This window comes from Gobio gobio (genome assembly GCF_949357685.1).
Source record: "Gobio gobio genome assembly, chromosome: 25".
Lineage (NCBI taxonomy): Eukaryota > Metazoa > Chordata > Actinopteri > Cypriniformes > Gobionidae > Gobio > Gobio gobio.
In genome coordinates, this window is record NC_137121.1 from 14,675,461 (window position 1) to 14,819,548 (window position 144,088).

Here is a 144,088-nt window from a genome sequence, read left to right on the forward strand (position 1 = left end):
TTGTGGTAACAATTTTGACGTTTTACAAAATAACTCTTGGTGTAAGAACTTTTAGATTAAAATATTTTCTCATAGTATTGCACACCTTTCAGTGCTTCAGATCTTATCAGTGAGGGAAAGTGACATAATTTCCTGCATCTTACATAGTAATGGGAGCTCATTCTACCAATTTAAAGGCAAAGTATGGTGCGGTAACAGAATTGACGCAAGATTTATGGACATTTTTATAAGAAAATTTTGTTGTAGAATTAGGGAAATTACTATTTAGGGCTTTTATAAATAAAATGAATGAAATATTACCAAAAGTAAAATAAAATATTTTGATTACACAATGATACATGATGGAAAAAATACACTGACTAATTTTAACATCAAGAAATCATGATTATTAGTTATATAAGACACTTTTTTTTACAGAAAATATTATATTGTTGTGGCCTGTAACATCTTGTGATCCATGACAGTAAGACATTTGAAAAAAGCAGATAAAAATTACTTTGGACACAAAATGTACCTGCAATTATAGAATCAACCATTTGTTTACGTTGCTAAGAGTGGTTGCTAAGGATGTTATGTAGTTTATGCACAGAACCATTGGGTGAAGCGGTCATAGTGGTGTTTTATCATATAACTAGATGATAAAAGTTTGTAAACAAACTTTGAAGTTGGCTTGATAAAGCTAGACCAGAAAGTTTGAAAAAGTTAATTTAAAGCTTAAAGTTTGAAGGTTTTAAGTTGAAAGAAGTTTAAAAATTTAAGTTTGACAGTCAATACAGATGATTTACCATAGTTTACCATGCTCTAGTATGATTTACCATGATTCTAGCATGATTTACCATAGTTTACCATGATTCTAGCATGATTTACCATATTTTACCATGTTCTAGCATGATTTACCATAGTTTACCATGATTCTAGCATGATTTACCATAGTTTACCATGATTCTAGCATGATTTACCATAGTTTACCATGTTCTAGCATGATTTACCAGTTTACCATGATTCTAGCATTATTTACCATAGTTTACCATGATTCTAGCATGATTTACCATGATTCTAGTATGATTTACCATAGTTTACCATGATTCTAGCATGATTTACCATGATTCTAGTATGATTTACCATAGTTTACCATGATTTACCATGTTCTAGTGTGATTTACCATAGTTTACCATGATCCTAGCATGATTTACCATAGTTTACCATTATTTACCATGATCTAGTATGATTTACCATGATCTAGTATGATTTACCATAGTTAACCATGATTTACAATGTTAGATAGATTAGAAATATAATAAAACACAACTATTGACCAATCAGAATCAAGGACAGGAACTAACCGTTTTATAATGAGCATCAAATCATATTAGAATGATTTCTGAAGGATCATGTGACACTGGACTGGAGTAACGAAGCTGAAAATTCAGCTTTTCATCAGAGGAATAAATTACATTTTAAAATATATTCAAATAGAAAAGTTATTTTAAGTTGTGATAATATTACATAACCCTTATCGGTCCAAATAATCGGCTTACACCGGAATTCTCAAAAACATTTTTAATTCATTTTAAAAAGTGTCAAATTGATACATTATACAAAAATTCCACAATCAATCTTCAATTAACATTCACCTCTGGATACAAAATGGCTGCGTCAGCATTGTCGAAAGCTTTCCTGCGATAATAATACTACACATAATACATACAGCACGTAGTAATTCATTATCAGGCAACATGCATATCCAGCAACTGCAAGATCTATAATTAAAAACAGAAATGTTCTGTAAAAGGCAGCTAGACTGAAAAACACAGATCATAAATATCACCATTTGCTTTGAAACAGCAACAATGGAATGGCATCTATTGGCTAAATGGGTCTTATTGTGTAGGTCTGACCCGTTTCAACACTTTGGAAAAATGATATGCCCGTGTAATTGAGAAACAATGTGGGAAAAAAACCCACTGCTTTGACCTTTTTAGTGTGACAAACGGTTTCCTCTAGTGTTCAGTTCTCAGTTCAGAAGTTGAAATTCATAAATATGGGAAGCAATTTCTTCTTTTTCATTAGAGTTTTAATAATGCTAGTAAATTAAAAAGTTCGACTTCAGCGGTCTCGAGTGCTTTGACTGTATAAACGTCTTTTATTTGAGTGTCACGCTGACATGGCACCTTTATGGTGAAGAGAACATGGAACAAGTAATAAAAAATATCATTCAAAAGTAGCAAAAACTGGGACATTAACAAATATACCATGATTACAACAAACAGGAACATAACACATGATGATTAAGAAGATTTCCGGTAGTCAGAAAAGCTAAAAAGTTACCTTATGAGATGGAAAACGACGTTTCCACTTCCTCAATTGTCCATTTTTTTTCTGTCCTTTATGAATTTCCAGAAGAAGAAAAAAAAAGACAGACAGTATTTCATTCCCAAAGGTTGACTTGTCACACCAAGAGCAAAAAGACTTGGCCATCATTGCACGTTATTTGGCGAGCAAAATCTGTTGGTTTAACTCTTTGTTTTGCCTCCAAGAATGACATAAATGTTGACTGATACACTGTTGGCTGCTCCACAGTGACTTGCTCGAGCAAATCTCAAGTGAAACGAACAGTGTGAAGAGCACCGAAGAACACAAAAACCGTTCTTCTTTGAACATCCCTTTATAAAGATCCACTGCGAAGTGATTCTTTGGCACAAGGCTTTCATCGGAAGCCATAACTGATCAATCTTGATCTTCCAGTAAAGAGATACTATAGTGTCTTTGCTCAGCGGGGGTCTCACATCAAGTGTCTTTACACACTGAGGAAGGTGCGGGTCCAAAAAAGTCCATACTCATCATTTAGTCCCCTGAGTCCTGGCTGTCTGACTGTGGAGAATATTTCAGACGAAACATCCCTGCAAAAACAAAACACATGTGTTGTTGTTTTTTTCTTCAAAAGATAACTATTTGGCTTTATCAGGGCTGTACAGTGCGATTAATAAATTTGCTGCAGTAGCCAACTGTTCGCGTGTGAGGTTAGTCGATGCCGCTCAATATCCTTCAAAAACAAGAGTATTTGTTCAGCACAAGTTAACTGGCTGGGACCTACACACCGGCAAATCCGCTCTTCGTGGAACCAAAGCTTAGGTACGATGTAAATGAGATTCACTGTGTAGTTTAAAGTTTTGGGTGAGCTTATGCGCGTTATAAACAGGCGCTCTTTTCTCGTTTTTTATATATAATCAATTCATAATTTAAAGGAACACGCCGACTTTTTGAGACTTTAGCTTATTCATCGTATCCCCCAGAGTTAGATAAGTCCATACACACCATTTTCATCTCCGTGCGTGCCATAACTCTGTCTGACGCACCCACCGCTAGCTTAGCTTAGCACAAAGACTGGAGGTAAACGGCTCCAGCTAGCCGACTGCTCAATAAGTGACAAAATAACGCCAACATTATCCTATTTACATGTTGTGATGTGTATAGTTACATCGTGTACTAAGACCGACGGAAAATAAAAAGTTCCAGACCGATATGACTAGGAACTATACAGTCATTCCTGCGTAATAATCAAGGAACTTTGTGCAGCAGGCGCAATGATATTATGCAGCACCTGAAAACAGGCTAACTTCCGTCAACATAACCGACGTGACAACCTGCTTGCACAGAGAGCATGCTGGGGACTATTTTCGCTGCGTAATATCATACACATCACAACATGTAAATAGGAAAATGTTGGCGTTATTTTGTCACTTATTGAGCAGTAGGCTAGCAGGAGCTGTTTACCTCCAGTCTTTGTGCTAAGCTAAGCTAGCGGTGGGTGCGTAAGACAGAGTTATGGCACGCACAGTGATGAGAATGGTGTGTATGGACTTATCTAACTCTGGGGGATACGGTGAATAAGCTAAAGTCCCAAAAAGTCGGTGTGTTCCTTTAAATAAAGTTTTTTTTTGTCATGCAGACGACCAGCTACTGACACACACATTTAATTACAGGAGTGAATCTGCTAAATTCTTCAAAGAGTGCCTCCTGAAACTGCTATAATTGACAGCGATAACCATTTCAACGTACTGGACAAAACATAGCTCAGTGAACAAGAACGAGTCTGTATTGGCTGAATACGTTCAGCTGCTTTTACTGTTAAATATACTTTTTTTTTTTACAATAAGCTATCAATGCGTTGTTCAAATAATGTATTACATTATTGGTATTAATAATTAAACTGTTTATTAATTTAGTTTTTTCAAGTAATCACAGTAGTTAAATAATTAGTCCTTCTAGAAAAAATTATAATTCCCTTCATCTAAATGGCCTGAGACTTTGTGACTTTTCCTGTACTTTGCCATCATACTTCAGAACAATAAAAGTACTAAAGTTTTCTTTAATAGTCATTTAATAATCTGTGAAAATAATTATGTCAAACGAGCTAATGAGTGGTCCTCTGCAGCCATCTACTGGTTATAAAGTTAATTTCATGCCATTTTCATTTTAAAAGTGCTTGTTTACCAACAGGTGGCAGAAATCTTCCACTATGCATGGCACATTTTCCATGTTATTTCCATGAATGAAAATGAGAAATGTAGATCTCCTTCAAATTGTATTTGACTTAAGTTTAATGTTGTTATGAGGTTGAATTGTAATTGGATGTTGCTTGGACTGTAGTCAGAGATAATAGGCTATATAAAGTTGACAATGTTAAGCAATAAGTGTTACGTTCCTGCAGTTTGCTATTTTAGGCAAAGAAAGAAAATGTTGGTCTGAAAAGTGTTCTTGTTAAGGTTTGGATCTTGCGTGCGCTGTATGAGGCATTATCAGTCCTTTTGCCAGTCACCTGCCTGTTTAATCGACAAACTGTGCTACTTGTGGTTGTTTTATGAGATGTAACGTACATTTTATACTTGTGCTACAATTGTGCTGACCTGTGCTACAAAACATTCAACCTCTGTAGCAAAAAAAGTTAAAGTAGAGCCCCAGTTAGTTTCTATGTTTTTATTTTATTTTAATTATTTTGGAAAAATAAATAAATTGCTTTATTTATCTTTATTTATTTGTTCTAGGTCATACACAAGGTCTTACTACATGCTTGCTTTGGTTTTTTGAGTAGTTTTTGGTACATTGCTCTATGGTTTCTAGGGTGTTCTAAGAGGTTGCTATGTGATTCCTAAGGTTTGTGGAGTGGTTTATGGCACATTTCTTAAATGTTGCTAGGGTGTTACTACTTACTAGGGTGCAAAGGTGTTCTGGATGGTTGTTACTATGTGGTTGCTAAGATGTTCTGAATGGTTTCTCTGTTGCTAAGATGTTCTAAAGTTTCTCTGCATTTGTTAAAATGTAGTGAGTTTTTTTCAGGTTGTTTCTATGTGGTTGTTAAGGATTTATGAGTGTTGTTTTGTTAATGTTGCTCTATGGTTGTTAGAATGTTCAGAGTGGTTGAATAGGGTTATTCTAGACAGTTGCAAGGTGTTCTGGGTGGTTGCTTGGGCGTTGCTAAGTTGTTGCAAGGGTATTCTGGATGGTTGCTAGGGTGTTCTGGAGCATTGCAAAGGCTTACTATGTGCTTGCTTGGGTTTTTTGAGTGGTTTTTGGTACACTGCTCCATGGTTGATAGAGTGTTCTATATGGTCGTTAGGGTGGTTCCTGAGATGGTTTTATAGCACATTCCTCAATTTTTGTTGTTAGGGTGGTTCCTGAGTAACCTGAGCAATAGGTGTTCTGGTTTTTAGCAAGTTGCACTACATTGGTTGGGATGTTCTTGGCAGCATTTCTTTGTTGGTTCCAGGGAGTTGCTCTATGGTTTCTAGAGTGTTTTGGGTGGTTGCTTGGGCATAGCTAATTTGATATTAGGGAGTTCTAGGTTGCCAGAGCATTGCTTCGCGGTTGCTAAGGTGTTCGTAGTCAATTAGCGAGTACTACTAATAAACAATGCAGTTACCTTGTTGTGCAGAGTCCATTGCTGGTTGCTTGCAGTCTTGTGCACGGTGCCCACTCAGCCCACAGTTATAGCAGGACACATTCGCTGTTTTCTTATGCCCAGAGCTTCCATTTCCCATGATTCCATGGGGCTGGTACACACCGACCCCTCCTCCAAGAAAACCCTGCACTGGCGGAAGCACAAGATTCTGTTGTGAGTCATGTGATAGGCTGCTGTTGTAGATAGGTGGGGCCACCAGGGGGTAGGAAAAAGGGGAGGCTGTACCACTTCCTGTGAGGAGAGGGCTGAAATGAAGCAAAGGACCTAATGTGAACACTGACGTTCCTGAGAACGGATGTGGAAAGTAGCCGGCGTAGCTAGCCGGAAGCGCTCCGTAGGAGCCACAGTTGCGGCTACACCCGCAAGAGCTACAAACACACAATGAGGAACTGGAGTTAATGCTGTTTGCTTGCACAGAGGTGTAGCCGCTATTCTCTGTGGATGCTGGGCTAGAACTGGGTGTGACCACGGGTGTACTGTTTATGCAGTAGGTATTGCCAGGTACTGCCGCCATAGGAACGCTGCTGGACGAGGAGAAAGAGGGTCTGGTGGAGGAACATGATGACGGGCAGGAGGAGGGGGTAGAGAAAGGGTACAATCCTGTACGTGGAACAGAAGAAGACACTTGTAAGTGTAAAGGTGGGTGGGAGACGTGGTGGAGGGTGTTAGATGTGGCGGTGAGAGCAGTGCTGGTCTCGACCATGAGACCTGGAGGGGAACGAAGCACCGCGAGGGGCCCACGGGGGGTCGACATGTCCTGGTGTCCCAGGGAACCGTCAAGACTCAGCCCAGGGAAAATGTTCTCAAGTCGGACACCGACAGCAATCCCGGACCCCACTGGTTTAGGACGTTCTTCTGAACAGAGAGGGGGTGGACGAGGTTTGCGGGGGGAGTTGAGAACCCGGCCTGGGGAAAGGAGGGGCAGGGAGGGAGGGGGCAAACTCATTTGGGAGGGATCATTCTGGACTGGGAGGACTTGGGCAGTGGGACGGCTAGGACCGGTGGATACCGCAGGATTGAGGAGAAAGCATGACCGCTCTTTCTCGCCAGGATCCAAACCAGACTCCAAACCTGACAGAAGACCAAAAGTGAAATATGCAATCATTTAATTAACAATTTATATTTATTTTTAAAAATATATGATGACAATAATAATACAACTATAAAAATATTTAATGGTTTAATTTGAATATATTTATTAATAAATAATACTATTTATTTATTTCAATAATAATATTTTTTTTAAATTTCACTGCATACTAATAATACTCAAATTACCAAATACATTTGCCAAATGTGCAGTACACAGAAGTAATCTGGGTACTACATCCCATAATGCAATACACTTGACCTTCCATTTGGATTAATGAATGAACCGGAAGCATTATCAACCACTATTAGATATTTTAAATATCTCTTTCTTGATTTATTATATATTTAAGCAAACGTAATTAAAATGTAATACAACGTAATACAATAAAATGTAATACATATTGTAATACAATATGTAATACATAAAAAAATTAAACACGCAGTTTGGAATGGGTTTTGTATCTCTGTGTGCTATATGTAACCTTATTGTAGACAATTTAATAAAAATATGTTATAAAAATATGTATGGTAAAGAAAAAAAAATTATCTTACGTCTGTGAGGGTCTTTGACCCGGTCGAAGGAAGTGTCACGCGATAAAGGGGTCATTGGACTGGAAGGAGCACTGGAATAGCCCGAGGAGGAACTGCTGTCCCGTGGAATGGGCAACGAGCTGTTCTCGACATCTACCCGTAGCTCTTAACATACACACACACACACACACACACACATACAAAAAAACAGAGTTTAATCTCTTTCAGTGTGTTGCACTTCAAAAAATTAGGTGACAATACTTAAAACCTGGATATTTTAATTTAAATGTTAAAAAAAGCATATTTAATTAGTATGATTTTTCAGGAGTGTGTACCAGTGCCACTTCCAGGGTGTATGTGTGTCAGGGGTCCGATGTGACAGGAAGGGGTCACTCTGGCAACCCCACCACAGGAAACAGGAAACTGAGACACCACGTATCTCTTCTCCAGCTTCTCTCTGAAAGAAAAAACAAAAATTAAGTTTATTACATATATATTTTTTAAATATACTATTTATGACTATCCTAAATGTCAAAGATTTTTTAGAGAACATCATTTCCCAGCAATGACACCTAGATGGCGCTGTGCACAAAGACATCCCGGCACTCACAGCATGTGCATAATTCTGCCAGAGCATCAGCTTAAATCTGATCATCTATGTAGATACTGACAACTTTGGTTCAAGAGGGATTTTAGGAACAAAGTTGTCTGATTTGCAAGACTATATATTTTAAAAAATATAGTATGATATGGCTAGGTCTGTATAATTAGGCTGGTTCAGGACTGGACACATTTCTTACAGGGCATTCCAGTTCAGACACATTACCATGTAGAGTAAAAATAAACACTCTTTAGTTTAGTTAAGTGTCAGTGGGAACCGTTTAATTTAGAATGAAACCCGTGAACCAGTATAACCTTGCATTTGTTGTTGTTTCCAGGCATGGAAAACCTAAGGATTATTTCCTGTTATCTGTATGATATCTTCGCTCCCACAGCTCTACCTGAGCAATGGAAACTTGCTGATGTGAGAAATGGAAAAAGAATTAGAATGGTGTGTTTTCACCAAGGAATAGTGGTTTACTCCACTTCCGTGCTGACAGTGAACTCTCAACGCCGAACTGTTATCTGAAGGAAGCGATCTGCTCAGCAATAGTGTGAGTTGGCCATTTACCACCAGGCTCTGTTAATTGGTTGAAAATTCACAGATTGTTAAAATGCTACAAAAACGTGTCAACAAACATGTCATAATTTACTCCCCATCGTGTCGTTCCAATCCCACAGCTGTTATTTTTCTTCACTAGGAAAAAAGTAACTATTTCTTTAATGGTACATTAATGTATTAAATAAAATATATACATTATCATTCAAACGTTTGGGGTTGGTAAGATTTTATTTTATGTTTTTGAAAAGGCTGTATTTATTTGATCAAAAAAACAGTAAAAACTAATATTGTGGAATAGTATTACAATTTCAAATAGCAGTTTTCTATTGTAATATATTTTAAAATGTCATTTAATCATGTGATGGCAAAGCTGAATTTTCGGCATCATTACTTTTCAGCATCATATAATTCTTCGGTGTCAAATGATCTATACTGACGAGCCAAAACATTATGACCAGTCACAATTGAAGTGAGTATCTTTAACCCTCTGGTGCTCTTCGTTTAGGGGTTGCATTGATTGTCTTCCCGGTCATAAGTGACTGGACACCTAAAAATTAAACTTCCTCCACCTTTTTTCTTTTTAATTTTGTATTTGGAGATGATTTGATGGTATTTTTTTAATATTTATGCAATAATTATGGTCTAATTTTGCCATTGAAAATTATACAACAATTTTCTTTTGTAATAATTTTTTTTTTAATTATTATTATTGCAGTATTTCAGGTTAAAATAGAGACTAGGCCTTCAAAATAACTTTTTTTGAAGGCAGATTAGCGCCCTCTTTTGGAATTACTTAAGAAATCATGCAACCATGTGTGTAATCACTAGAGGTCTCTATGGAGAGGCTTGAGAATTCCCTAGTTCTCTTTTGAACACATTTAATGATTTTTTTTTTTGATGGATTTGAATATATATTAAAAAAATCTCAAAGACTATTTATTATAAAGTTTTAGATTTTTTTTTTTTTTTTAGAAATATAGATTTTTTTCTGTGCATTTTTGTGTTTTAGCAGATTTCCCATTCATTTCCTATGGTAGTCATTTTTGACGGAAGAGCACAAGTGGGAGTATTTTTTTTACGACCACTTAGCATGCTTAAATCATGCCCTAAATTTTTTTGTGCGTTTCCATACCTAATGCTAGAAAAGTCACCAAGTTTCATATCATTCTGATGAAGCTGTGATTCTGTGGTTCAGTTTTTCATAGGTGTGTGTGTGTATAAGTGTGCGTGCGTGCGTGTGTGTGTGAGTGGATGTGTCAATATCACACTCTTGATGTTTTAGAGTGTCACCCCTTTACTGCTGTGTACTTTATTCAGCATTGTGGCCGATTTGTAGATTGTTTTTGCAGATTTCCCATTAATTTCCTATGGGGGTCATTTTTGACTGAAGAGCACAAGTGGGAGTATTTTTTTATGACTTACCATGCTCAAATCATGCCCTCAATTTTTTGGTGTGTTTACATACCTAATGCTAGAAAAGTCACAAAGTTTCATATTTTGCCGATGAAGCTGTGATTTTTAAAAATGTAAAATGTGGTTCATAGGCTGTTTTTCATAGGTGTGTGTGTGTGTATAAGTCTGCGTGTGTGCGTGTGTGTGTTGATGTTCTGCGTGTGTGCGTGTGTGTGTTGATGTGTCAATATCAGACTCTTGATGTTTAAGAGTGTCACCCCTTTACTTCTGTGTACTTTTTTTTCAGCATCGTGGTCGATTTGTAGATTGTACACACAAATATTTTTGTGTTTTTGCCGATTTCCCATTCATTTCCTATGGTCGGTCATTTATGACCGAAGACAATGAATGCTACTTTTTTTTTACCACCAATTAGCATGCTCAAATCATGACCCCAATTTTTTTGTGTGTTTACATACCTAATGCAAGTTTCATATAATTTCGATGAAGCAGTGATTTTTAACATTTCAAAACAGAAAATTTTCCGGTCAGAAATGACCGAAGAGCACCAGAGGGTTAATCATCTCCTAACAAGGCCACATATTAAAGTCTGGGTAGATTAGATGGTAAGCAAACAATCAGTTCTCGTAATCAATGTTTTGGATGCTGGAGAAATGGGCAGGAATAAATATCTGAGTGACTTTGACAAGGGCCACATTTTTATGGCAAGGCGACTTGGTCAGAGTATCTCAAACCACAAACCAGCGATAGGGTGTCGGGCGCCCAAGGCTCATTGATGCACGAGGGCAACTATCCTGTCTGAGCCAACAGAAGGTCTACTGTGGCACAAGTCGCACAAAATTTTGTTGCGTATGGGGCTGCATAGCCACAGACCAATCAGACTGCCTATGATGACCCCTGTCCACCGTCGAATGCGCCTACAATGGGATAGCAAGCGTCAAAACTGGACCTTGGAACAGTGGAAGAAGGTCACCTGGTCCGATAAGTCCCGTTTTCTTTTATGTCACGTGGACGACCGGCATGTGTGCACTGTTTACCTGGCAAATTGATGGGACCAGGATGCACTGCGGGATGACGACAAGCCGGTAGAGGGAGTGTGATGCTCTGGGCAATGCTCTGATTCATGTGGATGTAAATTTGACACATGCCACATACCTAAACATTTTTGCAGACCAGTGGACACTGCACACATTGTTCAGGCATGGTTTCAGTTCAAAGTGTTGACCTGGCCTCCAAATGGGATGTGCTGGACCAACAAGTTCGATCCATGGAAGATCCTCCTCGCAAACCTACTGGGCTTGAAGGATCTGCTGGTAACATCTTGGTGCCAGATACCACAGGACACCTTGAGGGGTCTTGTAGAGTCCACGCCTCGGCGGGTCGGTGCTGTTTTGGCAGCCAGCGGAGGGCCAACAGCATATTAGGCAGGTGGTCATTATATTTTGGGTCATCGGTGTAGTATATATACTTACAATGAACAATATAGTTTGAAAAGGTTCTAAATGTGCTGGTTGCGGTTGTTACACCCATGGAAAGCAAATGTAAGAGGTGTTTGTGTACATTTTCGATTTATCATTGCAGCAATAATTGCGTTAAAAAAAACCCTGAACGTTTCTAAGGTGGTTTTTGGAATCATACACACAGATTTAAATGCATCAGTGTCATATTATGAGCACAAATCAAACTCACTTCTGAAGCTCCAGCTGAGTCTTTAGTTTCTTCTTGGCCCCCTGAGTGAGGTCGTACTTGTTGAGATCCTCTTCTGTGAGAGCGAGGAACTGAGGAAGTGAATAAAGAGATCATCATTTAGATAAGTTGTGGTGGGAGAGATTTGTTAGGAAGGAAAGATGTATTTCTTGGCTGCAATATCCGAAATCTGTTCCCTAAACATCTTTTCCAATAAATGTAATCTCTTATCTGAGAGATGATTCTCATACCAAGGGAAAGAGCCACTTTAAGTCACGTACCTCCTCCATGGTTAGCTGTTTGAAGACGGGGTAATATTTATGCAACCGCAGTTTACGAAGCCAGTCCAGGATGCCGTTCTGCTCGGGGCTGGGCTGCTGGGGTAGGGGTCCGGGGTTTGTGAGGTGCGTCTGTGGTGGACTGCCTTCCCCCATGGGTACAGCAGTGCCGGGGAGGATGGCCACCGCTGTCTGAGGTGGGAGAGGGGGCAGGTGGGAAGGGGTGCTCTGCGGGAGGGGGGCATGGACGCTTAGGACAGGCTGGATGCTGGCGACACCACAAATGGGCCTGGGACAGAGTGAGAGAGGATTATGGATCGAGAGAAGAAAGATGTGAAAGCGTTTGGGCTGAGGGGTTGTTAAACTCACCTGCTCGCTCCCCTATACTGAAGCAAACAGCCCAGATCTGAAAAACATGGAAGTGACAAAGTGTGATTAAGAAATAGAGAATAATTTGACATGAAAAGATTCAATTCAAAATATGCAATTCATTTGAATAATTTTATATATATATATATATATATATATATATATATATATATATATATATATATATATATATATATATATATATATATATATATATATATATATATATATATATATATATATATATATATATATATATAATTTTTATAAACAAAATTACATCTGTTTAGTACCATTAAGATTTATTTAAAGAGGAATGTATTTTTAAAATTACATAAAAAACGTATTAAAAGCATAATTTTATTTATTTAAAAAATATATATAATTTGTAACAAAATAATACCTATTCAGGACCATTACAATTAAAAAAATGTAAAGCATTAATTAAGCACATTTTACCCCCAAATACCATAATGCACCCATTTGTTTTGATTATGATTTTTAAAATATGATTTTTATTAGATATTAAATTAAATTCATTTAAATTACTGTAATGCAATGATTTAAAAACAAACAAACAAAAATTGTACCATTATATATATTACTGTTTTAAAAAAAAAAAATGAATTTTTTTTGCATTAAAGTAGTGAGAAATGGGGGTTTTATTTCTCCCTATGATTTTGGGGTAAAATATGAACACGGATATTTTTTTTGTCAGGTTTCGTGAATTAAATATCGAAATGAAATTATATTTCTCCTCTTACCATGACTTATCCTTACTTACACTTTATTTTGATTTTTTCCCCCTGTGAGCCCAATTCAATGGTAAGGCTATAAAACTGACGTTTTAAAGCTATAAAAGTGGTACAGGCCAAGCTACTGCACCAAATGGACCATTTGCACCATATTGCATTGCATATTCCAACCATGGGCTATTGAGTTGTAAACAATTGTAAAATCAATAATACTAGTGTCCATAATGATTTGTTTGTTTATCGCAGAATGCTCTCTCATTGTATTTGATAGCTCACATAGGTGAAAAATACATCTACAATGACTATTCTACAATACACATAATCAAGAAATAAGAATGTTGCACTTATTTCTATCCAAGGGGGTTTCTGTCCCTTCCCCCACCACTAAAAATAACATCACAGACACATCTAGGTTCTTGTGGCCTTTCGTCCTATTAATAGTTTCCAAAGATGAGGTCACTTCTGAAGCCTCTCAGCACAAGCAGGTCAAATCAAATTCCATCTGAGCTGAAACAAACTCCTACCCCGTTTCCTCAAGTGATGGTGTGGTCCTGAAACAAACCTCTATGGTGATGTGGGAGGGATGAACCATTGCGAGGGGGGAATAAGGGGCTTACTTGTGCTTGTAGGGAGCTGCGGTGCGGACGAAGTGCTGAAGAAGAAACTGACTTTGTCGTGTTTGAGAACATGAGGCGGAAAAGAGGTCAAGCATCTGTGGGATTAAGGAAAAATGCACAAATGTAATACAATTTTGTATTAGGTTTTGATATAGCTGGATGACCTGTAAAACAAAATATGGAATACAAAATAAATATATATATATATATATATATATATATATATATATATATATATATATATATATATATATATATATATATATATACATCAGGCATAACATTATGTCCTCTTTTGCTGCCAAAACAGCCCTGACCCGTTGAGGCATGGACTCCACTAGACCCCTGAAGGTGAGCTGTGGTATCTGGCACCAAGATGTTAGCAGCAGATCCTTTAAGTCCTGTAAGTTGCGAGGTGAGGGCCCCATGGATCGGACTTGTTTGTTCAGCACATCCCACAGATGTTCGATTGGATTGAGATCTGGGGAATTTGGAGGCCAAGTCAACACCTCAAACTTGTGCTCCTCAAACAATTCCTGAACTATTTTTGCTTTGTGGCAGGGCGCATTATCCTGCTGAAAGAGGACACAGCCACCAGGGAATACCGTTTCCATGAAAGGTTGTACATGGTCTGCAACAATGTTTAGGTAGGTGGTACGTGTCAAAGTAACATCCACATGGATGGCAGGACCCAAGGTTTCCCAGCAGGACATTGCCCAAAGCGTCACACTGCCTCCGCCGGCTTGCCTTCTTCCCATAGTGCATCCTGGTGCCATGTGTTCCCCAGGTAAGTGACGCACACGCACCCGGCCATCCACGTGACGTAAAAGAAAATGTGATTCATTAGACCAGACCACCTCCTTCCATTGCTCCGTGGTCCAGTTCTGATACTCATGTGCCCACTGTTGGTGCTTTCAGCATTGGACAGGGGTCAGCATGGGCACCCTGACTGGTCAGCGACTATGCAGCCCCATACGCAACAAACTGTGATGCACTGTGTATTCTGACACCTTTCTATGTTCACTTGCTGCCTAATATATCCCACCCACAAACAGGTGCTCTGATGAAGAGATAATCAGTTATTCACTTCACCTGTCAGTGGTCATAATGTTATGCCTGATCAGCGTGTATATATATTTACATTTATGTGTGTGTGTGTGTGCTCATGAAACATTTTATTATTATTAAACAGTAATAATTTAAAAACAGTGCTACTTAATATTTTTGTAGAATTTTTTTTTGCTGAATTTAATGAATTTTTGCTGTAACTTAATTTATTTAAAATAAATTACTGACCCTAAACCTTCTTAACGATAGTATAAAGAGAGTGAGAATGATATCTCAGTATTTATATATTTGCTATAAAAATTAATAATAAAGTTAAGTCATTTTATTTAATGAGTATTTTCATTTATATGCACCAATAAAACAATATAGATGAATAAACAACATTTCCCCACATATATTTTTACTACATATTTGAATTCATTAAAAAAATGCCACAGTATTTTTGCAACTGAATTTTAAAACGATCTGTCTGCAAATATATTGTGAATATGGAGGAAAAAAAACGTATAAATAAATGAGAATTAGTGTATCTGTTTGCGCATTTCGTGTTAGGATTCAGAAGCAGAAATACCGAGGATCTAGTTCATGAGTGGAATCAAGTCCAGGCATCTGAGGCAGAAGTTTCTCCAGACATTCATCAGGAAAGAGCTGAGAGAGCTGAAGAGAGAGAACAGAGACACAATCACACTGTTCATTGTTGAGCGCTGACAGGTTGTAAAGATTCACTGGTTCAAAGTCAAAGCACTTTACGACTACGCAACTTTCCGGCGGTTCCAGTGATGGGTAAGAAATTAGGATGAAAAGGAATGCTAATGTTTTATTTCTAAGACTTTTCGACTTTACACACTAGCTCAACATTTCTCACACGCATGTAACGACACACATGACACACACTCACCTGGGAGATGAACTCCAGCACTTCCTGAGGGGTTTTGCTGACAGTCGACAAAGTGGAGTCGGACCACAAGGTCTTCAAATCAAGAGAAAAGTATGACAAACATATTAAATGCCAACTACATTTTACATTTTGGCTACAATTATTCTGTAAAAAAAATATGACAACTACAGAAAGGACCTGGAGATACAATATAGATAATATGCAGGAGATTTTGATCAACGGTTACTGTAAACTTACTGTAAATTGACACAAAACTCACCTCCAGGATGTATTCTGTTGGTTTGTCTGATTTGGGTGTAATCCAATTAATTCTTTCAACATAAACTGAAAAAAGCACACAAAAAAAAGACGAGAAGCATGGGTATAAATGTTCAAATCTGTTTGGTTACAGAAGACGTTTACATTGCTGCATTAAATGCTGTTCTTTTTTAACTTTCTAGTCATCAAAGAATCCTTTAAAATGCATTACGGTTTCCACAAAAAAATATCAAGCAGGCATTTTCAACACTAGCTCCGAGATCCATCTTTTCACACAGGACAATTGAGGGAATCAAACAAAACTATTAAAAAAAGGTCCAAACCTTTAAAAAAAAGAAAAGAAAAAAAAGATGCATTAAGACTCAGATCCTTCGAATATATTCAATGAATGTAATGTTTGGCAGAATCATAATCATACACTGTTTGTTCGTTGGCCAGAGGAGAACTGGCACCCCGACTGAGCCCAAGGTTTTTTTTTCTCTCCATTATGTCACCTGATGGAGTTTTGGTTCCTCTGGCTTTTGGCTTGCTCAGTTGGGGAGATTAAATATTCAACTATATTACTGATCAGCTCATTTCAATTATCATAAAGTCATAATTAAGAGATAAAATGTTGAAAATATGATTTTAAAAGTCCTCATTATTAGATAAAAAGTCAAATATATGATTTTAAACGTCATAATAGTGAGAATACGACATGCTAAGTCGAAAATACGACATGCTAAGTCACTCATAATTGTAAGATAAAATGTTGAAAATATAATTTTAAAAGTCCTCATTATTAGATAAAAAGTCAAAAATATGACATGCTAAGTCATTGTGAGATGAACAGTTGAAATTAGTAAAAAATTCTAAATTTTGGATTTAAAGTCAAAATTAGGATTAAAGTCCTAATTATGAGATAAAAAGCTGAAACTAGATTACAAAAATTCTAAATTATGACCAAAACACACACTAAGACATTTAAGAGATGAAATCATGCTTGTTATTTTTTAAATGCGCTTTTGAACAGGATGAAGATGTCCAAATTTTGTTAATATATATATATATATATTTCTTTTTTTTTTATTTTTTTATTTTTTATTTAGTAGTGCCCTTCGGAATCAACAAAAGATACGTGCATGTTTCCCAGAAGACAAATTGTCCTCAATGTGAAAAGATGGATCTCAAAACCACTGCTGTAAAGCGTTCAAATATGCAAAAGATGCTGGAAAACTGAAGAATTTTCGGGACCTGGAGGATTTTTCTGAAGAACACTGGGCAGTTAAACTGCTCAGGACAAACAAGAGACTCAAGATCAACCATCACAAAAAAAAACAGCCGTGGATTATCCAGGTAACGACACAGTATTAAGAATCAAGTGTTCATAAACTTTTGATATTTTTTATAAATTCAGCTATTGTTTTGTCTTGTGGACTGTAAACATCTTTTATGTAAAATATCTTATTCAGGACAGTACTAAATAAAAAAATAACATGCATTTTGTATGATCCCTCTTATTTTGTTAAAATTATTCTCATTTTCACAGATTACGCAAGGGGTGTGTAAACTTTTGAGCAAGACTTCATGACAAAGCTTCATGAGCTCGTCGTCTCCTAATTAAGACCCGAAATAGATAAATATAAAGTCTGCTTTCTAAAACAAAGAAAATGAGCAATGGTAGGCGGATGGTTAGTCTGCCCCGACAACGGAAAACATGCTGGAAGTTTTTCCCGACGACAGCATGAAATAAAGCCACACATACCAGCCTCCTACGGTTCTGCCGCTGGCCCATAAGTCGCAGTAGTCCAGCACAGTGGCTACACATTGCCATGTAAGACAACATCTGTATTGTAAACCCCTCCATGTTATAGTTGTTGTTGTTTTTGGCGTACACCTACCAACACAATGTCACTGCCATAGAAACCAAAGCAGATATTCCAGAAAACGAAAGAGCGGCATGGACACACAAATCGGATCTAAACAGTTGAGATACACAATGTGGACAGTCAATCATTTTAGATCAGATTCTAAACGGATACACAAATAATCAGATTCGGACTGACAGTGTGAACGCAGCCTACGTCAAGCTTCAAATCGGATTTGATCTTTTTGACGTACACTGGATGAATATACTAAGTTTCCTATAACAAGTCATAACAAGAGCAGTTAGACTGAAACAGATTTCCAGAAATGCGATTTGAATAGGATTTCAAACCACATATGGATGTCGCTTTCATGTGATTTTCTTGCCATTCACACTTGCTAAATCTGATTGGATTTCAATCAAATATGCACAAAAATTTGGACTGACGTATATGGAACGTAGCCATATAAATCGCACATCAACCCAATCACTTATTTACCGTTCGGACTCATCGATCGGAATGATTTCATGTCCATGTAAACTTAGCTGTTTCTATAATAATAAGAAATGTTTCTTTAAAACCAAATCAGCACTTCATGCTAAATATATATAATGATATTTTCCACAAAGTTGAGATTTGTCTTGAAAGGATGGATTGTCGCACTCAACAATGGATTGCATTCCACGCAACAAAATAGTTATATTTACCCCAAATAACTGAATGAGTTACATTCACTCCCCAAGCCTTGAATAAGAATTAGACACATACTCTCCAAAATGAATTATGGCTGTATTATCACAGACTGTTTGGATTCTATTAGAGGAGAAGAGTATGTGAAAAAAATCCTCCAGAACTTAATAACCTCTCAGATGGTTTCTGGCAGGTTAGAACTCATTCGGGCATATTTAGCTAAGAAGGAAGAACCTGAGAGGCGAGAATTCAAGCCCCCAGGCAGTTTATTTCACAACATCTTTTGATGGTAAACCAGTGAAGTTCAAAACAGAAAGTAAGGTTAAAACGTGAGCTTGAGCATCAGAAGACAATGTATATTGTTTCATAACTTTGCTATCTTTAAATGATTTGATTTTTACTATACACCACTGTTGGGATCGATACAATTTCTTTGAAATAAAATTAAATGAATCAAAAGTGACAGTAAAGACATAAAATGTTACAGAAGATTTCTATTTTAAACAAATGATGTTCTTTTGAACTTTATATTCACCAAAGAATCCTGAAATAAAATCACTGTTTCCACAAAAATATTAAGAAACACAACTGTTTTCAACATTGATAATAAGAAATGTTTTTTGAGCACCAAATCATCACATTAGAATGATTTCTGAAGGATCATGTGACACTGAAGTGATGTTGAAAATTCAGCTTTGCATCACAGGAATAAATTACATTTTAAAATATATTCAAATACAAGAGACATTTTAAATTGAAACAATATTTCACAATATTACTTTAATATTACACAATTTTACTGTTTTTGATTTTTTTTTTTAAAGCAGCCTAATAAGAGACTTCTTTCAAAAACGTAAAAAAAATCTAAACAACTCCAAACTTTGGAATGGTAGTGTATTTGATATTCATATATTATAAGTGTGACTCAAGTGTCCAGCTTAAGTTTGTGCATACGCACACACTCGCGTTCACACACAAGCGAGCAGGAACACATCCGGAGTCTGCTCACCGTAAACATGGGCGAGCGTGTTAAATATACCCTGCAGAGTCAGCACTTCCTGTAGTGTGTGTGTGTGTGTGGACAGAGAGCTGAATGTAATTCAGCTTACACCGCCTTCAATTCTCTCATTCATTGAGATATATATTTTAGCCATTTCCAAATATAAGATCGAGCAAAAAAGAAAGTAAGTCAAAGAGATTTGGAATGACATGAGGGTTAGTAAACGTTTGCAGAACTTTCTTTGTTGTTGCACCGACACACTGACTTAAGAGCTTTTTCATGGTCTCATCTCTTTCCGCATCTCCGGCAGGCGAGTGTGAGCTCATCTGGAATGTTCCGGAGAGTAGGAGGCTTTTCCCTTCGGCAAAGAGAGATGCCTGTCTGCTCCTCCCAAACCAACCACCAAACCCCTCATTACACTGTGTATAAAGCATGTGTGTGTGTGTGCGCCGTGGAGTGAAAGTGAACCACAAACCCAGAGAGAGGTCACCGCCAGAGGAGGAAGAGATTTGTGAAGTGGTTTGAGACGACAGTCACACAGTGTAGACGGACAAAAGCGATTGTGTGAAGTACAAACGCCATGAGATGCAAAGCATTTTTCATCTGGAAGAAAAAAATATATGCTCAACTGCAATATATTTGAAACATTCCATGTCGGATGTTACAGCTACAGTCAGATGTTTTCATGATGTTTACGACTAAGATTGCATGGGAATCAAACTTTTATACGCAAATATGACGCTTCAAATAGAATGTGATGCTTTCCGTGATGTGTTTTCATTTTGGAGATGTAATTGCTCTAAAACACTCTTCTATCACACTAAAATATTTAACCATTGAACTAATATTTAATCAATTCTCCTGTAGGCTATGCATTTTTACACTATTCTTGCAACATAGCAGACTATAAACATTTTTAATAATTCATGAATCACAAAGAGCCCAAAAAAGCAGCAAATAAAACATGAAAATCCTGTAGGAAACAAAGGTAAAATGGTTTGAATATTACACATTATTGTTGTATTTGATGTAAATTAAAAAAATATAATAATAAAAATAATGTTATTTTATAGTATATTATTGCTATATAAAAGCATATATTACAAAAGTACATGTTATAATACAATTATTATATTTATATAAAATATATTTAATTAAAGGATTAGTTCACTTTTAAATAAACTTTTGCTGATAATTTACTCACCCCCATGTCATCCAAGATGTCAATGTCTTTCTTTCTAAAGTCGAAAAGAAATTAAGTTTTTTGATGAAAACATTCCAGGATTATTCTCCATATAATGGACTTTAATGGGCTCCAAACGGACAGCTTTCAGAACAGCTTCAAAGGGCTTTAAGCGATACCAAACGGGTAAAAAATAAGGGTCTTATCTAGCGAAACGATCAGTTTCTGCAAGAAACCGAGCAGTATTTATGCTATTACTTTACCTCTTATCAGGCGAATGTGATCATCTCTGAGCTCCGCCATAAGTTCCACTAAGTGAGGCCAAAATACGAGCCTGGTCATAGATGTATACGTAGATGCCTCATTAGCATTTGCACGGATCAGTAGAATGAGGCATCTACGATCGATGTATCTATGACCAGGCTCGTATTTGACCTCACTTAGTGGAAGTAATGGCGGAGCTCAGAGATGATCATGTTCGTCTGATAAGAGGTAAAATAATAGCATAAATACTGCTCGGTTTCTCACAGAAACGGATCGTTTCGCTAGATAAGACCCTTATTCATCGTCTGATATCGTTTAAAGCCCTTTGAACCTGTACTGAAACTGTTATTTGGACCTTGAACCGTTTGGAGCCCATTGAAGTCCATTATATGGAGAAAAATCCTGGAAAGTTTTCATCAAAAAACTTAATTTCTTTTCGACTGCAGAAAGACAGACATGGACATCTTGGATGACATGGGGGTGAGTAAATCATCAGCAAAAGTTTATCTAAAAGTGAACTAATCCTTTAAAGCTGCAGTCCGTAACTTTTTTTGGTAAAAAATGATCCAAAACCTATTTTTGACATAACCAGCAAGAACATAACCAGCCAGTGTTCAAACTTATCTCCTTAACTTAGCCCGATTCACAACGGTAAGCTTTTAATAATGTGTAATTATTTGAGTGGGACTGGTTGCTTTCCATGGGAAAATCGAGCATGGTGCCGTTCGTCTTTGCGTCACGTCTGTTTACATAAAGAAGGAGTCCGGCTATTAGGCTATCGCATGTGAGGATGCTGCAGGTGGCGGATCATTTATAGTCTTTTCTCACAGCAGCTGGAATAATTAAATTTATCGTTTTGATGGGAGATTGTAATCCAGAAAGGACCAAACGACAATCATCAGGGAAAACTGGAGATTCACCCATAGTCAAAAGCAAAAGATTAGACTGTACAGAAATGTAAATCTACAGGAAACGCTAATACACACTAAATACACGTAGTCACGCAATACTAATGTTGTTAACATTAACCAAAGTATATCAATGATAATAATTTGCACGGTTTGTTGTGATATGAACTAAGCGATCGCTAGATTCAATCACCGTTGATAGCGCAATTGGTCTCAGTTGGTCAGAACAAAAGTGGCAGACATGTTACTTAGGCTACTTGTTCAGATTACATTTTCCGGTGAAAATTCTTATTTTGGTCATACTTCCAAGATGTAGAATCTGTGATTCCAAAGTACAGTATATCCACACCGGTGCGGCGATGAATGACACACATGCCACACATACTCCTCAAAACATTAGATTCATCCGCGCTGAGGAGCTGTGCCAATGCACAACCCACGTAAAGATGATAATTCCACAAATAACTGCAATTGCAGGTTTCAAACAGAGATGGCGACAAAGAGGCAACACTTATGGACTGCAGCATTAATATACAGGTGCTGATCATATAATTAGAATATCATCAAAAAGTTCCATTCAAAAAGTGAAACTTGTATATTATATTCATTCATTACACACAGACTGATATATTTCAAATGTTTATTTCTTTTCATTTTGATGATTATAACAGACAACTAAGGAAAATCCCAAATTCAGTATCCCAGAAAATTTGAATATTTCTTAAGACCCAAAGAAAAAAATCCAAAGAAAGGATTTTTTAGAAGTCTTGGCCAACTGAAAAGTATGAACATGAAAAGTATGAGCATGTACAGCACTCAATACTTAGTTGGGGCTCCTTTTGCCTGAGTTACTGAGCAATGCGGCGTGGCATGGAGTCGATCAGTCTGTGGCACTGCTCAGGTGTTATGAGAGCCCAGGTTGCTCTGATAGTGCGAGTTTGCTGGCCAATTAAGAACAGGGATACCATGGTCCTTAAACCAGGTACTGGTTGCTTTGGCACTGTGTGCAGGTGCCAAGTCCTGTTGGAAAATGAAATCTGCATCTCCATAAAGTTGGTCAGCAGCAGGAAGCATGAAGTGCTCTAAAACTTCCTGGTATACGGCTGCATTGACCTTGGACCTCAGAAAACACAGTGGACCAACACCAGCAGATGACATGGCACCCCAAACCATCACTGACTGTGGAAACTTTACACTGGACCTCAATCAATGTGGATTGTGTGCCTCTCCTCTCTTCCTCCAGACTCTGGGACCCTGATTTCCAAAGGAAATGCAAAATTTACTTTCATCAGAGAACATAACTTTGGACCACTCAGCAGCAGTCCAGTCCTTTTTGTCTTTAGCCCAGGCGAGACGCTTCTGATGCTGTCTGTTGTTCAAGAGTGGCTTGACACAAGGAATGCGACAGCTGAAACCCAGTCTTGCATACGTCTGTGCGTAGTGGTTCTTGAAGCACTGACTCCAGCTGCAGTCCACTCTTTGTGAATCTCCCCCACGTTTTTGAATGGGTTTTGTTTCACAATCCTCTCCAGTGTGCGGTTATCCCTATTGCTTGTACACTTTTTTCTACCACATCTTTTTTTCCCTTCGCCTCTCTATTAATGTGCTGGAACAGCCAGCCTCTTTTGCAATGACCTTTTGTGTCTTGCCCTCCTTGTGCAAGGTGTCAATGGTCGTCTTTTAGACAACTGTCAAGTCAGCGGTCTTCCCCATGATTGTGAATCCTAAATATCTAGACTGAGAGACCATTTAAAGGCCTTTGCAGGTGTTTTGAGTTAATTAGCTGATTAGAGTGTGGCACCAGGTGTTTTCAATATTGAACCTTTTCACAATATTCACATTTTCTGAGATACTAAATTTGGGATTTTCCTTAGTTGTCAGTTATTGTGGCGAGCAGCGAGGCCGAGGGACCGTGAGGGCGGGACGAGGCGGCGCTCATCAGAGAGGATGAGCGCCAGCTGCGAGCCGCAGCGATCTCGGCCCTTGCGGAGGAGTGAGGGAGTATAAAGGAGGAGTGACGACAGTGAGGGACGAGAGAGGACCAGGCCTGGAATTTGCGTTATGTTTTATTTTAGTTGTGTTATCCGCTGCAGTCGTCCGTGAGGGGCTGCAGCTTTTTATTTTTATTTTGTGTTTGTTTGTATGTAGGCGGCAGTCGACCGTGAGGGGCTGTCGCCGCCATTTTATTTTGTGTTTATTTGATTAAAAGTTTGTTTATTGTCCGCCGGTTCCCGCCTCCTTCTTCCCGTACAAACAACGTTTACTACAGTTATAATCATCGAAATTAAAAGAAATAAACATTTGAAATATATCAGTCTGTGTGTAATGAATGAATATAATATACAAGTTTCACTTTTTGAATGGAATTAGTGAAATAAATCTACTTTTTGATGATATTCTAATTATATGACCAGCACCTTTATAGTACAAATATATTAATATATATATAGTATATATAAAATATATATAAATATATCATTATTATTATTACACCAATACAAATTTGTGTAATATTAAGAGAGTGAAAACTACATTCGAGGACACAGCAAAAAAATATTGTTCATTATCCTCCCCCTCCCTCTGACCTTTCACTGCAGGCATCATTGCTCTTTTCAACCATCGCTCACTGTGCAGGGGCATTATGGGTACCCACCTGCCATCTCTCCTGTCCTCCCACGTGAGCTTTCAGCACTAGGCTCTAATGATTCATGGATATGCACACGTGCAGCTGACCTGAACAAGTAGTTTTCTTTCATCTGTCACTTTTTGATTCTTTCTTTCTTCACCTCTCCTGTCTGAACCTCCTGAAATAATAGAGGTTGATTTTCTATATGGCAATGTCATATTGCTTTGAATGTTTCAATTCACATTATGGAAATGTTTCTTGATGAATACACTACCATTCAATGATTTGGGCACAGTAAGATTTAAAAAACAAAAAAATAGTGGCAGTAAAGACTTTTACACTGCTGCAAAAAAAGCTGTTATTATCGATTTACGTTTTGAAACAAAAAAACTACTGAATTAATTTGTTTTGTTTTTCATTAAAAGTAATGTCCAAAACGTAGTATTTCAGGCACTTTTTGTGTTTCTTCGTCTCTTCATGACGGATCGCTTTCCTGTATTCCTCAGCTGTAAGTCGCTTTGGATAAAAAGCGTCTGCTAAATGCATAAATGTAAGAGCCAGGTCAAAAATGATGATTAGATTCCATGCATGAGTACTAACGGAGTTAGTCACAGCAGGACTAAGGGATTTTGAGAAGATGTTAGCACATTCAGGCCGTCCAAAACCAACACTTCCGTCTTAGAGTCATTTAATTGAAGAAAGTTATCCAACTTTTAACTTCACTCCAACATCCAAACAGTGACTGACAGTAACATAGTTACATTGTACTTACTCAAATAAGTACTGAGTAATATTAATTAACTACATGTACTTACTATTACGATTAGTTATTTGTAATTATGCATCATTTTGTGTTGGTACTGTCACAGTTTGCTTGCAGGCAGACAGACGAAGACGCAGTTCAAAACTTAGTTTAATCTCAGGTAATTCAAAACAGGCAGACAGGTAAACACACAGCACAACTTAACGTAATGTGATGGGACAGAGACTGAGGCTGACTCCGAAATCGCCCGCTAAACCCTCATTCACTATTCCCTACGTTAGATACAGTTCACTTGAAAGAGTGAATGAAAACGAGTGAGTGAATTCGGACAGCTGTTGTGTGTACATCGGCTGTACACTCGTTATTGCGGTGTAATGTGGGATTGAATGAGTGCACTCAATAACATCCACTATAGTTTCAGACACCACTACAAATGGCTGTCCCTTCAAATAATGCCCTATTTGAGGGTATAGGGGGGCGACGTCGGATTCAGCCTGAGTGTAAGGGACCAACTTATAAAGCAAACACAAATGAGGATAATTAAGTGAACCCAGCTGACACATACACATGAACAAAGGAACACATGATGAACATGAAAACAAACTAAAAGTCCATGATTATGAAACTAACAATATAATATACCAAAGTGTTGCCATTAATGTTTGAAATGCTACCTATAAACATATATTTTATAATTTATATACAGTTAATTATATTAAAAATAATTAACTTACATTGTATGAGGAAACATTTAATTGACACCAAGTTTCTTTTCTCAATATTGATTTTAATGAAGTTTGTTTTGATGTGACTGAACTTAGATTAGAGAGAAATATGTATTATCTGTTCAGGAAAAAATATATAAATATTAAAGAAAAATATAAGAATAATTCGTCAAAACTAATGATGTGATGATTGTTTGTGTTTCGTCACAAAATGTTTGAGTGACTGTGTTGAATTTCTTCGAAATGCAATTCAGTCATTTCCTTTTCCTTTTACTCCAATTCAAAGTCAACATCCTGTCAGGCCAATTCAATAACTCATGAAAAGTCTGTTCATGACTCAGAAGGAGGAACTTGGAGTTTTCTTAGAAAACTGTAGGATGGGTTTCCGTAATTCTTCTGCACTCAATCGTACCACACAAAATAACTATTCGAATTGGATTGGGATCTCGGTAGTTTAAATTCTCTAAATAGAACAAGATGCCTGCAGTACTTCAACCATCAATCTGTTATTTGATCTGGAAAGTCTATGTCCACAATGGAGGTTCACTAGGTGCAACAAATGTAGCTTTAGTTTCTGTATTCAACAAATGTCAAAATAAATGAGAAGTATCGTGAAAACAAATCTGTGTCTTAAAGTACATTTGTAAAACTGTTAATTTGAGTTTGGCCTAAAACTTCCTGCTAACAACCTGCTTGGGTTGTCACAGTACCAAAATTTCAGTAGTCGTTACCAATACCAGTAAAATTTCACGGTTCTCTGTACCAATTTCGGTACCAGAGCAAAAACTGTTGAATTAAAGCTACACTGTGTGATATTTTCCCCCATCTAGTGGTGAAAAGGTATATGACCATCCAGTGAATTTTAGTTTCTGTTCCTCTCAATTCCGATTTCGTTTTAACTCCTACGGTGGCCGATTTAGACCAAGATTAACATGAATTCCAGCTCGACCTCGTCCACATTCGACACGGTGCCTGTGGGATATTCTGTGCGCAGTGGGACCGTTGGAACTCAACTGGCCTAATTATTCAGCTAGAAAGAACTGCAGCTAATCCAGAGTGAACTTTGATGATAGTAATGTTTATTCAGTCATCCAATTGCAAGGCATAAACAGGTTTGCGTGGATATGTACATAAATGTGGTTTCTGTGAGAGAACAAATAAGGATGGTAAATATACATACACAGTTAAGAACTGTATAACTACCGGTATACTTATAAGTTACATTTGTATAATGTAACCGTAAACCAGAGCTTATTGTACCATATATAGGCGCTAAATGCAGCTGCATTAAAAGGAGCGGAGCTGCCGCTGCTGCTGCTAACAAGCGGTGTCCGGTTACAAAAGTGTGTGCGCCGCTTTAACGTTAGCACTGCAGTGCGCTCTGTATAACAATTGTTAATATGCCGATCAGACCTGATACATATTTCCATCAACATACATTACAATCAAATATTTTCTATAAACGAATAAACATTGTTGATAACAAAATAGGTGAGCATTATGCTATTGTATGTTGACACAAAAATACTTCTGAGGTGACATCAACTGAATTACGTGATGACACACTCTGAAACACATCTACAATGACAATAACTATTATTACTTACGGAGTTATTAACGCACAGAAATACCACACAAGGAAAAACAGACTTTTGAGGAATAAACAAGCCAGGAAAACTCCATATAACTCTGTTACTGGACGCTGCTGAGATGAAAACTCTCTGCACATGCACCAGACAAGTCTGAACAAGTTGACGCGCATATGCGCGAGGCAGAGAATTTTGTACAGTGCCATCAAGTGTTAAAACCGGTTAAAACGCCAAAGGCGAAGCTTGAATTTACGGGTATGTCCCTCTTTGGCTAATGTACTTTCAAGATGGAGGGGCAACATGGCGACCACCGTTAGACCCCATTACCTTATGTATTTTCAATGGCATATTATAAACTTACGAGAATACTTTATTACTTGAAAGAAGTAAATATACATTAATGAGCACATATATTTTTGAAAGAACTAAGTGTTTTTAGCTTAGAATAGACTAAAAAAGTTACACAGTGTAGCTTTAAGTTCTTAAAAAATTTTGTCCCGTTTGTCTCGTCCGTTGGTTATCACTGTCAATCATCACATTTTCCAATTCAACCACACATTAAAATACGGTTGTCGATCCAGAAACTTTGCCGTGCACTTTACAGCTTGAAAAACTAAACTTGTATTCAGATTGTGAATGGGTAGTAAACAGAAAGCAAGAGAAGAGCCTCCCTTTATAATCAGTAAAGCTGTCAATCTCTAAAGCGCAGGCTAACTATATTCTGAACTCTCACGAAAACTCTTAATTGCACAAAGAATCTCTTAAGTAAATCGTGTTTACTCTTTGTTGGTTATAAAGAAAGGATTCACGAGCAAAAAAACAAAAACATTGTGCGTTTTTTAGCTGTGTTAAGGTCCTTTCACACTGGACGCGATTTTGACGCGCAAATAATTTGCGCAATGGTTTTATTTTTTGATCAGCTGTTTGTGTAATGAGTGCTTCCACACCAAACGCTGCAGCGTAAAAAAGATATGTAATTTTTTCGTTTCGATGTCGATTTTTTTGAAAGTCTCGCAGCCACAGAAAAGGCTTAAACCAATCACATACAAGGAAACAAAGGTGACGAAATGTCCAGTTGATGTCACGAGCTATTCAATCAACATTAACATTTGCCAGGTATCGCATTTCTCATGAGATTACAGCTGTAGTTGTAGTTACAGGTGTACAGATGCAGCTGTGTTTGCCCACTGTAGGCTACAGACAACGATAACATAACCTTTTGAGTTAAAACTCGTAGATTTTTTTCTAAACCTAATTGTGTCGGCGGCTATGTAAAGAGAATGTGTTTCTGTCAGTACGACTGTGGCACTTAAATGTGTACATTTGTGATGAATAGCTTGAAACACAGCTGCTCCAGATCGATTGGTTCCTGAAGGGTGTGGTTTGTCTCGTCAGATGCGGTGCTACTGTCTCTGGAGGAGCTCCTCAAATTGTCCCACGGACATTTGAAAGTAAGTGCGGAACCGGCCATGATAAAGTTTTAGCTCCAGTACAAGATAAGCATACTCCCCTTCAGACTCTCTGTTCTTTTAAGACTGGGTGCACCAAAAACCTTCTTTTCGGTCTTTTAAATAAAATGAAAAGCTCGTCTTCACTGGATGATGAAGTGTCCGTGTTTTCTCAGCTGTCGCCGCAAATGTTTTGGAATGTTGGAGCTCTGAAATGTCACAGACATCGCAAATTCGTGTCGCGGCTGATGTGAATGGTTTTGACGCTAACAAAATATTAACTTTTTCGCTTCGCTTTTTCGTTACGCGTCCGGTGGGGGGGGGCCTTTGAAAGGGCCTTTAAGAGGATTCTGACTAACTTACTGACCAGAATCTCTGATAGGCAATTGCGTTCATGTGCTCAACAGATTTGATTGTGATTGGCTACAATGCTCAACGCTTGTAAAAACACACTGTAAATAGAAACATTTGATGCTCAGAGAGCGCTCAAACAAACACAAACGAGAGAGAGAGTGTCTATCAGCGGGTAACGAATATACCCGGTAATCTGTACGGTAGCCTACTGCGGAAATGCTGCTACCGTCAATTGTTTTTTAGTACCGGTATGTTTGACAACCCTAAAACGGTCACATTGTTTTTTTTGCCAAATAAGACATATTTTGTTGATCCTGGAACAACATTCCTGTTTTAGTCCTAACCCTATTCCTACCGCTAAACCCAACCTTACCCATAACTTATCCCTAAAATCAGAGGGAAATAGGTGAATAAGCCCCTAACCCTCATTGTAATCCAAAGCTTGACATAAAGGGAAATTATATCAAATCTGATTGGTTGATTGGAATGTTGTTGATGCACATTTTGATGCAAACATGTTGTACTTGATTAAATCACATTCACCACCCTAAAACATCTCTCTCTGTCTCTCTCTCTTACACACACATTTCTATACTTTTTTAATACACTCCCACACATACCTTACTCTCTATGCTCTGTATACTTTGGATGCCCCGGGGCTTGCAGTTGCCGCATACCTGATGCCAGGCCGGCTAATCCGAGGCATTCTCCCATTCTTACAGCTCTAGTTACCCAGCGAGCATTATAATACACACATACTGTACGGACACAATGATAACTCCACACACAGACAAACGTACAAGAACAGACAAGCAGATCTAGAGTCATGGACGCATGCAGATCCATTCCGACATTAACAGCAGAACTCGGCCCAACTTCTGGGGATTTCAAAGGATCCCGAAAATGTCTTTGTTATCATTGTGAGATCCTTTGAAGAACAGCTGTTTTGACCGTCTTTGATCCGACTCGTGGACATATAAACCTCACAGGTTTTAACAAAGCCGATATCCAATCAGAGATGAGTATGTTCGATAAAACACAATGAATATTTCTCACATTTGCATGGGAGTAAATAAAGCCTTGTGAAACATTAGTGATTGGTTTTGTTAATGAATGCGTGCGTGCGTGTGTGTGTGTGTGTGTGTGTGTGAGGGTGTTGACGGATGGCTACGGCTCGTGCTGATGGCATGCGGTGAAGCCATGAGGTAATGCAGCAGAAAAGCATTAAATTACAGGCAGACAAAACAACAGTCTGTCTCTGCTCTGTTCGATTTGAATGACCAGTGTCTCCAGCACACCCGCTGAGCACAAAAGCCTTCCTGAACTGACATTTCCATTATGTTATGGTATAGATATGCAATGAATGGAGCAATATGATCCCAGGTCATAAGAATATATACACAACCGACCATATCTTTTAGCTTCAGGAATCTTAGTATATATATACACACACGCACATGGTTCTACATGGTCAAGCTTCACTGCCATTTTCTTTTGAAAATGTACAAATTTAGAAATATATTATGCTGATGAAATAGAAATAAACTCTGAGAATATGCACAGCATGCTAGTATGCATGTCTTTTCTAGAAAAAAGAGAGGTTTGTGGATTCTTTAGTGTGTGAATATGACATCTGGGCCCAGTTGTTCAAAACGTTTAATCTGGATTTAGAAAGGTTTTGCTATCCAGAATCAGGTAATTCGTCTTGATTTTTTTCTAGTTTTTCAAAGCAAAATTGGATTGGATCACCCTGATCCAGATACACACTTTTTCAGATTAACAAATCAGGATTACCACTGCTCTAAATGGGATCACAATGTAGGCCACTAGCTATGTAAAGAACAACAGGTCGAATAGTCAATAAGGGATCACTTTAAGGCCCAATCCCAATTCTATTTTCCACCCCTTTGCCTACCCCTACCCCTATGCCACTGTTGCTTATCACAAGAACATGACTGTAAATATGAACACAAGATTGAATGTAACATAAAACAAATGATCATTTGTCTTTAAAATCCTTATTAATTCCAAAAAATGCTCTTTTAATTTTTATGGATTTTCCCTTTTACTCATATTTTAATGGTAAATTGACTCCATTTTAATGGTTAAATTAAATTGTAGTAATCAAAAAGCATGTCTAATTAATTGAAATCATGAAACTTACACAATTTAACAACAATTTATTAAAAGTTTAATAAAAAAAATAACTTGTTTAGGGCCATATAAATAAATAAAAATTCTCAAATTTCGTATTTTTACCAAATTCTGTGTTTTTTGTTTTAAGTTTCTTGGATTCCATTTTAATGGTTTAATTAAAAGCATATATAATGAATTGCATAAAAAATTATTAAAAAATTATAATTATTATTTCTATGAAATTGTTTTTTTTTTTTTTTACAGAAATGTTGTGTTGTGTATTTTAAGTTTTCTGGAAAACAAATGTAGGCATAAAACATTAATTAAATGTATCTTTTAATCATATGAAATTAAACAAACTTTTTTGTGCAGCACAACAGAGCTTTACTGTTAAAATAAAAAAAAAAAATTAAAATTAAAACTAGAAAATTTGTGATTCTCAGAGCGGCTCTGGTGATGAAGTTCATGCATTCATGTCCTCATATATGAAGCGGCAGACGCTGAAAACACTGTAAGCGTCACGTGTGCTTCAATGTGTGTGTGGTAAAACGAAACCGCGTGTCTGCGCCATTCATTCACACAGAGACACACAGAACATGCAGGATTCATATTTAAATAGTCTTTTTGCAGTTTAATATTCACAGACACTAGTCTATATCGTGATTTGATTTGTGTACTGACCTGCTTTTTATTAATTTATCAAAAAATTGACAAGTTCCGTTAAATTCCTCATTATACAGTAAATTCCATTTGATGGATTTCGCGATTACGTCTGTGATTTGAGATTTAGGGTTAGGGTTAATATGAGATTTGAGGGGAAACTTTTATGAGACAAAGAAAAAAACATTTGTAAGAGAACACAAAAACATTGAAAGATAATTGTTCCTTCCATCTCCATCTCTTTAGGGGCTCCGTAGCTCCTTATCTGACCAACAACAAATAAATAATACAAATAATAATAATAAAAAAATAAATAATAAATAATAACACAGTTTCTTTAGCCTACATTTTGTTCCCGAAATCCTGGGATAAGGATAATCCTGATTTTTTGGATCAAAGTTATCGAAACCCTACTACAACACATGCTGAACGTCTGATCATGGATTCCGTGATCTAATCCGATTTCAGAATTTTCAAGATTTGATCCAATCTGATAGCCGAAATCTGATCAGATTACTTTTGAACAATTGAGCTCTGGTGCTATTACTGCCTGAGCCAACAGCGAGACAAAATAGGACCAAAAATATACACTTATGCTCACAACAGAGCGTAATTCAAGAAATGACAGCACATATCCCAGCAAAACTTGTGTGGACATGTGAGTCTATGTAAAATATATTAGGTTGCGTCTCTAATATTCTCCTCAGGATTAAAACAGAAAACTACAGTCTTTCAATAACACACAAACCAGTCTTGAAAAGTGCCTGGCCAAGATATTCCATCAACCATGAGGCAAACTCTCTCTTGTTCCACTAGTTAAGAATGCAAACTCTGGAGACTCATAACCATTAGTCTATCCACACAATAAGGCCCAAAAGTTCACACAGAGTGCACAAAGTCTACCAGAGCAAATTATCAAAAATCTCATAACTACAGCTAAAGAACCCATTAAACCTGACAAGCAGACCCTTATGAGCGAGGCTCAATCTTCAACCAGATATGAAACTCATAATAAGTGGATTTCATGTAGCATGCATTTTGGTTTTAATAAAAACAGACAGCAATGTTAAAACTCTGGAAATGAATAAACTAGCCAATATTTTCTCACATCATACTCCAGCCTGTGACAGCGTGGTAAGTTATGTTTGGTTAGACATGTACACATAATCAGTAGATATCAAACGATCTGTAACAATGCAATACGGTCACATATAAAAAAAACATGTTTTACATAAGTGTGTGAATCCACAAATGAATCCACAGTGAAATGAATCGAACAAATGTGCAATGTCTTACCCGTGAGCTAAAAAATAAAAACATTAATTTTAACATTTAACCTTTAAAGAGCACCTATAATGGCATTTAAAATGTTCCAAATATTGTTTTAGAAGTCCGCAACAACAGTTTTGCATGCATGCAATGACAAAAAAGACTTTAGTTTTCTTATAATATGCATTTATTTTTACCTGTTTTGACAGCGATTCTCAAATGATTCCTTTAGTGATTCACTTTTCAAAACCCCGCCTTTACGTGACGCTAATCTGCGGTGATTGGTCCGATGACCCAGTCAGTTGTGATTGGTATAGTCTGTGCAGATATTTTCGGAAACGGAACACCCATCAAAGTCTTATAGTGACAGTAATTTGTTAATATGTGTCAGGAGTTATGAATATGAAAACCGTGTCGGTACCGTTTGATTGTAATATGAGCCTCAGCTGATCTCATTCATAAAAAACTCCTCTATTCTCCTCACGAAGACTCGCGACAAATCAACATCCCTCAGGGCTTTTAGTTCAAAAGTGTGCAGATGAGGAGACATATTGATAGACTCTCATATGTCTGTGTCAAATTTCTAAACAGAGGAGTATTTTTTATTCAATACTTCCTCAAAATGCGCAGATGTCTCTTATGTGTTGTTTTCAATTCATACTGGCAGCCGGAGGGCGCTCTGTGCACATGTAATCCATATATGGTACAGACAGACGAAGAAGATACCATGTGCCATAATAGAAGTCCATAATAAAAGCTTCCTGAGATCGCGAAACATGCAATTAGGGACATTTGACGACTAATAAACACACAATCGCGACGATGTATGGTTTGTCTTCAAGCCACTTGATCTTCAAATGCTCATCCTTGGGCAGATGAAAAAAGTTTGCTTTTGAGTCGCACTTCAGAACACAGCGTCTCGTGGCCATGATGTTTTTTAGTTTTCACTGGCGTCTTGGAGCGCAATAAGTGGGCGTATCGTATTCAAATAACTTGACAAGTTGACGTCATCTAGTCAGAGAAAAAGCTTCGGTCTTCTAACGATTCTTAAAAATGACTCAGAGTCGACTCTTACTTTTGAAAGAGAATAACTATATACACCGTGCACTGTCATATTTCAAACTTTGCAGGATGTTTTTGTTCACTTAGATCTATGTTACACACTACATGAAAGGTACATTTCAAAATTCCATGATAGGTGCTCTTTAACATTATATAATTTCCAAAATCAAGCTCAAACTGAGTTTTTTTGACCAGCAAATTTCAGAGAATTTCGGACATCCGTGTTTTGTCCGTCAATAGAACGGCCGCATCTTAGCCAGTAAGTGCATCGCATCACGTTTTCATCAACTTGCAGGTTATAAAGTTTATGAAGGGCGCACAGTTTCTGTCAGTTGGCCAAAATCTCATTGCATTGCAAACAAGCAGAGTCGGTCCAAACTGATTTGTTAGTGAGGCAAAAATAAACACAACAGCTGCGACAGAAATGCAAGCTATTCAATATTATTTCAATATTCAGTACAACAGAACTCTTGCTTGTGAGAAACTGCTTATTTAGTCTTTATAGATCTGTGTGTGTGGATTATCAACTTAATTCTGTTTGTGCACCTGATACAATCTGAGGCCCGCTGTTTCATGTGAAGGGTGCTGAGCGCGGCAAAACAAAATCCTACGCTTGATTGTTGCCGAAAGCCTCAAACATCTAATTATGTGATATAGTAAGTAAATAAATATGCAAATTGTATTTTGAAGGGATTGCCTGAAGTCAGGGACCCAATTATTTTAGATGTATAAAACTGAAAAAAAATGTTAAAGACCACACGTTTAGTAATTATGGTTGCTACATTACACTTTGCTCATGTGTTCTGTTTATGGTTTTAAAATGAACGCGGTTTTGTTTTAAAAAAAGAATTTGAGGGCAAACAATTCTGTCTAACCAACTCATAATGTAATAAGTATTACATTATTATTGTAATAAAATGTTCATAATGTAATACTTTTCTCAAACCGTAATAAAATCTTGAGCTCATAATGTAATAACAATTTTTACATTATGATAAATGAATTACATTATAAACACCAAAAACATGTCATATTTACATTATTGTAATAGCTTTTAAAGCATAAAAAATATTAGTATTTCTTTTTAAATGTATTTTTCTCAAACTGTAATACTGTTTACGGGGAATACTAATATATTTTATGTTTTAAAATCTATTACAATATTGAAAATATGACATGTTTTTGGTGAGTTGATAAGGTAATAATTTTCTCATAATGTAAAAATTATTAGTACATTATGAGCTCAAAGATTTTGTAGCAACACATAATGTAATAACTGCACATAATGTAAAAACTGCACATAACGTAATAAGTATTACATTATTATTGTAATAAAATATTCATAATGTAATAATTTTCTCAAACCGTAATAAAATCTTGAGCTCATAATGTAATAACAATTTTTACATTATGATAAATGTATTACATTATAAACACCAAAAACATGTCATATTTACATTATTGTAATAGCTTTTAAAGCATAAAAAATATTAGTATTTCTTTTTAAATGTACTGTAAGGGAATACTAAAATCAATTACAATAATGAAAATATTACATGTTTTTGGTGAGTTGATTATGTAATAATTTTCTCATAATGTAAAAATTGTTATTATTAGATTTTATTTTGTAAAATTGTTAGATTTTGTTACATTTTGAGAAAATTATTACAGTACGTAGCGACACAATGTAATAACTGCACATAATGTAAAAACTGCACATAATGTAATAAGTATTACATTGTTATTTGTAATAAAATGTTCATAATGTAATAATTTTCTCAAACCCAAATAAAATCTTGAGCTCATAATGTAATATTTTTACATTATGATATTATTAATACGTCATATTTTCATTATTGCAATTGCTTTTAAAACATAAAAATATTAGTATTTTAAAAAATGTACTTTAAGAGAATAGTAATAGTTTTTTTTTTTTAAATATATTACAATAATGAAAATATTATACGTTTTTGTGAGCTGAAGACTTTATTACATCCTGAGAAAATTCGTACATTATGAACATTTTATTACAATAATAATTTAATAATTATTACATTATGTGTAGTTTTTACATTATGTGCAGTTAGTTTTACCAACAATTTCTGCAACAAAATGTAATATTTCATGCAGTTCTTAGCGTCTCATGTTCTGCTTTTATATGCTAAACATTAGGGATGTAACGGTTTGTGGTAAAAAAAAATGTACGTACCGTTTTCCACCCACGGTTCGGCACACACTTCCACCAAGGTTAATCTCAAATCTAACGAGGCATCTATAATAACGTGTAAAACAGAAGTTCTGCATGCGCTTCACGTGAGAGTAGCTGTCCAATCATCTGTTAGTATGTAAATCTATGACATCACAGTTCTTCACGTGTTGGTGTGTTGCAGTTCAGCATTGCAAGCGAAGGAAATAAGCTGCTGATAGAGTCGCTGCCTTCATCATATAAATCTCATGTCTGGGAACATTCTGGGTTCCTAATATGTTAAAGTAGCGATGGTCAAAAAAACGTGGACAGTACAGTCACTCTTTGTAAATTTAGTTCACGCGAGTGCATATGCTCTAATATGACCAGTCATTTACGCCGTCAGTCATCACCCGGGTGTTGATAGCTCACGGGCGCAGGTGAGGACGAAACAGCACACATTGCCTTCTGTGTTTAAACAGGCACTCAGTGTTAATTCGAACAGGCACAAAACAGTAATGAAAGCTCTGGGCAGGGCTCGACAATAAGGACTGCCCGGTGGCCCGGGGCCATTGTGAAAGACGCTCGGGACAGTTGACGGAGCTGTCACTGCATGATTTACTTAAAACAAGGGAGTGAGTTAGTAAAACGCACTGATGTATCATAAGTCGTGTGGACTAATTGTTAATTTGTGGCCATGATATACATATTTTATCCAGCATGTCATGTTCGGGGGCTCCATATGAAACTTCTACTACATTTGGACATCGCAAGAATTCCACTCATGGTTGACTTCTGGTCAAATACAACACTAACAACTTCTAATTGAAACGGTTCATGTTAAAAACTGGTTACTGGATAGATATATCAGAACATGGATTACCACCTAAAACTAATATCTTTCTGCAAACTAACTGTCACTCTGATCATTTATCCTCCTCTGCTGGAACAGGCCTGAGGGGAGGGGAGGGGAGAACATATTTTCCACCAGCTGTCTCACATGAATGAAACTTTGGTTTAAAAGATTTCAGCCCGTGCATTTTTGTTCCAGCTTCTGTATTAGTGCATCTTGCATAGAACATTGTGGAGTGCGTTTGTGGATCTAATTGCATCTAAAGTTGTGGAACTCACCTTTGCTGGGTTTTCGGACGTGCCCTTTGAGTGGCATTTCCTGGCACAAGAGCGACGGACTTGGCGGCACGATCTCAGGACCCAAGCTGTCGTCCGTCTGACCTCCTGTGACCTCCCGTTGCAGAGTCTGGAAAAGAAGTCAAAGGTTAAACATAGGTCAGGATTAAACACAGGCGTATTGTCCTGTCAGAGCTGTCACACTTGGATGGTTGGGTCTTATTTAATTCACTTTGACAGCACTGCAGTCTGCTTCTTTAGTTCACTCCACATGGATTTATTATTGGTTAATTCTGTATTTACATGAAAAGCCATTACTTGCAATGAGGATATAGATGGTTTGTGCCAACCACAACTACCAGCTGAAGAGAGCATGAAACCATTCAACATCAAGAGACAGTAAGGCCCTGTTTACACCTGGTATTAAAAAGTGTTTCCGTCATTCTGATCACAAGTGGATGATGCTAAATACTAGGGCTGGTCTGAATACCATTTTTTTTGAGCTTCGAAGCTTCGGTAGTAATCAACACGAATATTCGAAGCTTCGGAGAGAGGGGGCTGAACATATTCTTCTCTCTAATAAAGGCAGGAATCTCAAGATGCACTAATGCACTAGAGATACAAAACACACAGGTCTGTTACGTCCCAGTAAAATCTCACGATTGAGTTTTAACAAGCTTCTATATTTCGCAATAGATTTATTTAGATTGATAATAACAGGTAATATGCTTGCTGCGATAGTCAGTGTTGCCGGTGTTATCGGTGTTCAGGCGCAACACTGGTTACATCACTTGCCCACCATGACACCGCCCCCCACCGTTTAGATCTTTTTATAGTAATAAAATAATTTAGATAAAGAACAGACAATACAAATAAAAATTTAATGTGTCTGCTTAATACAGCGTGAGCCGAACGAGAGTCGCAGCACAAACTAGCAGCAGGAGTGAGATTTCATTTATCACGAGAACGAGGAGCTGAATGCCAAGATGACGGCGGAAGATTTGGTTTCAAAGTGGAATGTAAAAGCGCCTATTTAAGTGAGTTTGTCATTGTACTGTTTTGTTGTTGTGTTTTTCATTAAGAATAATAGACTAATGGACCCACCATTCAAGCAACCCACCCCCGAATTGGCGCTAATTCTAAACCGAAAGTAAAATACGCACGGCCGCACTGTCATTCATGGTGCGTGTTAACTTGCTCTACTTCCATAGGAATTAATTGAAAACTCTCACTTTGCTCTGCTCCGTTATGAATGCCCGAGCGGCGGTGTGCATTTTACTTTCGGTTTAGAATTAGCGATTTAAAAGCCTCCGTCTGTGATACCAGTATTACCGGTGCTGTCACATGTCAATTAACCAGAGAGAAAATGTCCTCACTGTCACATCCCTAACTGGTAAAAAGGCTAATACAATTTGTTTCTGTTATTCTATTTCCCACAATGTCAAACCAACGCAGCTTAACCCAAAATACAAGCTCAGGAATGAGCTTCTGTCCATACAAGCTCATTCAGTTGTGTGCTCTAGACAGAGAATACTCCAGTTGCGGGGAACACATTAGTAGGCTAAGAAGAAGCAAATATATTTATTAAGTATAGCGAGATTGGGTTCCTTCAACTGTCCATCCGATTCAAAACAGCAAGGCTATATAAAATAATTGTAAAAAAAAGAGTATTGTATTTCGCCAGATTTTATAGCGTAAACATATTCAAGCGCAAAGGAGAACTGTTTTAAGGGGGGTGCCAGTTGTGCTGCAAAAAAACATATATTCGAATCCCAAAATTTAAAATCGAATACCAACCCACCGAATGAATATTCGGGTCCAGCCCTACTAAAATACAGGTGTAAACGGGGTCTAAAACATTTTGAGCTTGTCCACTTTCAACCACTTCCAGAGGTAGGCTATTCGAAAACGCATTCGACCAGATTGCTTTCGTAGTGTAGATTTCTTATGTGGTCCAATGCGTTCGAACAGCCACAAAAGACCGTGTACTCACCCCCTACTGACCTAACGCGTAAACATTATGGGAAGCACGCTAGCCAGATGGGATTTGAACTTTGTTGACCAAAGTTTGGTTTGAAGACGAAAAACGTACCAAGCACATTGTTCTCTCACACACTCAGTGTTCGCCTTGGTCTTGCAGGTATCAGTGCAGAAACGAAAGCTGCTGCTCTCCATACGTATTTTCCATCATCTCCTTTCACATTCATATGTACATTGCGCAAGCTTATTTCGTCCATTAGATCAAAACATCTGAAAAAATTTAAAATTACACTTTAAATTGAAATTACAATAAACAGTCACAGTTGCAATATATCTCAATGTGACATGTAATTTCACAATTAAATATTCAGTTAAGAGGTATTAAGTTCCAATTATGAGAAATAAAGTTTTTTGTATGTCGCTAAACAGTTTTGTTAGTATTGTTGGCTATTGGGCTAACATCATGTTCAAAGAAACAAACTGACTAAAAAGTAAGTCATGGATTTCCTGGTAGTACATGACTGTTCTATAATTAGTCATCCTGGAAATCAAGCCAACTCAATGCACATGTGCCATTATGTCATTACTTCTGAGCAGCACATCTGAGAATTAAAAATAAAACATTAACCCCCGGTTTCACAGACAAGGCTGTGAAATATCTCCCATTTTAGCTTTGCTTTATCAGATTACAATCAGATTATCAGATTACAAATTCCACAACCCATTCTGATTGGCACAGTCAATAGTTCAATATTTCAGCTCCTCCCCCGTTCTGCTCTGAAGTTACATCTTCCAGTTTGGTAAAGGAGAGTAGGAAGAGCAAAACGAGGCCGGTACCACATATGCTAAGCACAGCAGCTAGTAAAAGCCAGCTCTGAAACCAATTAGGACTGCCATACAGTCCACTGCTGCCACATCCACATCCCACGCTGCCAAATCTCCGTTCCTCTCTTCCTCTCTTTGAAAAACATGCCCTTCTGTTGAAGACTCAGCTGAAGTGTGGATCATAACACAAAGGAAAGAAGTCCTTGGAAAAGTACAGCTGAGTAAATCTGTTCGTAGCAGACAAAGAAGAGCAAGGCGATAGACAAAAATAAATCGGCCATTATTTGAATAGCTGTGTTTGATGTAACCAAAAAAATATTGTTTTTGTGTCAGTTTAAAGTCAACATGATATGGCCTTCGCTACTCCTTTTACTATACAATCTGACATACAGTAATTTAGTGTGAAATACAATAGCCAATGAAAAAATGTAAGACGGAGCTTGATTTTATCCATCAGGAATTGACTGGATTGTAAAACGTGGGTGTTTCATTTAAGAATGCATGGAATTAGCTGGTTTATTAATAATAATTGCTTATTTTTGGCAATGCTGTATTATTTTAATTGTTGGATACAATTGAGAAGGTCAAGATCTCTGAGATGGGACAAGCCAAAAAACATTTGGATACAGACATTGGATGTGTTTCAATCATGTATATGAACATATACTACCATTCAAAAGTTTGGGATCAGAAAGACTTTCTACATTTTCGAAAGAAATCTCTGACGCTTACCACGGTCAAAATATTGCTTTCCCTTTCGTTCAGTCACTACGACGTACGTTAGTGACTAACGAATGGGGGTTTCGCTTAGAAGCCAATCATCTTCATCGTATTCAACAGCGCCCAATGGCAGTGCCAATGCCATGGGCATGCGGAATTTGCATGCGTAACTCCGCCCCACCTCGTGGGTATATAAGGAAGTACGCTGCGAACATCGCATTATGTTTCTGCTTTGGAGCCAAGAGGATCTCTTCACTCCTACAAGCCTGATCTGAGTCATCGACAGCTTTCGAGACGAGCAGCTTTCCAGAGGCGTTGGTGTTACGGCGCGTTCCAGTGATCATCATACTGCCTGCCTGCTGATCTGCGCAGTGGTCCACTAGACAGCTGGTGTGTGGTCCCTGGGCGCTTCGGCGTTCTCTGCGAGGCTTTCCTCTCATAAAAGAGCTTACACGTGACGCGTCCTTTTCAGGATGTCTCGTCCGTGTACTTCTGGGTGTGGTCGGTTGCTTTCCTCCTCTGATGGGCACGAACACTGTCTGGTATGTTTGGGCTTTCAGCATGCTCAGACAGCGTTCGCGGATGAGTCATGTTCTCACTGCGGGAACATGACCATCGCAATGTTGCGGTCAAGACTCCATGACCTTCGTTCTGAAGTGAGAGTCCCCTCTACCACACCCCGATCTACTGAGTCCCAGAGGCCCAGTACTTCGGCTGGTGGTCAGGGTGACTTGACGGTTACGGTGTGGAACAAAGCCCCGACGCTCATGCCTCGGGCCACACCCCTGTCTTGCACATTGCAACCCGCGAGCGTTCAGATGCAGATCGCGGGGCCGGCTCCGGCCCCCCCGCGCATCTCATTTGGCGCTCCGGAGGAGGATGCAATGTCGATCACCGCATCACAAGGTGGGCTCGAGTCCTCTGGAGATGACGACTCGGCTGTGCTGCCGCCCTCGGGCGTGCCAGCATTGCCCGAGTCAGATCCAGAGCTGACAGCCATGTTGTCTCGGGCAGCCGCGAGTTTAGGGATCGAGTGGAACCCTCCACCCTGTCCCGAACGCTCAAGGCTCGATGATTGGTTTTTGGGGGCTCGCGCTGACACCCGTCAGTCCTTGCCCTCAATACCTTTCTTTCCCGAGCTGCATGAGGAACTCACGCGGTCCTGGAAGTCCCCGTTGTCTTCCCGTGACCGTTCACTGACTTCCTCCGCCTTCTCCGTCCTCGATGGGGCGGCAGCTAAAGGGTACACTGGGGTCCCTCCAGTTGAACGTTCTGTTGCGATGCAACTGTGTCCTCAGAGCGCTTCAACCTGGCGTGGTGATCCTAAGCACCCCTCCAAAGCCTGTCGATTCACATCAACCTTGGTGTCGAAATCGCACAGAGCCGCGGGGCAGGCTGCCGCTTCGCTGCATGCCATGGCGATCCCCCAGGTCTACCAGGCCAGGATCCTCAAGGACATGCACGAGGGTGGAGTTGATCCGGGGCTCTTAAATGAGCTGCGTGCCGCCACCGACCTCGCTCTCCGGGCGACGAAGGTGACCGCACGCTCCCTGGGTCAAGTGATGTCCACAAATGTGGTCCAGGAGCGTCACCTGTGGCTGAACCTGGCCGATATGCGGGACACCGAGCGAACCCGGTTCCTCGATGCCCCCATATCCCAGGCCGGCCTCTTCGGCGGGGCGGTTGAGGACTTTGCCCAACAGTTCTCAATCGCCCAGAAGCAGACTGAGGCTATCAAGCACGTACTGCCCCGGCGGCCAGCTGCTGCCTCCACCCCGCCGCCGGCACAGTCAACTCAGTCTGCTCCACGCCGAGGACGCCCTCCTAAGGCTCCCGCCCCTCCCACCCGGTCCAAGCAGCAGCCTTCACCCGGGCCGGGTCGCGGAGGAAGCCGTCCAAGTCCCCTCAGGCCGCCCCGCGCCCCGCTAAACGCCAGGCCAAGCGGCGCTCCTGAGACGGACGGCTCAGGGATGGGAAATTCTTTCGAGGAGATGGTAGCAGGACCACTCCTTCCCCCGGTGGAGGGCCGGGGGAGAATCCTTTGTTCAGCTGCTGGCCCCCGGGTCAGCAGCACCCTATGTTGGTCAAAGAAAGAATTAACACTCCCATCCCTGAGCCCACAGAGTCCGGTGATGACGGTGCGCGCCACCCACGGGTCCCGCCACTCGCATCCCACTCTGTCGCCAGCCTCCTGGCAGAGCAGACCCCAGTGGAACGCTGGTCCTTCCCTGGTCTCCTCTGTCAGGACGCAGCTGTCAACCGTGCCCCCGCACCGGGACGCCCCACAGCCTCCCATGTCCGGGCCGGTGACGCTGCATCGCTGCAAGCCCACACCGGGTACGTCTGTACACCGTATGACCCCGCTGGTGCAGTTTCTGGATGTCTGGCTTCAGCTTCCAGGGCTGTCCCGCTGGGTCGAGCGGACCGTCAGGCGCGGCTACGCGATTCAGTTCGCGCAGGTTCCTCCCTGCTTCCGGGGAGTCCGTTCCACCATGATCGGGGCCAACGCCCCCGTCATGCGAGCGGAGATTGCCACCCTACTGGCGAAGGGTGCGATCGAACCTGTCCCTCCAGCCGAGATGAATTGCGGGTTTTACAGCCCGTACTTCATTGTACCCAAAAAGACCGGTGGGCTACGGCCAATCCTGGACCTGCGCGTCTTGAACCGTTACCTTCACTGGTTTCCGTTCAAGATGTTGACAGCGAAACGCCTTTTCGAATGCGTTCGTCCACACGATTAGTTTGCAGCGATCGACCTGAAGGACGCCTACTTCCATGTCTCCATTTTGCCTCGACACAGACCGTTCCTACGGTTTGCTTTCGAGGGGCGGGCATATCAGTACGCAGTTCTACCATTCGGGCTATCTCTGTCCCCTCGCGTCTTTACGAAGATTGTCGAGGCAGCCCTTGCGCCCCTTCGGCAGCACGGGGTCCGCATCCTGAACTACCTCGACGACTGGCTCATACTGGGTCCCTCTCGAGAGCAGGTTTGCGGACACAGAGATCTGGTGCTCCATCACCTAGCCCGTCTGGGCCTTCGGGTCAACTGGGAGAAGAGCAAACTTTGCCCCGCGCAGAGGATCTCTTTTCTCGGTATGGATATCGACTCGGTCGCCATGTGCGCGCAGCTTTCGAGCGAGCGCGCGCAGTCTCTGCTGACTTCCCTTCGACAACTCGAGGGCAAGAGTGCGGTTCCACTGAAACACTTTCAGAGGCTCCTGGGGCATATGGCATCTGCAGCCGCGGTAACGCCGCTCGGATTGCTTCATATGAGACCGCTTCAGCACTGGCTACGCGATCGAGTCCCGAGATGGGCATGGCGGTCTGGCACGCTCCGGGTCCCAGTGACCCGGGCCTGCTTACAGACACTCACCCCGTGGTCGAACCTCAAGTTTCTACGGACCGGAGTGTCCTTAGAACGAGCTTCCCGGCATGTTGTTGTGACAACAGATGCATCATCCACGGGCTGGGGTGCCATGTGCAATGGACAAGCAGCCGCGGGCTCCTGGACAGGACCCCAGCGCCTTCTGCATGTCAATTGCCTCGAGTTACTGGCTGTACGGTTCGCCCTGCACCGCTTCCGAGCGTTGCTGAAGGGTCAACATGTGCTAGTCAGGACAGACAACACGGCCGTAGTAGCGTACATCAACCACCAGGGCGGTCTACGCTCCCACCGTATGTCTCAACTCGCCCGCCATCTCGTTTTGTGGAGTCAGAAGCGCCTGAGGTCCCTTCGTGCTGTCCACATCCCTGGAGACCTGAACTGTGCAGCCGACGAGCTGTCACGGTTTCAGCCTCTCCCCGGAGAGTGGAGACTCCACCCCCAGACGATCCAGCTGATATGGGAACGGTTCGGCGACGCACAGGTAGATCTGTTTGCCTCCCAGGACTCTTCCCATTGCTCCCTGTATTATTCCCTGACCGAGGGCACCCTCGGCACGGATGCACTGGCGCACAGCTGGCCGTCCGGGCTACGCAAGTATGCGTTTCCCCCAGTGAGCCTTCTTGCACGGGTACTGTGCAAGATCAGGGAGGACAAGGAGCAGGTCGTCTTGGTCGCCCCGCTTTGGCACGGCCAGACCTGGTTCCCAGAACTCTTACTCCTTGCGACAGCCCCTCCCTGGCCTATCCCTCTGAGACCAGACCTCCTGACTCAGAGACGGGGCACCTTTTGGCACCCGCGTCCAGCGTTCTGGAAGCTCCACGTGTGGCTTCTGGACGGGACACGGCAGGTTTGAGTAGCCTTCCACCTGCGGTGGTCGCTACCATCACTTCCGCTAGAGCTGAGTCTACACGACGTCTCTACGCGTTGAAGTGGAACCTCTTCGTCACATGGTGCTCTTCCCGCCAAGAAGACCCCTGGAAATGCCCGATCGGGTCCGTGCTATCGTTTCTCCAGGAGGGGGTGGAGCGAAGGCTGTCTCCCTCCACCCTGAAAGTGTACGTGGCCGCAATATCTGCCTACCACGATCTCCTGGGAGACAAAAAGGTAAGTCAGCACGACCTGATCATCAGGTTCCTGAGGGGGGCGAGGAGACTGAATCCTCCTCGCTCTCCTCTCGTTCCCTCTTGGGACCTCTCAGTAGTCTTAAGTGCTCTGCAGAGGCCTCCCTTTGAGCCTTTGCGGTCGGCCGAGATTAAGTTCTTGTCTATGAAGACGGCTCTGCTGACCGCATTGGCCTCGCTTAAGAGGGTCGGGGACCTGCAAGCATTTTCGGTTGACGAAGCGTGCCTTGAGTTCGGGCCGGCTAACTCTCACGTGATCCTGAGACCCCGGCCCGGATATGTGCCCAAGGTTCCTACCACTCCGTTCCGAGATCAGGTGGTGAACCTGCAAGCGCTGCCTTTGGAGGAGGCAGACCCAGCCTTGGCATTGCTCTGTCCAGTACGCGCTCTCCGCGCCTACGTAGACATGACGCAGTGTTTCAGGACCTCAGACCAGCTCTTTGTCTGTTATGGTGGAGAGCGGAAGGGAAGCGCTCTCTCAAAGCAGAGGCTGTCTCACTGGATAGTGGACACCATTGTTTTGGCATACCAGCAGCAAGGCCGACCATGTCCCCTTGGTGTGAGGGCACACTCCACCCGGAGTGTGGCCTCCTCTTGGGCTCTAGCGCATGGCGCCTCGCTAACAGACATCTGCAGAGCTGCAGGCTGGGCGACACCCAACACATTCGCCAGATTCTACAATCTCCGAGTGGAGCCAGTGTCCGACTTTGTACTCGCCCCTACGGGTGGCCGGTAATGGGCCAGGCTCAGGTGTCTTCGCTTGCTCGCCATTCCACTCCCATGACTGGATACGTGCAATATTTTCCTCAGGTGAGCTCCCCGAGAGCCCTGAGCTCCTCCAGCACTGTCGACGCCGACATCAGTTCAGTCTGCCCCTTCGAGCCCAGACCCTCATGTCCGGCCAGGTGCTCCGTGTGCATGGTTCCCCTCCGGCGACCCCCACACGAGTATTCCCACCGCAAGCCTCCTCAGTGAGCAGGTGTCTTTCCCTTGGCAAGTCCCTGCCACCCCTAGGGTTAAAAATCCACCTTCGGCTGGTACCCTAGAGATCTTCCATATGCAACCCTCAGCGGGTCATATGTGTATTCTCTAAGTCCTCCCTACGGTAGGCATCTTGGCATTCCCTCACTGGGATATGCTTCCCAGTGTACCTTGGTAATCCTGTGATAAGTGGGAGTCCTAGGGCCTTAAGTGGCGGGATCTCACACTTACGCAGGGCACTGGATGACAGCTGAGTGGCGTTGTTGAATAGGATCCCCCATTCGTTAGTCACTAACGTACGTCGTAGTGACTGAACGAAAGGGAACGTCTCGGTTACGTATGTAACCCTCGTTCCCTGAGGAGGGAACGGAGACGTACGTTTCCTTAGCCACGTCAGCTGTGCTGCCTGGAACGCGAGGAGTTCAGTCTTGGCTCCTGCAGCAGTAACATAATGCGATGTTCGCAGCGTACTTCCTTATATACCCACGAGGTGGGGCGGAGTTACGCATGCAAATTCCGCATGCCCATGGCATTGGCACTGCCATTGGGCGCTGTTGAATACGATGAAGATGATTGGCTTCTAAGCGAAACCCCCATTCGTTAGTCACTAACGTACGTCTCCGTTCCCTCCTCAGGGAACGAGGGTTACATACGTAACCGAGACGATATTTGCCATCTTTTAATTTTAATATAAAGTTCATTTCAGCAGTTGTTGTCCATGTTTATACAATATTTATAAATAGTAGGATATTATGTATATCGGATATTGGCATTGGCCAATCAAATAATTAATAACACTATATTGTGGATAATAATACTATTTAAAATAGTACTATTTACTATTTTTACTGTTTTAATATATTTCAAATGTATTATTCCTTTGATGGCAAAGCTGAATTTTCAGCAGCCATTACTCATGCTCATTTGATGCGCCACAAACAGTTATGCTGCTTAATATTTTTCGTGGAAACAAAAAATCCTTTTTTTAGGATTCTTTCATGAATAGCAAGTATTTGATATAGCATTCTTTCGTAAACAACTCGAAAATCTTTTCTGTCACTTTTGGTGAATAAAAAGTATAAATTCCTTTCAATAAATTTTTTTTACTGACCCCAAACTTTAGAATTTAGGGTATGATAATTGAATTTGTGTATATATTGAATTTTACACCAATGAAAACAAGGCTGTGAGGGATAGACTACAGTCTTTACAATAGTATGTACTATATAAAGTTTTTTAAAAAAATTTAAATGTTAAAACTCAGCTTTCTAAACATTCTTATGTATTTTTTTTTTTTTGTCAGCTGAACAATTGGCATGTTAAATTCCACTGAACACACTGTAGGCCTACTTCTATCCCTCATAGCCTCGTTTTTCCTGTCAAACATTATATATGTTGCTACCCTGCCTAAGGCGCCATTATTGCTTTCATAGCATCTTTAAAGGTCCCATGGCATGGCATTTTTCTATTATTTTATAATGTTTCCTGAGGTGTACTTATATTGTTAGTATGATTTTTACATCATAAAATGTCATAATTTAGAAATAAAAGGCATTTTTTCTATACTGCTGTTTGCCCTGTGGCTGACTGCCCTGTTTCAAGAGGCGTGTCTGCTGTGAGACTTCAGTAAAAACGCCCACTGTTGTGATTGGCTGACATCTTTGCATTTGAAATGAGCGGAGGGGGCGTGGTTTAATGAGGTCTATGACGCACAAGCTGCTGCCAGAGAGACGGATGGACCTGAGTTCACTTCACATCAGTTCTCAGCATTTCTCAGTTCAGTGAACTGTTGTTACTAGAATATACTTCAGGTTATTAGTTTATTTCTAGTCGGAGGGGCTGTCACTCATGTCAGAAAGTTAGTAACTTTAGTAAATTATGGATCAGCGCTGACTCGAGACGCGAACCGTTTAGAACGATTCAGTCCGATTTGGTGAACTGGTTCGGTTCACTAAAAAGAACTGATTCAAAAGAATGATTCGTTCGCAAACCGGACATCACGGAGACGGAGCATTTGCTAACAAAGTTATTTATAGTAACTACTGAGTTGTAAGAGCTCTGTCTGTCAGCGCGAGTTTATTGTGTTTGTATCTGAGAGTTCTGAATAAATACGAGTCCCATACGAGTCCGTCTTCATCATTATTCTACCAACTTTGTAACACATGCAATGTACCATTACAGCGAGATGAACGAGTTACGAGTAAGTGTTGATAATAGCATTATTTTTAGATATGTTCCAATCATATGAAAAGCGTCAGTGACGCGCATTGAGTACACAGCGCAAACAAAGACACAACAGCAGTAATCGAATGTAATCCAGTTTATTGTGGGGATAGCTGGCTAGCCTAGCCGGATACCCTCACGCTTACCCCCCTTCTGCTTAATCTCGTGCCGCGTTTGGTGCCTCCGCTGTGGGCAGATGCAGTACTGGGGGTCGGGGATGTTGAAGGCCGACCGGTCAGTGCAGCCCGAGCTTCAGCGTGCGTGAGGTTTATCTCTAATGAGATGTGAGTCTGCCGATGTTGAGCAGAAACTCATGACTGTATGCACATTTTAGAACAGATAGACGTGACGAGGACGTACAAAAACACTGACTCACAAGATAGAAAACACCGTTCTGTCGGGAGAGAGAGAAGCCGCAGTGTGTGCACGAATAATAAATAATTAGCTACACATAAGAAATCACTGATCACAGATCAGAAGGAACTGAAAAAAGACTTCTGTTTTCATTTGTACATCCAAACACTGAGAAACTGCCAGCGTTCACTCGTTCACAAGCCTTGATCTCTCCAGGACAAATATAGCGCTTGCATGGGCATGCCAGATTCTCTGGGTGGAGGAAAGGGAGTTAACCGTTCCTGTGTGGACGTCATAACAGGAGACTTCAGGATTGGCTAGTCTGGGCTGTCATTTTCTCAAAGGCAGAGAAAGACAGCCAGAACTCGGTTTTACACCGATCAACATTTCTATCCACTTGGGGACAATATTCTGGCTAGGGGAACTCATATTAATGTTGAAATACCTCATAAAATGAAAATTTCATGCCATGGGACCTTTAAACAGTGCTATCAGAAATGTAATTCAAATAAATGTTGGCGATTACAATCAAAGTATCACAAACAAGATGCCTCAGACAAAAGAGCATGTGTTTTTGTTGATGTTTAGGTTAGTATAAAGACCTCTTGAACAAGCGAGCAGTCGTGCTTCCTGATGAATCACAGGAGAGTTACACAGAGGGCTGATTTAAGCATGGAGAAATGTGCTGAGCTTCAGTTCATGAAAGCCAAAACCAACAAATCACTAAATAGAACCGCCTTCTCTGCCTTCACAGGGTACTTTCCCACTACGCCCGCTGAAGCACAGGTTTCGACAGCATGTGTGTCTCATGAGCCCATGTCAGTACAGATAACACTCCACCGGAGATATTTAGATCTAAAACTGGGATACCCCAATAAAAGTCTCAACATACATCATGAAGCGTTTTATCACATTTTGTCAACATGCGTTTTTACCGTTTTAACTGCACAGTGATCCTTCACTGTAGAAACCAATATCACATAACTACAAAGTTTGTATTTTAATCACAAAATCACAATAAAAAAACACACTACCTGATTTCTGAAGGATCATGTGACACTAAATACTGAAGAAATGGCTGCTGAAAATTCAGCTTTGGCATCGCAATAGCAAATTACCCTTGCATTCAATTAGAAAACAGTTTTAAAATGTAATAATATTTCAAAAACATTATAAAATCTGAATTATTTCAGACTAGCAGTGTTAGTGTATATATACACTCCTAAAAAAATGAGCCAAGCCCAAAATGGCTAAGCACTAAGCTTTTAATTGTCATAACCACAAATTATTGGCCAGGAAATTAGCAAATTTTAAGCAAATGCACTACTTAAAAAGCCATTGCTGTCTGAGAAAAACATCAAAGACTGAATGAAGTTTTTGTCAGAATATGGGAAGTGTGGAATATGTGTGTGTGGAGTGATGAATCACAATGAAACATGAGTCGCTTGGTGATGCTCCAGCATGGTGTCTTTAAAATCTGCTGAGATATATTATAATAAATGCATCTCTACCACAGTGAAGAATGAAGGAAGAGGTGTTGTTGTGTGGGGAGCCTTTTTAATGCTTTGGAGTACATGATAATATTGCAGAATGGGTTGCTTCCCACAAATGAAAAGTTGTTATCTAAAGAATTTTATTTTCCAACAAGACAATGCTCCTGCCCAAATTGCAAAGACAACCAAGAAATGCTTTGCTGTGGAGGCATTTCAATCTCTGTTTAAACATGTCAAAAACAAGAAGACATGGATACAACAAGCTGTTATAAAGACAGACAGTCTTGTGGAGTGGAGTTGGAACACCAACTAAGAGCAAAAAAAAAACATATAAATATGCTAAAAAATATTTATACAACCGTTCTTTCTGGTTCTCGAATCTGATTGGCTGAGAGCCTTTTCCAGCCATGTGTTATTCACACAGTATCGGCACTCACCGTTTGTATCACTCCGCTTGCAGCGACTGTCATGGCGGTCGAGCAAATCCACCATACGTTTAAAAAATTCTACTGTTGTTGTGTCATGAAATTTACAGTTTTTAGGCAAGAATGTATTTAGAACTCAAATATGTGACACGATCAGGCATAACACGACATTGTATAATATTGTGTTGGTCCCCCTTTTGCTGCCAAAACAGCCCTGACCCGTCGAGGCATGGACTCCACTAGACCCCTGAAGGTGTGCTGTGGTATCTGGCACAGATTTTTTAAGTCCTGTAATTTGTAGGAAATTTTCAGACCAAGTCAACACCTCAAACTTGTTGTTGTGCTCCTCAAACCATTCCTGAACCATTTTTGCTTTGTGGCAGGGAGCATTATCCTACTGAAAGAGGCCACAGTCAACAGGGTATACCGTTTCTATTAAAGGGTGTACATGGTCTGCAACAATGCTTAGGTAGATGGTACGTGTCAAAGTAACATCCACATGGATGCCAGGACCCAAGGTTTCCCATCAGAACATTGCCCAAAGCATCACACTGCCTCTGCTGGCTTGCTTTTTCCCATAGTAGTGCATCCTGCTGCCATGTGTTCCCCAGGTAAGCGACGCACATGCACCCGGCCATCCACGTGATGTAAAAGAAAACGTGATTCATCAGACCAGGGGCCTCATTTATAAACGTTGCGTACGCACAAAAGAAGGCGTACGCCTCTCTCTACGCAATAATTGGTATTTATAAAAAGCAAACTTGACAGGAAAATATGCGGTCCTTCACGCAAGCTCTGACCCAGGCGTACGCACAAAAATGGATGAAATGAGAAATGGCGACACCGTCGGCAGATGGAAGAAACACGTGAAAATGTGTGAAACTGTAGACCGTTGTGTAAAAGAAATGGCTATAGCCTACTGCCTCTCATAAATAACATGAAGACTTCACACAGCAAGTCTTACAATTAACAGCCTACACAAACACCCGTTTGATCGATCTGCAGTGTAAAACAAACAAAATCAAACTATAATTACAACAGAAATGCAAATTAACACATATTTGCAAAAAGAAAAGTGAAATATGTTCTGCAATAATATTGGCATGTTATGCAATTCATCCTCATAAATATGGTAAACAGAACGAAATAATGCACAAAACTGATATTCTCGTCAATGTGTCCGTCTGGCGAAGCAGATATAGACAAGATAGATAGATAATTAGGGAGATATATAGATAGATAAAAAGATAGATAGACGTATTAATTGTTCACTGGGGAAAGTTGTTTTCATAGTAAAAATGTATTCATCAGCTACGGAATCATGGTATTCATGCATATGCCTTTAGTTTGTTTTATTTTTGATAAAATAACGTATGATGTATGTCTCAACCATTCAGAAAGCTGCAAGACATTACATTTGCACTGAACTAGGCCTATTTCCCATTTCCATGTAGATTTTAGCCTAACCGACATCTGTAGCTTGTCAGATGCAATTAAATGAATGGAAATAAAATGCCGTAATGACGCACAATGGCTGATCTTGCGCTCTTAGAAGATGTGGCAAATTGAAGGATTCGGAGTGAACGCATCTTCTGACAGCAAGAACACTTGCTGGCAAACGAGGACACACTCTGGCAATGGAGCGCTAGACGCTTTTTTACCTCGACTTTCATGTCCGACCATTTCTTTTTTATTTTGGCCACGGTCCGAGGTTGTAAGGCTACAGCATTTACGGCGTCTGCAACTGCAACCTTTTGCCACTCAAGTGCCTTTTTGGCATTAGTAATGCCCACACTGTGCCCTCCAAAACAAACATTTTTCTCCTCTTTTCCACCTCGCCAACGATTACTTCTACTTCCCATTGAGTGAAGTTAAGTTTTTTTGATTTCCTCTCTGTGCTTGCCATGATTTCGCAATCGATGAATATTAACTCGTGGGCGTTTCACAGACTATTTATGGGCAACTATGGGCGTGACATGAAGCCGCAAAAGCTGCGCTACATTTAGAATTGATTGTGATTTATGAAGGGAAAACTGCGTAGGATGTGCGTGCGCACGGTTTTATAAATCTGAATATTTCTGTGTGTACGCAAGTCCTATGTTTCATCCGTACGCCACTTCTGACGCAAATCCTACGCAAAGTTTTATACAACCCCAAATCAGAAAAAGTTGGGACAGTATGGAAAACGCAAATTAAAAAAAAGTGATTTCTAAATTTACTTTGACTTGTATTTCATTGCAGACAATATGAATACAAAATATTTCATGTTTTGTCTGGTCAACTTCATGTCATTTGTAAATATGCATCCTTTCCTGTCATTCAGACCTGCAACACATTTTTAAAAAAGTTGGGACAGGAGCAATTTAGGGCTAGTAATGAGGTAAAATGGTTAAATAACAATGTGATTTGAAACAGGTGATGTCAACAGGTGATTGTAATTATGATTTGGTACAAAAGCAGCATCCAAGAAAGGTCTAATCCTTTAGGAGCAAAGATGGGCCGAGGATCGCCAGTTTGCCAACAAATACGTGAGAAAATTATTGAAATGTTTAAAAACAATGTTCCTCAAAGAAAGATAGGAAGAGATTTGGATATTTCACATTCAACAGTGCATAACATAATTAAAAGATTCAAGGAATCTGGAGGAATTTCAGTGCGTAAAGGACAAGGGCGCAAGCCTAAGCTGAACAACCGTGATCTCCGATCCCTCAGGCGGCACTGCATCAAGAATCGTCATTCATCTATAAGCGATATCACCACATGGGCTCAGGACTACTTTGGCAAACCTTTGTCAAGTACCACAATGCGTAGTTACATCCACAAATGCCAGTTAAAACTGTACTGTGCCAAAAGGTAGCCCTATGTTAACAGTGTCCAGAAGCGCCGTCGACTTCTCTGGGCTCTGAGGCATCTGGGATGGACCATCACACAGTGATATTTCAGGTATTTTTTGGGAGGAATGGACGCCGTGTGCTCCGGACCAAAGAAGAAAAGGATCATCCAGACTGTTACCAGCAACAAGTCCAAAAGCCAGGGTCTGTCATGGTATGGGGTTGTGTCAGTGCCCTTGGCAAAGGTAACTTGCACTTCTGTGAAGGCACCATTAATGCTGAAAAGTACATAGAGATTTTGGAGCATAATATGCTGCCTTCAAGAAGACATCTTTTCCAGGGACTTCCATGCATATTTCAACAAGACAATGCAAAACCACATTCTGCACACATTACAAAGTCCTGGCTGCGGAGGAAGAGGGTACGGGTACTTGACTGGCCTCAGTCCCGACCTGTCTCCAATAGAGAATGTGTGGCGCATTTTGAAGCGCAAAATGCGACAACGAAGACCCCGTACTGTTGCCCACCTTAAGACTTGTTTGCAGGAAGAATGGGACAAAATAACACGTGAAACACTTCATCACTTGGTGTCTTCAGTCCCTAAACGTCTTTTAAGTGTTGTGAAAAGGAATGGCAACATTACAAAGTGGTAAATGCTTTACTGTCCCAACTTTTTTTTAAATGTGTTGCAGGTCTGAATGACAGGAAAGTATGCATATTAACAAATGACATGAAGTTGACCAGACAAAACATTAAATATTTTGTGTTCATATTGTCTGCAATGAAATACAAGTCAAAGTAAATTTAGAAATCACTTCTTTTTTTTTTTTTTTTTTGCGTTTTCCATACTGTCCCAATTTTTTCTGATTTGGGGTTGTAAATGAGGCCCCAGGCCACCTTCTTCCATTGCTCCGTGGTCCAGTTCTGATGCTAACGTGCCCACTGTTGGTGATTTTGGAAGTGGCATGGGCACCCTGACTGGTCTGCGGCTATGCAGTCCCATAAGCAACAAACTGAGATGCACTGTGTATTCTGACACCTTTCTATCAGAACCAGCACTAACTTCTTGAGCAATTTAAGCTACAGTAGCTCGCCTGTTTGAACGGACCACACGGGCCAGCCTTCGCTCCCCACGTGCGTCAATGAGCCTTGGCCGCCCATGACCCTGTCGCCGGTTCACCACTGTTCCTTTCTTGGAGCACTTTTGATAGATACTGACCACTGCTGACTGGGAACACCCCACAAGAGCTGCAGTTTTGGAGATGCTCTGACCCAGTTGTCTAGCCATCACAATTTGGCCCTTGTCAAAATCGCTCAAATCCTTACACTTGGCTATTTTTCCTGCTTCTAATACATCAACTTTGAGGACAAAATGTTCACTTGCTGCCTAATATATCCCACGCACTAGCAGAAAATCAGTGTTATTCACTTCACCTGTCATAATGTTATGCCTGATCAGATGCTATGGAATATTCTTCACAACTGTGTGTGCATCATGTCAGCATATATAATGTAATTTTTTTACATTTATTTATTCTGGTTTGTAACTGTTGTATAATATTATATTCTATAATGAAAGGGTTTTGCTGCTTCTGTCAGTGTTTTCAAAGCCTATTTGTTGACTCACCAAGCTAACATTTTTGAGTTACAACATAATTATACATTTGCAATATTACATTACACGCTGGGTTTAAGAAAGTGTAAGTGTGAGTCTTATGTCATCGTAAAGGCATTGACTCGTTGAGATCACTCCTGCACTTGGAACCCATTGGAGAGGATGGAACAGATTTAAGACAGTAAACACTCCTTGGTTGTGAGATCTCATGGCTGACTTGTTTGTCTTTGCCAGATGACCCCAGTTCATTATTGTTGCTCTTGGTGTTCCCCATAGATACTGTTGAATAAATCAGGTCTGATGTGTATATCTTGGGGAGTATGGCCTAGTGCTAAAAAATTGGGGCTAGTAAGCAAAAGGTTGCGGGTTCAAAGCCCAACAGGGGTTCTATGAACCATCAGCATCGTTGAACTGAGACACTTAACCCCAGGTTGCTCTAAGGGGACAGTCCATATTGTTATGGATATAAAAATGTCTGTCTTATAAGAAATTAGTTATAGGCTAAACTAACCACACTAATATTATTCAGCATTCACAAACTCTTAAAGGGATAGTTCATCCTCAAAAATAAATAAATAATTTGATTCATTGATGAAAAAGATTCATTTTGCACATCCACTGATTTCCAGCGAGGAAAGTGTGTTGATATTTTCATTAAAAAAATCTTGTTTGCACCATAAACAGGGCCCATTCAACTCAAGCTATTATTTTTAAATATTTTTCTGCAGTTATATGGAATATTTATGTAAAAAAAATAACAATATAGTCAAACCAAAAATTATTCAGACACCAGATATCATTTTTACTAGTGGGTGCAGGACACTATAGTTCACTTATGTAAGTGAGGAGAGCAAAATTAATTAAACTGTGACATATTATACCCAAAAATTCTTCTTGGGACCAAAATTATTCAGACACTTTGACCTGACCATGTTTTGCTTAAGAGTTTTTTCTTTAATTGCAAATGCGACCTTTTACACCACAGATTGAACAAAATGAAGCATTGCTTGGTCATTGGTTGACCTAAATTGACATTATCTAATTGTGAATTTAAATTTAACAGCTGACAGCTGATTGGTTGATTGTAATATATTATATACCTTTCTATCAAAGTAAAAGACATTATCAAGATGAATTTGTTTTGAGTTCTTGTCATATTTTATTACCATTTTCTAAACTCTAGCAAATAAACCGTGATAATGTGAGAAAAAGTTGAAGGTGTCTGAATAAATATTGGATTTGACTGTATGAGCCATCATTGAATGAATGTGGATCTCAAATTTAAAGATATTTTCTGAGAATTCAAAATATTAATAATTGATTTAGATTTGTAATAATCAATTAGTCAACCATGTGATCTATTCACTTTCTTTAACATTCAGCAAAATATCTCCTTTTGTGTTATATGAATGAAAGTCAGTTACACATGTTTGGAAGCCGCAATGAAACGAAATAGTGGCAGATCTTTTCTTCCATATTGTGACACACGTCCGAGTGTAACAAAGTATCAAAAAAGAAAAATGTAGGGTGGGGAATTATTTCTATGCTTAGGTTGTTGATGGATTTGGCTTTACTATGGGCTTTGCACACAAAAGTGAATGTAAGCTTGCAGGGTTAAATGATGGGAGAAGTCCCACATACATCACCAGACAGAAGTCTGTCATTTTCACTGGAAGAGGCAGTTGACATTTTGATTCAACTTCCTTTGTTTTGTTTTTAACTAAAATGAAACATTTGCATGGATTAATGGTTCACAGTAATATCTTTAAAACGCATTTAAGAACATTTCCTGACATGCAGACTTTTAAATGCTTCCCACCTTGCAGCACGGACATCCGGCCTGGCAGGAGTTGAAGGTGGATGCGGTGATGAAGGAAGAGAAGGTCGGGGTCGCGCTCACGTTTGGGAGTGCAGCAGCGCAGGCCCCGCCCCCGTGTGACGTCGAGGACGCCTCACCAACTGTCACCTGTAGGATCTCCTGTATCTGTGTCAACTCTTGCCTCAGCACCTGCTTTTGGTGAAAACTAAAGGCGGGATGGTTCGAAGCCATGGTGAAGAGGAGCAAAAACTGCTCTCCCGTCTGGCCATCGTTAAGCTGAAGCCCGTAGTTATTAATGATGGTGTCAATGTGAGTGAGGGTGCGAAACAAAACTCCGGCCGCTACGCGGTTGTCCGAGCTGAGGAGCGCGAGAGAGACGAGCAGCTTGCTCCTCACGACCTCATCCGTGATGTTGGTCAGGTTGGCGAGGTCAGTCGGGTTGTTGGCTTTGATTTCTGCATCCCTCAGAGAGTGGTAGTCCTTCCGGGCCAGGTCTTCCAAACACGAACCGAGGAAGCGCAGCTCAATGGGAACGCATAGGTCCAAAAGGCCGCAGAAGAACTCAGCCCTCTGCGCCGAACTCAACACGGAGAACCAGCGGTAAACCTCCTCTCTCTGAACAAAGCATCTGTTCTCAACCATCTTAGACAGCACTCATAAAATGCTTCAGGTATTAAAAACAAAGTTCATACAGCAGTGGTCGATGGCCTTAACGAACTTTACAAACTTCCCAATCATTCACTGACGTAAACATCCATGAACTTATGGGTAGTGGTCAGTCTGAGCGCCTCAGAACCCCTAAAACAGGACATGCTACATGGTTTCCTTCGTGTTTTATATGCCAGCGATTGCATTATCTCGTCAAAGCCTATCAAGTTATTGAAGAAACAAATTGTGTTTACTGTAATCCCAGACGCGCGGCAGCGCAGCCCCTCTGCCCGCCTGTGTCTCTCCTTTTTCGGCAAGCCCCCCTACGTGATCCCCACGTCAGCCAGTTATTCAATAGACTCCAGGACACATTATAAAACAAGCACCTTTCTTTCAGATCTTATAGTATCCGTTATTATTCCAGAGGAAATGATCGGCATTGCTGTGCACGAGCAAAGGAACCGTCGTCGGGCAATAAACATTGTGTGTGGAAAACTCCCCAATTTTAACAGTTTGACTGGTCGAATGGACGTCAATATATCCGTATATTCCTTCGTCGGACGATGAAGTAGCGTTTGTTATGTTTTTTTTTTAAAACGTGACACTTTACCCGCTGCTTTTGTTTGCACTTCACGCGAGTGAATTAATCAACGGTTTCGTTGCCTATCATTATCCTGTCTTGAAGTCGAGTAAGGAAAACTGAGTGTAGTTCACTATCCCGAACTTCACGCAAACCCTGCCCACAGCTGATTTTTATTGGATGAGCAGCTTGTCAATAATCACATTATGCACCGTGATTGGCCAAAACGCTATTCTCGTATATCGTTCAAGCGCCTGCAGTCATTTTTGATGTGGACAGTAAAACGGTGTAATTTAAAGAGATGGGGTACATTCACTTAACATATACATTATTAAATTAATTTTAGACATAACGTAAAAGTATTTCAATTTTATAAAATGCTGTGCATTATTCATGTGGTGGTCTTAGTACAGGAAAACTCCTTTTCTGAAGTATGCCTTTGGCTCTAGTCTAGCCAATAGGCATAAATGGGAGATCTCTGGTTTTGTCATTTAATGATGTCAGCTTTCCCGAAGATGGCGCCAATTGTCCCAGGGCTCAAGTACCAAGTCGTATAAATATCCTCACCCAATCTAGCGGATTCTATATTTCCTCAGTGGATTTCCAAAGGCTCTGCAAGTTGTGTTAAAAAAAATATTTTGTATTTAAATAATTTAATAATAATTAAAAACAAATCTAACAATATGCATCATAACTCTTACTCTAGAGGAAAAGTTTTAAATGCAGGGATGCAACTCTGGTCTGACAAGTAGAGTGGCCAAAATTGAGTGTTGGGTGATTTGTAATATCTAGAAAACACATTTTGATTCATAATGTTGTCCTTTTTATTTTAAATATACCACTTTGTCATAATATGTCATCATAGGACAAGTGGTCACATATATAAGTAGGCTAACTGTAAAAGTTTAAGTCAAGGGAGAACCCCAAAATGTTTATTTGTTGTCAGGCCTCCAGGAAAAGGATAGGAAAACAAAACTTTGGACAAGCTACTCAAAAACATTTTTTCAGAGAAAATAGCTAATTGCGCTTCATTCTACATGACAAACATTTTCTACATTTATGCTTTAAAAAAATGAACCAGATACTGTCAAGATAAAAACATCTAAAAAAAAAAACATGACATCACTTATTGAATTGAATCTCAAAATGTATAAGTCATTCATAAATTGCACATAAAGTTGTTCATTTCAAAGATCTTCATCGCTGGCAAATGATATGATGCATTTCAGACTAGTTTTCAATGGATTGCAAATAAATATTACACGTTATCCAGTGTTTTTGTATCATGTTATAGTTTTACTGCTCCGAAATGATTCAGTGCGTGCATGCATGAATATAATGTAAACACATTGTCACTGTTTATTCACTGTTGACATTCACTGGATCTAAAACGCTTGTAGCAATTATTTTACTCCTCAGAGATATTTAAACTTTATATTTTAGCATGTAAATTGAGCAGAGTCCCCAGTAACAAATTCTGGATTTGGTGAACTTTTATGGATTCACGAAAAGCTTTGTTACTTACATGTTAACATTAGTTAATGCATTGTGAACTAAATGAATAATACGTTTACAGCATGTATTATTACTCTAGGTACATGTTCATTTCTACATACACTGATTACATTTTTAACATTTCAAGTTCTATAAATTAACATTAATGTTATTACAATATGACAATACATTAACAATGAATAATAGTATATTTAAAAATGAACATTAACAGATTATTTAAAAAATGTAAAAACTGTTATTCATTTTTAGTTTATGACATCTAATTTAGAACCATTCATAGAATATGAGAACATCCTACTAGTAATCTTTAATAATCAAATACAAATGTAGAAGATGAGTAAACTTTAGTATAACCTAATAAATGGCAAATGAAACTGTTGCTGATCATAAATGAACACTAGAGGGAGCAGTTGGCTCTCGCTTTGTGACTGAAATTTGAACGCTTTTTCTGTGCCCAAGCAAAGGTGACAGGTGGTCAAATTTAAAGCTTTGGGAATATATTAATTCAGTACTAGTCCAACTGGTTGGGTGCAAAAAAACAAAACAAAACAAAAAACACTTTTTTTTAACTTTGATGTAAAAATGAACCTAATACAAATTAAGGATGGGCACAAGTACTCAAGTAACAGCCATGATTGATCATGAAGGATTGGTCAAAATCATGAGTGATGTAGTCTCAGCCTCAGACGTCACGCCCACAGACTATTGGCTGAACGTCTGATGCGTATGGCACACTTATCTGGAGTTTCGAAGTCGTCATCTGATTGGTTGAATTCTACAGGATGTCTGCAAGACGTGCGTGTTGCGTTCTTTAACGGTCCGCCTGTAAACAATTGCTGTGACGCCAAACTCCCTTGTGGAATAAGAAGGCCGTCGTGTTTACAACTGTGACAATAGGCGCTTACCCGGATCAACTAAACGCTGGATTTTTGTTCTTGGATGAATTTATAGATGCACACCGGCCTATTATTGCAGGGACATCGACTTTACATTTTCACGTCCCCTAAACATGACGGCGAACAAAATGAGTCAAACGTCCTCTTCTGCAGTCCTTGGCCAATGAAAGCTGCGAAAAAAGCTGCCGTCAGTCTGAAGGTCTGCAAGACAATGTGTGATGTAACTTTTAATGAACTCAAAGTTATACATAAACATGTCAAATAGGGGTGTCGTTTTTTTTATGTCATGGTATCATTGGTACATTGTGGACCAATTCATCAGACATCAATTTGCTCCAAAACTACACAAGGTCAAGCTAGCCGAGACGAAAATAGTGGTGCACTATTCATCAAGATAATTACGGTAATCAGCAGGAAAAGCAAAGAGACACGCTTTCTGAGTTTTCTCCCCCCATTGAGTTGGCCAGTGAATGGGATGCCAAAGATGTTTGTCTGATTCACAATCAAATCATTGCCCTATGTACTTATGTACTTAAGTACTTGAGTTTATTTAACATGCTCATTCCTAATACAAAAAAACAAAACAAAAAAAACCTGAGTTAGCAAATGTCCCTGTTTCTGCTATTGCTGCCCTGTGGTTAAACAAGTAAGAGAAGCTAATTTAATAACTCTCCAAATTTTCAATAACAGCCTTGATTTTGTTCTCTCCCAGTTGTGCTGCAGGGGTGCGTGAGTCATCACGGCCTGTTTTGCTAACAAGTCTGAGTGATGTTGTGTCTCTGGGCTTAAACTCATGGTAATGCTCCTCAGGCCTCAATCCTTCACAGCCATAGTGTTTTGCCATCAAATCCTCCATGGTAAAGCAGAAACTATACAAAATTACATTCACAACAGGATAATGCTGGTGCAATTACAGGTAATGAATTATAATTCATATGTTTGTTTTTGGTCAAAAATATTATTTCAATATTGTTTGGCTTTTGATATCTAATTGTCAAATGATTTCTTTCTCGTAGGTTTATCAAGAAAGGGTGTAGTTGTTTATAAGAACCTTGCAAAAATCGTCAATCTGAGAAGAATGTACACACTTCCACTGCAATCTCTATCTTACCCACACACACTCCCACACTCTGCCTGCTGATCCTACTTCATAAAATCTCCCTCTCCTTCTCTAATGCTAATCAAGCCAACAGCAGGCCATCACTAAAGTAGCCTGATAAGCTAAACCACCAGAAGCAATGAGTTAGCATTGTTCAGTCAAACACGTGTAGTGTAATGAGTCAAATACATGAATCTTCTTGATTCAAACTGTAGGTGACCTGTTTACTGCATGAAACCTGGTTCCCGGTACCTGCTGAGCCAAAGCAGCATGTCAGAGTATTTTTACCCAGCTCTGTCAGAGTTGATCCCCTGTAATTGAGAGGATAAATATCCCTTCTCCTCTTTACAAACAGACTGTTACACACAACAATTTAAATCTAATGATATGATAACACTTAAGTCCTTTGTTTTCGTGTATATAAACAAATCTACATACTGTATTTTGAAGTACGTCTCCCTGTATCCCCTTCAAATTCTCATGGGCTTTTTTCATTACAGGATATTTCCAAGGAGGAAGAAGGAGACTTAAGAGGGAAGAAGGAGAAATACTGTGTTGCTTGGTGTTCTCAGTAATTTGAAACTTTGATATGTCTTCACTTATGGTATACTTTGTTTATGAATCATCACCCCAGTAAAATAAACCCTTGTGCCTTACAGATTCCATGGAATCCAGTGAAGAATAGTCAGGATGATCAAGAGCCAAGGTCAACAGAGCAAATGTTAAATTATCCCACCTGCAACAAAGAGATTTAATACACCATCTCAAGCCATATCATTAACTGACAAATGCTCTAATTATTCTATGAGGGCAGAGCAATGGAGATTTAGTGGGAGGGTAGGGGGAGGACTAAGCCGGGCAATTAGGAAAAGCAATCTTTGCTCCCTGAGGTGGATAAAGAGAGAGAGCGCGGTGAGTATTAACGCAGTACATGTCTCTTTAAATGAAGGGAGAGCGAGGGAGAGAGAGCATGTGCAAGGGGGAGGGGGAGTTGGCTGCGTTGGAACAGTCCGCCTCTAATGAGCAGATTTGAGAGACACCAGTGTAAGAGAGAGAGAGACATCCAAGCATATGGGTGAATAAGATGACGACGGAGAAAAAGACCATCAGCGTCACATGAAAATCATTCCAACAACGTGATTGAGTCAAGGAAGAACAGAAGAAGGTAAATCAGGAACAATGAATCTGGTTTTCCCACCTGCAAGCAAACCGGAGCACAGGATTTTGATACAGACCTGAAAAGAGACCAGAGAGGAAAGCAGAGACAACGACAAAACAGTGCCCAGATAAGGAATTAATCACATCAGTTTGTTTACGATCAAGCTGTGTGTTCATCCAGTGCTGGCGAGAGCGTGCGTATATATGCATGCGATCGTGTATGGATAGAGACTGCATTGCTGCTAGCTGACAGAGACTGAAGCTTGCAAAATCCATCGCTCTTTTTTTCTTGTTTCTCTTGCACTCTGTCTCCCTGTGTGGCATCAGCATGTCGGGTGGATTTGGTACAACAGTAAGTGAGCTCCTGGCAGAGGGGATGCATTTGTAAATGCTACCTGCTTGCTTCATCTATCGGCCGTCACTCTGAGGACTCACAGGTTTCTAGGTGGAGCCTGGTGGTCTCAGCAACTGGGAGGGGAAGTGAAACAGCTCAAAGCCCCAGAGAGGGAGAGCGGGAGTGAGGGTAGGTGTGTGCTGGCACAGGGGCCCTCTGTGGAGGCAGGAACGAGGAGGGGGCCAGAGCACCAGAACCAAGAGAATTGTTTCTGCGCTGGTCACGGTAGAACAAGGCGCATGGCTGGCGTGGGCCCACTTTCATCACTAAGAAGCAACTGCAGAAAAGCAACTTTTGAATAAAAAGCTCCACTCCCGGAGGAGGATGGTCTGAGAAGGCTCAAGCTGCTCCTGCCTAGTTTGACAGGAGGGGACTACTGCCCAGGAGGGCTCCTCTTTCTTTCTTTTAACTTTTTGCATTGTTTTTTAAGGCCAACCAAGGGAGCGTTTACGTGTTTTTTTTATTCCCCAGCTTTCCACCAACACCCTGGCCCCATTTCCAAGTCTGATTTTGTTTGGGTCTTACTTCTTTTTCTTTTCTTTTTGAGATTTGGGGTATTTGCCAAAACCTATTTCATGCATGTCCACTGGGGGCAGGTTCAACTTTGATGATGGGGGATCATACTGTGGAGGGTGGGAAGAGGGAAAGGCCCATGGCCATGGCATCTGCACAGGACCTAAGGGCCAAGGCGAGTATGCAGGCTCCTGGAGCCACGGCTTTGAGGTGGTGGGCATCTATACATGGCCCAGTGGGAACACCTATCAGGGGACATGGGCGCAAGGTAAGCGCCATGGCATTGGTGTTGAAAACAAGGGCAAGTGGGTTTATAAAGGTGAATGGACACATGGATTTAAGGGACGCTACGGTGTTCGGGAAAGCACAGGAACCAGTGGCAAGTACGAGGGTACATGGAACAACGGCCTACAGGATGGATATGGAACAGAGACGTACTCTGATGGAGGTAAGAGTCTAATGAAATTGAGTTTTTAAAAGTCTTGTTAATGACACCACAAAACTAAATGACACCACAAAATGCTGACATCTCTGCACAAGGGATAGTTCACTCCAAAATGAATCACTCTTGTCATTACAAACCAATATGATTTTTTTCTGTGGAACACCCTAACGTTGGACCCCAGTGTTCTTCAAAGTATTTTCTCGTGTATTCAACAGAAGAAAGTCATACCGGTTTGAAACAACATGACGATGAGTAAATGTTGATGGGATTTTTGTGTGAACTGTCCCTTTAATGGATAACACAAACACACTGTTGCAGCAGAGAGAGATTTCTAGAATACCCTGTAATTTCCATTTTTGCACCACTCATCACTTTTTTTTACTTGTAGTCAGAATTGTTTTATTCTTCCTCTACTCATCATTTGGGCAAGCAAATTCCTCCATCCTCCACAAGCTGCTGAGGAGATCAATTTGGAGGCTCAAATTAAGGCCAATTGGACATCTAGACAGAGAGAGGAAGAGTGAGAGATTTCAGTCAGCCTACAAGTCTTGCAAAAGCCCCAGACCAAATACCGGAACACCCTATTTGAGCTGGAATAAAGTTTCTGTTTTACTGTTCTGGAGACAGTACAAACTAAGAACAAAAGTCAAGATGACATGAAGGCCAGATAAGTGACAGACCAATGGCCATGAAAGTAACATTTAGACAATAGTTGCATTAACTTGAAACAGTTGTTGAATGTAAATGCATATTTGTGCAAAGTCACGTGAGCTGAACCCTCACTTCTGTGCCTTTTTGTAAATTAAATCTCCCATTTCATCACCCTTAGTGTCTTTGTTAGTAAAGGTACAATATTAATACATAATGAAGGTAACAATGTATAGCCAACTATTAAAGGGATAGTTCACCCAAAAATTTGAATTCTGTCCTGATTTTTCTCACCCTCATTACATTCCCAACCTCTAATACTTTCTTTTGTAGAATACACAAACATATACATTTGAAGATTGTTTCAAATGTTTTTGTACATATATTGAAAGTCGGTGGGGGTCCAAAACTATATTGGACCACACTGACTTTAATTGTATGGACAAAAAAAACACTGAAACAATATCTTATTTTGTGCTTCACGTGAAAAAAACAACAAAGTCAAACAGGTTTGGAAGGACATGAGAGTGAGTAAATAACGAAAGAATTTTCAATTTTGGGTGAACTGTCCCTTTAAGTAAATAGGTAGCGTAGGAGTGTATATAGAGACTCAGATGGCTATGATATACTCATATTTTTGTCTCATAGATCTAAAGGTAGCTGAATGTATAGATGTGCACCCCTTTGGCTGTTTTAAGTGTCAATTCTGGTGAATGAGGCATATACTTATATCAACAGTCTATCTATTTTCAGAGCAGCATAACCTCTCTCTCTTTGTTTCATTCTCTCAATCTCCTTGCATTATGGAAGTGTTGCCTGCGAGTCTTTTACACCAAGTTGCTGTGGAAACGCACACAGACTCTGGCAGCAGGTCAGCGTGTCACTGGAGACTCAGTGCTCGCCACTCTGATTGGCTGGCTGACTCGCTAATGGTGTTTACTTACTTTGGTACTAATCTGGGCCACTTAATCACAACCTCAGTAAGCAGTCAGGGAAGACAGAGATTGAGAAGAAAAAGAAAGAAAGAAAATGAGCCAAAGAAGGTAGAAACAATACAGGAGGAGGTTAATAGGGCCACAAAGAGGTTATAGCGGCATTATCAGCTCTCTGTGCTGTCTGAGTACACTACAGCTGCCACAAACGAAAGCATCTGTTCACATTATGACCTGAATTCCCCCATCACATTAAAGAGGACAGGTTTGAAGAGGGCAAACTAGTTTCCATTGGCTTCTACTGCCGGAGAAGAGACTCTCATGGTATGCAATATTATAAACACATCTTTGCTATAAATATAAACTGACATTTCTAGGCTTGCTGTGAATACATCCTTCTATGTGATATTTCAAAACTATTAACGTTACATCACATGCATTAATCTTTGATTCAATAACATGTCTTGTCATGTTTTATCCCTCAGTCAGCCCCTTAGGGATTACTTGTCTACAGAGAATGGCATTGTACAGGATATGGACGATTTTTGCTTTTACGGCTGCTCTGATTTCAGTTTCTGATGTAATCCCAATGATTATTCAGAAGTCAGGGAGTAAAGTACTTACATACATCGATGAGGAACTCTGTGTTGCTTGAGGCCAACAGTGTCATCATGTCCACTATGTGGCTTATGCACAGCAATTCCCAGCACTCTTGCATGACTAAAACTCAAATGCTGATCGATTTGGCCTCGGAAAAGTGCCGTTCTGCATTGCTCAAAATACCTACAGCTGGCGCCAAAAGGAAGCATACATATCAGTTTTGTGGTTCAAATACATTCAGGATTATTTTATATTGTTCATAATCCTAAAAAAGGGGACTATTCCGCTTCTCAAAAACATCACCTACATAACATTGAAAAAAAAAAGTCCAACTGAAATCCCCTTAAACGGATAACAGCCTGCTAGTCTATGTAGGCTTACAGAGAGATTTGGTTTTAAGTGTAGCTTTATTTTGTATTGTGGAGCGTTGTCGCAATACCATTGCCCCATATACAAAACAGTACCTGAATAAACAACACTTTTATGGCATTGTTTTTGTAAGATTGACAATGCTATAAAAGTGCGTGGCATGTGAAGCACCTGTTATTTCCAAAGCTATGATAAATGCCCAATGGATGGTTTATCTTAGAGTAGGTTATGGATATAAAGAGATCATCTCTTTATTCCATCTATGGATACAAACACCTGTTTCATTCTAAGAAGTGCACTGTCCTGGATTTAAGGCCACTAGAGATGAGCATGGCCGACAGATGTGTACTCTGCGAGTATGGCCCGCTACCACACGCACGCAACAATTACTCTGAGGTGCAATTGCTGACTTTGTGAAAAAGACAAGAGATTAATAATTCATGGAAGAGCCGATCCAAACAGACTTTCTGCCTGCTTTGCGGGAGTCTGCCTTTTCCTGGTATGAATTCTAATTAGTATTGTATGGGAGATATTTAGGCCAAGTGAGCCCCAACGCCATCATTTCTTTAGACAGACAGACACGTCCCTGATCACGACACATAGAAAGGAAAAAACAAGAAGTATTCAACCTCGAAACAGAACAGCGTGCATTGTTAAAGAAACTATTATAAATTCAACCCGGGGGAAGGCGCGTGATTAAATCTGTCCTGTGATGTTTCCGCGTCTTTGATCTTTCCGCATTAACCATTTCCGTTCTGTGTGCCCCGCGCTGCTGCACAATGCATCTCATAGGCCTCCGGCAGAAGCGCAAGCGAATTAGTTTTGACATGTGGGTTGCAGGACTCATAGAAAGCCAATACAGGACCACTAATCACATAACCATGTGACCCATGTGGGATGTCCCATGCTCATACAAGGCTACTGTTGTCAGTAAGTCAGCAATCTAATGACAGATCCACTACTGCGTTTTCATTTGTATTGCTGTTTTCACAGCTGTGCAGTGATTCAATTAGATGTTCCTCTGATTAATACTAACGTCTGCATCCTCAGAGAGCGCCCGCTCTCTATATTGCATATTCACACTTGGTTTGTTCAAACAGACTTGTTAGATATCACAAAGCAAGAGATCTGACATCTACCTCAAAGAAAGAATGCGTTGTATTGGATATCTGAACATCTTAACCTCCTGAGACCCAGCAAACAAACACAGGTTTTGTTATTTCGATTATTTCCTCTAACAAGTGACAGATGAATTTACGCGAAAACACCAGATGTATGGTTGAAATACCAAAAAGTACACTAACAGCAAAAACAAATGATACGGGAATAATTTTCTTTTCTATATACTAAGCATGGTTTATGGTTAAAGTTTATTCATTTCAGTTCATTCTTTGCATTTGGGATTGTATTTTCCCCTGCTGTTTGTGACCCTGTAAAATAGAGATATATTATATTAGCTTTACATAATTATATCATATCATTATAATATTGAATATGAAAGAAAGGTCATTTTCAGTGAAGAAAATAAGTATTTGAACACCCTGCTATTTTGCAAGTTCTCCCACTTAGAAATCATGGAGGGGTCTGAAATTGTCATCGTAGGTGCATGTCCACTGTGAGAGACATAATCTAAAGTGAGCAGCATGAGTAAGATATAGGCTGTAAGACGCGCAATATGTCTGGAGACATGGAGTGGGGTCAGACATGATTTTTATTGAGTGTTGTTTTGCAGAAATCATTTCTTTAAAGTGAATTTCTTTTTCTATAAATTATATTTTAATTTTGATCAAGGTTTCATAAACTAATGGCCTGTATATTTAATACATAAGAAGCATAAGAAGCAAAATAAGAATGCCGGGAATGGATTGCGTAAAGAACCCACTGGCCATGTTTCCGCGGCCTTTGAGTAAGGCTGAAAGCGTCTTTCTTTTTAATACATTTCTAGAATATACAGTGAGGAAAATAAGTATTTGAACACCCTGCTATTTTGCAAGTTCTCCCACTTGGAAATCATGGAGGGGTCTGAAATTGTCATCGTAGGTGCATGTCCACTGTGAGAGACATAATCTAAAAAAAAAAAATCCAGAAATCACAATATATGATTTTTTTTAAACTATTTATTTGTATGATACAGCTGCAAATAAGTATTTGAACACCTGTCTATCAGCTAGAATTCTGACCCTCAAAGACCAGTTAGTCTGCCTTTAAAATGTCCACCTCCACTTCATTTATTATCCTAAATTAGATGCACCTGTTTGAGGTCGTTAGCTGCATAAAGACACCTGTCCACCCTATACAATCAGTAAGAATCCAACTATTAACATGGCCAAGACCAAAGAGCTGTCCAAAGACACTAGAGACAAAATTGTACACCTCCACAAGGCTGGAAAGGGCTACGGGGAAATTGCCAAGCAGCTTGGTGAAAAAAGGTCCACTGTTGGAGCGATCATTATAAAATGGAAGAAGCTAAACATGACTGTCAATCTCCCTCGGACTGGGGCTCCATGCAAGATCTCACCTCGTGGGGTCTCAATGATCCTAAGAAAGGTGAGAAATCAGCCCAGAACTACACGGGAGGAGCTGGTCAATGACCTGAAAAGAGCTGGGACCACCGTTTCCAAGGTTACTGTTGGTAATACACTAAGACGTCATGGTTTGAAATCATGCATGGCACGGAAGGTTCCCCTGCTTAAACCAGCACATGTCCAGGCCCGTCTTAAGTTTGCCAATGACCATTTGGATGATCCAGAGGAGTCATGGGAGAAAGTCATGTGGTCAGATGAGACCAAAATATAACTTTTTGGTCATAATTCCACTAAACGTGTTTGGAGGAAGAAGAATGATAAGTACCATCCCAAGAACACCATCCCTACCTGTGAAGCATGGGGGTGGTAGCATCATGCTTTGGGGGTGTTTTTCTGCACATGGGACAGGGCGACTGCACTGTATTAAGGAGAGGATAACCGGGGCCATGTATTGCGAGATTTTGGGGAACAACCTCCTTCCCTCAGTTAGAGCATTGAAGATGGGTCCAGGCTGGGTCTTCCAACATGACAATGACCCGAAGCACACAGCCAGGATAACCAAGGAGTGGCGCTGTAAGAAGCACATCAAGGTTCTGGCGTGGCCTAGCCAGTCTCCAGACCTAAACCCAAACCAAACTCTGTGTTTCTCAGCGACAGGCCAGAAACCTGACTGATATAGAGAAGATCTGTGTGGAGGAGTGGGCCAAAATCCCTCCTGCAGTGTGTGCAAACCTGGTGAAAAACTACAGGAAACGTTTGACCTCTGTAATTGCAAACAAAGGCTACTGTACCAAATATTAACATTGATTTTCTCAGGTGTTCAAATACTTATTTGCAGCTGTATCATAAAAATAAATTGTTAAAAAATCATACATTGTGATTTCTGGATTTTTTTTTTTTAGATTATGTCTCTCACAGTGGACATGCACCTACGATGACAATTTCAGACCCCTCCATGATTTCTAAGTGGGAAAACTTGCAAAATAGCAGGGTGTTCAAATACTTATTTTCCTCACTGTATATGGTCTAAGAGATATTAGCAAACAACTTATGTCCACTACAGTGAACAAAAATGAATTGCTGAATCTCAGGAGGATATAAAACTCAACTGAAACAGGCAGGCTATACACCCACTCTTATCTTCAGAACCACGGAGAGCGCCAGCAGCGCACCGGTGTCGTGACTGTTCTCCCTCTATCTCTCTCTCCCTAAGAGGAGCTTTCCCACGATATCATAGTAATACAAGAGAAGAGTACAACGATTATCTAACAAATTTTCTTCATTAGGCCTACCTGTCATGCTGTTTACTTATAACGCCTCTTTAGCCGCCTCTTTTAATGAGAAGTTCCTATGACTACCAGCAGAATTATCAAAGGGCTGGTAGATTGCGTGTGTTTGTACCACAAGAGATCTCACTTTCACTCCCTTGCCTGACCTCACTGGGAAAACGTACATAAGGGACCTTTTAGCAATTCGCTTTGACCGACAATAACATTTTCTGAACGTCAAAGTGTGAAATCGAAAGATCTGCATTAAAGTAACAAATGTCCTTTTTTTCTTTTACAGTGCAAATAGTTGATTTTTATCATGACTGTTCCTGTTTCATTATGTCTTTTTTTGGTTATGGATCAGTACAAGAGAACAATGTTGGCAAACAGTATTTAGACATTTTTTGCACTTCTCCAGACAAAACAATGCCTGAATTTACATAAATGATCCTATCCAAAGTTTACATACCCTTGGTTCTCTATATTGTGTGTTGCATCCTTGAGTGAGTCTCTGAACAGTGAAGATGTCCACTTTTTTTGGCACAAGTTTCCCAGCATGCTTGTTATGGCTGCAGTGGCTATATGATGTTATGATCCATATTTGCGACTCGTAACTACCATAAAAGGCTGCAAAAAAAAGTAAGTTATAAATGCACGAGGAATCAACATGATATTAAAAAACATTAAAGGTGCTATATGTAATCTTTTCACTTTATTAAAGCATAAAAATACCATAATATGTAGGAATGAAGCTAGTGGTCAAAATAGGTACTGCAGTCCAAATTTAAAATATTGGAGATCGTTGTTTCCCCCGCCCCCTCCACCTCAGACTCGAAGCTCATGCGGGTTGCCAGCTTGAGGACACGCAACAGGAGTGAGTGCAATTGACAATGATAGCCACACTGTTATTGGATGAGTTGATTTACCGTATTTCCTCAAATAAAAGCTGGGGCCTTTATTTACCTGAACTGCAGAAGGTCACCGGCTTTTTTTGAAGTAGACTTTTATTAGGGGCAGGCCTGTATTTCGAATTCCCACTAAAAAGTATTATTTATAAGTCGAATTATGTTTTTAAAACATAAATGTGGTCATATTGTTACTGTTGCGGTGTGTGCGTAGAAAGAGCTGTAATATTTCCTCCAGTGGAGATCAAGCGCCTTTCTGAAGATTCCGTTCATTTCTGAAGCTCATTCCACTCAGCACCGCGCGCTCAACCCAGAACTCCCTTTGTGACATGCTAGATCAAATATAGGTCTATATTTAAGTTTTTTTTCTTTTCTAGTAGGCTAGTTCATTTAAGCCGTTGATCACGCGGCGCCTCCGCCTCCATGTCATTGTCTGTTATAGGCTATTTGCTTATTATTTGTTAAATCCGGGCAATTTGGTTGATAAAACATAGATTAAAATTAAGATACAATTTATACTAAACGAAATTCACTTTAAAGAAAAGCTTTCAACAAAACAAAACTTATTGAAGTGTTATTGAACTTATTGAAGACCTTATTGTCCTGTTCACTTTTCAACGTAAATTAAAAAAAAAAATAACATTATCATATTTAAACTTAAACTTATTACCTATTTTAATGGCTACAAGTATAGTAGGCTAAAGAGAAATGTCATATTGTATATGACTGTGTAAACCTTTTATTTAAAGATTTAATGTAGGCTACTGCCATCACATTGCATTATGATTGCAAGAAGAATCAACATTGTGAAAAATGTGATTTGCAGTCAAATGTCCTGGTGTGTACGCTGTTTAAACGAGTGTTCTCACCGATATATTTGTTGTTCTTTCGTATTTTATAGACTCGATATAAACACTATAATTTTGTTATTTTACTAACACAACTAATGCATCCGCGCTTTCTATATTCCACATGAGGGAAAAAAGCTTTCTTCCACTTAAGAAGAGTTGTGTTCCTTTAAGCACTTTTTACTTTAATATATCTCTTTACATACATTTTATTTTATACTTAAAAAACTATAATTTTATTATTTTTCTAACCCAGCTAATTACTCATTGCGCGCACTTTTCTCAATCCGTCATGGAGCTATTCAATTTTGCATATTGTTTTTTAAACGTTCGTTCGTGTAGTTCAAATTACCACTTTACAATATTTCAATAACATAATTTATTTTGAAGCCTATGCTGTTTTCTTGTACAAAATAAAATATTTTAAGTTAAATGCAGAGTAAGATGTGTAAAAAAGACAAGAGGCTAAGAGTTTGTCAAGATAATTTGTGTAGCCTGCCTGACACGGAATTTTCACAGACTAACACACGTCACATCTCTCATAGACTACAGTATTTAAAATAGCATGTATGCATCAGTTGTATTGTCAATTTAATTTACAGAGCAATCCCTGCAAAGTGTTTAGGTTAACTATAGAAGAGACCAGGATTAGTGTGCGTCGCACTCGCAAGACTCACAGCGGTGGGCGATGGTCACGAAGGTTTCGCTCCTTCGGCACAACCCTACTGTACATTACGATGAACTTGAATGCACATGAAATGAAAGTTAGACTTAGGAGATTATCCACACAAATTTTTCCTCTGCTTTTATTTGTTCGTGCTGGCCACGCCCCCGGCCACTATCAGAGGCCCGGCGTTTAATTGACTACAGGCTTTTATTTGAGGAAATACGGCATCTGCGTTTTAATATGACCTCATTCATAGAGATTGTTAGATGGATGACGAGGCTTTTTAGGTTGGTTAAATTCTGTGATCTCTGACCCAGTTTGTTTGCTGACTTCCATGGCTGCAATATGCTGTGTTTTCTGACAACTGGCAACCTGTGGTGTCGAAATACTATTGTGTAAACTGGCAATGTGCAGAGTCGCACAGACCAAAACAAAAACAGACATTGCGACACGGAACGCACATTTCAAAGTAGAATAACTGGCTGTAGCATTGCTTTTCTGTGAAACAAGTAGGTGAATTTAGCATGCTTCCTAAATATCTGCAAACATATTATGGTATTTTAATGCTTTAGTAAATTGAAAAACTTACATACAGCACCTTTAACATTAGAGTCCATTAATTTGATGCAAAGTGTCACTAATCTTTTGCTTTTCTTGCACATCCTGTTAAAAACAGTGAAGATTGCATCTTAATTTCAGTCACTGTGACTTGGGTATCTGCCCGAGGCCTTCAAGGAACACAGAGCAGTTCAAAGGCTAATCAAGGACAACATACCTCAAACGGGAAGACGTAATGTCCAAAACCATTTCAGCCGGTGGGCGGATCTTGTCCTCTGACCGCCAGACTCCGCGTCGGATGCTTAGTTTCGTGTCTGGGCTAACGCTGTGCCCATCAATCAGAGCACTTCGAACGTCAGCAGTTTTACATCACTGTCAGGCAGCCTTTATTCTGGAAGGCCTGCCAATGCATCATAATCAAAAATCCTCTCTCGTCTATAATCCATTGAACTATCTATTAGATTTGCTTCTGTTTCGTGGATGCTAATGATGTTACTGATTATCCACAAAATTCGTTTGCTGTACAGGTCTGTAGAGATTTATAATTGTGAAAAATGAGAACAGAAATCAGATTCTTTCATTTGTGGCTTGTAGAAGTTACAATAATGTTGGTATGATGAACATATTTAGCTATTGTCATCTCAAAATCTTGATTTATTTTAGTTGTTGCGGTTAAATCTGAAGCGAGCAAAAGTGTGCAGTAGATAATGAATGAAAGATTGTGTGTATGTGTGTGTGTGCGTTTGCGCGAAAGAACTACACTGTGATTGTTTGGGAGGTGTGAACTCATGCCACCTCTCTTTCTATGTGTCAGTGCGTGTGGGAACTTCCTGAGCTAATCCCATCACTTTAGGTCTTTTGTTTGATCTACATATCACACAGCACGCAGCTGCTGCCCGACAATATGAAGAAAGCATCAGCAAGATGCTGGCCAACTGTCGGCCACTCCACGGAATGCAGCATCAGAATGACAACAGTGCAGGCCTGTGACAGTGTGTCAGTTTCCTGTTCTCACTTCAGCTGCAGTACTTGCTTTCACTCTCTGCCTGCAAGTGTCCTTTTTTCTCATATAATTATCAAATCTTTGAAGGGTTTACCACTCTGATCTCATGAGAAAAAGTAACTATTTTATCAGTTGGCAATTTGGTATGACTTTTTATGACCACCCCAAACCCTAGGGTAAACCTAACCCTTGTTGGGCTGTAAGCAAAAAGAAGAAGAAGAAAAAAAGTATGAATGAGACCATATGAATTCATACAAATTCGCCAACAATTTGATCATGTAAAAAAGTTACAAATTGTTGGATGGATGGATAGATAGATAGACAAAAGGAGGGACAAATGAACGATAGATAGAATGACAGACAAAACGATAAAACGACAGATAGATAGACGAAAGAAGGGACAAATGAACCAGACAGAATGACAACAACAGAGGGATAGATAGATAGATAGATAGATAGATAGATAGATAGATAGATAGATAGATAGATAGATAGATAGATAGATAGATAGATAGATAGATAGATAGATAGATAGATAGATAGATAGATAGATAGATAGATAGATAGATAGATAGATAGATAGATAGATAGATAGATAGATAGACAAAAGGAGGGACAAATTATAGAAAGATAGAACAATAAAAAGAGACAGATAGATAGATAGATAGACAGACAGACGAAAGGAGGGACAAATTAATGATAGATAGAACAACAGAATGATAAAACGACAGATCGATAGATAGACAGACAAAAGAAGGGACAAGTGAACGATAAATAGAGCGACAGACACAACGTTAAAACGACAGACAGACAGACAGACAGACAGACAGACAGATAGACAGATAGATAGATAGATAGATAGATAGATAGATAGATAGATAGATAGATAGATAGATAGATAGATAGATAGATAGATAGATAGATAGATAGATAGATAGACGAAAGGAGGGACAAATTATAGATAGATAGAACGATAAAAGGATAGACAGACAAACGAAAGGAGGGACAAATTAATGATAGATAGATAGATAGATAGATAGATAGATAGATAGATAGATAGATAGATAGATAGATAGATAGAACGACAGAATGATAAAACGACAGATCGATAGATAGACAGACGAAAGGAGGGACAAGTGAATGATAAATAGAGCGACAGACAACGTTAAAACGACAGACAGACAGACAGACAGACAGACAGACAGACAGACAGACAGACAGACAGACAGACAGACAGACAGATAGATAGATAGATAGATAGATAGATAGATAGATAGATAGATAGATAGATAGATAGATAGATAGATAGATAGATAGATAGATAGATAGATAGATAGATAGATAGATAGATAGATAGATAGATAGATAGATAGATAGATAGATAGATAGATAGATAGATAGACAAAAGGAGGGACAAATTATAGAAAGATAGAACAATAAAAAGAGACAGATAGATAGATAGATAGACAGACAGACGAAAGGAGGGACAAATTAATGATAGATAGAACAACAGAATGATAAAACGACAGATCGATAGATAGACAGACAAAAGAAGGGACAAGTGAACGATAAATAGAGCGACAGACACAACGTTAAAACGACAGACAGACAGACAGACAGACAGACAGACAGATAGACAGATAGATAGATAGATAGATAGATAGATAGATAGATAGATAGATAGATAGATAGATAGATAGATAGATAGATAGATAGATAGATAGATAGATAGATAGATAGATAGATAGATAGATAGATAGATAGACGAAAGGAGGGACAAATTATAGATAGATAGAACGATAAAAGGATAGACAGACAAACGAAAGGAGGGACAAATTAATGATAGATAGATAGATAGATAGATAGATAGATAGATAGATAGATAGATAGATAGATAGATAGATAGATAGATAGATAGATAGATAGATAGATAGATAGATAGATAGAACGACAGAATGATAAAACGACAGATCGATAGATAGACAGACGAAAGGAGGGACAAGTGAATGATAAATAGAGCGACAGACAACGTTAAAACGACAGACAGACAGACAGACAGACAGACAGACAGACAGACAGACAGATAGATAGATAGATAGATAGATAGATAGATAGATAGATAGATAGATAGATAGATAGATAGATAGATAGATAGATAGATAGATAGATAGATAGATAGATAGATAGATAGATAGATAGATAGATAGATGAAAGGAGGAACAAATTATAGATAGATAGAACGATAAAAGGACAGACAGATAGACAGACAGACAGACGAAAGGAGGGACAACTTAATGATAGATAGAACGACACAGAATGATAAAACGACAGATCGATAGATAGACAGACGAAAGGAGGGACAAGTGAACGATAAATAGAGCGACAGACACAACGTTAAAACGACAGACAGACAGACAGACAGACAGACAGACAGACAGACAGACAGACAGACAGACAGACAGACAGACAGACAGACAGACAGACAGACAGACAGACAGACAGACAGACAGACAGATAGATAGATAGATAGATAGATAGATAGATAGATAGATAGATAGATAGATAGATAGATAGATAGATAGATAGATAGATAGATAGATAGATAGATAGATAGATAGATAGATAGATAGATAGATAGATAGATAGGAGGGACAAATTATAGATAGATAGATAGATAGATAGATAGATAAAAGGACAGACAGATAGATAGACAGACGAAAGGAGGGACAAATTAATAATAGATAGATAGAACGACACAGAATGATAAAACGACAGATCGATAGATAGACAGACGAAAGGAGGGACAAGTGAACGATAAATAGAGCGACAGACACAACGTTAAAACGACAGACAGACAGACAGACAGACAGATAGATAGATAGATAGACGAAAGGAGGGACAAATTATAGATAGATAGAACGATAAAAAGACAGACAGACAGACAGACGAAAGGAGGGACAAATGAACGATAAATAGAGCGACAGACACAACGTTAAAACGACAGACAGACAGATAGATAGACGAAAGGAGGGACAAATTATAGATAGATAGAACGATAAAAAGACAGACAGACAGACAGACAGACAGACAGACAGACAGACAGACAGATAGATAGATAGATAGATAGATAGATAGATAGATAGATAGATAGATAGATAGATAGATAGATAGATAGATAGATAGATAGATAGATAGATAGATAGATAGATAGATAGATAGATAGATAGATAGATAGATAGATAGATAGATAGATAGATAGATAGATAGATAGATAGATGGACACAGTCACAGATAGATAGATAGATAGATAGATAGATAGATAGATAGATAGATAGATAGATAGATAGATAGATAGATAGATAGATAGATAGATAGATAGATAGATAGATAGATAGATAGATAGATAGATAGATAGATAGATAGATAGATAGATAGATAGATAGATAGATAGATAGATAGATAGATAGATAGATAGATAGATAGATAGATAGATAGATAGATGGACACAGTCACAGATAGATAGATAGATAGATAGATAGATAGATAGATAGATAGATAGATAGATAGATAGATAGATAGATAGATAGATAGATAGATAGATAGATAGATAGATAGATAGATAGATAGATAGATGGACACAGTCACAGATAGATAGATAGATAGATAGATAGATAGATAGATAGATAGATAGATAGATAGATAGATAGATAGATAGATAGATAGATAGATAGATAGATAGATAGATAGATAGATAGATAGATAGATAGATAGATAGATAGATAGATAGATAGATAGATAGATAGATGGAAAGCTCTGTGGCAGAGCTGTTTGTGAGGCAGGAAAGTATGTATTGAAGTGGGGGGCTGGGAAAATCCACCAAACGCAGCTCCAGCCCCATTGAGCCATCCAGCAGCCCTCGCTGACATGCCAACCCACAGAGATCAATACAGGCAGAGGGAATGGGGGCGTTCATATGGCTGAATGTGTATGCATGTAGCTAACAGGATGAGAAAGCTGATAATGCAAAGACAAAAGGGATGGGAGAAGAAAAAATGGTGAGAACGAATAAGAGGTGGGAGAGATGGTGAGATAACGGAAGTAGCACAGTGAGCTGTGTGTGTGTGTGTGTGTGTGTGACTGCCACAGTAATAGTGCCAGCATGTTCTAGAATGTTGGCCAGGATGAATCATCTGCATGTAGGGATAGTGGTTACATCAGAGGTGATCTCATAGAGCGCAAAAAGTACAGGACAGATCAGGTGGATCATGAATGTACACGTTCCGGTATAAAAGATCAATGCAAGATGAGTGCATACTATTAAAGGGATAGTTCACCCGAAAATGCTTTCCCTCACATTGTTCAAAAATCCCACAACTTTATTCTGTGGAGAACAAAAAGTACATTTTTATATGGACACACTTTTTAAATAACATAATATAATTTACAAGTTACCACTTTTTTCCCTTTTAGAGCTTGACAGTTCCAGCCCTTATTCTCTTACAATATAAGGCCAGGATCTTATATTTTGTGAGAGTAAATGATGACATTTTGTGGTGAACTTTCCCTTTAAACATGTCTGTGTGATCCCAGATTTCAGCACCATGGAGAGAGAGCAACTCTGTAACTGGATTTACGAAAGAAAACCTAGAGAGAGACAAACAAGACGTATGGATTAGAGAGTTCATCTTAGTCTGGAATCATTTTAAGCAATGTCTATTCGCTTCATTTGATTTGGCTAGCTTAAATGGACAACAACTTACAAATCAGTTATTTTAGAAACCGTAAAGAGTAGGTCAGTCAATTTAATCAATTCAATTTAGTGTGATTAACTATTAAGAAATCAACACAATAAAAATGAACACAAATAATCATGCCTGAAAGATTTTTTTTTGTAACATGACATGGTATCTAAAAAAGACAGTGTTTAGCTGATATGAAAATAAATGTAAAAAATATATTTCATCTTCGTTTTAGGGCTTTTCTCAGCAGATAGGGAGAGTGGGGTAAGATGAGCCATATTGACCTATTCCCTTTATCTTGGCAACTGTACACTTTCATTGTCACGTGACCATATACATATTTTTTAACCACCCATCATTTCTGCCAGACTGTGAAAAGGAGAAGCACATAGGCTCATACTTTGAAAACTGTTTTTGGCTTGTCAAAGTAAAATTTGTCCAGGTATAAAATATTTATGATCCATATTGGTGATTTAGCAATGTATAAAACCATGCAAATCATTTAGCTAAATATTAACCTGAATTGGTAAGCTAGCTAGTTTTGTCCAAAATGACAGCTATGAGGAAAAGTGAGCCAAATGCTGTGGGGTAAATTGAGCCAGCATTTTTACTTACCCCACCATAAAGCACTGTAGATAAGTTAAATCTCTGAAGTATAAACTGGTATAATTTAAATATAATGTTACGCAACTGGTTTAGTTTTTAAAAGAAGTAAATTATCTTTACAATTTCACCTGCAGGATTCAGATTCAATTAGATGGTCCGTTTACACCCAGATGGTGCAACTTACCCACTGACTCAGATCAACTTACCCCTAACCTGGGGTAAATTGAGCCACATGAACACTTTTTTTTATAAGGAGCCATATTTTTATAACCCTTTGTCATACATTTATTCTAATCACTTAAAATGGTAGGAAACATCCTGAAATTACTTGATATACTTTCATTGTACCTCTGCCTTTTTTTCTCTTATCTTGAGGATCACCTAAGTAAAACATCTTGCCCCACTCTCTCCTATTGATATATGGCAATAGTTGAGATTAATTAAAAAAGCAACAGTACTGAAACAACAAGTGTAGGAATTAAAATGCTCTTTTTCTTCTTCAAGTGACAACATTTTCAGATTAAGACCCCTCAGCGCTGTTCTTATCACTTGCGAGAACTTTAGTGTTATTGGTTACCCATGTCATTTAATGAAATTTCCAAGATGGTGATCCATCAGGACTCCTGACAGAAAGATCAGGCTGCCAGCGCCATAAAGGAAATTTTACAGAACGCAACATTCCATTATTTTGTTGGCACATTCACCAATAAATAACACTGCTGGCGGCTAAATGGATGGACATTGTGATACCTCATGGAGATTAAGATCGATGAGATGAACACTTGGTCCTCTGGGGCACCATCACAATAAATGAAGTAATGGAGCCAGGTCTGGAGATCATGGCTGCCAAAAACACTCTTCCACTGTTGCCATTATGGCACTTCCTGCGCTTGCCATCGATGAGGTTGGTCATGCTGATGACGGCACAAGTGATCACAACTGTAATCATGGTGTGCATTCCTAGATGAAATGAGACAATTTATATAAGTACAGTATAATATGTGTTAAAAGCAGAAGCATTTACAATACATATTCTTAAAAATCTGATGAACGTCTTGGTCTAACTCTTCAGGTGGTATACAATACTTGCACTCTATTTAAACATGCAATTGCTAGATTGAAGTATGAAGCGCCTTTTACAAGTAATTTTTATGCACTGTCCTGCTACATTTCATTCTTTTTTTCATGAAGTTGTTACTCGCCCTCATTGCGTGGCACAAAAGCAATGAGAGAAGCATTTTATTGAGCTCACAAGGATTATTACTGTTTGTGCCTGAAGTAACATGCACTAAAATCCTCACCCAACTGTATTGAGTTACTCAAAAGGCACAAACATATTACAGAGATGTGAATTGCAGTATCATCTCGGTCACCGTGACTTTGCCAAGTAAATGTTCCTGGATCAACATATTTTGTTGGTAACACTTTATTTTAGGGTTCAATTCTCCCTATTAACTAGTTGCTAAATAGCATGCATATTACTAGGATATTGGCTGTTTATTAGTACTTATAAAGCACATATATTCTGCATTACCTTATTCTACATCCCTTAACCCTACCCAATACCTAAACGCTACAAAAACTACCTTACTAAATAATAATAAGCAGTAAATTAGGAGTTTATTGAGGCAAAAGTTGTAGATAATAGTGACTCTGTGTTTCCCATACTAAAGTGATACCAATTGGTTGATCCTGGAACAACATTCCTGTCTGAAAATTTAGTCCTAACCATATCCCTACTTCTACCCTTAAGTTATCCCTAAAATCAGAGAAAAACGTTAGGTGAATAACTGATGTAGAAGCACCTGACCCTGGTCGTAAGCCTAAACTTGACACAAACTGTAAACTTGTTCCTCAAATCTGATTGGTTGATCAACAAAGAACAAAGATGTTGATCCAGGAACATCACATTCACCGTATGATCTCCATGGTGGTTAAGTTTATAGTACCAAGGCAGGTAAAATGGAAGTGCCTGCGGCTAAATTGTTGTCTTCAATCACATTCACATGTTCAGAATGACTGAAACGCAAAGCACCTGTTTGTCTCTGCTATCGCATAAGGTCTCCGGGAGGTGACAATTGCACAAAACCTTTTGTCATCAGCAATTTAAGTTACGATAGGCATATTTTTGAAACATTCCATGAATAAGATAATTTTTTTCCTTTTTCAACAGTGAGTGGAGGTGCTTAACATCCAGAAACTAGCTGTTTAGGAGTTTTTTCTAGTCACCCGAAACCATTAGAGAAGACTGATTTCTTTGACCAGAATTCATCCTTATTACCATTGCTGCTTTTTTCTTTATACGATGCTATTCTCAGCATAGTCACAGGGCAATTGTGAAGACTATCAGAGCTGAAAACATGAGGCAACTCTCCAAACTGGAGAAACCTAAGGGCAGCAGACTCAGCAGGGGAACCCTGGGTTTCGCATCTGCTGCAGTTCTGCAAAATCCTGCAACAGACAGCTATCTTCATTCTGAATTAAATGGTTGATTCATTGCATACATGTCTACAGTTACCTCCTGTCTTTTCGTGCAGGTACATACCAGGGCCAATGGGTGGGTGGAATGCGACATGGATATGGTGTACGGCAGAGCGTTCCGTACGGCATGGCGGCCGTCATTCGTTCACCTCTGCGTACCTCCATAAACTCTCTACGCTCCGAGCACAGCAATGGCACAGCTCTGCTGACTGGCGATCGGGCGCCTGTGGCTGGCGTGGGGGGTGGCGGCCTATCAGCGAGCAGCCCGGCCGTGTCCCGTGGAGGCTTCGTTCTGACGGCGCATAGTGAGGCAGAGCTGTTGAAGAACAAAAAGAAGGGCCTGTTCCGTCGCTCACTCCTGAGTGGCCTCAAGCTGCGAAAATCCGAATCCAAGAGCTCATTAGCCAGCCAGCGGAGCAAGCAGAGTTCCTTCCGCAGTGAGGCCGGAATGAGTACGGTGAGCTCCGCTGCGTCCGACATCAACTCAACCATCAGCCTTGGGGAAGGGGAGGGCGAGCTGCCGGTGGGCGAGGACGACGTAGATGCCACCACCACCGAGAGCTACTCCGGCGAATGGAAAAATGACAAGAGGACGGGCTGTGGGTTGAGCCGGCGTTCGGACGGACTGCAGTACCAGGGCGAGTGGTTGGGCAACAAGAGGCATGGCTACGGATGCACCACCTTTCCCGACGGCACCAAAGAGGAGGGCAAATACAAACAGAACATGCTTGTCAGTGGCAAACGCAAGAACCTCATCCCGCTACGTGCCAGCAAGATCCGCGAGAAAGTGGACAGAGCGGTTGAAGCGGCAGACAAGGCCGCTGACATTGCAAAGCAGAAGGCAGAGATTGCGCTCTCAAGGTAAGACACAGGGTCTCGCATTGAATATCTTTGCTTGCTGCTTGTCCTCAAAAAGCACTTGACTGACCTAATGCTGACATACATTCTCAAAGTAATATCCTCATTTTTGGGTGAAAATAATGCTTTAAACTATTTTTATAGACTAGCTCCTAAATGGTTCATTGACCAACTTGACAAGATTTTTGTCCAATCAGATGCTTTGTAAGAAGTATGTCCTTCCCCCTTAATACCAACTGACTTCCAAGTACATGAGAAGGGTATAGCTGCAGCCTGGAGATCTCCAAATTGGGATGAGAACTCCAAAATAGGGTGTGGCTTCCTCCCATTGACAGACAGGCACATGACACGCATGTATGATTTTTTCCCCCCAATCAAGTTCAGCGCAAACTCCACCGAGTAGCCGATTCTAAAGATTTCATTGGTCACGTCAATCACAGTGCTGATTTCATACAATGCTATGCTACAACCAATTCTAACCCCTAAACCTACCCTACACCCTAACCCATGGGCGTCAGAACCATTGTATTCGGGTGGGACAAGACCCACCCACTTTTTAATACCAATGATATTGGACCCACTCTCACTTTTACCGTCTCTAATCCAGCGTGTCGGTTCACATTTCCCCTAACCGATAAAACACTTTATTAATAAACACACGTTAGAAGTTTTATTTCCCCTTTTCGATTATTTTCTTCATTTTTATAGAAAATAAATGCCTTTCCGATCTGATGTGTGATGGGAAAAGGGAGTAGAGCGATTCGGCAAAATGTTGATTCGAACCTCGGGTTGATTTACGTCAAAACTTTGTGCCATATGTCTTACCCCTACATTATTGCCGCTGTTAGTAATTTGATGTCTTCCGTACTTTTGTCTTGCCCAACCAGACGTTTAGTAAACAAAGCGGGCTATTTACTCTTCATGTAAATGGCATTTACTCCAGTGGGGGGAGGACCCACCCACATTTTTTTTGCTTCCGACGCCTATGCCCTAACCTTAACCAGTGAAATTGATGGCAAGGTGGGATTTGCGCTGAATAGCGTGCTAAAGAAAATGGCAGTTCAGGGGATAAAGCAGTAATAAGATGAGATCGCTGAGCTAGGCCGTCCGTAAATTCCCAGTCGGACCACACCGGACATTGGCACCGATAGAGTAGAACTTTCCAATGCGCTGCACCGGGACGGCTCGCGGGAGAGCTCGCAGGGGATTCCCGCTTATATAATTGAGCAGAGGTTCAAACTCCGGTCCGAATGCCATTGGCCACTAGCTCTGGTCTCCTCTCTGATGGAGCATATTTATTTATATAGGCATATTTATTTATATAGCAACTGTTTCTGTTCTAATATCAACTAGAAACAATGTTTAATTTACGAACATTTATTTTGAAATGTAAGTCAATGACAATTGGATGAAGCCACTTAAAGACCCCGCCCGCTTTTGGAGATTCTGCCCATTTTTGGAGTTCACGCACCGTTTTGGAGATCTATGGTCTGCAGTTATACCTACTTGGAGAACTTGGGTTCATGGTCAAAATGTAACAAAATCATATGCATTGACATATTTTTTTATTGAAACGGAAAGCTTAGGCAGGACATCCTGAAGGGCTAAAAAACATTAAGCTTTAGTTTAGCCATGAACACAACCATTAACCTATGTACCTGGAAGCCAAAAGTTTGAATTGATGGAAAATGTTGTTGTTTCCTTCTTTTTTTTTGACTGTGAAACAATGGTCAGGACAGTGTTGCCACCTTATGGGCCAACAAATGAATGCATAAAAAATTCAAGGTGCATTTGCGAGCGCAGTTAGAATATGAGCGTACTATGCTGATGATGAGATTTAAGTCACACACACTGAACATATGCTAGGGTAAACCAAAATTGAAAAAACTTTTTTAGTCTATTCTTAGCTAAAAACACTTAGTTTTTTCAAAAATATATGTGCTCATTAATGTATATTTACTTCTTTCAAGTAATAAAGTATTCTCGTAAGTTTATAATATGCCATTGAAAATACATAAGGTAATGGGATCTAACGGTGGTCGCCATGTTGCCCCTCCATCTTGAAAGTACATTAGCCAAAGAGGGACATACCCGTAAATTCAAGCTTCGCCTTTCGCGTTTTAACAGGTTTTAATACTCGATGGCACTGTACAAAATTCTCTGCCTCGCGCATGTGCGCGTCAACTTGTTCAGACTTGTCTGGTGCATGTGCAGAGAGTTTTCATCTCAGCAGCTCCAGTAACAGAGTTATACGGAGTTTTCCTGGCTTGTTTATTCCTCAAAAGTCTGTTTTTCCTTGTGTGGCATTTCTGTGCGTTAATAACTCCGTAAGTAATAATAGTTATTGTCATGGTAGATGTGTTTCAGAGTGTGTCATCGCGTAATTCAGTTGATGTCACCTCAGAAGTATTTTTGTGTCAACATACAATAGCGTAATGCTCACCTATTTGAATAATCATTCAGTTATTTGGTTATCAACAATGTTTATTCGTTTTTAGAAAATATTTGCTTGTAATGTATGTTGATGGAAATATGTATCAGGTCTGATCGGCATATTAACAATTGTTATACAGAGCGCACTGCAGTGCTAACGTTAAAGCGGCGCACACACTTTTGTAACCGGACACCGCTTGTTAGCAGCAGCAGCGGCAGCTCCGCTCCTTTTAATGCAGCTGCCTTTAGCGCCTATATATGGTACAATAAGCTCTGGCTTACGGTTACATTATACAAATGTAACTTATAAGTATAGTTATACAGTTCTTAACTGTGTATGTATATTTACTATCCTTATTTGTTCTCTCACAGAAACCACATTTATGTACATATCCACGCAAACCTGTTTATGCCTTGCAATTGAATGACTGAATAAACATTACTATCCTCAAAGTTCACTCTGGATTAGCTGCAGTTCTTTCTAGCCAAATAATTAGGCCAGTTGAGTTCCAACCATCCCACTGCGCACATAATATCCCACAGGCACCGTGTCGAATGTGGACGAGGTCGAACTGGAAGCCATGTTAATCTTGGACTAAATCAGCCACCGTAGGAGTTGAAACAAAATCGGAATTGAGAGGAACAGAAACTAAAATTCACTGGATGGTCATATACCTTTTCACCACTAGATGGGGGAAAATATCACACAGTGTAGCTTTAAAGGTGCTGTATGTAATATTGACAACTAGCGGTTGAAAAGGGGACTGCTGTCCAAATTCAAAATATTGGAGAGGGTTGTTTCTCCCACCACCACCACCACTTCAGATTTGACGCTCACCTGGGTTGCCAGATTGAGGACACGCAACAAGAGCGAGCGTAAATGACAATGGAAGCCGTGGAGATTTACACATTGTAAGTTGTTTTATCCACGTTTTAATATGCCCCCATTCATAGAGATCTTTAGATGGATATTGAGGCTTTTTGGGTCGGGTAGAATCTATGATCTCTGTCCCTAGCTTCCATGGCTGCAATGTGTTTTCTGCCAACTGGCAACTCGGGTTGTCAAAATATTAGGTAAATTGGCAACAGGCGGGATCACACAGACCAAAACAAAAACAGACATTCCGACACGGAACGTACATTTCAAAGTAAAATAACTGGCTGTGGCATTGCTTTTCAGAGAAACAAGTATGTGAACTTAGCATGTTTCCGAAATATCTTCAAACATATAATGGTATTTTTATGCTTTAGTACAGTCAAAAATGTACATACAGTACCTTTAAATGGGAGGGTCGTTCTCAATGTAGCAAGCATTTAATTGGACAAAATCTGTGTAGGGCAGGTTGAGTCATCAATATTTTTGGCGAAATACTGTAAACATGATGTGCAAAAGCTCATTTTGTAGTACGCTAGCAAAAGTATGGCTTCAGAGCTAACAAACATGGACTAAAAGTAATCAAAACTCTTCTTGAATTAATGGAGTCTTAAAGTGCACGGCATGTCCCTTAGCAGTAGCACGCACCCTTAAACAAACATCTGCTTGGACTACACAAGTGCTTATTGACATTAGTGTATCATTCTACAACATGTATCCTATCGCTTTCTTTACACAGCATCCAAACGAAGGCCATATTCCTAGCGGTTGCTTGGGACCTGTTAAATAGGCCTTGCTGGTGGCGCTATGTGGTGTGGTTGCTAAGGAAACATGAATGATTTGTGTCGGTGTCAGCATGGAGAGAGAATACATAAGTCTGGATTCACTTAATGAGAGTCATGTAGATTCTGGGTGTATCAGCAGACTGACTGATGTCTTTATTGATGCACAGCAACAGTGGCACAATCAATAACATGGACATGTGGAATGCCACAGTCATAAATTGCCTGACGCTGTTAAGGCGTGTCTGTGTGTGTGTGTGTGTGTGTGTGTGTGTTTGTGTTTATTAACCGTATACAGTTGGGTTGAATATTGAATGCTAATTGAAAAATGGAAGCATTCTTCACCTTGTTGTCTGCCATGTCTGTTTGTTGATGTTGTCCAGAGAAGTGTTTTCCAACCTTTGTTGTCTTAGGTAGCACTACAGCCAGAACAAACGCTCCATCACTGACACCAAAACGGAAATGTGTTCCAATGAACTGACAGTACACTGAATTTCCTTTAAAAGGGGAGAAAGAAAAATTACTGTAATTAATTTTTTTACATTCTGGTAACTCTAATATTGAAGGAATAGTTAATCCAAAACAGCTTGTTTCCACCATAGAATAAAACCATTTAAAAGATAATTGCGACTCTTTATCTCACAATTCTGACTTTTTTTCAACAAAAAAAAAAAGTATCCACGTGTATCCAGGTTTCATACACCTATCATACACCCGGCGTAATGATTTTTTTTTATCATTTTCACGTCCAGCGCTACGTTGCTATTTTGAGGCAACTGAAAACAACTGCGTCAATGACCAACAAAAACCTGGTCTAAAGTCAATAGCGCAGAATTTTTTGTGTTATTTAAAGGGCGCGTTAGTAATATGCGCCTGCCTGCGTGTACACAACGCGTGTACACTCTGCTTGTTACACACACAGGGATGCGCAGCAGCACGCAAACATTTTTAAATATTAAAAAATAAAAGGATAACTCTCTGGTCTCTCGTTCAGTCTTTCCTCTCGCAAATTCCACCATGTAAATAGCGAATCCGCCATGGCGCGAGTGCAACTGGCTTTTAAAGGGAATGGGAGATGAGACTCTGATTGGTTTATTGCACGTTACGCCCAAAACATACCCATGAGAGACTAGGAGCAACCCTTTTTGACCATGCGCCTGATAGGCTGACCGTTTTTTTCTGCCGTTAAACTAGCAAAAGTGGACCTGCGGCGTGCGCTTCAGACCATGCGTTCAGATCGTTAAAATAGGGCCCTTTATCTCACAATTCTCACAAGAAAAAAAGTCAGAATTGCGAGATATAAAATCGCAATTGCGAGAAAAAAGTCAGAACTGCAAGTTTATATCACCAATGATTTTATAGCAATTGCGTCTTTATATTATGCAATTGTGAGAAAAAAGTCAGAATTGTGAGATAAAGAGACGCAATTACCTTTTTTATGTTTTATTCTGTGTCGGAAACAAGCTTCCATAGATAACAGACTAAAACGAATCATAATTCAGATAAAGCAAAAATAAAATATAATTTTAATATCAGATGAAAAACTTTAACATTTACATAGTTGCATTAGCAACTAACTGAAATAAAATAAGCTGCAGTTTAAGTACTAAAACTATTAAAAATATATTTTTTTTAAATAAAAGCGCATAAAATTACTCAAATGTGAACTAGAAATAAAATGAAAACTGAAAATATAAAAACAGAAGCCAATTCAAAATATGAATAAACATGGTAACACTTTAGTTTAGGGTCCAATTCTCACTATTAACTAGTTGCTTATTAGCATGAATATTACTAGGATATTGGGTGTTTATTAGTAAAACTATTATTTTCTTTTATTTATTAGTGTACCTCACTATTAATACGCAGTGATGGAGTTTATTAAAGGGTTAGTTCACCCAAAAATGAAAATTCTGTCATTAATTACTCACCCTCATGTTGTTCGACACCCGTAAGACCTCCGTTCATATTCGGAACACAAAGAAGATATTTTTGTTGAAAGCTGATGGCTGAGAAAGGCTTCAGATAGGCCTCCATTGGCATTCAGTACATTAATACTCCCAAGACCCATAAAAGGCACTTAAAACGTCGTTACAAAGTCCATCTCACCACAGTGACTCTACAATAATTTTACGATGCGACGACAATAGTTTTTGTGCGCAAAAAAAAATCAAAATAACACCTTTATCCAGCTTGTTATTGTCTTCCGTGTATGCCTCCACGACGCATGCGCGAGAATATGACGTAGCGCCAGCGTTCGGGAATCCATGAAATGCACACTTAAGCCCCATTTTGAGAACTACGCCGAGACCTAAAGCACGATCAATGTAGAATCCAACAGCTTAGACACGCGCGTCTTCCTCTGCTTGTAAACAAATCGCTTCTGGGTCATCTGTCCGAGCGCCGGATCTGCGTCATATTCTCGCGCGTGCGTCGTGGAGGCATACACGGAAGACAATAACAAGCTGGATAAAGGTGTTATTTTGATTTTTTTTTGCGCACAAAAACTATTGTTGTCGCATCGTAAAATTATTGTAGAGCCACTGTGGTGAGATGGACTTTGTAACGACGTTTTAAGTGCCTTTTATGGGTCTTGGGAGTATTAATGTACTGAATGCCAATGGAGGCCTATCTGAAGCCTTTCTCAGCCATCAGCTTTCAACAAAAATATCTTCATTTGTGTTCCGAATATGAACGGAGGTCTTAAGGGGGTCGAACGACATGAGGGTGAGTAATTAATGACAGAATTTTCATTTTTGGGTGAACTAACCCTTTAAGGCAAAAGTCATAGTTAGTTAGTTGGACCCTAATCTAAAGTGTGACCATAAATACTATGTTGTGGTATAATTTACGTGGACCACGTTTAATACTTTTATGGTGCTTTTTTGTTCCCCATTCATTGTAGTTGCATGGAAAACAGCGACTAGCTAGCCTAGAAATCTAGACGCACCCTAATGGCAGCAAATCTAATTTGCAGCCAGGGTCGTCTAGCAACTCTCCGTTGGCTTGCGAGCTGGAAAAAACAAACTCTGGTCATGCCAATCACATCGTGTATAGAGTCGGTGGGCGGGCTTAACATAATGACGGCAGAGTTGCGGCGGTTCCCCGTGCTAACAAAGAAGCTGGCGAACAGCTGTCTTTCAAAACGGATTTGGCCGCGACTCTGGAAGACTTGGAGTTAAGCTTTTCTTTGAGGAAAGAACAAAGAACGGCACTGAAGTCATTCTTAAGAAAGGAAGATGTGTTCGGAGTTTTGCCGACCGGATACGGCGGAAGTTTAATCTAGCTCCCCTTCACCTTCTTCGTTGCTCTGGTTGGTTGTAGCGCCGTTTATCCCGCCCCTCGGATTGAGCCCTGCCAATGGTGTGTTCCCAGACCCAACATCTTGCGACTAGCACCGTCTACAAAATATCTCTTTTTTTTTGTGTTCCACAAAATAAATAAAGTAATACCAGTTTGGAATGACATGAGGATAGGTAAATAATGACTAATGTCTTTTCTAGGTGAACTATAACTTTAAGTCAAATTTTTTTAGGCAAAAAAAGCTAAATCAAAATCTTTCCAAGAACACTGTGGAGTAGGCTGCACGCCCCTGGATGGGAATCAGGTTGTTTAGGTGACTCATAGGTCAGCAGAAGAAAAAGGAGATCGAGAACCAGAGAAACCAGGAGAAAACGAGAGTAACACAGAGAATCAAAGATTTCCGCATTATGCCAAGAGTGCTGGAGACTTGCCGGAGATAGACCAGGCAGGCAGAGTTGGAACTATGCCAGTTTGCCTATTTTTTTTTTATCTCTCTCTATTTCAAACACTCCCAACCCCTCACAAACTCAGTAGCTTGATGCCTCACACGTTACGAACACGCGCTGTGTCTGTGCATCCATGTGACCTGCACATACATGTTAGCAAACGTGTGTGTAAGCACATATGTGAGTTTATATGCTTGCGCCTGCCCATTGACGGCACCTACATATGTTTGCCTAAACGTGCATAGGTATGCATGTGCTATATTAAGAGCGTCACTCACCCCACAAATCCCACTGACCTCATTATATTCTCACTCAGTAATGCTATCACTACAGCTTAGCACTGCCCCTGCCAAACACACATATACACACAGCGCTCTAGCAGCAAGTAGAAATGTAAAATAAACCATTAAATGATTTACACATTTTTCAATATAATATTACCTCATTTGCAAACTCTTAAGAAAAAAACATATTTAACATGTTAAATTGGAAATGACCCAGTGTTATTTTAGTTTTATTTATATACTATTAGAGTATTAATTATTATTTTGAATTTGATTTTTATTTGATTTGATTTTTTTAGTTTGTCATTTTGTTATGCGCTTTCATTACTTTTATTATTTTTATTATCTATATTTAATATTATTTCAGTTTTATTTGAGTAAGCTTACTTCAACATACCTATTTTATTTCAGTTTGTTGCCACAGTAACATTTCTAATTTCTGTTTGAGTTTTTAAAGTTTGTTTTTGATTTATATTTTACTTTACAGTTTTTTTTAAACAAAAATTATTTTTAATTGTTTTAGTTTTAGTTAACAATAACAACACTGACATTACTCAAAATTGACCCCATTATTTCTTAATGCATGCTCCTAGTCTTTATTGTAAATGAATTATTGGTTCATGTTATTCAAAATGTTAAAAATTAATCAAAATCCTTTTCCACTGAGATCAAGACCTTGCTGTGCAAGATAATATAGCCAAACAGCAATTTAGCTAACCAATAACCAATAACTGATAAAACATATTATTACAATTTAAAATATCAGTTTTCTGTCTGAATATATTTTAAAATGTAATTTATTCCTGTGATGTCAAAGCTGAATTTTCAGCATCATTACTTCAGTCTTCAGTGTCACATGATCCTTCAGAAATCATTCTAATTTGCTGATTTGCTGCTCAAGAAACATTTATTATTAATATTATTATAAATGTTTTTTTGTTTGTTTTTTTTGTATTCTTTGGTAAAAAGAAAGTTCAAAAGAACATCATTAATCTGAATTAGAAAGCTTTTGTAACATTACTTTTAAAAGTTTGGTAAATAAGGGGGGGGGGGGGGGGGTTAAATAAATTAATACTTTTATTCAGCAAGGATACATTAAATTTATCAAAAGTTACAAATGATTCAATTTCAAATAAATGCTGTTCTTTTGAACTTTCTATTCATCAAAGAATCTCTGAAAAATTGTTTTCAACATTGATAATAATCAGAAATGTTTCTTGAGCAGCAAATCAGCATATTGGAATGATTTCTGAAGGATCATGTGACACTGAAGACTGGAGTAATGATGCTGAAAATACAGCTTTGCATCACAGGAATAAATTACATTTGAAAATATATTCAAATACAAAACAGCTATTTTAAATTGTAATAATATTTCACAATATTACTGTTTGTTTTGTTTGAACGGCAGTGTATATTATTATTAAAACATGAAAACATTTGAAGCTTGAAATGTGTACACATATGAAACCATGTAATGTAACACAAAATGTAAAAAAAAAAAAGTCACATGATTTTGTGACAATTACATGCAAAATTCATGTTTTTCTGTAAGCACTTTTTTGAAAAAATAATTTGCAAAAAAAAATAAAAATAAATTATATATATATACACACACATAATATATAAAAGGCTAACATTTACAAACTGCTGATGAGTTGAAAAAAAGACATTCATATTAAACTTGTACAATTGTGTTTGTTGATGGAGAGGGTGGATTGATTCTATATTTTTAACCATACCTGAAAAACTTTACCCAGAATGGATCATTCCTCGGGGTTCGCTGTGTTACCTAAGGAGAAGAAAACAAGAAAAGATCCTTTCGAGGAAAGCCTAATTGCTCTAAAGGGAGTAATAGTTTGAGAAGGAAGGATTGCTAATGGATTCTCAACCAATAAGCTAACTTTAATACATTGTTATTCTCAAAAACCCTCTCAAACCATCATTTGTCCAAAGCAAGGAGTCATGCATGTATTTTTATATGCTTTTTTTCACATATGATCTATTTAAAAGCAAAAAACAGTAATGTTTCTTGGCAATTTTCCCACCCTCTCTTTGACCCTAAATAGGCTGGTTATTTTTTTTCTTTCTATGTAAATTCCCTCTTTGCATGTGAAATGAGAAACAGTGCTTTGCTGAGCTTACTGTGGGTTTCTTAACACTGAATAGGCGTCATTGATGTTTATGGCCGGTTATCTGCTGTTAGCATAGAACCGTTTTTGCAACTTCGAACTTTTGAAGAAGTACATCGATTCTTTTAGTCCAAAAGATTACAAAAAAACTTGATTTCTAATGACATGGCCCTTTTAAACAACACTTTATACATTTAAAGAGGGTAGTCTACTAGAACAGGTCCATCAAGATTTGCCATACAATTCCAAAATATACAAATCCTTAAGTCGACCACTTCCGGACAAACGTACGCAGACACAATACACAAACAGGATGCAGGAGACTAGTGGAGATCTAAACAACTGAGAATATCATATAAGAGTTAATCTGATTAGCTCGCTAGGGTCAACATGGTCAAAGTATTGACTACAGTAGACCTGCACTGACGCACTAACACCGGAAGCAACCGTGATTCATCTGCAACTTAAAGCTTTGTCCTGGTGGTCACAGGGCGGCTTATTTGGGTCATCCATAGAGATTAGTGCTCTGTTATCACAAGACGTCCATCTTTGGACGTTGTTACAAATGTATCATTATAAGGTGACCACCCGCTAAGAGACTCTGGTTCTGGTGTTGTTCCCATTCATTTTCTTAACATACCGCTAATAAAATAAAATAAAAATCCACAAATTATCTAAACCTTAAATTCATCCAATCAGCTCTAAATCCTTGCGACATAACAAATAAACAAATTAACTGAGCAAATGAACACTTATCCTATGAATCTTTTCGAGTAAGAGAGTCAACAACACCGCTGACATAAAATCATTGACTATAAGTCAATATGAACAAATTAATTAATCCTATGAATCTTTTCGAATTATGTAATAGAATCAACAAAAAACCTAACTTAAAAATCATTGGTAATTGGTCACATATAAAATCATTTATAAGTCATTATGAACAAATTAAGTGCTCATCCTATGAATGCTAACATATCAAATCTATGACTTAAGCCAGGATTAGACCTTTCTTCGATTAGGACATTTAAGTAGCTTTTATAAACATGCACATCAAAAATGATTAGATTAACTTAACTTTTTTTATGTAACAGGTTCCACCTAAATGGATTATGTTGCATTTAATTAACATTGTTTATTTTACTAAACTTAAGTTTAAGGTATACTGGTTTACGTTTAAGGTTAATTCAATGCCCTTTAGTTGAATCAGGTTAACATTCTTAATTTTGTCCAAAACTATTAAGTTCAATTATTATCAAGCACAAATCAATGGGAGCCCAAGATTTGAAGCCATAAAAGTGCATAAATAAAGGCCTTCTGAAATGAATCAATTTGTATAAGAAACATATCCATATTTAAAACTTTATTAAGTGGATGCACTTTTTTGGGCTTCAAATTTTGGGCTCCCATTCACTGCCATTATAAAGCTTGGAAGAGCCAGAACTTATTTTTTTTTAAATAACTCTGATTGTATTCGTCTGAAAGAAGACTGTCATATACACCTATGGCTTAAAGGAACACTCCACTTTTTTTGAAAATAGGCTCATTTTACAAGTCCCCTAGAGTTAAATAGTTGAGTTTTACCGTTTTTGAATCCATTCAGCCGATCTTTGTATCTGGCGGTAGCACTTTTAGCATAGCTTAGCATACATCATTGATTCTAAACAGTCATTATTGACTGTTTAGATGTTAAACTTAACATTAATGACTTAACATTAATATCTCATTCAAAAAATGATCAAAGACACTTTCAATATTTTTCCTATTTAAAACTTGACTCTTCTACATTTACATCGTGTGCTAAGACCAACTGAAAATGAAAAGTTGCGATTTTCTACACCTATATGGCTAGGAACTACGTTCTCATTCCTGCGTAATAGTCGCGGATCTACGCGGCCGTACCATGGCTGCAGCGCCACAATGATTCGTTGGTATTCTGTGAAACATGGTGGTATTATACACCTTCGACTTACTATCACAGCCCTTTACAACACACAGAACCATGGCTAATCACACAGGTAAATCCACAACACAATTTGTCGGCTGCAAGCCTGAAACTTTCTCTGCAACTACACGAACTTAGTGCCGGTCACATTGAAAGTTACCTACACTCTTAGAAATAAAGGTGCCAGGAAGAACCAAAAAGGGTATTTCACAGCGATGCCATAAAACCTTTTTTGGTTCCCCAAAGAACCCTTCACTGTAAGGTTCTTTGAAGAACCTATTTGTTTCTTGGTGCCATAAAGAACCTTTTTCAGTGCTGCAAAGAACCCTACTCAAGGGTTCTTTAAAGAACCCATATAAGTTCTTCATGTCGCTTTATTAGGTTCTTTGTAGAACCATTTATGAAATGGTTCTTTATGACCCCAATAAACAAACATACAAAGAAAATCCAGGAATTTGATTTATTTAATTTATTGCCTTCATACATTGTGCCACATGGAAGCAATATATACATTTAATACATACATTTCATGAATCGAGTTAAAATTGCAAAATTTTAAAATGTGAAAATAGCAGAAACTCTACAATAAACCAGAAATGAGCATAACACACTCTACAATAAACCAGAAATGAGCATAACACAGACTCTACAATAAACCAGAAATGAGCATAACACAGACTCTACAATAATCTAGAAATGAGCATAACACAGACTCTACAATAATCCAGAAATGAGCGTAACACAGACTCTACAATAATCCAGAAATGAGCATAACACAGACTCTACAATAATCTAGAAATGAGCATAACACAGACTCTACAATAATCCAGAAATGAGCGTAACACAGACTCTACAATAATCCAGAAATGAGCATAACACAGACTCTACAATAATCTAGAAATGAGCATAACACAGACTCTACAATAATCCAGAAATGAGCATAACACAGACTCTACAATAATCTAGAAATGAGCATAACACAGACTCTACAATAATCCAGAAATGAGCGTAACACAGACTCTACAATAATCCAGAAATGAGCATAACACACTCTACAATAATCCAGAAATGAGCATAACACACTCTACAATAATCCAGAAATGATCATAACACAGACTCTACAATAATCCAGAAATGAGCATAACACACTCTACAATAATCCAGAAATGATCATAACACAGACTCTACAATAATCCAGAAATGAGCATAACACAGACTCCACATCCATCCATCCATCTTCTTCCGCTTATCCGGGGCCGGGTCGCGGGGGCAGCAGTCTAAGCAGAGATGCCCAGACTTCCCTCTCCCTAGACACTTCCTCTAGCTCTTCGGGGGGACACCGAGGCGTTCCAAGGCCAGCCGGGAGACATAGTCCCTCCAGCGTGTCCTTGGTCTTCCCCGGGGCCTCCTCCCGGTTGGACATGCCCGAAACACCTTCCCAGGAAGGCGTTCAGGAGGCATCCGGAACAGATGCCCGAGCCACCTCAGCTGACCCCTCTCGATGTGGAGGAGCAGCGGCTCTACTCCGAGTTCCTCCCGAGTGACTGAGCTTCTCACCCTATCTCTAAGGGAGCGCCCAGCCACCCTGCGGAGAAAGCTCATTTCGGCCGCCTGTATCCGGGATCTTGTCCTTTCGGTCATGACCCAAAGCTCATGACCATAGGTGAGAGTAGGAACGTAGATTGACCGGTAAATCGAGAGCTTCGCCTTACGGTTCACCACGACAGACCGGTACATCGACCGCATTACTGCAGAAGCTGCACCGATCCGTCTGTCAATCTCCCGTTCCATCCTCCCCTCACTCGTGAACAAGACCCCTAGATACTTGAACTCCTCCACTTGGGGCAGGAACTCTCCACCAACCTGAAGTGGGCAAGCCACCCTTTTCCGACTGAGGACCATGGCCTCGGATTTGGAGGTGCTGATCCCCATCCCAGCCGCTTCACACTCGGCTGCAAACCGTCCCAGTGCATGCTGAAGGTCCTGGTTAGAAGGGGCCAACACGACAACGTCATCCGCAAAGAGCAGAGACGAAATCGTGTGGTCCCCAAACCTGACACCCTCCGGCCTAAGGCCTAATCGGACACTACAGTTAACATTATCTAAACTATAATCTAACGTTACCTCACTGGATTAAGGTTGTATTTTACACACCACACGACCACACAAACAGAAATCAATGAACTATGTTTTATTTTAGCACATATGATAATTATTAAATTAATTCACTTACCAGTAGATCGTTGTGAAGACTTCCAAAAAATAACGAACTCGCTTTGTCGTCCTGAGGTGAAAGGAGCGGGAAGAAACTGCTCGAAACTAAATCTGGGCAAGTTAGATAAAACCATTAAATTAGATCATTTCCCACCAAATAGAAAAACAGCAACAAACAATACTTTATCTTTTGTTTTTGGCTATTTAAAATAGCTTTATATATGCACAATTACCGTCGATTTCTGTCAGAGTCTTCAGTCAGCGCGCGCTAACGTGAGTGGGAAGAAACACCTCGAAACTACATCTGGCAAACAACAACAAATAACAATTTATTAATCAACAAGTTCGGATAACTCATTATGATAAGCTATTTAAAATTGAAATTAGTTACAAAAGTAGGATACTTACCACTTATCAGGCTCTCGCAAAACTATAGTCTGGACACACACCAACACACCTCGTCACCGGCACCGTGCGAAGAAAAAACTGATGGGAGGGGGGAGGGGAATAACCTGGAAGTCGATTCCAAAAAGAATCACTTGGTCGATTCAAAGGGTTCGAGAATTGAGAATCGACTCCAAACTAAGAATGAAGTCGTTGACCTGTCATTCCTGTGCATGACATGACTAATAATAGGTGCATTTCCCTGATTACTAAACCATTATCAGAAGAACCATAACACTGACAAGTGGGGATTTTGTTCAATTCTGTTCTCAAAAAAGATTCATTCACTGATTCATTCGTGATTCTCATTCTGTAGATTACAGCATAACACCGCTAGGTGGCAACCAGTCTGAGTATTACGAGAGAAGTTTTTGAATTAATTCAACAGGTTCGTTTTTAAACACACAAACTAACAGCATAATTTAAAATGCATATTAGGATGATAATAATTACTTGACGGATCAATGTTGCATGTGTTTTTAAACAATAAGGACTATGTGAGCACAGGAAGGCATTTTGAGATAAAGTTTAATTGTATACTTTATTACAAAAGGCTCCACCTCAGATGACAGATTGTGGTTATGTAAAATATACCTACTTTTTTATTTTTAATATGAATGACAATTATCTTAAGATACATTGACGTTTCCTATCAATCAAAAAATCATAGTGTTTCTCACAGGATTTTGTTTAACTGTGGTGGGTGGACCTCGGCCCCACTGGGGTCTGGGGGTCTGTATGTTTTTTTTTTTTAACTGATAAACGCCTTAACACAATTCATATTGTGTTAACATCAACTCAATTTATGCTTTATATTGCACTATATTGAGTCTGATAAATATATAAATGTAAATATAAATGAGTCTGAATTGACTGGACCAGAATCTGTGACAGATTCTGTACCACACAGGATTATTTAGGTCACTTTATCTCACTTTCCAGAAAAAGAAAGAAATACATTATATACAACATGAGATTGTTGAGTGTGAAGAACCATTTTATAGTCTAAAGAACCTTTCTGTGCTACAAAGAACCTTTTATGCATTGTAAAGGTTCTTTGGATTTAAACGGTTCTTCATGGAACCATACACCCCGCCAAAGAACCATTTAAGAATCTTTTTTTTAAGAGTGTAGCTGAGGGCTACTTTCAGGCGCTGTAATATCATTGTGTTGCTGCAGCCATGGTACTGCCGCGAAGATCAGCGACTATTACGCAGGAATGAGAAAGTAGTTCCTAGCCATATAGGTGTAGAAAATCGCAACTTTTAATTTTCAGTTGGTCTTAGCACACGATGTAACTGTAGAAGAGTCAAGTTTTAAATAGGAAAAATATTGAAAGTGTCTCTGGTCATTTTTTGAATGAGATGCTAATGGACTGATCAGAATCAATGATGTATGCTAAGCTATGCTAAAAGTGCTACCGCCAGATACAAAGATCGGCTGAATGGTTTCAAAAACGGTAAAACTCAACTATTTAACTCTAGGGGACTTAAAAAAAAGTGGAGTGTTCCTTTAAGGGTGAGTAAATCATGAGGTAATTTTCATTTTTGGGTGAACTATCCCTTTAAGTCATTATAAACAAATACTTCTCATCCAATGAATCATTTCAAATTATGTAACAGAATTAACAAAAATGCTAACATAAATCATTTACTCGACTACAAGTCAGTGCCTAAAATTATTAAATACAATATTTTAGAGATGTGCTACAAAATTGTTCAAATGCATAACAATTTTAAAGTAAATTGAGAGTGTAGATAGACTGATTTGATTACCTCATTCACAATACTTCATAGGAGTGAGTCTCATTTAAGTCAAAATGCCTTGATTCCAAGCTATGCCTTCATTACTTAGAAAACCCAAGTAAACATTACTTGACTGGTTTAAGTACCATTTTGGCAAAGCCAAAAAAAAAACAGGCGGGCAAAAGGTTTTTGAGGCGGGGCAATTTTTAATAAACGTTTCACCAATTTCCTCCACTTTTTTCACCATTATGGCGATTAGTGTTCCCTTTGGTTGGGCATTTGAACTTCATTCATATTATTGTAATTCTCTTCCTATTGATGCAGCGATGCAACAAGAAATCAGTTATTTGGTTTCAAAGGAAGGGAAGTAATAAATATATATATACAATAATACAATAATCACAAATATAGAGGGAGTAAAGTAACCCAATTACAAATTTATGCCGTAAGTGTTAGCAATAAAAAGTTATATATAATATTTGTGAATTAATAATATAAAACAACTATATTTCATGTTGAATAATGATATTTTAACATTTTATTGCTAACACTTATGACATAAACTTTTAATTGGGTTGATATAATCCCTCTATATTTGTGACAATATCTTGCAATCGACCATGCTTCAGACTCACACACAGACTTCAACATTGAGCATGCAAAACACAACAATGGTAACAAGGTTTTTTTTTTAATAATAAGACCATTATAATTGTATTTGCTGTTGTTATTGGGGTTATACTGTCAAAAGACAGCAAACAAAATGGTAAAATAAAGCCAAAAAGAGTAAAACAAAGCAATATATTCATGCCGCAATGCACTCTGGGAGTACACTTCCTCAGATCACATAGAATTAAGTTGACAAAACTTAAATGGTTTAAGTAAGAACAAATCGATGCAATTAAGTTATGCTTACTTAATTGAATTAAGGAATCGAGTTTGCACAATTGAATTAAGTCAGCTGAACAAATTATGCTTCGCGGTGTAGGTGGAGAAAATGAATGAGATTTTTACTTGCATAACCAGATTTTTGTGCTATATTGGCATTGATTCTTAATCGTGGATGGTCATATAGTATGGTGATGTGCTCGTAGTTTTGACGTCATAAACATTGATTCTAAATGAATCACCATCATGTCTGGGTGGACTGGGGCGAGAGCTTTGCATTGTAAATATTAGCATATATTAGCTCTTTTCATGTCAAAAGTGCAAGAACAAATCCTGTTTACCATTATAAACACCCTTTAAGTTGACTAGAAGATGTCTTTTTAAATTGATGGCCTAGTTGCACTGTAGGTTGTGGATGTGTGAATGTGATCCCAAAAAAGAAGACAGGGTGTTCCGATCATTTAGTAAAGTCACACGAGTAGGAGAATGTGAATGAGAGGCAGGGCTTTAGAAAAAAAGACTGCGTGTGTATGAAAGAGAGTGAAAGAAGCGATGGGAGGTGCCTGCACGTGTCTGAGTGTTGAGAGGAAGGACGGAAGACAAAAAAAAGTGAGAATCTGTGTTAGCGTCAGAGATGGGTGCGAGAGTTTACACGTGGATGAGTGTTAAATATATGTTTAAAGGGATAGTACACCCAAAAATGAAAACTAAAATGTATGATTTACCTTCTTGAGTGGAACACAGAGTCGTTTTTTTTGTTGTTGTTTTTTTTATATCCTGGCTACTAATATACCGATTTGCTGCTCAAGAAACATTTATTATTATTATCAATGTTGAAAAATGTAATCCTTGCTTAATTAAATTATTATTTTCTTTAAAAAACAAACAGATAATTCTCTGAAAACAAGACTTTTTTGCTTATTACGTTAATGCACCATGTTTTAAGATATTTTTAACTGGAAAACAAGATTTGTGTTCTATGGGATAAAGTAAGTCATTCAGGTTTGAAACAACACAAGGGTGAATAAATGATTTTTTGCTGAACTATCCCTTTAATTGTGTGAGAGTGTGAGTGCAGGACATGCTGTGCAACAACGTTTAGTCTCTGTTTCCATCAGAAAGTGTGTAGAAACATTGCTACTGTTCAGCAGTATATAAATAGAACGGCAACCAGCACAGCTCGACCCAGACTCACAGCGCCTATGGATCAGGATCTAATGTGTGTGTGTGTGTGTGTGTGTGCGTGTGTGTGACCGTACACACACCATTTAGAAGCCTTCTATTAGTGAATGGACGTTTCTCACATCCAGCCCTCACTCTCTGACTGTACTCTCAACACCTCCAGAAGCATCCCACAATCCTCCTCTCATTCTCCTCTGTTATCTAATTGTTTGTCCTTTTTATACCCCACGCCATCTTATCCTCTCCCTCACTTTCTCTCCTCTGCCGTTACCAGGACAACCGGCAAGGCACGGGGTGAATGCAATCCTAAGATCTCTTCATCCGACCCACCTCGGCGTAGCTCACCGTCACACACTCGAATGCTCTCGCGCCCACATGTTCTGACCACACCACATGCTATAACCCCATTTAAACCGTCACATGTTAAAAACGCTTGCATACACACACACACACACACAGACTTTCTTGCACAAACATGCACTTGATTTGGCTGGCTGGGTGAAGACAGCCTAGAGCAGAGAGGAAGAGGGTGCAATCGATGAGCATCGACATGCAATACTGCACCAAGACAGCCACTGCACAAACAAGTAGAGGATGAGACAGGGGGAAAAGTTCAGTGAGAAAGGGAGAGCATCTTCATACCTGTGTGCTCCATTCACATGAATAATCTGTCTGTGGCAGAATTGAAAACTTTAAGTCTGTGGAAAGAACAAATGTTCATTAAAAATCAGAAAAAAAGTGCAATTTTGCTTTATTTCCAGCAAAAGTATTTTAATATTTATTCAATAGCATATAATCATTTTTGAACAATTTATTAACTGTCTAATAATTTTTGTATTGATTAAATTTATACTTTTAATTAGTAAAATTGAGATACTGATATAGTTTTTATTAATATTTTGAATCGGTCATTCATTTTCATTTTAGTTAAAGTTTCAGTTATTTTTGTGTTTTTGTCATTTTAAATAGTGTTTTTTTTTTTTTTTTTTTTTTTTTTTTATATGTGTATAGTAGACGTGCCGGTATACGATAATACGACATATCACAATAATGAACGTGCACGATATTGTTATCGTGGGCACTTCAAAATACCGTGAATAATTATTTAATACGAATTGTTTAGATTTTTAGAATGCATTAAGAATATTTTTCCCACCAACCATTTAAAAAACACATTATAATAACATTATTTTAAAATGTTATTTCAAATAAAAATAACTATTGTTCTTTATAATTATTTTGCACTTTAATCTGTTTGAAACATTTGTTTACTTTATCCACTTTTTGTGTATTGCTTTACTGTATTTATGTTTTGTTTTTTTGTTATAAGAAAAAAAACGTTATTTAACCGTTATTAAAACTTTTTTGCAACTTATTTCAATATGGTGATAATACCGCATACCGTAATAAAAGCTTCAGCAATTATTGCAATATGAAAATTTGTAATAGTATAGTTTTTACTCATTTTTATTTCAGTTTTAGTTTTAGTTATTTTAGTACATCAAGTTAAAATAAATTAAAATGTGAAATAAGTTTAAGCTTTATAGATTTTATTTTATTTCAGTTAACATTTGTTTTATTTCAAGTAATGGAAATGTTTTTCTTTGGTTTTAGTTAACTATAATAACTGATTAATGCAACTTTAATTAAATTATTAAATGAACTATTACTAAAATAAAATAAAAACTATTTCAAACTAACTTAAATGATTAAAATCTTAAAATGTACTCAATAAAATGTAATATTGTATTAGTAAAAAATAAATAATTTGAATGAGTTAAAATAACTAACTAAAACTACTTCTAATAAACAATTTAAAACTTAATAAAAATAAATGATTAATACATTTAAAATATTAGGGTAACACTTTACAATAAGGTTTCATTAGTTAACATTAATTAACTATTTTAGTTAACATTAACTAAGAATGAACAATACTTCTACAGCATTTATGAATCTTAGTTAATGTTAATTTCAACATTTACTAATACATTATTAAAATCAAAAGTTGTATTTGTTAACATTAGTTAATGCACTGTGAATGTTAATACATAAATTAATGTTAACAAATGAGATTTTATTGTAAAGTGTTACCAATATTATTTTGCCAGTAATTTGTCCAAGTAATATTTTCCCATCACGCACAATTTTGCCACTCAAATCACTTTATCTAATTTTATATTTACTGGAAAAAAACACACAAATACTGATTAAGAAATGACTTTTTTAACACAATCCAACAAGTCAGCATGATGCTGTGCGTCATCATCATGCAAAGTCGAAGTCTCGATCGCACAGGTAAAACAGACTGTGGCTGTGATGAATGGGGAATCACACATTAAAAGGCGAGGTTGTGAACGCTAGCTGTCTTTTATTCTCGTAGACACAGAGCACATTGATTTCCTCAGTGAATTATTTAGCAGCCGAAGCAAGCACTGTTGCCTGTTCTTAGAGGTCCAGATGGGAATTAGTAAAAAGTACTTGTGTATTGTAGAGGATAATTGTAACATTTCAGCGTGTTTTTGCTCATTTGTTCAGAAAATGTTTAGCCTTAAGCTTTTCCTCAAACATCATTGAAAAAGTTCCTGAAGTATTCTGCAACCATTTGACACCATGTGATATTTACATTCAAACATGGTTATTTAAACTGCAGTGAAGTTGAATTTACAGATCATGAAATAGAGTCTTGGCAAGTTCACAGAGTTAAAACAAGTTAGAATTACAGTGTCAGAAAGGCATGACTCTGTGGAGTCCCGAGAGTGTCTCTCAGAGTGAGGGTGTGTGACTGCTGTGTAATTGTTTGCCTTCAGCCTGTATTTATCGTCAACCCTTGGATAATCGGACTGTCAGGATCCCGATAGGCACTGAAGCATGCGCCTTAAACTTAATGACCAGATCGTTCACTGGCAAAACTATGTTCTTATCTGCATTTTGCTGTGGTCTGCCTCATAGAGCAAGGTTTTCCCCAAACCAAACAACTAAAAACCACACATAAAACATGATAAATAATACTATAATGGTAGACCTATACCAATGTATACTTTTGCTATAGGATTACTGAAATTTCAGAGTAAAACATACATATCTTTAAATTAAACAAGACAGACCTATTCCACGAGGCGCTCTCAGGAGCTCAGTGAATTCAAGCGTGGTACTGTGATAGGTTGCCACCGGTGCAATAAGTCCATTTGTGACATTTCCAATATTCTATGGTCAACTGTTAGTGGTATTATAACAAAGTGAAAGCATTTGGGAACAACAACTCAGCCACGAAGTGGTAGGCCACGTAAAATCACAGAGCGGGGTCAGCGCATGCACAGAAGTCGTCAACTTTCTGCAGAGTTAATAGCTACAGACCTCCAAACTTAGTGTGGCCTTCAGATTAGCTCAAGAACAGTGAGAGCTTCATGGAATGGGTTTCCATGGCTGAGCAGCTGCATCCAAGCCTTACATCACCAAGTGCAATGTAAAGTGTCGGATACAGTGGTGTAAAGCACGGCGCCACTGGACTCTAGAGCAGTGGAGATGTTTTCTCTGGAGTGACAAATCACGCTTCTCTGTCTGGCAGTCCGATGGACGAGTCTGGGTTTGGCAGTTGCCAGGAGAACAGTGCTTGCCTGACTGCATTGTGCCAAGTGTAAAGTTTGGTGGAGGGGGGATTATGGTGTGGGGGTTGTTTTTCAGGGGTTGGATTTGGCCCCTTAGGCTGTGTTCACACTGCAGGGCTTAATGCTCAATTCCGATTTTTTGAAAAAATGCGATTTTTTTGCAAGGCCGTTCACATTTCCAATTAAATGTGACCTTTTGTGATCTCCTGTGTGAACGTGAAATGACCCAGAAGTGACCCGCATGCGCAGAAGAGTACTCAACGGTCAACGACGTCACTTGTTGTTTACGGAAGTAGCCAAATATGGGTGTCAGCATTGGAGTTCGTTTAGCTTTATTAAAGTTATTTTCGCAACGGAGCCAGCACCATTACAACCTTCTCATGTTAAGAAGAAAATTAAAAAAGAGGAGGAGAGCAAGGTTTTTGGCCATGGCGTTTTGTGGAGCAGTGGTAGCAACGTCGGTACATAGTTGTTTATCTTCTCATTCCCGCCTACTTCAACGTACAATGATGACGTTTGTCGCGTATCAACGACGTGCGGGTCGGATACATGTGACCTGGCAGTTCAGACTGAAGACGCATTTCAAAAGATCGGATATGTATCGGATTTGGACCACATACCCAAGTGGCCTGGGTCGCATTTGAAAAGATCGGATCTGTGTCGTTCAGACTGTCATGAAAAGATCAGATACAGGTCGCATAAGGGCAAAAAAATCGGAATTGAGTCGTTTCAGCCTGCAGTGTGAACGCAGCCTTAGTTCCAGCGAAATTAACTCTTAATGCTTCAGCATTAATGCTTCAAGATATTTTGGACAATTTCATGCTCCCAACTTTGTGGGAACAGTTTGGGGATGGCCCCTTCCTGTTCCAACATGACTGCGCACCAGTGCACAAAGTAAAGTCCTGGAAGACATGGATGAGCGAGTTTGGTGTGGAGGAACTTGACTGGCCTCAACCTGATAGAACACCTTTGAGATTTATTAGAGCGGAGACAACCTAGAACATGAAAACTACTTGTTATAGTAATCTAAGATTACAAAGGATTTGTTTTTTAATTCTAATAATGAGCATCGGTGATTCATTCACAATAAGACCAGAAACTTGCAAGCAAATTTTGACTTTAAAGATAAGCAATTATTAATAAATGTCGCTAAGTTGTATTGCATAGAATAAATAAATACATATTTTTTGCTTATTTACTTTAAATGTTTAGCCTTAACATTTTGTCTCAAACATATCTGAAATAGTTTCCGGAGAAAGATTATATTTTGCAACCACAGCATGTCATATTTACATTTGAACATGGTTATTATATAATTTGACTTTATTGACAAAGTTAATAAATACACACTTATGTGTGTGTGTGTGTGTGTGTGTGTGTGTGTGTGTGTGTGTGTGTGTGTGTGTGTGTGTGTGTGTGTGTGTGTGTGTGTGTGTGTGTGTGTGTGTGTGTGTGTGTGTGTATGTGTGCTTGTTTATAGTATTTATGAGGACACAAATGTGCATAATGACATGGGTATTACACTGTTATTACAAGGTAACTGTGGTTTATTGGGACATTTCCTGAGTCCTGGTAATTAAAATGGCCTCAAAAACATACTAAACAGTGTTTTATAAAAAAATTAAAAATGCAGAAAGTTTTGTGTGATGGGTAGGTTTAGGGGTAGGTTTAGGTAGGTGTAAGGGGATAGAATATACAGTTTGGACAGTATAAAAACCATTGCGCCTATGGAATGTCCTCATAATGTTAGGTGCAACAACATGTGTGTGTGTCTTAAGTTGTCAAATATTTGAGTTTAAGGCTGAAGTGTGTAATAGTTTCAGTGTTAAAAAGCATCTTTTCAATTCCTTTTGGTGACCCTAGTGGTTCACAAATTACACACTTCACCTTAAATGCAAGACCACCAGCCCTGTCCTTTTCTAACCCCATCTTTCTCTCTACATCTTAACTGACTTGACCCGGACCGCTACATCCACAGGACAGCTCACGCCAGAGGGAAAGCCGATGCCGCGACAACGGCAGCGCAGAAAGCCCAGGAAGAGTGCAGGCTGGCCCGGATCACCGCCAAAGAGTTTTCCCCTTCTTTCCAGCACAGAGGAAACAGTGAGTGCAACCAGCCGAGTCTGGAGACTAAAAATAACCAGGACTTCAAACTGTTTGACAGCACGACTAAGCTTTCCAGTTAGCTGCGATTGCTAAATATGCCAATAAGTTAACTCTGAAAACACTCTCCCACCGTGATTTGAAAGCGGCAAATATTATTCATCGATTCTCTAGATGATTTACAATTTAGTGCTGATCATTTTTTGCTAGCAAGAGATAGATGTACCTGTTAGTAATAGCTCATGAGGAGAACAAAAGAGTGACGGTGAAAGCGTCCGTGTGTGTACGTGTAGGTGCCGGATGGGTTCAGGGCTGTAGGGGTCAATGCCCCTACCGTGCCGTGCGGGGGGAATGAGTGATAGAAGAGGCAATAAGAAGATAAGGGGAGGTCAGCACTGACCTTTCCGACAAGCCCACGCGAAGTTAGCCAACATACACAATGAAATTTATGCATGCGCACACACACATATTCACACCACCCACATACATAAACACACATACTGTATACGCAGTCACACTTTCAGTCGCTGTCACACCCCCACACATTGGCGGAATTTATACACTCTCAGATCTCATCCCGTCACAAAACACCCCTTTACATGAGAACTATAAGCACACACGCTGTGCCGGATCAGTGTATGCGACCTCCTGGAACGGTTGATATTTCTAAATGATAAAGTTACGTCATGTGATGACCTTAGAAATGTTAGGACAAACTTGGCTGAGATGTGCTGACTTGCAACAGATTTGTAAATGATGCTTACAGTTGGAATACAAGCCTTTATGAAGTTAAGTTGAAAGTTATGTACTTACAGGCGCATAGGGATGTGCGCCTGTAACCAAACAGATTTAAAAATCTTCGTTCTCATTAGCCGAGCTGATTAGAGCAGCCATAGTGCTGACTCTGGAAAGCTTTGATAAGTTACACTGTATTAGCAGGAATGGTCCATGTGCTTCAAGCAATCAAGTGTACAGGAATAATTCACCCCAAAATAAAAATTATGTCATGATTTACTCACCCTTATGCTGCCCCAAACACACCAACCAAACTGTTCTTTTTTTCTGTGGAACACAAACGTTGAATTACTGAAGAATCTTCTTGCAGTTCTTTCTCATAATATCTACAGCTTATATAGTGACCAAAACACCAAAAAAAAAAAAAAAAAAAAAACATAAAGGATGCACTAATATTCCACATCTGGCTGATATGATAAGCTGATAGTTGTTTTCATGTTTTAGTCGTTAACTGATACTAAAATTCGAAATAAAAATAAAATAAAACACTACAAACACATAATCATTTTAAATTCTAAAAGTGATTTTAGGCTTCACAACAGTTATTATGTACAGTATAAAAACTCATATTCATTACATTTAACAATGCAGTGCTTTTTAAACGATTTACTTTAAATGAGCTTTAGAAAGCAATGCCCCAATTTTGATTTTGAATGTAAGCCCAAATTATTACAGACCAGCATTGGGGGTAACTTGAGTTACTTAATCAGATTACTTTTTCAAGTAACTAGTGAAGTAACACATTACTTTTAAAATGTACAACAAAATATATGAGTTACTTTTTCAAATACGTAACGCAGGTTACTTTGTTTTCTCAATTATTGACTGACAGCTCTCTTGTCTTGAAAATATTTGTAAGTGCAGAGGCGTTGTGTTTCATGATGTTATTGTAGTTCTAGACTAAATGTGAGATTACATTTACTAATCTCACTTGCACAAAAAAAGGTTCAGTATTCCTCAAAATTAATAAAATCAGTGAAATGCAAAATCAGAATACTATGCAAACCTCCAATAATGAAATATGTTAAATAAAATAAATATTTTTATGCATTTAATCTCACTTTATTGACCAATGTACTTGCTGCTGACCTATGATGATTCAGTTAAACCATAAGCAAAAATTTCTCCTGCATCCTATTGTTCCTTTATCCAGAATGGCAGCAGAGCTGAAAGGTTTGTTTGAGCTGCGCCCTCTACTGTACACACATGAATTTGCATTTCCTTCAGCCGGATGCTTATTATTTCACTTTTGGTGTGAAAGGGTCCTTTGTATTTGCTCAAAAGTACAAAAATAACTTTTTTTTAATAAAGAAAAACAAGCCCAGCCCAGGTGAAAAAAAGTAACGCAAAAGTAATATAATGCATTACTTTTCTTAAAAAGTAACTGAGTAACGCAATATTGTAATTCATTACTTTTCAAATTAACAAAATTTTTTATTCAATAACGATTTTCCTTTAATAACGACAAATACGACTATCCTATAGCTTAAATTCTGAAATTATGTGTAGACAAATAAGAACTTGATTCATGTCTGTACCAAACAATTTATGTTTTATTTTAATTACATTGATTTATTTTGCTTAAGACAGATGGAAGGTTCTGTTCTGCAAGGGCATGTTCCTATCCCATACACCCACTTTTCAGTACATTTCAAGCATGTGGCATGTGTACATGTTTCAAAAATAAAACTTAGATTTGTTTCTATGTCTCTGTGTAGGAGTGGAGTGCCAGCGACCCAAACAGCAGAACTCGAGCGAGAACGATGTGGAAGTGATCTCCAGTGGGACTGCGGACAGCACTGAGCTCTATATGAAGGGCTCCACACCCCCGGACCTAACCCCAGAGGTGAGCCCTACTCCCAGTAGGCCCTCCACACCTCCCCGAAGCCCGACCACCAAATCTTCCCACCGCACCAAAAATGCCCGCTTTCTGCGACAGACTGCAGTGGACGAGGAGCGTGGGGGAACGCAAGAGATCCAGGTGCTGATGGAGGGAAGAGGTGGTGGTGGTTCGGGAGGAGGTGGAGAGTACCTGAGGGCTAACAGCTGGAGTGAGGACAAGCGTGCCTCTCGTGGGGGCAGTAGTAGAGGTGGTAGTCATGGCAGCAGCCGCTCTACAACCCCTTCAGTACAGGACGAGGTGCGGGTTGGGGCGGCGCGGGCCAACGGCCACAAGCACGCCTCCAATCATAAGCCTCGAGACCACAGCTCCTCCAATCACAAAACGCCACGGGAAAGGAGGCCAGACGGACCCTCGGCTTCCTGGACGTCTCAGCGGGTACACGGAGACAGTTTGGCTCACTCCCGTCTCCTAGAGCAGGACGAGGAAAAACTGAGCAATTACGAAATGGAGATGAGGCCGTTACAGCCAATGGACTCCCATAACTCCCAGAAGCCCTATGGGCATGGGGAGGAGTGGCATGGTCACTCGGAGTCCCGAGCACATACGCTACAGCGACGGGGTAAAAATCGCGACCGGGAGCGGGATGCCTCAGGGCCCAAGGATTCCCGGGAGGGGCCGGCTCCAGACTCGGTGCAAAAGTTGGACAGTCTACGAGTGGGGGAAAAGTTAGAGGCACGGCCCCTCCGTAGGGACCTCACGCTCTCACCCCCACAGAAATCCCCACCTATTGCACTAGAGCACGACAACGAGAATCAGTCTCAGCTCAAAGTGAACTCGGTAAGTGAAGATGCACTACACTGAACAAAGGGAGAGTGACTTTTAAGTTCTGGTGTCATTTACTCACCCTCATATCGGTCCAAATCTGACTTTCTTCTGTGCAACACAAGAGGTGAAATTGTTGTTCACTTGCATTTACAATAAATGAGGACAGAAGCTTTCAAGATTTAAAAAAGGATGCTAAACACCATAAAAGTATGGTAAAAGTGGCCCTTGTGAGCCCTGAGTGAAAAGACAGATGGCAAAATTTTTTATGGTAGGGGTGTCCAATCCTGCTCCTAAAGGGCCAATATCCTGCAGTGTTTAGTTCCAACCTGGCTCAACTCACTTGCTTGGACATTTATAGTAACCATGAAGACTTTGATTAGTTCAGGTGTGCTTCGTTATGACTGTATCTAAGGCCCTGTTTACACTGGTGTTAAGAATTCTCAAGTGGACGATGCTAAATACAGGTGTAAACAGGGTCTAAAACGTTTTGAGCTTGTCCTCTTTAGACCACTTCCAGAGGTAGTCGAAAACACATTCGACCAGATTGCGTTCGTAGTGTAAACGCTCATTTGGTCGAATGGGTTCAAACTGCCACAAAAGACAGCCTACTGACCTAATGCGTTAACATTATGGGAAGCGCGATAGCCAGACAGGATTTAAACTTTGTCGGCTGAAGACCCAAGTCTGGTTTGAAGATGAAAAACGAACCAAGAACAATGATCTCTCACACACTCACAGCGTTCAGCGTGGTCTTGCAGAAACGAAAGCTGATGCTCTCCATATGTTTTTCTGTCATCTCCGATCGTGTTTGTATGTAAATTGTGGGAGCTTATTTCGTTCATTAGATTGAAAGATCTGAAAAATGTATCCACCCGTAGTAGACCCTCCCCTCGACAAGTGGTTGGACAAAAGAGACACTTTAAAACACCAGTTGTAAACAGCAATGTGTTTCCCTCGTCTACTTGTGATCCGATCGAAAAACGCATCTTAAAGGGGTGGTTGCATGCAATTTCACTTTTTTTACTTTAGTTAGTGTGTAATGTTGCTGCTTGAGTATAAACAGTATCTGCAAAGTTACAGCGCTGAAAGTTCAATGCAAACAGAGATATTGTCTTTTAAAGTTATGGCAGTTTATTGCCTACAAAAACGGCCGGTTTGGACTACAACAAGCTTCTTCCCGGGTTGGTGACATCATAAACCCTTGCTATTAACATAAACACTGTCCCCGCAAACACGCAACAAAGTGGGCGAGGCCACGTCGCAGTCATTATGAAAGAGTGAGAGCTGTTGCAGAACTACAAACTACATTTGGCCATCTAACAAATCTAAGACCATTGCGTTTTTTCGGAGGGATGGGTTTCACAGAAGCAGGAAGCAAACGAGCCGTTCAAAGGACAGTGGAGACAACGGAGTGGAATAAAGGTAAAATATAAGAAAAATATGGCGTTTAAAAAAAAAAAAAAGTATTAAGACATGTTATACTGCGCCCCATAAACACAACCAAGCCTAGAAAAAAACCACGGAACCACCCCTTTAATACCAGGTGTAAACCAGGCCTAAGCTCTGCAGGATTGTTGCCCTCCAGGACCAGGATTGGACGTGCCAATTTGATGGTGTTTTTGTATTCATTCATTGTATTTGCAGGGACAAAAGTGACAAAATCACAGTCTTCAGAATGTCTCTTTTTGTATTTCATGGAAGTAAGTAAGACATAAAGGTTTTTGGAACAATATGAGTGTGAGTAAACAGAACAGAATCTTAATAGTTGTCCAATAAATCTTAAATCTTAATAGACAACAGAATCTTAATAGTTGTCCAATAAATCATTTGAATATTGAATCATAAAATGCAATTATGTCTAAATCTGTTGTCTATTAAGATTTAAGATTTATTGGACAACTATTAAGATTCTGTTCTGTTTACTCACACTCATATTGTTCCAAAAACCTTTATGTCTTACTTACTTCCATGAAATACAAAAAGAGACATGCTGAAGACTGTGATTTTGTCACTTTTGTCCCTGCAAATACAATGAATGAATACAAAAACACCATCAAATTGGCACGTCCAATCCTGGTCCTGGAGGGCAACAATCCTGCAGAGCTTAGGCCTGGTTTACACCTGGTATTAAAGGGGTGGTTCTGTGGTTTTTTTATAGGCTTGGTTGTGTTTATGGGGCGCAGTATAACATGTCTTAATACTTTTTTTTTTTTTTAAACGCCATATTTTTCTTATATTTTACCTTTATTCCACTCCGTTGTCTCCACTGTCCTTTGAACGGCTCGTTTGCTTCCTGCTTCTGTGAAACCCATCCCTCCGAAAAAACGCAATGGTCTTAGATTTGTTAGATGGCCAAATGTAGTTTGTAGTTCTGCAACAGTGTGAGTAAGAGTGTGAGTAAACAGAACAGAATCTTAATAGTTGTCCAATAAATCTTAAATCTTAATAGACAACAGAATCTTAATAGTTGTCCAATAAATCATTTGAATATTGAATCATAAAATGCAATTATACAATTTTAAAATCGCACCAAATGTTTTAGTTTGCATCAGTGTCTCAGAACGCATGGGTAGGAAGAATAACCTCCACAAACGTAGTGTAGAGGTTTGGAGTCCCAAGGGAACATAGGAGCCGACAACAGCCCAAGACACACAACCTGCACTCATATCCAAACTTCAAACTGTCCCATTCCTCTGCCTAGCGGCCCTACGATCTCTTGCTGCACTAAGAACACCTTGGTAACAGCAAATTGGCAAAGTGGCTCCTTCCACAACGCAGCCCTGCATTGGCTGTCCCACACTCTGTTGCTAGGGAACAGCTTATGCCTTGCTCAGGTTGTGGCCAATCAAATGACAAGAGTGAGTTCTAGTATGGAGGGGGTTTATGTTTGTAGCTGCAGAGAGGCAAGCAATGCAGCAGACTTGTGTAAGACAGGTTAACATGAAACAGAAACACATCGGCACAATAGCTAGCCTTGATTCGGGAATTAACAAACACTGTCAAAGCTTTTAACAACATTTATAAATTCCCCAGATATCTAAACAACTGATTAGCTTAGCACAGCAGGAAGAAGAACAGGTCCTAAACAGGGCACAAACTGTCTGACTGTACAATAAAACAACTGTGGAGGCAAAATGTGGTTGCTCAAGAGGAAGACGCACTAAATGTGACTGTGCGAGATACGCTTGTCCTAATTCATTGTGCAAAACCAGTGCTCACGGCGTCTTCTTAACAGTACTGTGTCCGGTTCGCTTGTCACAGCCTAATTTCATGCCTCACATGTGTCTTGCATGTGCAGCGCGCGTGTCCCTCCGCTCAACGGTTGTAAACATTGTCCACGATACGCTTACATGAGCCCATCAATTAAAAAGCGCGCTTGACAAACCCGGCTCTTTGCAAATATGTTCGTCCTTACGAGAGCTGGCACAATGCAGTACAGACTCTCATTTCCATTGAGATAATACCGTATCTCTCCGGTGAGCCGAGGGGAATGGAATAATCATGCGGCTTTCTTTAAACACGCACTGTAGTGTGCAAATGTGTTTTGTAGTGAATCTAGGACTCTAGTATGTTGACTGCTTAATACACTAGAGGAAATTCACTTAAACAGTTGCATAACTTTAGCATGTGATATTTTGGCCCAATTTCACTGTGATATTCACGCAACAGCTTGAGTTTTTCAGTCATTGTCATTCTTTATCAGTGTAAACATGCTTCCTTTCTAAGCCAATTAGGTTTATAGAGTGCAGTGTATTCACAAAAGTGAGCACTGTTTGCACTAATGTTAACTATTTGCAGCACTCTCACAGCTAACTAAGACTAAGAGCGCTATAACCAACTAGTATCTAGACACAGAGAGTCGTCAAGTGCACTTTTGGCTTTTTAAGAGCTTGTTTAGGGGCCTAGACTGAAGTGGTAACACAATGTCAAAGTGCACCTGACAGCTGCATAACTCCACAATATAGCAATTTGGTGCATACAATTCTGACTATATACGTTCATAAAAATCTGTACGGTTTGCTGTGATTATGTATCGGCTAAAAAAAGTATACTTCGATTTTTATGCATACACTATGGTTTGTGAGTGACGTAAATTTTAACAAACTGTACAGTACGTGCGCAGGCTGTTTTTTTCTAATCGCGCACACGCTGTAAGGTCAGCTTGCACGACTCCATTGATTTTTTTTGCACCAATTAGTTTGTCCACAAGGTGCCAACATTGTGCCAGCCCGTTGTTTCAAGGTTGAAAAAGAAAAGGATGAGACGGAACAATGACAACGAACTACTGAAAACCTCGATAACAATAGACAGCCGCATTGACTAACGCTTGTGTGAGGGGGTTAAATTAAATCAAAATGGACGTTTTTTGGCTTTTAGTATGAATATGTTAGCCTTAATGTTATCTATAAGCTAGTGTGGTACAAAAGTGCTGTACAGAATGCGCATTTAGAAGATATAAGAATTCAAAACTTACAGTCTCTCACTTTAGCCAATATGGATCAATGATTTTGATGGCATCGCTCATCACTTCTCATCAGATGTTCTGTCCAATCAAATGCTCTCTAGAATCGAAAGCGTCCCGCCCCCTGAAGCTGCGGCTAAAATCGGTCACTTGTTCACACATTTACTACTTTATACATTGTGAATGGCACATGGTGTACTATATGGGAGACAAGGAACGATTTAGACAGTGTAAATATGCTTTCCATTGGGGCTAATGAAGTCTGGATTCACGTTAGAGACTAGAAACCGGTTTAGAGACACGATAGAACAGAGCAGATCATATGCGCGAGACGCCGCAGACCACAAAAAGTATCGAACCCATTTGAATTCTGCACAGAATGCTATCTTTTAGGGGGAAACGGAGGCTTTACCGAGCACAACCGCTCTGGACTTAAAAAAGGGGGAGGAGCTATTCGATACGTCCCGCCTTGTCTTCCTGTTTCAGTGGAAATTACGTCAACACATTGAATTCAAGGCACTTCAGTGGGCCTTTAAGAGATACCTGCAACTAGTTTAAAAGAGTACAAAGACATTTTTGTCAGTCATAACTTCTGAAGAGAAATACCGCAGACACTGGACAAGGGTGAAACTTGCGGGCATGTGTCATTTGCGTTTGCTTTTAAAAATGTATTCGGCACACATATGTTAAGCGTTCTCATCAGACCTAAAGTATACTTTGAACTTAAGTGACTTGCATAGGGTATAGGCTATGCTAGCTGAATGCTAAGCTAGTACACTGAGTGATTAGCTCACCTACTACTACTACAAAAAAAAAAAGAGAAATGTTTCATTTTTACTATTGCTTCAGACATTAAGGCCTGGTTTCACAGACAGGGCTTAGATTGAGCCAGGATTAGGCCTTAGTTAAATTAGGGTATTGTCCGTAACTTTTTTTGTGTTCAAAAATTATATAAAGAGAATGTACAACATGAATCCATTTTCCAAACCGTGCCTTACCCTGAATCATTATAGTACACTTATAATAAGTGTTTATATTGGGACTATTTCAGGCCGGTCTGGTAGGAACAGCTGTGGAGGAGCACAGTCCCTATGTGACTCGCCATAGACATAAACAGAGAGAAGTAGCTCCGGCTGCGATGTTCTTCCGCGAGACACATGCCGTTCTGTTTATTAACCACTAGAGTTGCAAAAAGTTACGGACTGCAGCTTTAAGTAGCTTTTATAAACGTGCCTTAGGAAAAAAAAACATTACTGGTGGTGTGCATCTTGAGACAAAACAATGACACTGACATATTTTAAGATATGTCAGTGCAAGTTGTTTTAAGTTAAGACAGCTCAAGCATGCATTTTAGTCTGGGACTAGTTTAAGCCTTGTCTGAGAAACCAGGGGTAATTGTCATAATAATATAGTTCGGACTAAATAAATCAATGTTATTTTGTAGGATTTCTAATGAGGCACTAAAAAGAGTACCCATTAAAGGCTCTTTCAGCCAATGAAATCGCTCCTTGTTGTGTAATTACACTGGGCAAATTGTGTTTAGCACAGATTTTTTTAACGTGTTTGCACTGTGACATGATTCGAATCATTTTTTTAATGAATAAAGTTAGACAGCATGAAAATAAAAACTATTCCTTCTTAGTGAAATCCACACTGTATTAACAAATACTGACCTTTCTCTTTTTCTCTCTCACTCAACAGGGCTCCAACTCCATTCTGGTAGTCATGGTGATTTTGCTCAACATTGGAGTCGCCATTTTGTTTGTCCATTTTTTTATTTAAACTCTGCATTGCACTCCTCTTGTCCAGCTACACTATTATCAAATCAATACTAGTATCATCACGACTGATCTGGTCCCGTTTTTTTTTTTTTTTAAACAAACGACCAATGTACTTCTATTGAAGTTACAGCACGTCAGTATGAGGACCGAGGAAGGAAACAACACAAAACTGGGCTCAGCGGTTCTATCTGCTTTTGTGTCTCCAAAGAGCTCGTTTTGATTTCTTAATTTCATTTTTTTTTTTTATCTGAAATAGTTACAAGCATCCTTTTGAACTTCTGGTTTTATCCTATGTATTCACTCACTCATTATTGCTGATATAAATTGATATACTTGTTTCTCTTTTTTTATTTCATATTCTTACTTGCCTTTTTCTTGACAATGCTGGTGGCTTTTTTTTCGGTTTTGGTTTGTATTTGGGTGTTGGACTCATTTGAACGGTGGCTTTGGTGAGGGAGGGTGTGCAAGGTGGCGTAAGGGTGAAGGGCGACAACCATCAACATCTTTTCGGGTGATGGCAGCGTTACACAGCTATGATGTCAACAGGTTCAAAGTGATGGGAAACGGCCCCTGTCTAACACCACCCGCCTCCCTCGCGCACCACTCCTAAGCATTGCTTATGTTTCTCCATGTCTTCGTTTTTGTCACTCATTGAAATAACATGCCAACCGCTCCTCTCATTTCCTGTACACCTCCATTTTCCTTCTGTGTGGTACGTCAACTACCAGTGGACCCCAGAATGTCATGGTGGGCCTGAAATGAGAATTAAAGACACTTTTTAAATTATAATAGACTTAAACTGAAGCTTTTGGATGGCTAAACACCTTTGAATTTGCATAAAAATGTTGCGTATGTCGAAAAGAAATCAGCTAAACAAGCACAACCACACCAAAGTGGGTTAGTAAAAGTTCAAGTCTGGTAATCACAGAGACACAGTGCCACCAGCGTTTCTGCATTTGCAACATTTGCACTCGGGCGAGTCTGACCCATATGCATTTGGAAAAATTCCCAGATCCAAAAGTTCTACAATCTAAAAGGGCGTCATCATTAATCTTGCTCCAAATGAAAAAAAATTCATAACACAGTTCTGACTCATTTATCTTTTCATAAACAGGTCCTGCATGTGTACATTCAACACAAAGTAGCATGGGTTTGATCTTTGGAAGCACTTCCCTAAGTTATGATGTTATTTAAACATTGTTTGAATTTAGTATGAGGTCTAGCACATGACATTCTGTGAGGTCATCATTATAAACTTCCCACCCCACACTCTCTTTGATGAAATTACGAGAACGTGCGAGCACCTGCCAACCTCACCATGCACACCTGAAAGCCATGCTGCGCGAGATGCTGGTGTTCCCGACCAGACATTCAAGAGACTGTTAACGTTTTTTTCCCAACTGCTGCTTTCAAAAAACAAATATTTATTGATAAAAGGAAAAAAAAAAAACTTTTTTAGCTATTTGCAAGACGTCTGAAAAATGCCGACTGCCTTGTTTTTCTAAAAGTAAAAGAAAAAAAAAAAACAAAGTTGCATGCTAATGTATGTTTTAGTTTTGTACAGATAACCTTATCGGGGGAAAAAACGTACGGAAAAGTGTGAAAGCAGTTTTGGACAAGGTGTAAAAACGGATTTCATTTGGACGTACATCAAAATGTATTGCACGAATTGGTGATTTTGTATGAATTCAAACGACCAGACTCGAAAGAAAATGTATGATTTGTTGGTAAAGCTTCACCATAAAGGTCTACCCCTAAAACGAACACTCAAACGATTAGTTCACCCAAAAATTACTCACCCTCAAGTTGTTCCAAACCTGTATGAGTTTCTTTCTTCTGTTGAACACAAAAGAATATATTTTAAAGAACGTCGGTAACCAGACAGTTGACAACACCCATTGACTTCCATAGTAGGAAAAAAAAACAATGGGTATCGTCAACTTTCTGGTTATCAACGTTCTTTAAAATATATCCTTTTGTGTTCAACAGAAGAAATAAATTCATACAGGATTGGAACAACAGAAGAGTGAGTAAATGATGGCAAAATTTTCATTCTTGGGTGAACGTAAGCAGACCCTACGAAAACGTACAAACGAGATTGTCACCAAATTCGCCAACAAACTGTCATAAGAGTGTGTTGAAATCTCTTACCTTATTGGCCGACGGCATGATACACAGTGGAATAGGTCTGATCGGGCATGCCAATGATGAACCCGAGGTCCAAGTGCTGGTCTCGGCATCCAGAGGCCTTTCCGCCCCAAAATCAGAGATGAAACTAAAACGAGTGAAAGAAACAATCAAAGAGAGGTGTTTTGTTTATTTTTTTATAGCCAGCTAACAGAACGCAAAGATTGAGATGTTTTTATAGCATGTGTGTATGGGCTTGTACTCTCCCCCCTTGAGTCTGTCCTGGCAATGATTCATTCACAGTTTGTGTACTCTTTCTCTATCCCTCTTTCTCGCCCACCCCCCTTCCTTCCCCATATTTCTCCGTTTCTCTATCCAGCCGAAAAAATTATTATAAAAAAAAAAATGAAATGTACAAATGACAACTATGCTGAACGCAAGCTGGGGGCCCAAATGTATGGAGTCGTGCATTTGCTCACCTCGAGTCCTTGGGTTGTCCCAGGAAGTTTGCGAATCGCTGACTGGCTCACTTTGATACCACAACGGCTGTATGTGACGGGGATGGTGGGATTCAAAAGGGTCTTTGAAGCAGGAAGTTGACCCGCACCGCCGACTCTTGTACCGTTTGACCTGGATGTATCCGTCACCCTATGCGCCTATAGCATGCCCAAGCATGCCCAGTTCTTTTTATCTCTCTCTTTCTCTTCCTCTATCATTCAGTTCTTTATTTTTCCTGGGGGTCTGTTTCTTTTTGAGTTATATGGAGAAAATAATGAAAGTGTTTGAAAGTAAGCACTTGTGTTGTGGTTATTGAGTCTGGGGTTGTTTTTCCTGCTGTCTTTATCCGTATCTGTTACAAATCTGTCACGTGGTGATGCATTTACAGAAGATGGGAATGATATTGTGGAACTCGAAAAAAAAATATCAGTCATGTTTCACCCCAAAATCAAAAAAGAAATAAAAAGAAATTAAATGCAATTATATATTTGGATACAGTTAATGAAAACAATATTGAAATTAAGATATTTTTTAACTGTGAGATTATTTATGGCAATTAAGATCAGAACCTTTTACACCATTACTATGTGAAACAAAATTAAGTTGTACACTACTAGTGTAGTATGTCATTTTTTTAAAAATAAAAATTAAGTGACTACTACAGCAATGAAAATCATTTAATTACTGTAAGAATTACCAAAAAAAAATCATTCAAAGATTTTAGGGGGAAAAGTGCTTAGCTGTCATGAAAACTACGCAACAAATAAATACATACATAAATAATGGTCATAAAATAGCCTTTACATAAAATATAATTTCTTATTTTTTCAGATGTTATTTGAATTATACAGCATTTTTACAGTAATAAAGTAAAATGAATACTGTAGTAGTGAGAATCATCAATAATATTTAGAAAAAAATGGCAATGAGGAGAAATATTTCACACTGCATTGTCTTTCAAAATATTCTTATTACCTATTCTAATTAATATAATTCTTATTTTATTGAACATTTTCTTGACAGGTTAATTCGAAGCAAGTTACAGTCAAAGGAATATTCTCAGTGCAGACGACTGTGAATAAAAACACAAGCAGGTGATGCATTCAGATTTCCATGGTGGGAGTGTGTCATCGCTATATTAGAGGTGTGGCCAAGAATTAGGGGTGTGATCAATCTGACTTGACACATCACACATATGAAGATAATCTTATTTTGAAAAAAAAAGTTTGTATCTGTCAGGACGTCCTCTATAAAGACTGTCATGAATGCAAATGAACCTACTTGATGGATTGCGAGTAAAATAAAAAAATCGAAATGCACTGAAAATATGAAATACAGTCTGCAGGGGCACAAGGTCAATTCGTTTTATCTTCAAAGTCTCTCTCATGTCCTTGTTTTGTCTCTTTCTCTCACTTTCATCCTTGTCCTCTCCTACAGAAACTAGCCCACGTCATCTCTCCTATTGTCACATCACTGAATCACGGAGGTGGAATGCTTACAAATAAGTGTAAAAATCCACCCCTATGAATGACTTGAGATGGTTCGCAAATGTCCACAGAATCTTGATCTTAAAGGAATCGTTTACATGAAAATTGTGAAAATTTGGTCATTTACTCACCCTCATGTCGTTCTAAAACTGCATGAATTTCTTTCTTCTGTGGAACATAAAAGAAGAAATTTTGATGACTGTTCTGGCTGCTCTTTTCCATATAAATGAAAGTGGATGGGGACTGGGTCTGTCAAACTCCAAAAAGACAAAAAATTTACCATAATAGTATCATAAAAATGGTTCATAACCTCATTTGCTAACTACAAACTACTATTTAAGCCACTTTTTGATTTTTACGTGAACAATTCCTTTAAAGCTAGCCGTGTACAAAAATAAAGGCCCATTAACACCAAAAAGAATTGCAGAGTCCACACCACATCTATAAAGATCACGACACAGAGGAAATATATCGTTGGAATCACTTTGACCCTGAATGATGAACTGTAAAAAACATTGACAGCCAATCAGAATCCATCTTGCTTTATAGAGCTTGAGTATTTAAAGCGGCAGACAACACAAGTTGAGCACTCTTATAATAAACAGAACAATAGAGTGTGTTGGTGTGTGGATGCTAATATAGTTATCGTTATAGTCATCATTCTTGGTGTGAAAGGGCCTTAAAGGGATAGTTCACCCAAAATGAAAATTACACCATGATTTACTCACCCTCAAGCCATCCTAGGTGTATATGACATTCTTCTTTCAGACGAATACAATCGGAGTTATATTAAAAAATATCCTGGCTCTTCCAAGCTTTATAATGGCCCCAAAAAATGCATCTATCCATTATAAAAGTAATCCATACGGCTCCGGGGGGGGGTTAACAAAGGCCTTCTGAAGCGAATCGATGGGCTTTTGTAAGAAAGATATCCTTATTTAAAACTTTATACAGTAAAATATCTAGCTTCCGCCAGACCACCTTCTGTATTCAACTTACGAAAAATGCGTAACTTGCTCAACGAATGATGCCGGACGTAGTGTAAGTGTTTTGAACTGCGAGAGGCGTTACAGTTTCTTTGTAAGTTGCTTCAGAAGGCCTTTATTAACCACCTGGAGCAGTGTGGATTACTTTTATAATGGATGGATTTGGGCTTCAAATTTTGGACTGCCATTATAATGATTGGAGTAGCCAGGACATTTTTAAACTCTGATTGTATTCGTCTAAAAGAAGAATACACCTAGGATGGTTTGAGGGTGAGTAAATCATGAGGTAATTTTCATTTTTGGGTGAACTATCCCTTTAACACTACAGGTTACAAGCCACATAGTGAACATAATACTGAAATTTCAACATGGGTGCAAATATGGGTTAGTTAGAACCGTTGGGATATTCTAATGACATTACACCAGCGTACTTCCTTTGACCCTACTGGGCATTGGTGGCATTTTTCCTCCACCATTACTGTGCGTCTGACCAGCTGCCTGTCTGTTCGGTGGACGTCTGCTAGGAAGTTAAGCCAATTTTGTCTGAGATTACTGTAACAGAATCACTGTGTAGAGTTCAGCCTTGTCCCAGAACTAGAAGAGGATTATGGGTGATTTCTTTAAATCTATTGGTAAGACGGAAGTCAAGAAGGAGAGAGAGCAAGAGAAAGAAAGAAAGATGACGTGTTCTCAAAACGACCCTTACTGCGTATTGGCAAATCTTTTTTTTTTTTCAAATTTTTTCAAACTCCCATTATTCTCAAATATATTACAGAGTCATTATTCTAAGTGTAATTTTTTAACTGTATTACAGTAAAACATATACTGTAATACAATTATTTTATTTTAAACTATTTAAATAGTTTAAATTTGCATTACATTAATGATTTTTTTCTGTACTAAAGATTATTGTAATACAATAGTTTTAAATCAGTATAAAGACAGTACAACAAATATGACACTGTAGAAATACAGCAAATAGATTTTTTGCATTATGGTAATGAGGACGTTTTTATGAAAGCATTCAATGCAATAAAATATTGTATTTTAAGTCTTAAAAATAGGATTATATACACACAGTGCCATTAAAAAGTTTAGGGGCCATGAAGACTTTTTAATATATATATATATATTTGAAAGATGTCTGTTATACTCAACAAGGTTTCTTTTATTTAATCAAACATACAGTAAAAACAATAATATTGTGAAACATGTATTATTATCAATGTAGAAAACAGTTGTGCTGCTTAATATTTTGGTGAAAAGCGTGATTTTTTTCAGGATACTTTGATGAATAGAAAGTTAAAAAGTTAAAAGGGGGGGGGGGGGTTCTAATGCTATTTAGATTCTAATGCTAAACATGGCCAAAATTTCACAAAACCTGTTGGACGTATCAGTATTTCTGTGCCAAATACACTCCTTCAAGATTCAAACAAGTTTCGGAGAGTTTTTTTCCAAGTATGGCCCTGTGTGACATCATAAAGGGCAGAATTCCTTATATGTGCATTTCTCCCGGATGAGCACGTACGCGCATCAACCAGAGCGAGAGCGAGAGCGAGAACAAGAGCAAGAGCGCGCCCATCAACGAGCTCTGCTCAGTCAAAACCGCAGAAGGTGAGTGAAACTGTGTTTTGTTGGCAGTCGGCAAAAAGTGTATATAATATAAAAAACACGACCGTATAGTGAATAGAAAGTTATCCAGGGATAATGCATGATGTATTTTGTGTGTGTGTGTGCTCGTGACTCTTTAGCTCTGCCCACTGCACTCCTCCGCGAGCTCGGCTATTTTCGGAAAGACTCGGTACAGCTTATCTGTCTTTTATAAATATAATCAAACTAAAGACTCTTCGGAGATATGAACAATGCAATACTACTCTATAGGTACTCAAGATTAAAATGAGATTGGCAGAGACTGTGTGTGTAATGTACCCTTTATTATTATGTCTTTACTGTGACTTTTTAATTAAATTAAATGTTTTTATTATTTCAACCCAAAATCAAAAGACGGATATTTTGCAAGGGTTTTGCGAGATTCAAATGCGTGGCTGCTTTCTGAAACTTCATTGTTACACCTTTGGTTACAAAAAGATCATTAAATGGTTCCATTTACAAGCCTTTTCAAACTGTGTACAAACAAATTAGATAATGTGAGGAAAAGTGTCCCCAAGCTATAGAATTAGTCAAGCCTCAATTCTGAATCATTATCTTTTATCAAACTCTCTTTCTGATTGGTTCAGCAGACTAATGAGGTCATAAGAACAGCCACTAGGTAAATAAATGGAATTAAATCAAGTAATGTGACCTACAAACATCATAGTAAATCTTAAAGAATTAGCAATTCTGTCCCCGTTTCTCCCTAATGTCTTTCTCTCTAACACACACACACTCTCTTCTGACGCGTCTCTGACGGCAGCAGTTTTATGTGCTTCAGGACGTCAGAGCAGTGTTTTAAAAATGGTGACTTTTTAGTTATTTATAAACTCTGTCTTTTTAAAAAAAAAAGAAATAGAGAATTTTAAAAAAAGTTGGAGAGATGGAGAAAGAGGGGAGATGAGAGGAGACAGTTGGCTGCGTAATCGTAACCTCATCCATCTCTCTATCCGCCATTTATTATTCATTAGCTTCTCATTCTACATCGTTCATTCTTCACAGCCAACAAAAAATAGGTCAATGTGGGAAGCGCCTTTCATTTGGAAACTGTGATTGCTGGTTGGCCATCCTTTTTAGCTTCTAAGTCTTGAGGAAACTTATAGATGTAGTAGATGTTTCTGTCTTTCACAAAACACATCTGTTCTGCTATTATCTCTCACATTTATAAAAATTTACTTTTTGCCACCCCATCCTATTGTTTTATTGGCGGCAAAAGAGTATTTTAGAGTATTATATTTATTTATATAAAGAGCATTATTTCCTTAAAAAAAACTACTTTTGTCCATTGTTGTTGTTAACTAAAACTGTTAAAATAATTTTGATTAATTTAAAATAAAGCTGAGATAGTACTAAAATTACTAAAACTAAACTAAAATAAAGCTAAATAGAAAAAAACTAATAAAAATGAAAACGCACATAAAATTACTAAAACTTTAAAATTAAAATGAAACCCGAAAATATAAAAATAAAAGCACATTTAAAATATTAATACATATTCTGGTAGTATATTAATAACAACACTGCTTTTATCCTTATGACAGTACATTTATTTAGCTTTTTCTTCTTCTTGTGATATCATTCCTATTATTTATTTAGCGCTCTCAATTGTTATTGTTACAACAATAAAAAAAGTTTTCTAGTCAAACTACTGATGTAAAAAAGTAAGTTTTTCAAAGAGAGTGATATTCACTAAGCTTTTCTTTAGTAGACGCTAATTTCTCTTTGATTCAATTTGTTTATATCACATATTTAAAGAATTCAAAAAAAGTTCTTGAAATATTCACTTTATAAACTCCCTTTTTGACAATTGATAACAGAATTGTTATCGCTAGTCAGGAATAATGGAATATTTTGATATTTAAAATAGGACAGGAAAGAAAAATTATAAATAATCTTTATAATTTCTCTGGTTCAAATCACTAACTATATTGCAGGATTACTTTTAACAAACACAATTTATGTTCAGGGAGCCAATTTATGTCTATTTTTGCCTTTAATTTGCCAATTGCTTGCGCATTAAAAATAAACCGTCAAAATGGGTTTAAAAAAAAATATGTTCGCTTATGCTAAATCACAAAATTAATCAAATATTTTGATCAAAATGTATGAAAAATTACAACCCAAAAATGGCTTCCCAATCTTGCAAGAGAAGCAGAGAAAAAAACATCCAAAGGAAAAAATAGATCTACTTTGATGGAGAAATAAAATGGTCAAAAATGGTCGGGGAAAATAGAGTAAGGTCATGATTTAAAGTCAGAAGAACATGCTTTAGCTGTGTTTAAACATATGATAACACGTATACATTCTCCTTCTCACAAACAAACCCTTTAATTATCGTAGCGTGCACACACACACACACGTTTAATCTCATTCCTGATCCCCAAAGAACACCTTGGCCATGGCATGGCTGACCTTTTGAACTTTCTTATCTTTGGCATCAGGACCCATGTTTGCTCGGGCCAGACCCAGCCAGTACTTCTCAGTCCGCATTTGATAATCCGCAAGTGCTTCTCCAGGCTTTACTGGAGGATGGTCTGCATCTAATAGAGAAATACAGAGAAAATGTCAACACCTGTCCGGATTACTGCTTCCGCTTTCTTTAAAAATCCCCAAAATATACCTTTATATTCTCCTAAACAACTTTGGTATTGCCACTTGATGTTCAATGTAAAATCTGGGACCTGAAATACTGAAATGGAGATACTTTGAACACCTCTGATAAGGATGAGGAGGCAACAAAGTCTCTTTGTTTAGCATGCTACCCAACCACGAGGCAGCCACAAGCTAACAATCAGTGACGTTATTACAACTGACAAGCGAAACAGGCATCTAACAATAATGAATTTAAGCGAGAAGGACCCCAAAGCAAAACACACAGCTCTGGTTGTCAAAGAGGATCAGTGGATGTTGACCTGGGTCTTGGCAGCTAAACCCTTGGTCATGTCTACCTCATGGACCTGACCCAAATCAATCATGGCCTTGATCATTAAGGAAAATGCATGTGCCCGCCCACAGGGATGGGCTTTGAATTGCTTAAACAGGTATGAAACTGATTATTTTCATCAGTTTGAAAGAAAACGGACTATCAAAATACTTTTCCCTGTCATAAATGTGTATGAACTTCAAAATTAAGAGGACAGTGGTAAAATACATACCTTCTTCACCCTCCTCTTCCTCATCATCACCTCCCTTTGCATCCTCTTCTTCATCTTCTGATTCTTCCAGCCACTCCTGCGTCTCTAAAATGACGCAGCTCTCAGTGATGTCCCCGCTATGATAACAGTAACTTTATCAAATGTTAACAGAACATGCGGGAACCCATGTGTACCTGTATGTTTCTCTATTTCTGTTCTATTACATGATAGAAAGTCTAAGGCCTTCTCAGGCCGTATAGCAAACCCATCTAATCTGCTGCCTGTTACATGTCAAACTAAGATTACTGCTGGGGGGGGGGGGGTTATACTGGATTAATACTGTTAAATTAGGACTTTTAAACATCCATTCACTTAAGAATAAATCATTTCTAGTCAATGACTTAACCACAAACAACCTGGATATTATGTTTCTAAATGAAACATGGCTAGAAGACAGCTGCTGTGCAACAATCCTCAATGAAACAGCCCCACCTAACTTTACTTTTATGAATGTGTGCAGAGCGGTCAGGAGAGGTGGGGGTGTAGCTGCTCTATTTAAAGATGTCTATCAATGTAAGCAAGTATCATTTGGCGATTATTTGTCTTTCGAATCTCTGGGTATTGTGTTAAAAGATGCTCCGTGCATTCTACTTATCATTATTTACAGGCCTCCAAAATACTCTTCAGCCTTTGTTGAGGACTTTACAGAGCTGTTACCAACAGTTTCCTCAGAATTTGACTGTTTTGCTATTGCTGGGGATTTTAATATTCACATAGATAATGCAGAAATCAATATGGCAAAAGAAATCATTACTGTTTTAAATACTTTTGATTTGACTCTACATGTACATGGACCTACACATAATCGTGGACACATTCTACACATTTACTTATCAGTAAGGGTCTAAACATTTCATTGATTCTTATTAAGGCTGTCAGGTCGGAACAAATGAGAAAATTGGAAAGTGAGACGGTGAGTTTACGTATACATTCAGACATGAGTGTGGAACACCAGGTCCTTGGATGCAGTCTGGTGTATTGCCGAAAGCCTTCAAAGGCAGACGATGGGTGATAACTCCACTCTATTGAGTGGTCGGAGGGACACTGGAAGCCATCAGAGGCAGAAGGTGTCGGAAAAACACCTATTTGAGGAGGTCACTAGGAAGACAGCTGCTACTTGTGTGTCTCACAAACCGAAAATCTCTGTTCAGACAGGGGAGCCCTGCATTTAGTCAGGAATCGTATTTTAGCCTTTAGTTAAATATACTGTACATGGTTTTTGTTTTTCTTATGCATATGTTGTGATTATTCTATCACTATTTTAATACATTTTCTATGTAAAGCACTTTGAATCACCATTGTATATGAAAAGTGCTATATAAATAAACTTGCCTTGACTAAAATAAGAATTCAGTGCTAGAGTGTGGAAATATCAAAATAGTGTTGGCATACTTGTTGCTACTGAACATTTATACGTGACATTTACATGATATGTGTAATAGTTTGAACAGCAGTCTATGAGAATTTACAATTCTCTGAAAAGTGTGGATATAAAAAGAAAAACTGAAGATAGATAGATAGATAGATAGACAGACAGACAGAGCCTTAATATTTTCCTGCTGAAGCAAAGGGAATTCTGGGCTGTCTTTCCACTTACTGGGATCCATTTCCACTAGAACATCCCACTGGTCCATCTTATGCAGGTCCAGGCTGTAGAGATCACTGAGGGTGAATTGTCGATCTCCCACCTCAAACATTCCGCCATACAAGTACAACTTGCCGTGCTTTACTGTTGCCATGGCACTAGAGCGAGGACAAGGCTCCACCGGGGAAGCCATTGCAGCCGCCTCAACCTCTTCATCATCCTCCTCCTCAATGTCCTCCTCTGCCCGTGCGGCTGAATCAATTCCTTGATGGTCATAACCGTTCCGTCCTCGGCAACAATCTCTTCAACAATCTCTGTGGGACCCTGTGCCTTCTCTTTGTCCTCTTCTGTTTCATTCACCTGTTCTCCCTTCGTCCCACGATGCTTTTTCTTCTTCTTCTCTTGTTGACTTGTTGCCCTGCAAGTAATAAATATTAATATGTTGATATCATAAAAATAAAGGTCATTAAAGAAGTCTCCTTCCAAAGACTCCTCGTCTTCCTCGTCGCAGACACCACCGAGGAGGAGCGCTCGGCCCCCGGGGCTCACAGCCAGTGAGAAGCCAGAACGAGGATGGGGCTTCACTCCTGCAGGGTTCACTTTTCTGCAGGACAGGGGCCAGAAATCATATGCTAATCTTTTTCAGAAATGGGAATGTGTATCTTCAAAACAAAACCAGAAATGAAAGGGAGAGAAAAGCAGCCCACGTTAAACAAGCGATCACTGTGGAGGCTCTAATGATGGTACCTTGCTCCTCTTTGCCTTCCCTCCTCAGCAGGAACATGTCAGAATGGATGGTTCCTTTATCCACATCCTTCTTCGCTCTCTGGAAGAGAAAAGCAACCATTACCACCTACGTCTGTTTACTCTAGTGGGTTTACTCAAGGACAAGCTCTTGGAAATGACACAATACCTTGCTCTCTGTGTAGAGCAGCCTCATTTTGCGTGAACATTACAACTGCAAATCAACATGCTCATGCAAAATGAGGCTAAACATAACACAGCTTACCTAATGATGGGCAAATAAGGCAAAAAAACATACTTTTAAATTAATTAACCTGAAAAAGTTGCGTGTTCATAAATGGAGGTGTTGAATATCACCATTTTAAGCCTTTAAAATGAACAGTCTTCAGTTTAATTGTCATATTCATATTTTGCTGCATAATTTTGCAATATTTTGCTGCACAAGTTAAGGCACTGTAAAATAGCTCATGTGACCGGACATCAATAGGAATCTATAATAATGTGCCAAGTTGCTTAGCAACTACTACCATGATTTATTGGACATGCGACCATGTAATTACATGTACAAAAAACGTGGTACTCCCACAGTTTATATACTATAGTAGTACCACGATAGTAGAAAGTGAATAGTATTCATACTGTACTATGATATACATCAAAGTATCACGATATCTTCACCATAACAACTTCACAAACTACTTTCCTGGAAATATGTAATTTGTTTACCCATATTCAATTATTTATTGAACAATAAAGTCAGTTATCATTTTGCTATTGCCGCCATTTTCCTGTTCGACTTTCCATATCATGCCAAAACATAAAAACAACTTTTGACTGAAAGAAGTCTCTTATGCTTACCAAGGCTGCACTTATTTGATCAGAAATACAGTAAGAATTGTAACATTTCAGAATATTACCATTTAAAAGAACTGTAATCTATTTTATATATATATATATATATATATATATATATATATATATATATATATATATATATATATATATACAAGAAACAAAGAAATTGTTACTTTTATTCACGTATACACATTAAATTGATCAACAATGACATTTATAATGTTGCAAAAGATTTCTATTCCAAATTAATGAAATTGACACTGAAGACTGGAATAATGATGCTAAAAAATTCAGCTTTGATCACATGAATAAATTACATTTTAGAATATATTAAATAGATTACAGTTCTTTTAAATGGTAATATTCTGAAATGTTACAATTCTTACTGTTTTTCTGATCAAATAAGTGCAGCCTTGGTAAGCATAGGAGACTTCTTTCAAATATATATATATATATATATATATATATATATATATATATATATATATATATATATATATATATATATATATATATATATATATATATATATATATATATATATATATATATATATATATACACACACACACACTGATCAGGCATAACATTATGATTTATTGTGTTGGTCCCAAAAACAGCCCTGACCCGTCAAGGTATGGACTCCACTAGACCCTTGAAGGTGTACTGTGGTATCTGGCACCAAGATGTTAGAAGCAGATCCTTTAAGTCCTGTAAGTTGCGAGGCGGGGCCTCCATGGATCGGACTTGTTTGTTCAGCACATCCCACAGATGCTCGATTGGATTGAGATCCGGGGAATTTGGAAACAAGTCAACACCTCAAACTCATTGTTGTGCTCCTCAAACCATTCCTGAACCATTTTTGCTTTGTGGCAGGGAGCATTATCCTGCTGAAAGAGGCACAGCCACCAGGGAATACGGTGTTTCCATGAAAGGATGTACATGGTCTGCATCAATGCTTAGGTAGGTGGTACGTGTCAAAGTAACATCCACATGGACGGCAGGACCCAAGGTTTCCCATCAGAACATTGCCCAAAGCATCACACTGCCTCCGCCGGCTTGCCTTCTACTCATAGTGCATCCCGGTGCCATGTGTTCCCCAGGTAAGAGACACACACGCACCCGGCCATCCACATGGTGTAAAAGAAAATGTGATTCATCAGACCAGGCCACCTTCTTCCATTGCTCCGTGGTCCAGTTCTGATGGTCACGTGCCCACTGTTGGTGCTTTCGGTGATGGACAGGGGTCAGCATGGGCACCATGACTGGTCTATGCAGCCCCATCCACAACAAACTGTGATGCACTGTGTATTCTGACACCTTTCTGTCAGAACCAGCATTAACTTCATGAGCAATTTGAGCTACAGTAGCTCGTCTGTTTGATCGGAGCACACGGGCCAGCCTTCGCTCTCCACGTGCATCAACCCCCATGACCCTATCGCCGGTTCACTGTTGCCGTTGTCGTTGGGTTATTTGACAGGTATTTCCAATATTTAAATTAATATACTATAATAATAATTTATATAAGTAATAAATAAATTTCAATGTCATCTCATCTGATAAATAAATGCATTCGCTGAATATATTAATTCATAATCTTATACACATTTTCTGGAACCTGTAGCTCTTTCTGAAACCACATTCCCGCTTTAGGGTACAACAAAAAGTTAAAATTTTCCGTACAACACTGATTTTAATAATGACAAGTGCTCTCATGGAAACCTCCAAACACAAGCAGTTGTCGTTTGCTCAGGACCATGCGATGTCCACTCCAGCCAGACGGAGCGCCAGGAGCTCTGAGAGGACAAAGCGGACATATTTCAACAGGTGGCCAGGATGCCAAGTCCAAAGTCAATCCTGTTAGTTTGGACCTCTATAACCTCTAGTGACAGCATGACGACAAACAGTGGACAGACGTCTTAAAGTGCCTGCTGAGCTTCCATAATGAGCAAATACAATTAGACTTCCGGTTCAACTTAATGAACACGGTTTCCAAATGTCCTTTTCAGTGTTATTTTACTGATCGAGATAGTATTAGAATTTTCTTTAATATTTAGATTTTTTTATTTTTGTACTTTGTATTTATAGTTATTGTCAGAAAGTGAACGGATATTTGTATCTGTATCCATTGTAGACAGCGTTAGTGATTATAATAGGCTCTATTTGTTTTTGAAGCAACGCTCACATTCGGCGTAAGCGAAAGTTAGCTGTTATGCGACTGAACGCCAATGGGCGGGTGTTTTAAGACCTCCGTTCATATTCGGAACACAAATGAAGATATTTTTGTTGAAAGCTGATGGCTGAGAAAGGCTTCAGATAGGCCTCCATTGGCATTCAGTACATTAATACTCCCAAGACCCATAAAAGGCACTTAAAACGTCGTTACAAAGTCCATCTCACCACAGTGACTCTACAATAATTTTACGATGCAACGACAATAGTTTTTGTGCGCAAAAAAAACTCAAAATAACACCTTTATCCAACTTGTTATTGTCTTCCGTGTGTGCCTCCACGACGCATGCGCGAGAATATGACGCAGATCCGGCGTTCGGACATATGACCCAGAAGGGATTTGTTTACAATCAGAGGAAGACGCGCGTGTCTAAGCTGTTGGATTCTACATTGATCGTGCTTTAGGTCTCGGCGTAGTTCTCAAAATGGGGCTTAAGTGTGCATTTCATGGATTCCCGAACGCTGGCGCTACGTCATATTCTCGCGCATGCGTCGTGGAGGCACACACGGAAGACAATAACAAGTTGGATAAAGGTGTTATTTTGATTTTTTTTTGCGCACAACAACTATTGTCGTCGCATCGTAAAATTATTGTAGAGCCACTGTGGTGAGATGGACTTTGTAACAACGTTTTAAGTGCCTTTTATGGGTCTTGGGAGGAAAATATCTTCATTTGTTTTCCGTATATGAACGGAGGTCTTACGGGTGTCGAACGACATGAGGGGGAGTAATTAATGACAGAATTTTCATTTTTGGGTGAACTAACCCTTTAATGCTTCAGCATACCAAGACATTTTGGACAATTTCATGCTCCCAACTTTGTGGGAACAGTTTGGGGATGGCCCCTTCCTGTTCCAACACGACTGTGCACCTGTGCACAAAGCAAAGTCCATAAAGACATGGATGAGCGAGTTTGTAGTGGAGAAACTTGACTGGCCTGCACCTCAACCCGATAGAACACCTTTGGGATGAATTAGAGCGGAGACTGCGAGCCAGGCCTTCTCGTCCAACATCAGTGCCTGACCTCACAAATGTGCGAAGAATGGTAAAAAATTCCCATAAACGCACTCCTAAACCTTGTGGAAAGCCTGCAAAGGGTGGGCCAACTCAATATTAAACCTTACGGATTAAGAATGGGATGTCATTAAAGTTTATGTGCATGTAAAGGCAGACGTCCCAAAACTCTTGACAATATAGTGTATACAGTATATTTTTAAATGCTTGTTTTATACTTGTGTAAATAGGGTCTTTTTTGATGTCATGTCTTTAAGCACATTTTAACAGCTTTTGGCTGGCAAAAAAATGGTGATGATGGTGTTTAGATATTAGCTCAGATTAAATTGTCTTTCACTTGTAACACATTGTTGATTATTGCACAGTCCACAGTGAGTTGTCAAAAACAAAATACTCACTTGATTTGCTCCCATGTGCGTGTGCCCAGGTGAAGCACCCACAGATCTTTATAGTGATAGAACGTCTCACCGTCAGGGGACGCAAACTCCCCCCCAAATATCCACATCTGCCCCCCGCCCTGGGAAACTACCACTGCCTGCCGGGAGATGGAGAGAGAAACAGAAATATGCTTGAGATAAATGATTATTATGTTGGAACAGTCTGACCCCTGGTGGTGACGTTTGAATTATTGCATTACCTAAAAAGAACATCGCTACTTTAACTGGTGTATTTGTTAATATATTTTTCTGTAATTAAATAATTATATTTTTTAAATATTTCAAGCGAGGAGTTAAAGGAGTATGTGTTGAGTGCAGTGTCTTGGAGGAGGGTTGGGGATCTCTGCCTTCACCCAGGTGTTCTTCTAAATGTTGTAGAAGAATAATTCATTGTACAGAAAAGTCTGGAAGAATGGAAACATTTAAGCGACATCAAGTCAAGGCTTTTTGGGAAGGACATAGTTGGCACATAGTAACCATCATCAACCGCAGCCTTCACAGCATCCATAGCTGATCAAAATCTGTACATTTATAAATTTACATAGATTTTTTTTTTTTTCAGGGGTGCAGGGGTTTGCTATCTTTTTTATGCCTTAATCACAGCCAAATATGATCATCCTCAGGCAAGGGACAACCATCCTAAAATTTAAAAGCCAGTCAGCAATATATTTCCATGTATGAAGGCAACATTTATACTGTGAAAAATTAAATTTATATGGAAAATATTTTGTTTCTATTATGTCATATAATTCTGTTTTTTTTTCTACAAACTATAGTACTACGGAGCCCCTAAAGGGACCTTTGCAAAAATAATTAATAATGATTTGTATTTAATGTTTATTAATGTTTATCGTTTTAAACTGTTTTTCTCTACACTTGGGAAGCACCAGACTCCAGTTGGCAAACCCCTGTTTTAATGAACAACTGTGGCATATGCAAATATTTTCTACTATGGTTTAATTTACAATGGCAAAGTTTTGTGAGGGATATGAACTGTGCTGGGAAATAAACTGCACAGCAAATAAACAGATAGCTGGTTTTTAGTTGGTTCCAGCTGAAGCTGGTCATTACCTGGTAGACATCTCGTACCAGCACCAAACCAGCGTAAGGTGGTCAAGGTGGTTTTTGGAACATGACAGACCATCTTAGACCAGCTAGAAACCAGCTCCTATAAGCAAAGCTACACATTTGCCAAAAGGGGTATCATGAGGTCGAGAAGGGGTACCAAAGCTCGTCTTTTTCAGGATGCGCACATAGAGAGGCGTTCAACCTGCTGAGAAAACAAGCCGTCAGTCAAATGTCACAGTAACGGTCACGCGATTCACACACCTGTACACATGAACGCGCACCTGGGTGACGGAGGGGCACACGCGGTCTCGATCACCTGCGTCTTTTTCGCGTCCAGAGATTGAAATTCTGCTATCAAAGCTTCTAAATCCTCCTATTTCAATAACACAGAGAATAAAAGTATTATTTTCTGACATGTATGCTGGTTTAGAGTGTTTGTTTTGGTATAAGTTCCCTCACCTCCTCTCTTTTCGATCGTTTTGACACCTTCGTCTCCATTTTGGCGGCGGTTTTCTCTGCTCCTTTAACTTTCTTTTCTTTTTTCTTTTTTTATTTTGATTGCTTTAAAGAACGCAGAATGAACAGCCACGTTGAGACAAATTAACTACAAAACAGATGAGATAGTTTGTTGTAATGTCTCCTACGCTACAGCGACACTTGCTGGTCTGGGAGAGCTGCTGTGAATTGCTTGCTTGCACTGATATCACACGACGGTCTCTAAAACGAAATATCTCTAAAAATGGAAATGGCAAAAAATTATAATTTATATTATAGCTAATATTAGGCTATATATAGTGTGTGCAAGTTATAATTGAAATAAATTAAATTAGATTAAAATAAATTAAATAAATGATATAAATAAATAAAAATTAACAAGAAATAAATAATACACATAAAAATAAATTACTACATTGAATAGAACAAAATATATAATCATGTAACTGAAACTAATTTTAGATTTATAATATATATTTTAAAAAACTGTGTATAAATTGAGTTTTTATAAAAGACAGATGCCGTATAAATTTTAGGATGGGGGTCTCTCACTCAGGGATGATCATATTTGGGGGTCCGTGGCATCTAAAAGATTGAAAACCCCTGTGTTAGAAGCAGGAGAAATGGTCAAGCGTAAGGATTTGAGCGAGTTTGACAAGGGCCAAATTGTGATGGCTAGACGACTGGGTCAGAGCATCTCCAAAACTGCAGCTCTTGTGGGGTGTTCCCGGTCTGCAGTGGTCAGTATCTATCAAAAGTGCTCCAAGGAAGGAATAGTGGTGAACCGGCGACAGGGTCATGCGTGGCCAAGGCTCATTGAAGACTGCTTGAATCGTTCTTCCAGTCACCTGACTGCCATTGTGGGGGTGGAATTGTGACTTTCAGTGAGAGATTTTTCTAATTCTGTGTGTGAGCCTCTCTGCCTCCAGACTTCCAGTCATACGTCTCACCCCAACACCTTTTGACCTCTCTCCCTCCTCCCCTTCCAATCCCAGCCTCCTGTTGGTTTTTGTTCAGCCCCGCGCTTTCCGTAAAAACAAGTGGGGCAGAAGGACACGACACGAGGCCTGCCAGGAGTGATTTTTCTGCTTCATTTCTTGTATTTAAGTGTACAACATGCAGGATCACTGAGGAAAGATATGCTTATTTCCAATATGTTAAAGAGAAATGCTGTACACTTTCGTATCCTTTTATTTTTCAACCTTTATCTACTTATTACATTAGTCTTAGTTTTGGACAAAACTGCTCCATTTTGCACCTTATTTCTGACCTTTAGAAGTAAACAGCTGCACTTCTAAGACTTCTTTCAGTAAAATGATTGATATGATCGGCTAACTTCCGAATACCGACATAGTTCACGTTATCAGAAACTTGTTAAATACTTAACAAGTGTCAATATGTAAATGTGGGCGGTCATACACTCTAAAAAAAAAAGGTTCTATATGGCACCAAAAATGGTTCTTGGCTCGTAATCATAGGGGAACCTTTTTTAGTGCTATATAGCACCAATTTTGGTGCTTCAGTGGTTCTTCAGCGGTTCTTCAGAGTTGCTATATAGCACCTTAGTTAAAGAACCGGTCAAGAAGCTCTAAAGAACCGCTGAAGAACCACTGAAGCACCAAAATTGGTGCTATATAGCACTAAAAAAGGTTCCCCTATGATTACGAGCCAAGAACCATTTTTGATGCCATAAGCCGCGTTTCCACCGAAATTACCCGGAACTATTTGTACCAGGAACTTTTTTCCCAGGAACTTTTTCTCCCCCAGACCTGCTACAATCTGCGTTTCCACCGCGGTCTAAAGTACCGGGGAGATTTGGCAAATTAGTCCGGTGACGTGGCAATGCGCGCGACTGCTTCTCCCAGTCACCGACGGACATGAATCACTTTTGCGCGATACTGTCTGCAACAATAACAAGTGGAGGAGATGCAAGCGAGAGCTCAACCAATCAGCATGTTCAGCGCCCAAGTCCCACCCCCGAAAGTTCGCGAACTTTTCAAAAGTACCACCTCGCAAAGCAGGGCCGTTTGGAGGGGAAATATTTACCCGGAACTTAATTTAGACCCTGGTTCCTGCGGTCGAAACACACCGAGTTCCCCCCCAAAGTTCCTGGTTCCGGGGTAAAGTTCCTGCGGTGGAAACGCGGCTATATAGAACCTTTTTTTTAGAGTGTATTTTAAAATGTCAACATGTTAGTGTGGTCATAGTCTCATTTAACCAGACCTTTAAACATTATACATTTTTGCTCAATTTAATGTTCTTTTGTTTCTTTAAAAAATAATCTTACTGAATATTTTATATATAATATTTTATTTGAAAATTTTGTTTGCTGTTTTGCCTATCACTAAATTTAAAAATATCACTAAAATATTTATATTTTATATTTAACTAACATCTTAACTGTTTCACTAATCCGTTCTTACCTGACAGGGTCTCCAACGTTTCATAACAAATATGAAAAATAGAGCTTCAGTAGATCTGACTCATCTGTCAAGCATCACATCGGTCAGTCGACTAGAGGTGCTATTCTGTTGTTGACAGACGACACACTGTCCTTTCACATGATGAGGCCTGCAGTCAGAAGGAGGTCAGTCAGTGTCTATATGTTACATTTAACATAAAGTATTCCCTGCTGAGAAGGATAGTGTCAACTACTCGAAGTTATTACTCAAATGCTTTGAAACAACTTGAGTTTGTAGACAAGTCTCTGCTGATAGTCTCTTCATAAGCACTGGCACTTTTAGGGTTTAACAATTAAAAGTCAAGTTGTGTAAAAGTCAAAGTTTCTGCTGTAAAAAAAATTCTAAATGTAACGACTGAAATTAATATTTAAAATTTCACTAAATAATTGTTCTGCTTTCCACAAAAAAGGTTTTATAAACGCATACAAAAAAACATATTTTATTCTATATAAAGTGGGTTTCCCTGTTATGCTGAAATCATTCGATCAGCTGGGCCTCACTGACAAATAATTTAAACTTATCGATTATTATTAATGTGCGTAGAAAAGGTTCTCAGACAAAATTCACAACTACACCAGTACACGTACGCACATAAATTTGACAGGTGAAGTGAATAACACTGATTATCTCTTCATCACGGCACCTGTTAGTGGGTGGGATATATTAGGCAGCAAGTGAACATTTTGCCTTAAAAGTTGATGTTTTAGAAGCAGGAAAAATGTGCAAGCGTAAGGATTTGAGCAAGAAAAGGGCCAAATTGTGTTGACTAGACGACTGGGTCAGAGCATCTCCAAAACTGCAGCTCTTGTGGGGTGTTCCCGGTCAGCTGTGGTCAGTATCTATCAAAAGTGCTCCAAGGAAGGAACAGTGGTGAACCGGCGACAGGGTCATGGGCGGCTCATTGATGCACGTGGGGCTGGCCCGTGTGGTCCAATCAAACAGACGAGCTACTGTAGCTCAAATTGCTCAAGAAGTTAATGCTGGTTCTGATAGAAAGGTGTAAGAATACACAGTGCATCACAGTTTGTTGTGTATGGGGCTGCATAGCCGCAGACCAGTCAGGGTGCCCATGCTGACCCCTGTCCACCACAGAAAGCACCAACAGTGGGCATGTGAACATCAGAACTGGACCACGGAGTAAGAAGGTGGCCTGGTCTGATGAATTTTACGTGTGCGTCGCTATCTGGGGAAAACATGGCACCAGGATGCACTATGGGATCAAGACAAGCCGACGAAGACAGTGTGATGCTTTGGGCAATGTTCTGCAACCTTTGGTTACTTTGACACATATCACCTATCTATTGTTGCAGACAATGTTATTCCCTGGTTGCTGCAGCAGGATAATGTGCCCTGCCACAAAGCTAAAATGGTTCAGGGATGGTTTGAGGTGCACAACAACGTTTTTGACGGCCTCCAAATTTCCCAGAGCTCAATCCAATCGAGCAACTGTGGGATGTGTTGAACAAACAAGTCCGATCCATGGAGGCCCCACCTCGCAACTTACAGGACTTAAAGGATCTTCTACTAACATCTTGGTGCCGGCACACCTTCAGGGGTCTTGTGGAGTCCATGCCTCGACGGGTCAGGGCTGTTTTGGCAGCAAAAGGGGCACCAACACATTATTAGGAAGGTGGTTATAATGTTATGCCTGATCAGTGTAGGTGTTCTCTGTCTGAAACTGGACAGTCAGCAGGACAACGGTAACACACTGGCCTTTTTGTGCGCCTCTCTCATTCATCCACATTCTGTCTCTGGCTTCTTCTCATCACTGCACCCAGTGACCTCTGCTTATCTGCCGGACACAGAGGGATGTTCATCAAAGGAGGTTTGGAGGCACTGGAGTGAAAGAGGCCATTTGCTTATTGCTTATAAACTATTTCTCATTCCAGATCTCATTAGGGACAATCCATTGTCTGTTGACACTTATTACTGCCTGTAATGTTGTCTTTAGACACTTTACTGATTTCATTGATGGTTTTAACTATTGAAGTGTCAAACTTCTAGATGGTAGGAATCCTTATAATACACTAGGAATAAAGAGTATTATATTTTCAAAGAAATAATTATACAGTACTAATCAAAAGACTTGGGTGGGTGAGATATTAAGGCGACGGAAAACCATACGAAAACCAAGACTTATTGGGTCTTTAGCCAACAAAGTTTTTGTGGCTGTTCGAATACATTTGAGCGACACTATGAAAGCAATCCGGTCTAATGCGTTTTTGACTACCTCTGGAAGTGGTCGAAAGTGGACAAGCTCAAAACGTTATAGACCCGTAGACCTGTATAATTTAGCGTCGTCCACTTGTGATCCGATCGAATCAAAACGCATCTTAATACCAGGTGTAAACAGGGCCAGAGAGAGCTTGAGGAGTCTGCCAGGCCATCTGTAAACAAGCTGAAGAAAGTGGACCACCTGCTGCAAAACCAGATCAGTCCGGCTATCACAAAGAGCAAGAAGCTACAATGGGGAATGTTGTTATAAAATTGTAAGGAGAAAAAATACATGAGAAGGCTATAAAAAGAACTGCTTTGAACCATTCTTAGAGCTCTGAGAAGTTCATTGTATGCAAATGGAGAAAACACAACCCAAACATCAAAGATCAGGATGTCCTACCAGAATGAGCAGCCAGAGAAGAATGGTGATTGTCAGAGAAGAGCAACCTTAACCTGTACATTTATGCAGTCTTTCATATGTGAAATAAATATTCTTTAATAAACATACTTTATACTTTCCGACAGCACTTTAAATAGACTTTTGATAACATTTTCAAAGCTGTCCCACCTCTCTCTGTCCACTAGGTCAATATTCTGCTGCCCATTTCTTTCGTACTGGCCTGCCTGTTCCTCATCGTGGTGTCCATCTGGAAAACCCCTGCGGAGTGTGCTATAGGATTCGGAATCATCGCCACAGGAGTTCCCGTGTATTTCTTCGGCGTTTGGTGGCAGACCAAGCCAAAATGGCTCTTGCAGATCATCTGTGAGCATCTCTCCTCTTGTGTGCTTCATGAAAATAAGAAAAAAAAGATGGTTTAGACAGTTAAAACGGCATTCTTGAAATCTGAAACACTATTCAGGTATTGAAGGCTAACTTTGAGTGCCATTCTTACATCTGACAGTTAATGTTCAAATCAAACTTGTGACTACACTGCTTTTCAAGACAACATGAGATATTCACAATGCATTTAACCTCCATAATTTGACAGCTTTAAAGAGTTAAAAGAATATTTGGTGGGAAATAATTTAGGGCTTGATGTGGCTTGTTTTTATCCAATGAGATTGGATTGAATTGGATTGGATTGTTAAAAGTGGGCTGTTATATCGTAATTTTTTTAGGTCCCACTATTTTTTTTTTTAACTCTTTACAATAACACACACTCCTGAATCATATACAAAATAAAATGTAGAATAAATTAAATTAAAGTTAATAAATTATACAATGAATCACATGCTATTACACTCTAAAAAATGCTAGGTTAAAAATAACCCAAGTTGGGTTGAAAATGGACTAACCCAGCGATTGGGTTGTTTTAACCCAGCATTTGGGTTGTTTTAACCCAGCGGTTGGGTTAAATTTTTGCTTAAAACAACCCAATTGCTGGGTTAAAACAACCCAATTGCTGGGTTAAAACAACCCAATTGCTGGGTTAGTCCATTTTCAACCCAACTTGGGTTATTTTTAACCCAGCATTTTTTAGAGTGTATAAATCAGTAGTACTCTCTCTACACTCTAAAAAAAAAGTCTCGTAATCATAAGGGAACCTTTTTTAGTGCTATACAGCACCAATTTTGGTGCTTCAGTGGTTCTTCAGAGGTGCTATATAGCACCTTAGTCAAAGAACCGGTGAAGAACCGCTGAAGAACCACTGAAGCACCAAAAATGGTGCTATATAGCACTAAAAAAGGTTCCCCTATGATTACGAGCCAAGAACTATTTTTGGTGCCATATAGAACCTTTTTTTTTTTAGAGTGTACAGTTAAAGATTTCAGGACTGTAAGATTTTTTTTGAAACATAGATTGTAAAAAATATGGACAGGGTGTCCATGACGTCACCAGTAGGTTTCTGAAGAGCAATTTTGAAGCGTAAAGTCGGTCGTTGCCATCTTGGCATGCAGCGTGTCACTCCCCAATGACTGAAAATGGGCAAAGTGGCGGGACGTGGGTGGAGCTGAGGTGACGTGATGACTAACAAACAGCAGACAAACCACAATCCACCTGTCACTCAAGTGGCCACGCCCTTAATTATAAAAAAAATGCACCCCCCTCACAGTTGTCATGAAGGGCAAAATTGGCTCTGCTGTAAAGTTGGGCATTTTAACACATTATGAATGATATTTCACTAAACAGTTGTAGTTTCTGGAAAAACTCCATATTTTCGCATTTACAAACTGGCATGTATAATTAACCTGTAGACCACAAACATGAACATCCATCTTTGTGTCACACAAGACATGCAAACCCTTTTGCTCTTGGGCAGACTCAGTCTTTCGTCACTTCACTTTGAAGCTTGTTTGAGAGAAGAAGTTTTCTTGTGTGATCTGTAGATGCCGTGTTCAGCTGATCTCTGATCAGTCAGCTACACTGCTTGTAGTACCTGGACTCTGTTAATTGTAAGTATTCTGTCCCGTCTTCTCTGTGATGTGAACTACAACTACATTTTCTTCTGATGCCATGGTTAAACGTCTACTGTACAATTTCGTTAGACATTAAACAATTCATGCTCTTAAGTGATTTTTACTTTGCCACAAAACATTGTTGAGTATTCAGAGAAATAAAACATGAATGCATAAAGACTACATGTGTTTTTGCAGATTAGCAGTTTTTACCAAGGATAAAGCAGCACAAATATGAAGATACTTAATAATAACTAAGTTAATAAATTACTAAAGTTAATAGGCATTTTCATAAAAACAACTCCTACACTCTAAAAAATGCTAGGTTAAAAACAACATTTGTGTTAAGCAAATATTTAACACAACCGCTGGGTTAAAACAACCCATTCACTGGGTTAAAACAACCCAACCACTGGGTTAAAACGACCCAACCACTGGGTTAAAACAACCCAATTGCTGGGTTAAAACAACCCACTTGCTGGGTTAAAACAACCCAATTGCTGGGTTAGTCCATTTTCAACCCAACTTGGGTTATTTTTAACCCAGCATTTTTTAGAGTGTATAAAATTGAAATAAAATACAACATTTAGAAATAAAAGTG

At 39.1% G+C, this 144,088-nt stretch overlaps 2 protein-coding genes and 1 pseudogene across 3 annotated transcripts; 1 reads left to right on the top strand and 2 right to left on the bottom strand.

Annotated features, from left to right (window-relative positions):
• Positions 1 to 1,547: 1,547 nt before the first annotated feature.
• zcchc14 (zinc finger, CCHC domain containing 14) lies at positions 1,548 to 59,034 on the bottom strand. The gene is made up of 13 exons (XM_079808753.1): positions 57,696 to 59,034; positions 37,927 to 38,053; positions 16,088 to 16,152; positions 15,829 to 15,900; positions 15,502 to 15,587; positions 13,863 to 13,957; positions 12,491 to 12,527; positions 12,125 to 12,410; positions 11,847 to 11,935; positions 7,918 to 8,039; positions 7,604 to 7,747; positions 5,921 to 7,030; positions 1,548 to 2,900 (listed from the first exon to the last, which is right to left on the bottom strand). Exons 1-13 carry the CDS (start codon positions 58,335 to 58,337, stop codon positions 2,845 to 2,847), a joined length of 2,931 nt encoding a protein of 976 aa, XP_079664879.1. The 5' UTR covers positions 58,338 to 59,034; the 3' UTR covers positions 1,548 to 2,844.
• Positions 59,035 to 63,464: 4,430 nt separating this feature from the next.
• Positions 63,465 to 119,542, top strand: jph3b (junctophilin 3b). The gene is made up of 5 exons (XM_079810142.1): positions 63,465 to 64,946; positions 83,149 to 83,953; positions 108,209 to 108,333; positions 110,847 to 111,808; positions 117,960 to 119,542. Exons 1-5 carry the CDS (start codon positions 64,565 to 64,567, stop codon positions 118,038 to 118,040), a joined length of 2,355 nt encoding a protein of 784 aa, XP_079666268.1. The 5' UTR covers positions 63,465 to 64,564; the 3' UTR covers positions 118,041 to 119,542.
• A 7,612-nt stretch (positions 119,543 to 127,154) lies between these two features.
• On the bottom strand, positions 127,155 to 141,861 carry LOC307121826 (kelch domain-containing protein 4-like; annotated as a pseudogene). Its single transcript has 13 exons — positions 141,659 to 141,861; positions 140,648 to 140,709; positions 136,561 to 136,649; positions 136,376 to 136,459; positions 136,198 to 136,289; positions 136,074 to 136,083; positions 134,810 to 134,946; positions 132,888 to 132,961; positions 132,784 to 132,812; positions 130,314 to 130,392; positions 129,579 to 130,198; positions 127,943 to 128,026; positions 127,155 to 127,327 (listed from the first exon to the last, which is right to left on the bottom strand). The product of its transcript is annotated as a kelch domain-containing protein 4-like (transcript).
• Positions 141,862 to 144,088: the final 2,227 nt, after the last annotated feature.

Coding starts and splice junctions, on each gene's coding strand:
- jph3b (XM_079810142.1), top strand. CDS start 64,565: ATGTCCACTGGGGGCAGGTTCAACTTTGATGATGGGGGATCATACTGT. Junction 64,947..83,148: donor AGAGACGTACTCTGATGGAG/GTAAGAGTCTAA, acceptor CTTTTCGTGCAG/GTACATACCAGGGCCAATGG. Junction 108,334..110,846: donor TTTCCAGCACAGAGGAAACA/GTGAGTGCAACC, acceptor GTCTCTGTGTAG/GAGTGGAGTGCCAGCGACCC.
- zcchc14 (XM_079808753.1), bottom strand. CDS start 58,337: ATGGTTGAGAACAGATGCTTTGTTCAGAGAGAGGAGGTTTACCGCTGG. Junction 12,528..13,862: donor GCAGCTCCCTACAAGCACAA/GTAAGCCCCTTA, acceptor CATGTTTTTCAG/ATCTGGGCTGTTTGCTTCAG. Junction 7,748..7,917: donor ACACCCTGGAAGTGGCACTG/GTACACACTCCT, acceptor GTGTATGTTAAG/AGCTACGGGTAGATGTCGAG.